At 47.9% G+C, this 143,709-nt stretch overlaps 3 protein-coding genes across 4 annotated transcripts in view; 2 read left to right on the top strand and 1 right to left on the bottom strand.

Moving 5' to 3' along the window:
- AMZ1 (archaelysin family metallopeptidase 1) overlaps window positions 1-10,880 on the top strand; it is a 13,448-nt gene extending 2,568 nt beyond the window's left edge. The window contains exons 3-6 of the mRNA XM_033193786.1: window positions 6,312-6,440; window positions 6,776-6,945; window positions 7,376-7,552; window positions 10,137-10,880. Of these exons, the coding sequence (XP_033049677.1) occupies window positions 6,312-6,440; window positions 6,776-6,945; window positions 7,376-7,552; window positions 10,137-10,697 (1,037 nt within the window). The 3' untranslated portion in view covers window positions 10,698-10,880. The remainder of the gene's footprint in view (window positions 1-6,311; window positions 6,441-6,775; window positions 6,946-7,375; window positions 7,553-10,136) is intronic.
- Window positions 10,881-26,815: 15,935 nt separating this feature from the next.
- GNA12 (G protein subunit alpha 12) lies at window positions 26,816-142,932 on the bottom strand. Of its 2 annotated transcripts, none has more exons than XM_033193782.1 (4): window positions 142,402-142,932; window positions 91,629-91,844; window positions 32,154-32,204; window positions 26,816-30,458 (listed from the first exon to the last, which is right to left on the bottom strand). In XM_033193782.1, the coding sequence occupies exons 1-4, from the start codon at window positions 142,744-142,746 to the stop codon at window positions 29,889-29,891; spliced, it is 1,182 nt and encodes a 393-aa protein (XP_033049673.1). In that variant the 5' UTR covers window positions 142,747-142,932; the 3' UTR covers window positions 26,816-29,888. The 2 variants fall into 2 exon arrangements, with proteins under 2 accessions (XP_033049673.1, XP_033049674.1); XM_033193783.1 differs by having other exon boundaries at window positions 27,043-30,458; window positions 142,438-142,913.
- LOC117073211 (prefoldin subunit 4-like) lies at window positions 134,080-134,463 on the top strand. The gene has a single exon (XM_033193784.1). It carries the CDS (start codon window positions 134,080-134,082, stop codon window positions 134,461-134,463), a length of 384 nt encoding a protein of 127 aa, XP_033049675.1.
- Window positions 142,933-143,709: the final 777 nt, after the last annotated feature.

Below are 143,709 nucleotides of genomic sequence, written 5' to 3'. Positions count from 1 at the left end.
GGAAGAGGTGGGAGGAAGGCGCCCAGGAGAGGAGGAAAGGAACTTTTTCTTCCTTTTTGGTGGGAAACGTCCATTTCCCAGGTGTGTGGCAAGCAGCACTGAAACAGGGAGTTCCTTCTTCCACCCAGGAGTGTCTGGGGACCTGGCCATACAGCCAGTGCCCACGGGAAAACGCCAGAGCACGCAGAGCAGGAGAAGTGAGCCCTTCTTTTTCTTTTTTTCTTTTTTTTTGAGATGGAGTCTTGCTCTGTCGCCCAGACTGGAGTGCAGTGGCATGAATCTCGGCTCACTGCAACCTCCCGGGTTCAAGCGATTCTCCTGCCTCAGCCTTTTGAGTAGCTGGGACTGTTGGTGCACGCCACCACATCCGGCTAATTTCTGTATTTTTAATAGAGACGGGAGCTCACCGTGTTGGCCAGACTGGTCTTGAACTCCTGACCTCAAGTGATCCGCCCGCCTCAGCCTCCAAGTGCTGGGATGACAGCCGCGAGCCACCATCGCTGGCTTGAAGTGAGCACTTCTAAGGCCACTCGGCATGACTCCAACCTTCCATCTTTGCATAGTACTTGACATGTGCCTAGAAGACCCCTAACCCCAACCCTGCGGGTTGCTGGTGATTGGAGAGAGTGAGGCTGGGTTGAGAAGCAGAGGTGAAGTGAGGGCTCTTTGGTGGATAGGAAACTTAGGTTCACGTTTAGGGAGGGCCTCCAAAAGGGGCTGGAATGAGAGGATGGACAGCTTTCCTCAGTTCTAGGACACTCTCAGCCATTGCTTCTTTTGTCGATTATCACCTCTGCCCCATTCTCTTCTCTTATGACTCCAGTTGAATGTATATTAATCCATCTTACTCTCTTCTCTATATCTTTTTTGATCATTCATGCTTTTATCTGAATATTCTCATCCTTTGGCTTACTAACTCTCTGGAGTCGCATCTAAGGTTTTGTTTGTTTGTTTTTGAGACAGAGTCTCACTCTGTTGCCCAGGCTGGAGTGCAGTGGCATGATCTTGGCTCACTGCAAGCTCCGCGTCCCGGGTTCATGCCACTCTCCTGCCTCAGTCTCCTGAGTAGTTGGGACTACAGGCACCTGCCACCACGCCTGGCTAATTTTTTTGTATTTTCAATAGAGACGGGGTTTCACTGTGTTGGCCAAGATGGCCTCGATCTACTGACCTCGTGATCCACCTGCCTTGGCCTCCCAAAGTGCTGGGATTACAGGTGTGAGTCACCGCGCCTGGCCTCATCTAAGGTACTCTTAAACCCATATATTGAGGCTGGACATGGTGGCTCACACACTGTAATCCCAGTACTTTGGGAGGCTGAGGTGGGAGGATAGCTTGATGGCAGGGCAACTAAGCCAGACCCTGTCTGTGCAAAAAATATAAAAATAGCCGGCAGTGGTGGCAGATACCTATAGTCCCAGCTACTTGGGAGGCTGAGAGTTTGAAACTGCAGTGAGCTACTATACTGTCCTCTATCCTGGGTGACAGAGCAAGACCCCATCATTTAAAAAAAAAATCAACAAACCCCCCGTATATTGTGTTACTAATTTCAGTTGTCATGTTTGTGAGTTCTGTAGTTTCTAGTGGATTCTTTTTCAAATTAGCAGTGTCCTGCTTTTATGGGTCTCAGTTGCCTCTGACGTTTCTTTAAGTTCAGCATTGATGTCCATGAACATAGTTGCTTTTGACGGTCTGTCCGATGATGGCACTAATCTGGAGTGCCCATGTGCCTGTATTTGTTATTTCTGCTAATTTTGTCTCAGTTATCCTGCCTCATTGTGCCTTATTTTCTTTTTTCTTTTTTTTTTTTTTTTTTTTGAGACAGAGTCTCGCTCTGTCGCCCAGGCTGGAGTGCAGTGGCCGGATCTCAGCTCACTGCAAGCCCCGCCTCCCGGGTTCACGCCATTCTCCTGCCTCAGCCTCCCGAGTAGCTGGGACTACAGGCGCCCGCCACCTCGCCCGGCTAGTTTTTTGTATTTTTAGTAGAGACGGGGTTTCACCGTGTTAGCCAGGATGGTCTCAATCTCCCGACCTTGTGATCCGCCCGTCTCGGCCTCCCAAAGTGCTGGGATTACAGGCTTGAGCCACCGCGCCCGGCCCATTGTGCCTTATTTTCGATTGTTAGTTAGGCATCTTATTGGAAAAATTAGTTTAACTTTGAGAATTGTTGGCCCAGGCCGATGTTTTTCACCACAGAGGATTTTCTTTTCCTGCTGCCAGGGCACCAAAGGGCTGACTGTGGGACAAAGACATGAAGCTTTTCTGGGTCATTTGGATGGTCCCCAGGGCTCCGCATCCCTCCCAGGGTAGGAGCCATGTCATTAGCGTCATTCTGCCTACTCTCCCACCCCAGAAACAGTCCAGCTTCATCTGTTTGAGCTCGAATCCCCCCTGTTTTCCTCATTAGGTCTCTGCCTTGGTCGTTGAGGTGTAATTTAGATAGTAAAATTCATCCTTTTTAGTGTACGCTTCTGAAGTCTTGACGGATGTGTACATCACGTAGCCGTCACCATCGTCATATAACGGGCGGCTGTCGACCCCTGTAGAGAGGTAGCCAAGGCTTCCTCCGTAACCCGCTCCTCCCCATCTTGGGTGTTTGAAGCAGCTATTGTCATTCCCTCTGCCCATCTGGCCATCTTTTGGCAGGAGGGTTGTCTAAATTCCCTAGTGTACCATTACAGGGAGCAGCCACTGTTGAGATTTGGGGGTTGACAGGGATCCCCTGGCTGGGCTGGGGTGCCTGAGTGGTACGTTTCTTTTCTGTGTCCCAGCCTGCTTTCTGGGTACAGCCGACACTCCATGGGCTTCCCCCGCCCCTGAGGTCCTAGAGTGAGGTCTGGGGGCAGTGTGGCCTGCCTTGGCCCTGGCCCTAAAACAGAGCTGGGGACCTCATGCCTCTCAGGCTTGGCCTCTGCAGCCTCAGCTGTCTTCACCTCCCCCACGCTGTATGCGCTGCACCTCACCTGTTAAGGGCTCCGTCCTGTCTGTGACAGGACTGTGGTAGTTCAGAGACAGCAGTGAGTCCCACGAGGGTCACTGCAGGGCTTTTCACCCCCTCCGCTTAGTGAACGGACTGCTGTTTCCCCCAGCCCCGCACTTCAGAAGGTGCACGGGGGAGCCCTCGGGAAAAAAAACTGGGGGGAAGGGACGTACACGCGGGAAGGTTCAAAAGCAGGTGGAACCCAGAGGGTATGCCGGGCTGCATTTGTATGGTCAGCTCAGCCTGGTTTTTATTTTATTTAATTAATTTATTTATTTATTTTTATTTTTATTTATTTATTTTTTTGAGATGGAGTCTCGCTCTGTCGCCCAAGCTGGAGTGCAGTGGCCGGATCTCAGCTCACTGCAAGCTCCGCCTCCTGGGTTTACGCCATTCTCCTGCCTCAGCCTCCCGAGTAGCTGGGAGTACAGGCGCCTGCCACCTCGCCCGGCTAGTTTTTGTATTTTTAGTAGAGACGGGGTTTCACCGTGTTCGCCAGGATGGTCTCGGTCTCCTGACCTTGTGATCCGCCCGTCTCGGCCTCCCAAAGTGCTGGGATTACAGGCTTGAGCCACCGCGCCCGGCCTCAGCCTGGTTTTTAATTTTTTTTTTTGCTTTTTTTTTTTTTAGAGATGGGGTCTTGCTTTGTCGCCCAGGCTCAAACGCAGTGGTGCAATCATAGCTCCCTGCAGCCTTGAACTCCTGGGTTTACGCGATCCTCCCGCCTCAGCCTTGAACTCCTGGGCTTACGTGATCCTCCCGCCTCAGCCTCCTGAGTAGCCGGAACCACAGGCACGTGCCACCACACCTGGCTATTTGTATTGTTGTAGAGATGGGGTCCTGCCATCTTGCCCAGAGAGTAGCATGCTTTGGATCACTGTATTGGGTTCCTGGGACTGCCGTAACAAAGTACCACAAACTGGGGTGGCTTAGGGACATTTCTGGTCTCACATTGCTGAAACCCCGGTTCTGAAACCAAAGTTTTGGCAGAGCCATGCGGCCTCGGAAGGCTCTGCCGAGGGTCCTCCCTGGCTGCCTCCAGATTCTGGAGGTTGCTGGCAATGCTCGGCCCTCTGTGGCTTGCAGCTGTACAACTCCAACCTCGGCCTTTGACTTACCATGTGAGGTTTACACCATGTGCCTCTGCATCTCTTCTAAGACTCCAGTCATTGGGTCTCCTTAATGACCTCATCTTAACTAGATTATATCTGCACAGATCCTGTTTCCAAACAATGATAGGTCCTGGGGGTTAGGACTGCCGTCCATCTTTTGGGGGGATATAACTTGGTCCACAACAGTCATCACTGTCATCATCACCTTGTTGGCATTGTCAATCAATCATCATCACCTTGTGAGCAAAAGTTCATTGGCCTCTCCTCCAAGACCCGTCACTCATTTCCCAAGGTCATACCCTAGACCTGCATTGTCCAAGACAGTAGCCACTGGCCCCCTGTGGCTCTGAACACAAAAAATGTAGCTGGTCTGAAATGAGATGTACAGTAAATGGAAAATACATACCGGAATTGAAAAGTTAATACGAAAGGCAATGTAAAAAACTCATAATTTAAACTGAAAACTCATAATTTAAACCTTTTTGGGTGGGGCGCAGTGGCTCATGCCTGTCATCCCAGCTGCTCAGGAGTCTGAGGCAGGAAGATCGCTTGAGCCCAGGAGGTTGAGACTGCAGTGTGAGTTGTGATTGCGTCACTGCACTCCAGCCTGGGTGACAGAGGGGGATGTTGTCTCAGAAACACAGGGCCGGGTGCGGTGGCTCACACCTGTCATCCCAGCACTTTGGGAGGACGAGGCAGACAGATCATGAAGTCAGGAATTTGAGACCAGTCTGACCAACATGACAAACTCCATCTCTACTAAAAATACAAAAATTAGCAGGGTGTGGTGGCGCGCACCTGTAATCCCCCCTACTCAGGAGGCTGAGGCAGGAGAATCGCTTGAACTCAAGAGGCGGAGGTTGCAGTGAGCTGAGATTGCGCCATAGAACTGCAGCCTGGGCAACAGAGCGAGACTCCGTCTCAAAACACACACACACACCTCCTTTGCAATCTGTTCCTTTTAATGGTAGAACTCCTTGGAAAACACTTTTCTCCCCTGCGTGCCTCTACGCCCCAACCCCTCCTCTGCAGTAACTCTGAGACCCTCTCCGGGTTTCCTGGGCCCGCAGTGGCTGCTCTGCCTCCTTCCTTCCCTCCCTGGACTCCTGGTTTCCCAGCTTTGACGTCATCGTGCCCAGGTTCAGCCCCTGGGCCTCTCCTGTATCTGTCCACGCTCACGCTCCTGGGAACCATGCTAACAAGTTATACAACTTGCTAGCTTGGATGACCCGCTGTGGTCTTACAGCTCTGCGGGTCAGGAGCCTCCCTGGGCTAAAGTCAAGGGTCGGCTGGGCTGGTTCCTTCCGGAGGCTCCGGGGAGAATCCATTTCTTGCCCTTTCCAGCTTTTAGAGGCACCCGCATCCTTGGCTCACAGCCCTTCCTCCAAGCCAGTCCTGCAGCACCCTCAGGCCCTGTGCTCTCACTCAGACCCCCTGCTGCCTCTAACGAAGGTGGTTTTTTTTTTTTTAATTTTGAGATGGAGTCTCGCTCTGTTGCCCGGGCTGGAGCGCAGTGGTGCAATCTCAGCTCATTGCCACCTCTACCTCCTGGGTTCAAGTGATTCTCCTGCCTCAGTCTCCTGAGTTGTTGCGATTACAGGCATGCACCACCATGCCCAGCTCATTTTATATTTTTAGTAGAGATGGGGTTTTGTCATGTTGGCCAGGCTGGTCTCAAACTCCTGACCTCAGGTGATCCACCCACCTTGGCCTCCGGAAGCGCTGGGGTCACAGGTGTGAGTCAATATGCCTGGCCTTAGCGAGGGTTCTTGTGATGGCATCAGGCTCACGTGGCTGATGCAGAACACTCCCCCCCATTCATGATCTTTAATCATCTGCAGTCCCTTTTGCTGTGGGGACTCCCGGGTCCCAGGGCTGGGATGTGGACATCTCTGGGGCTGTTGCTCAGCTGCTGGGGTGGCTTCTCCTTCCCGGGGCTGCAAGCGCAGTCTTGTCAGCCGGGCTGCCTCTCCAGCGCCCCCACTGGGCTGTCCATGGCCTCTCAGACTTACCCTGTCCTGATCTCCAATGGCCCTGGCCCTCACTCCCCATCATGCAGTACTGTGTGCCTTCAGGTCAGACCAAACGCAGCTGGCCCACACCTGACTTGGGAAGGGGCCCAGGCAGAGGAAGAGGATGACAGGGTGTGCCAGCCTGAGCTCGGAAGATAGGGGTCCCTGGCTGCCTCCCGACCCCATCCCCTGGCACTCTCCCCGCAGACGGCATCCTGTCCTTCTTGAAGAACAACAAGCCAGGGGATGCGCTGTGTGTGCTGGGCCTCACATTGTCCGACCTGTACCCTCACGAGGCCTGGAGCTTCACCTTCAGCAAGTTCCTTCCAGGGCATGGTGAGCCGGGGCCCTGGCAGCTCTGCCTGGGAGGCAGCCTAGCATGGGGCCGTGGCCGCTGGGGGCTGCAGGGCACCCTCGTGGTGGAAGTGAACACCCATGCATGGGAATAGGCGGCCCCTTCCAGCTCCTCCTGAGGGATGGCGTAGGAGCTGTTCCTCAGCCGTGGCCTCTGCCCCAGGGCCCATCTTCACGTGGGCAGGACAGGGCCTCCCAGGACCTATGGGGTGTTGGGCCATGGCCGGCTTGCATGAGAGCATGAGGTGGGTTTGATTGTGGGCCCCCTAGAGCCAAGGCTGACCCCTGAGCGTGCCCTTCTCTCCATCTCTCTCCAGAAGTGGGCGTCTGCAGCTTCGCCCGATTCTCGGGGGAATTCCCGAAGTCGGGGCCCAGCGCCCCTGATCCAGCCTTGGTAGAGGCAGCAGCAGATGGCCCTGAGGCCCCCCTGCAGGACAGAGGCTGGGCCCTGTGCTTCAGTGCCCTGGGGATGGTTCAGTGCTGCAAGGTGGGTGGGGGCTCTGGGGCTGGGAAGAGGGGACAGGCGGGTGCTGGCTGAGCCTGCGCTGCATCAGTCCCTTACACTGCCCCATCCTCACGGAGAAGCGGGTGGACCCCTAACTTCACGGAATGAGGAAACCAAGGCCACACAGCTATGAAGAAGCAGGGTAGGGATTAGAGCCCCAAGCCCCGATCACGTGTGGCCTCCCCAGGGCCGCGCATCCTGACTCACCTTCCCCCTGGGGCCCTGAATGCTGCCCTGCCAGAGATGCGGGCTGACGCCTCTGCCGCCTGGGGCAGGGGGAGGGCGCTCGGACCACTTCCAGGCCATCCAGCCTCACCCAGGTCCTCATTTTGGCCCTGCTGGGGCTGCCTGGGGATCTGCCGGATACGGGGGCAAGGCAGTGAGGCAAGATGCTTGGTGGCCTTCCCCCCAGGTCACGTGCCACGAACTCTGCCACCTTCTGGGCCTGGGGAACTGCCGCTGGCTCCGCTGCCTCATGCAGGGTGCGCTCAGCCTGGATGAGGCCCTGCGGCGGCCCCTGGACCTCTGTCCCATCTGTCTGCGAAAGCTGCAGCACATCCTGGGCTTCAGGCTCATCGAGAGGTACCAGGTGAGTTGCTGAGTTGCGCTCCCCGAGTTGCGCGCCCGGCTGCTGGGACCTGCGCTCTGGAGGCCCCGCGAGCGCCACCTGGAGACCACGCAGGGCACGAGGACTGCGCACACGCTTTGTCAAACTGCCGGGTTCCAGGCAGTGCAGAGCCCTGGGACCTGCATTGGGGTTGAGCTCCATCCGGATCTCACTGGCGGTAGGTCGAGTCCTGCCAGTGCCCGCATGTGGCGGCTGCGGCCAGGAGGTTGCAGCAGCTTGGGGCCTTCCTGGTGCAGCCGGTGGGTGGCACGGTCTTCTCAGGGTAACTTGCTCTTTTCTGTCCCGTCACCAACACTTGGGTCACTGCCCCTCAGAGGAGGCACAGGCCCCTTGGGAGGAGGTGGGGACTGACAGAACAAGGCTGTTTTGGAGGCGGCCTCCATTCCTAACTCCCTCTGCTGTCACCCGGGGTGGGGCTGCCGAGCAAACGGCTTGTCTGTATTCATGGAGGAAGATTTGTTTGCAGGCTCGAAAGTTTTACTCTGAGTTCCGAGTGCAAAGGCAGGTGGTGGTAATTTTTCTTTAAACCCACCTTTGGATGAAAACCAGTTATCAGGTGTGTACTGTGCACAGGCACAAGAGCAGTCAATGAAACTGCGCTGGGAAGCCCCTGCATCCTCCTCCTTCTGGTGCTGGGTCCAGGCTGTGGAGGCGGGTGGGAGTGTCCGGTGCTGGGTCCAGGCCGTGGAGGCGGGTGGGAGTGTCCGGTGCTGGGTCCAGGCCATGGAGGCGGGTGGGAGTTCCCAGACTGAGCTTGTCAGAACCCCCTGCAGGGCCCAGCCGCGCCCGCCTTCCTTCTGGGGCCGAGTGAGGAGCGGTATGTGCAGGGCTCCTGGGTGACACTGCTGAACTAGAGGCTGGGGCATTTCCAGCTCACAGTGCTGGAATCTCTCTGTAGGGATCTTCTTCGAAGACTGGCAGTAAAGGGAAGGTGAAGAGGGCACAGAGGAAGCAGCCTTCCCAACTGGAAGGCTGAGAGGAGCCTGTGACTTGGGGGGAGCCCAGGTGCAGCCATGGCTGAGGGTAGGCGCATCTCCTGAGGGTGCAGGCGGCGGATGGCCGGTTGGCACCTGATGATGCCTTGTAAAGGTTGCTGCTGCCAGCTGTGCCGTATCGAGGGGCAGCTCTTAGTACCCTGGTGAGGCTGTGTAACAGGTAGAAGGGCAGCTTGGTCTGCAGAAAGGGTTGAGAGCTCTCATTTGATGCCTTCACTTGGGGTCTTGTGCAACCATCTGACATGAACTTTTATAACGTGTGTGCCCCTCCCTACACGTGCTGACCTGGCGTAGCCTGGATTGGAGCTGGAGGGTGTAGCTCCTCCTTCTGCCCAGAGCTCTCCCTTCCATGAGCACCATCGCCCGTGGCTGTGGAGGGAAAAGCGCCAAGGCAAAGGCACTCCAGGGTGGCCTGGCCCTCCTTGCTGTTGTAGGGAGGGGAGCGGTACGGATGTGAGGTCATCTGCTGTCCCAGGGCCCTGGCTGGTGCTGGAGAGCCAACCAAGAGCCTGGCCAGAAAGGTCACTGCTGTCCATGGAAAGCAATCAGCGGAATGTTCTCAAAGAAAACCGGACTTGTGGTCTCTGCCACTTCCTGTGGTGTAAACAGTCTCACTGTGGCTGATGTCAGGTCCCAATGGCCCTGAGTTGGGAAGAGGCGTGCAGTGGGGCCTTGTTAAACTGCGTGTCCCCTGTACAGATGCAGGAGAGGAGAATAACCTTGAAAGCAGAGGTAAGAATGAGATGTAGAAAACATTTAGGAAGTGAGTTTCAAGTATTCCTTTTGCTTTAATTTTTTTTCTATTTTTTCTGCTTGTCATCTCACTATGTTGCCCAGGCTGGTCTTGAACTCCTGGGTTCAAGTGATCCTCCTGCCTCTGCCTCCCTGTGCTGGGATTACAAGCGTGATTCACCATGCCCGGACCTTTGCTTTACAATTTAAAATTTTATTTAATTATGTATACTTTCTGGGTGCATGCTGTGGCTCACGCCTGTAATCCCAGGACTTTGGGAGGCCGAGGTGGGTGGGTCACCTGAGGTCAGGAGTTTGAGACTAGCCTGGCCAACATGGTGAAACTCCGTCTCTACTAAAAAATATAAAAAATAGCTGGGTGTGGTGGTGGGAACCTGTAATCCCCACTACTCAGGAGGCTGAGGCAGGAGAATCGCTTGAACCTGGGAGGTGGAGGTTGCAGTGAGCTGAGGTCACAGTACTACACTCCAGCCTGGGTGACAGAGTGAGACACTATCTCAAAAAAAAAACAAAACAAACTGTAAGTGCTCTTTTCTTTAACTGTGGATAACAAGTAGCTTATGAAGTTCCTGAATGGTGGGCTCTTGGGGGTAGATACCTCCGACGCCGGCACAGCCTGGACGTGAGTCCTCAAAAGCTGCTGGTCAGAAGAGCCCTCACACCACCAGCCTGACTCCTGCCCCTGGGTAACTGAGGATGGTGGGGTCCCCTTAGGTAAGGAGCTGGGTCTCCTGGCAGTTCCCTGGCTAGACGAGGGCTGGCAGGGAGCAAACTCAGCCTGTGTTTCTCCCTCTTAGAGACTCTACACCTGGACTCAGGCGGTGGCGGGGACGTGGCCCAGCCAGGAGGCGGGGGAGCCGTCGGTGTGGGAGGACACCCCGCCCGCCAGCGCCGACTCGGGCATGTGCTGCGAGAGTGACTCGGAGCCTGGCACCAGCGTGTCGGAGCCCCTGACCCCTGAAGCCTGGAGTCACGCCTTCTCCTCGGGGCCAGAGGTGGAGCCAGAGGAAGGGCTGAGCTCCCTGGTGGCCTCAGAGGCTCCGCCGGCACTTGGGGGCCCTGCGGAGGCTATCAAGGAGCATGAACGGTGGCTGGCCAGGTGCATCCAGTCCCTGCAGCGGGAAGTGGCGGAGGAGGAGCTGGCACAGGTGGACAGAGCCGTGGATGCCCTTGACCGCTGGGAGATGTTCACGGGCCAGCTCCCGGCCATCAGGCAGGACCCACCCAGCAGCAGGGACAGCGTGGGGCTGCGCAAGGTCCTGGGGGACAAGTTCTCCTCCCTGAGGAGGAAGCTGAGTGCCCGGAAACTCTCCAGAGCAGAGTCTGCCCCCTGTCCCTGGGATGGGGAAGAGAGTTAGCACAGCAGGGGTTACCCTGCGTCTCCTTCCCTAGGATGCTGGCCAGCACTGTCCAGTGGCTGAGGACACTACTGACCTGCCAGGGATTCAGAGGAAGGGCCTGGCTGGGTGGTGGCTCAGGCCTGTCATCCCATCACTTTGGGAGGCCAAAGCGAGGGGGATTGCCTGAGGCCAGGAGTTTGAGACCAGATTGGGTAACATGGTGAGGCTCTGCCTCTACAAAAGAAAAATTAAAAAATGAGCTGGATGCAGTGGTTCATGCCTGTGGTCCCAGATATTCAGGAGGCTGAGGTGAGAGGATTGCCTGAGCCTAGGAAGTCGAGGCTGCAGTGAGATGTGATCATGCCACTGTACGGCAGTCTGGGCACCACAGCAAGACTGAGAAAAAAAAGGAAAGGTTCTTTGAAAAAGCCACGGACCACTTGTCTTCAGGTACCTCCTTCAACTCCTGTGTCCCAGCCAGCTGCTCCCACGGGCCTGCACACATGGAGAGGTCTCACTGCTCCTGGACACTTCTCAGGAAGTACAACCTGGACTGTGCTGGGGTTGGGACAGAGCCCCCTCGCCCACAGAGGCAGAAGGAAGCAGCGCGCGTCCTGTCTCCTCCCAGGCTGCAGGCCTGCCCTTTAGCTATTTATAGCCAGAGCTGGAGAGGCCAGCTCAGATGAGGAGTGACCCTGGGGGCACACGGGTTCCACGCTGCAACCCAGCTTCCAAGGCTGAGTCTCCTCCACAAAGGGGAAGCGACAGGGTTTTGTCTCTATCTCAAGCGTCAACTGGGCACACACAAAGTGCCCAGTTCTGTGGCGCTAGTAGCATTCCGATCCTGACGGGCTTCACCGGGGCTGTCCATGCAAGTTCTGGGGTTTGCCATCTCTTCTGACAGAGGCTACAGGAGTTGAGGGTGTCTGACATGCACTGAGGGCAGAGGCCCCCTTATTCCTGAGGCAGCTGCAGCTCACCGTGGGGAAAATAAACTGCGGTGATGTTTTTGGGACAGTTTCTTGGCAAAGGCGGCTGCACTGTCAGTACCAAGTAGGTGGAGGTGGTGATCAGATTTTTTTTTTTGGTCTAATCCGATCAGTTGCTGAGAGGGGGTGTTATTGCCGTGGCTGGGCATTTTATCTGTCTCCCTTCAATTTTGCCACATTTTGCTTCCTGCATTTTGAAGCTCCTTTATGTCCATGCACATCTGATTGTCGTGTCTTCCTGATGAATTGACCCTTTTATTGTCAAACGTCCCCCTCAGCCTGCAGTGGAGAGTCCCAGGGACAGAGACTTCCGGTTCTGACAGCAGAATCCCTTCAGAGCGATGAGGGCGGGGTCACGCCCCGCTCACGCTCTCTCATCTGGAAAGAGGCAAGAACAGGGCAGCTTGGACCTTTTGTGGGTGGGTGGCTAATATGGTTATGGAGGGCTTCTAAGAAAAACAATCCAAAATATAAAACTAAAACTGGAAGGGCTATGCAGGGGATGGGACTGAGGCTTCCTTGTGAATCTGACATTGGTGGAGGCCGACTGCAGGCTCCCAGTCCTGGTCCCAGAAAATGCAAAACGACTAGTACCTGTTGACTTCAGAGAAGCAAAGATGCAGCTCAAAAGCAGCATTAGGGGCCGGGCGCGGTGGCTCAAGCCTGTAATCCCAGCACTTTGGGAGGCCGAGACGGGCGGATCACGAGGTCAGGAGATCGAGACCATCCTGGCTAACACGGTGAAACCCCGTCTCTACTAAAAATACAAAAAAAAAAAACTAGCCGGGCGAGGTGGCGGGCGCCTGTAGTTCCAGCTACTCCGGAGGCTGAGGTAGGAGAATGGCGTAAAACCCGGGAGGCGGAGCTTGCAGTGAGCTGAGATCCGGCCACTGCACTCCAGCCCGGGCGAAAGAGCAAGACTCCGTCTCAAAAAAAAAAAAAAAAAAAGTAGCATTAGGATCTTCATCTGTCCCGTTCTCTTTTGCGTAGCTTCAAAGAGGCATGACACTGACCTGGGAGGGGAGATGAAGAGCCAGGCCTTTCAGAAAGTGGCCAATGGAAGGTGCCGGCCGAGCGCACTGCAGTAACGGAAGGTGAAAGCTGGAGCCTAGTGGCTGTTGCTGCAAACAAACCACCCAAGACTAAATGGCTTAAATCACAACAGTCTAGCTCATGAATCTGTAACTTGGGCAGAGCTTGGTGGAGATGGTTTGCCTCTGGTTCAACTGGAGGGTTCGTTCATGTGGCTACTTTCTAGGTGCACACTGTGGCTCACGCCTGTAATCCCAGCACTTTGGGAGGCCGAGGTGGGTGGGTCACCTGAGGTCAGGAGTTGGAGACTAGCCTGGCCAACATGGTGAAACCCCGTCTCTACTAAAAAATATAAAAAATAGCTGGGTGTGGTGGTGGGAACCTGTAATCCCCACTACTCAGGAGGCTGAGGCAGGAGAATCGCTTGAACCTGGGAGGTGGAGGTTGCAGTGAGCTGAGGTCACAGCACTACACTCCAGCCTGGGTGACAGAGTGAGACACTGAGGAAGCTGATGGGAATGTCAGGCCTTGGTTCCTGCCCAAGTGAGACTCTCCATGGAGGAGAGGCATCCTCTTAGGAAGGCAGCTGCCATATTGTGAGGAAGCCGGACAGCAGGCTCCTGGTCCCAGTCTCAGAAAATGCAAAGGGACAAGTAGGTTTTGATTTCAGAGAAGCAAAGATGCAGCTGAGAAGTAGCATTAGGACCTTCATCCATACCCCTCTCTTTTGCATCGCTTCTAAGGGGCATGACAGTGACCTGGGAGGTAACTGACAGCGAAGAGGGGAGACGAAGAGCCAGGCCTTTCAGAAAGTGACCTGGGCTTCCTCACAACATGGCAGTTGCCCTCCTAAGGTGGACATTCTGAGGGACGGATGGAAGCTCTGTGGCGTTTCATAACTCGGCCTCACGTCACAGAGTGTCACCTTTCCTGCACTCTACTGAGGCAGTGGCAAGGAACCCACCCCAGGTTCACGGGGAGGGGCTGTGGCAGGGAATGTGAGGCAACAGAATATTGCGGTGGCCATTCATGAACAGTCAGCCCCACTCGGCGTTCGCGGTGGGGATTTGGCTGGTGCACCTGCTACATGACCTGACCTGTTTTCCGATTTCATCTTCTGCAAAAGGTTAACCGCTGGAGTGATGTGAGATTAAACAGGTGATAAAAATAGAACAGCCTGGCTCAGGCTGAGGGTGGGAGTGCGTTGGGGTTCTGGCCAAAGCCTCCACACTGTCTCTCCGTACCCATGTCCTTTGACCCTCAACTGTGATGCATGTCCCAAAAAAGCATTTTGAAGGCAGAAGCAAACCACTAAAAAAACCCCTTTTATCCACAGCCTTTACCTAGTTGCAGATGTGAGTGAAACTTTTTAAGACAGCTGTTGGGAAGACTGTTTTGAAATGCAACTTTGAGGAAGAGAAATCGGTTTCCCTCCTCTCCCCTGTGTTAGCCCCAGGTTCTGTCTGTGCTGCGGTGAAGGGTAACTTGGGACAGTCAGCAGGAAAGATGCTAAGGCAGCGGAGAGATGAGGGCTGCCTTCTCGAGGAAGGTCACAGCTCATGAATCTTTCTAAACTCCTTAAGCGCTGCAAAAGTTGGACTAAGATTAAATTTAGAGATGATGGTTTCCAAGAAACACAGGGCCATGGTTCTTTCAGTTTTAAAAAATGTGCACAGTCCACTTAATTGCTTTCTCGTCTCCTTATCTGTCAGAAGCCCCTGAATTCACCAGGATGGGTCTTCCAGCTTGACGATGACCTCTCTTCTGAGAGCCTCACCCATCTTGGCAGGTCAAGTTAGCGGGGCCTCATGGAGCTAAAAATATTTTCAGGTCACGACAGACATTATCTGTATTGCTGTGTGTGTGCGACAAGGCTGGGGAAGCTAACACTTGCCTTCTGAAGTAGCTAGAATACACACTCCCACGTCACAGCCATGCTTTGATGAAGGGGTGAGACGCAGTGTCCCCTCTCAGAGGCAAATCTCTCTTCAGGCAGCCCAGCAGTCCTTTCCGAAATCTCATTATTTTCTGTCTCTTCCTCCCCAAAGCCCAAACTCCTTGTCAGACGGGAGAGAGGGGAGAAGCAGCATCCCGACTCCAGTCCATGGTGTGAACCCTGAGGGCACAGGACAGTGAGTGGAGCTCTGCCCCCACCCCCGTTTCCAGAGCATGGGTGAGGGGGGAGGGATATATTGTCCCGTGGGACATCTTCAGACCTTTCCCTGATGAAAGAAATCTCCAAAAGCCTTAAACATAAAATGGCTCAGTCAAACACGAGTGATAAAGCTGGGTGTCCAAATTTAGATCCCACCAAGTTCAAAGGGGACACTAGAACATTCCAGGGACATACCCACACATAGAGGGTCTCCATATGGTGCCAAGGGAGCTGTTCTGCAGACCCAGTGGGCAGGGTCAGCTAGGTCTTGGAGGGAGGGACCGGCTGCCCTGCCCAAGTCCACCTGGACAGGCAAACCTTCCCTGGTGGCTCAACTCCACCTCTGAAGGGGTCTCTCCTACGTAACGGAATTTTTCTCATCATCCTCGAGTCTCAAAATGACCTGTAAGGCAGATGGCTGCGCCCCCACTGCATGGCTGTGGCCACCAAGATGGGACTGGGAAGGGCTGGAGCCTCAGAACCAGAAGAGCTGAAGTTCAGATGCAGTCTATTCTTGCTTGAACCTCCAGTTCTCCTGCTGTTGTGCGGCTTTCTTAGGAAAGCAGCCTTGGAGATCTGAGCAGGAAGAGTAAGAAGGTGCGCGGACTTGGGAGGCCTGCACCCTGATTCTTGAGTAGCCCCCACACCAGCCCCCATGCCCCTCAGTTCTGATTACCAGGAGGCTTTCTGGCCTTGGCAGCTCCTTCCCACTCTGGGGAGCGACCTGGGTGGGTGGCCGGCACTCTTAGGTGAGGTGCCAATGAAAACACCCCCGGGGTTGCTGGGGCTTCACTGATTTATTAAAGGAGGGTGAGGCCCGGACAGGAATATTTTAATCCCTATCCCCGTGAAGACGGAGAGAATCAGGGCTTCGCGATGGGGCTCTCAGACCTGACCTGGGCCTGCCTGTGTGTGCTGGGAGCAAATGAGGGCCCGTCCTCTAGGCCGGCTTTGCAGCTCCAGAAAGGGCGACAGACTCGCGGGGACCTGGCTGCCATCCTGGGAGAGGCCCCAGGGAGCTGCTCGCCCTGCACCCAAGGGCTCCCTGGAGCTCACCACGCACGCAGGCTGCACCAGAGCTGAAATCTAGCCGTGATCCCTGTGGGGACAACGGCACACAGAGGTGCCCAGTTTCAAGGAAACCCAAGGAAACAGCAAATTGATGGCTCTTGGAACACCAGGCCGTCAAAGATAAACACCGCAGGGTAATCTAGGAAACACTTCCTGCTTGACTGTGAAGAGCCGCCGCGGCCTGCGAACGCTGTTCAAAACAGATGCAAATCACCGGTGGAGAAGGCCGCCGGAGCCGTCCCTTTTCTGACATGGTACAGCGGCACCTTGATGAATGAGAACCCGGAAGAACGGAGGTTTATTTTTGAACTCAGATCTTGGGTAGGGAGGCAAATGAAAACAGGCTGATGGCAGGGGTTTATTTTAAAAAGCAATTTCCAAGAAGCATCCTGGGGTCACCGCGCGTTCAGTCCAACTCTCTCCCCGCTGCAGTGTTCCCGCGACGATGAGGCAATCCAAATTTTCACTGGAGCCGAGCAAACATGGCGGTCTCCGCCTTCCCCAGCTGCGCAGGAACGCCCCTCACGGAGGGTCCGCGGTAGCCAGGCTCGACTAACCTCCCACCCTCTCTCAGAGGCGCCCGAGCTCTCGCGAGATTAACCAGAGACGACACCCGCCAGATTCCACCAGAGGCTCCCTAGGCTTTGAACGCACTTCTGTTACATGGAAACTGAGCCAGTTCCCGGAGTAACCTGGCTTCAACCTGGTGCTCCTCTGCTGCCGAGAGCTCTGGCTCTGCTGCCGATGGGCCCAGTGTGCATCTTCTTTTTCAGGCGGGGTGCTCTGCCCGCCAGTGTGCCTGGGTTTCTGGATACAGTATGACTGAACCGTTATTTCTCAGCAAAGGCCAACACGTGTTCGTCCCCGGCCAGTCTAAGACCATCTTCGGTTCAAGGGCCTTCGCCAAGCTTTGTGAGGCTATTTCACGGGCCTCCTTTGGTGGTCTGTGACCGGAGGGAATGAATGGGGACGTGGTTGTCAGCCCTGACTCTTGCACGCTGGTGGCACCTGTGGGCGCCCACTCGCCTGGCACGTGGACAAAGGTGATGAGCGCGGCTGACGGCTCCTGGGGGCAGAGTGGGAACCAGTCTGAAGCCGACGTCCGGCCCTCTGCGGTCAGACTGTCAGCAGCCGAAGGCAGTGAACTTTTCACCGTTTCTTCCAACGCTTTCTCACGGAGGAGCTCCACTGCCCCTTCTAACAGGATGGGGCTTGTGCAGCCGGGCTTGGTGTCGTGGTCAGGGAGAAGCGGGCAGGCTGGGGCCGAGCTGCGTCCGGCGCTCACCGTCGACTTCTCCCTGTGCTCTGCCCACCTTGGAGAGGCCTCTGGGAACAGGCGAGTCACAGAAACCACAGGAAATGGAACGGGTTGGAAGAGGCAGAGAACACGCTTTTCTCAGGGTCGCTTAACACAGGCAGATGTACAGGAGAGCAGGAAGGAAAGAGGGAGGGAAGCTGCAAGAACAGGCGATTTTTTTTTTCATCTGAAGTGAGATCCAACTTCCACCACATTCGACCTGTGCCCCTCTGGGTGGGTGGTGGCCATCCTCTTGGGCGCCCCCTTGTGAGGGCTCGAGACCTTTACCGGGTGGGCAGGGTGGGGGCAGCAGCTGTGCCAGCTGCCAACCCAACTCCAGGCGGCCTCCTGGGGCTTGCAGGGAGCCCCTGTCGGAAGGGGGATGTCTCCTCTTCATTCCTGCCATCCTCTAGCCGCCTTCCCGCCTGCACCACGTGGAGGCAGTTGTTTCACGTGGGGCTCTTGATGGCACAACCTGATGTCTGTCACGGAGCCCCGAGCAGGAGCAATGCCGAAGGAGGGCAAAGGAGAGCGCGCCCAGCAGAGCTCCCTCCTCTGCCCCAACAACAGAGCCCACGGCATCCCTTAGCCTGACGTACAAGTTCCACAATAGCCTCTCCCGATGGGAACGACTTAGCCCTAATTAGGTGAGCTTTAATCACCACTCGATCATATGACACGGTTATTTTTAAGAGTCCAGTCCACGTGGAAACATACCTGGGGCATTTTATACTGCAATGATTGATGGACGACATTGATGTACAAAATAGTGTTACTCAGGTTTTCTATAATGGTTCCATTTTACATTTTCATTCTCAAAATTAAATGCTATCAACCCTCAATTTTTTTTGTTTTGAGATGGAGTTTTGCTCTTGTTGCCCAGCTAGAGTGCAATGGCGCCATCTCGGCTCACTGCAACCTCCACCTTCTGGTTTCAAGCGATTCTCCTGCCTCAGCCTCCCAAGTAGCTGGGATTACAGGAGCCAGCCATACCACGCCCAGCTAATTTTTGTATTTTTAGTAGAGACAGGGTTTTACCATCTTGGCCAGGCTGGTCTCGAACTCCTGATCCACCCGCCTTGGCCTCCCAAAGTGCTGGGATTACAGGTGTTGTCAGCCACCGCGCCCGGCCTCAACTCCAAATTTTAAAAAGGGCTTAAAGGAAGAGGATGAAATTCTAGAAGTCTAAACGAAAACAGGGAATGTGTCTATTGAATTAGGTAAACAATTCCTTGCATTTGAGAATGCAAGGAGCCCACAGGAACCTACCGACAGGACTGCCACGCACTGCTGCAGAGCTTTCCGTGCAGGGCGCGGCTCCCCTCTGAGACTCGGCTCCTCTGCTGACTTGGATGGGTTCATTTACCCACGTGGACGCCCATCCACAAACACTGCTGGAGGTTTTTAAAACACCTGTCAAACGGAGAGTCACTTCGCAAACATTCACTCTCCGTTTCCATGTCTCCCCATGTCAGAGTGGATGCTTTTCATGCGCTGTGACAAAAAGGAAAGGCTAGTGTGTGTTTTGGGGGCTGGAGGGGATCATCATTTCTTTTTTTTAATTTTTTTATTGAGACAGAGTCTCTGTCACCCAGGCTGGAGCCCAGTGGTGTGATCTTGGCTCACTGCAACCTCTGCCTTCTGGGTTCAAACGATTCTCCTGCCTCAGCCTCCCAAGTAGCTGGGATTACAGGTGCCCGCCACCATGCCTGGGTAATTTTTGTATTTTTAGTAGAGAGGTGGTTTTGCAGTACTGGCCAGGCTGGTCTTGAAGTCCTGACCTCAAGTGAAACACCCACCTCGGCCTCCCAAAGTGCTGGGATTATAGGTGTGAGCCACCGCGCCCAGCCTTTTTTTAAAAAAAAAAATTTATTTATTTTAGATACAGGGGTCTTGCAATGTTGCTCAGGCTTATCTCAAATGCCAGGGCTCAAGCGACTCTCTTGCCTCAGCCTCCTGAGTAGCTGTGACTACAGGTGTGTGTCTCTACACTCAGCTAATTAAAAACTTTTTTTTGGTAGAGACAGGGTTTCACCACCTTGCCCAGGCTGATTTCGAACTCCTGGGCTCAGGCAGTCCTCCTGCCTCTGTCTCACAAAGTGCCTGGATTACAGGTGTGAGTCACCACGCCCTGCCCATTATTTCTGTTTATATGAATGTCACAGCACGTTTCCTGTGTGACCCTGCGGGCTGCCGTCTCTGGCTGCCTGCGCGTGTCCCTTACACCCACAGGTCTGGTGGTGGCGACCAGCAGCTGCAAAACGACCGACTCTATTGAATAAACACTGGGTGGTGCAGGAGGTTCCTGCCAATGTTGGGAGGAAGAGCAACCGCGGACGCCCGTGCCTGGGAGGGATGGAAAGGCCAGGGGAGGGTAGAGCTCAGGAGACGAGGGACAGGGTCTAAGGCCTGAGCCGGGCTCTGTGCTGAGCGCTCACCTCTCTCCTTCCGCCCACCGCAGACAAGTGGAAGACGCCAGGAGGCCTCTGCTTCCGGAAAGGTGCCTGCCCCGCGGTGGAACGCACCCTGGAAGCCTGTGGATGCGACAGAATCTCCTTGCGGAATCTGCTGCCACATTCTTCTGTTTGAAAGCAGCGGGTGGGCCGGGCGCGGTGGGTCACGCCTGTCATCCCAGCACTTTGGGAGGCCAAGGCGAGTGGATCACGGGTCAGGAGATTGAGACCATCCTGGCTAACACGGTGAAACCCCGTCTCTACTAAATATACAAAAAGGTAGCTGGGCGAGGTGGTGGACGCCAGTAGTCCCAGCTGCTCAGGAGGCTGAGGCAGGAGATTCTCGTGAACCTGGAAGGCAGAGGTTGCAGTGAGCTGAGATCGCGCCACCGCACTCCAGCCTGGGAGAGAGAGGGAGACTCTGTCTCAAAAAGGAAAAAAAGAAAAGCAGCGGGTGGGCACCACACTCAGAGGCCTCCACTTCTCAGCACTGGTGGGGGAGGCAGGGACACAACCCGCCAGGAAAACAGGTATAATTTAAGACAAATTTTAATAGATGTATAAAAATCATATATACAAAACATGTGAATACTAACCACTGTGGCTATAACATGCATTTTTACACTTTATCACATCTTTTTTATTTATTTATTTTTTGAGACGGAGTCTCACTCTGTCGCCCAGGCTGGAGTGCAGTGGCCGGATCTCAGCTCACTGCAAGCTCCGCCTCCCGGGTTTACGCCATTCTCCTGCCTCAGCCTCCCGAGTAGCTGGGACTACAGGCGCCCGCCATCTCGCCTGGCTAGTTTTTTGTATTTTTTAGTAGAGACGGGGTTTCACCGTGTTAGCCAGGATGGTCTCGATCTCCTGACCTCGTGATCCGCCCGTCTCGGCCTCCCAAAAGTTGATCACATCTTAACCTAGCACACTGTATTCCTACACTGAGTCCGGTCACCGCACGACAGCCCGGCACAGGTGGTGCTGGCGCTGCAGCAACTGTCGCAGGGGGCTGCAGAGAGCACTCGGTTCCTTTCTGTATTTAAGACCCTGAAGCGTTCAGGCGCTAAAGCCCGAAGGCCGTCCAACTGGTCCCTTGGGCAGTGTGCCCTCCTGCTGTGTGGGCTGGGGCCTGAGCACAGGAAAGGGAGTTTAGGACACAGTGGCCACGAGTAGGCGCCGAGCTTACAACACCGAATTTCCTGGTGATGGTTGTCCCCATCGATGTGAGCTGGTTCAAATGGAGTTAAGACCAAGGACATTTTGAATTTTTTTTTTTTTTTTTTGAGATGGAGTCTCCCTTTGTCGCCCAGGCTGGAGTGCAGTGGCGCAATCTCGGCTCACTGCAAGTTCCGCCCCCCGGGTTCACACCATTCTCCTGCCTCAGCCTCCCAAGCAGCTGGGACTACAGGTGCCCGCCACCACGCCCGGCTAAGTTTTCGTATTTTTAGTAGAGAAGGGGTTTCACCGTGTTAGCCAGGATGGTCTCGATCTCCTGACCGTGTGATCCGCCTGCCTCAGCCTCCCAAAGTACTGGGATTACAGATGTGACCTACCACGCCCGGCCAAGACATTTTGAATGTTTTAAACCAATTTGCCTGACAGGTCAAAAGGTAATTTTTTGAGATTCTAGAGACTGACAGGATCAATGGAAATTTTAAATTTTGCATAAATAGGCTTGTAAAAGAATCCAGACTAGGTACAGTGACTTATACCTGTAATCCAAGCACTTCAGGAAGGCTGAGGTGGGAGGATCACTTGAGGCCAAGAGTTCAACACCAGCCTGGGCAACACAGTGAGATTCCATCTCTATAAAAAATTTAAAAATTAGCCAGGTGTGGGTGGGTGGTGGCACATGCCTGTGGTCCTAGCTACTTGGGAGGCCGAAGTGGGAGGATTGCTTGAGCCTAGGAGTTTTGAGGCTGCAATGAGCTATGATCACACCACTGCATTCCAGCCTGGGCCACAGAGTGAGACCCTATATCTAAAATAAAATAAAATAAAATAGAATAAAATAAAGAAGGTTCACTGTGTTAAAAAAAAAAAAAAAAGTAAATCCGAAATGTATTTGCATGGCAGTTGTACAACCTGTGAGTGGCGTAGAAATTATACGTGACTTGAGTACATTTTATAAAAGAGGAAAAAAATGAACAGATTGACTCCTAACAGGAAAGCACCACAGAGCGTACGGCCCACAGTGCCTGCAGGCTGCGTGGGGCCCCACTGCAGACGCGTGCTCAGCACCTGTCACCCACAGCTAAGTCACAAGAGCTGCTGGCACCTGTTTGCAGGGGAATGTGGCAACATGCACCCGGGTGCATCCAGACAGCCTGGGTGAGCGGGAGAGCCACAAAGAACCAACTTAATTCGTGTGATTTCCAGGTGCAGGTCTGAACAGTTCTTGACACCCGAGTTTCAAAGTCTCCTACCTGACCAGGTGTCCTCAGCCTAGTTTGTACTGACCTTTTTTTGGGGAGGGCAGATGGGAAAGACATTGGTGGTGAAGATCTCCAGCATCACCCTGAGGCTGTGGGAGGTCCCTCGGGAGCCAGCTGTTGGATGGAGGAGGAGGAGAGGTGCCGCAGTCTCGAGGGGTTCACACTGCTTGGGGCGCTGATGGCCACAGTCCTGCATGCCCCCTCGGTGCTCCCCAAGCTCTTGCGGACGATTCAGATCAGCTTTCCCCACAGCTTTAGGGCAGAGGCTGAAGTTGCAGACAACCACGATGGAGTGATGGAGGCCTGCAGGTCAGATACCGCGGCTGTCCCCAGCAACCCTGTTCTCAGAGCCTCCCTCTGCACCAGGAGCTAGTACCAGAGAGCCCCGGAGCTGGGCCTGGAGGACTTGTTTACATCCTTCTCACAGAGGGACACGCACTTCACTGCACCTACGTCTGTCTCTGTGGAGAGAAACTTTCTCTCATCTGGACTTCTGGCCAGATTTTTTTTTTTTTTTTGAGACAGTCTCGCTCAGTTGCCCAGGCTGGAGTGCAGTGGCGCCATCTCAGCTCACCGCAACCTCCAACTCCTGGGTTCAGGCAATTCTCTGCCTCAGCCTCCTGAGTAGCTGGGATTACAGGCACCCGCCACCACACCCAGCTAATTTTTTGTATTTTTAGTAGGGACGGGGGTTTCACCATCTTGGCCAGGCTGGTCTTGAACTCCTGACCTCGTGATCTACCTGCCTTAGCCTCCCAAAGTGCTGGGATTACAGGCGTGAGCCACCGTGCCTGGCCACTTCTAAGGTCAGATTTTAACAGATGAGCTGCACGGTCCAAGCCAGCTGGGGCTCACCAACACCAGGCAAGGCCTGTTGAGAAGATGTGGCACCCCAGGAAAGCTCTACCTCGATGACAAATAGATGGGGTTACGTTCATTTGGATGAAATGCGTCAGCTTTTAAAATCACAGAATGAAGTGAATTCATTGTTAAAGGGTACCAAGGTGACAGGCCTGGAATAAGAACCCTTCATTTTCACCAACAGGACCAGGTGAGGGAAGGGAAGCCCTTCTACCAACCACGGCCCTCCGTGCCTCTCCGCACCCTCCCACCCCATTCACACGAGGGCCAGGCTGTGTGCTGGCCCGGCAGGAAATTCAGGCTGACGTGGGACCCCAGGGTAACCGCACCTGTGTCCCGCTTTGGTTCATGTTACACACACATCTGAAAGAAAACCAAAGGGAGAAAATGACCTACTGGAACCTGTTCAAAAAAAAAAGAGCACCTAATTTTTGGGTGGAGCTAAGTTTCTACTACTGTGAAGTCAGCCACTTAGCCGCATTTCCAATAAGACTCCCAGCAAATCACCGTCAGCCAGGTGCCGAGGCTGCCAGGCTCGTGAGAGTCTCACAATGGCATCGTCTGGGAAGGATTTCCAAACGTCAGGGTTAAGTATGGGAGGAATTCTCGTCCCCGTCACACCCGGATCCACCAGGACAGAGAAGCCAGTGCCCCAGTGGGTGGTCTGCCTTTTGTGGACAGGAGCACTGTGGTCTGAGTTCCACCCACTTCCTACCCCACACCGCACACGGACACTGACTTCTAGCAGCATCCACCATGCTGGGGTGTCTGGAACTCCCTCACTTCTAGCGACCTCCTGCTTCCTCCTGCTGGGTTCTGCGAGCACGCCCTGTGAATGCGAAATTCAAACACCGAGAAAAGCTCATCTCCCAGGACTAGTCCAGTGGGATGTGGGCTAGGCAAGGCCCGAGCATGGCTGTTCTGGGCCCTCAGGTCCTCCGGGCTCACGGGCTGGAGCCATGGCCATGGCCTGTGGTCAGCAGAAGCATGCCATGCCGGCAGCTCCTTGAAGGGGCTGCCCTGGGCCCGCAGCACCAGATGGACACAGCCGCGTGAGGGGAGGGGTGAGGGATGCTTCCGGGGAGCAGTGACCTGTGTCTGAAGTGGGCTTCTAACCGAGGAGATGCCAACACTGCAGCCCAGAAATCCAATGCATCTATTTCAACATGGCACCCTGAACCCCGAAAATAACCCGCCTCCGAGTTCCAGAGGGTTCTGGAGGGAGAGATGGAGCAGCGAGTGAGGGAGCAGCCGTAAGGACAGGTCTCGGTGACCTGAAGACTTTCCTCCAGGGAGCGTGCGAGACAGGCCATGAACATGGGACCAGGAGGCAGGAGCAGCATGTCCACACCCTGTGGGCTCCACTCCCAGCTCAGTTACCCCCTAAACCGCAGACTCTGCCTCTCCCTGGTAGCCTGCCAGCTGCCGTCGAGGCCTGGTCAAAAAGCGGCTTCAGTTCCTTTCTTGGGAAACCTAACGCTTTTCTCTTCCCGGTCCAACACAACGCCTCGCAAAACTTTGATCACAAGATCGAAAGGCTGATGTCAGTGAACCATCCCCTTCCAGGGCACACGGTGCCAGATCCTCCTCTGGTGCCTCTGTATACAGGCATCCAGCCTGCCCGCTACAGTGCCCCCGCCGACTCTCAGGCCTGGGCCAGCTCTCCTGAATGCCAAGGCTTCAAGGAAACACCAGGATCCCGTATTTCAGGACCATCTCTCCCCGGGGCTGTTGTGCAAATTAAGCAAGCCTTCAAGTGGCCTGTCCTCTTCAAAGCAAAGCCTCCTGAATTTTAAGGAATCATTTCGGAAGGAGGCTGCTAAGCACCTGTGACACACCTTACAGAGAAATGGCACCAAGAGATTTGGAAAGGCTGCACACACGCGATCAAAGATTTATTAGCAAGGATTTCCTCTCTGCCCTTAAATCACAAAAGAGAACCCACCATCCCCGCACTTCTCCAGGTACGTTGCTGGTCACAGTGAGAAGACCGGGTGGTGCGTCATACGGTGAAATACAATCCTCACCACACTAAACATGGATGTCCCCAAACCTGGAAGGAACCTCCCAGCTGGCCTCTTTAGTGACCATCAACCCTGGCTGCCATCAGAACCACCTGGGACACAGGGAAACCTGTATCTATGAGTTGGTGTCTCGGGACTGGCAGCTCAGCACACTGCCTGGGTGAGAGCACCTCGGGTAATTCGACTGTGTCCCCAGGGCAGAGAGCCACTACGCAATCCAGTGTGGAGATGTGAGGACATCCAGGCTCCCAGAGCTCAGCCTACAGTCACAGTACACTGTGTGCTCAGGGCAGGCGTTTTTCTGGCGCACTCTCTGCCTTTCCCACTTGTGGTCAGTTCAAGACCCCATCGGCCACACACACGGGCTAATGGTGCTGAGTGGCATCCACACTCCTCTTTCCAGAAAGCTGCTTGTTTGGGCAAGAGGAGAGATGCCCCGTGATGCAAACAGCAAGTTCCGGTGGAGGGCTGAGCATGAGAGCTCTGGTCACACCACACCGAGCACCCGACAGCTCTTCACTTTCTGGCTGGAACCATAACCCCAGGGGTTGCGAGGACAGAACCTCCACCTGCCATCCCCTTGGGCGCCTCTGGTCTCCAGAGCACATCAAGGTCCTTCCCCTCCCAGCTTCTGATCTTGGAGAGCGGGGCCTCTCACGCTTACATGTGCGTGTTTAGGTGTATATGCTGCCATGTCATGCTTTAAAAAGTGTTTTGAATAAAAGCCTCTGGAACACATCTTTATTATTTTTTTGGAGACACAGTCTCATTCTGTCACCAGAATGGAGTGCAGTGGCATGATCTCGGCTCAGTGCAACCTCCGCCTCCCTGGTTCAAGCGATTCTCCTGCCTCAGCTTCCGAGTAGCTGGGACTACAGGTAGGTGCCACCACATCCAGCTAATTTTTGTATTTTTAGTAGTGTCGGGGGTTTCACCATGTTGGCCAGGATGGTCTTGATATCTTGACCTTGTGATCTACCCGCCTCAGCCTCCCAAAGTGCTAGATTACAGGTGTGAGCCACCGTGTCCAGCTATCTTCATCTATTTTTAAGACGGGGTCTTTGCTGTTGCCCAGGCTGGAGTGCAGAGTGCGATCACAGCTCACTGTAGCCTCAAGCTCCTGGGCTCAAACGATCCCCCTGCCTCAGCCTCCCAAGTAGCTGGCGCTACAGGCACGCACCACCATGCCCAGCTAATTTTGTTTATCTGTAAGGATGGGTCTCTTGTGGCCTGGGTTGGTCTCAGACTCCTGCACTCAAGCAATTCTTCCACCTTGGCCTCCCAAAGTGCTGGGATTATAGGTGTGAGCCACTGCACCCAGCCCAAAATGTTATTTACAATGGTTTCCTACATGCCAGGCTTTGTTTCGTGTGTGGAAATAGAAACTATGATGAATAAATAATAAACCACCTTCAAATAAAATGAGGATTAGAGCTGGGTCCGGTGGCTCACGCCTGTAATCCCAGCACTTTGGGAGGCTGAGGTGGGCTGATCACAAGGTCAGGAGATCGAGACCATCCTGGCCAACATGGCGAAACCCTGTCTCTACTAAAAATACAAAAAATTAGCTGGGTGTGGTGGCGGGTGCCTGTAGACCCAGCTACTTGAGAGGCTGAGGCAGGAGCATCGCTTGAACCCGGGAGGTGGAGGTTACAGTGAGCTGAGATCGTGCCACTGCACTGCAGCCTGGCGACAGAGGAAGACTCTGTCTCAAAAAAAAAAAAAAAAAAAAAAAAATTATTATTAGAGTGATCTGCTCTGAATTTTGGGGACTGACAAATCAATTTAGTGTTGGTTTTGAATCCTGGCAATATTTTATATTAAGCAAAGAAAGACTAAATTTATTTTAAGAAACATTCAGAGGCTGACGGTGGCCGAATTTTCAAGCCAGACCCTCCCAATGTTAACACACTGTGAAAAGCTTACACCACCAACAACTGACCGGGACCACTATCATCCCAATGGGAGCCTCTGCTGTACCGTATCAGGTTAGATGTCTGTTCCCAGAACCACCAAGTTAGTTATAACTAATAGTCTTCTCTCAAGTTTTTTTTTTTTTAATCTTGGAGTTAAAATAATCTGACTCATTTTTCTTTTATCAAAGAAGTAGGAAAATTACAATAAGAATTCTAGAGATCTCTATAAATTAGACCTATGACTCAAAATCCTTGAAACAATTTCTCTACAAACAGAAGAGTTAAAAATAGATTTCAGTAAAATCCCTATATGCGTTCTTATGTGTACAGAGTTAGCTATGAGGAACATATCTTATTTTGAGGAACTTTATTGTTACATTTTTGCAATAATAGATGAGGCAAATCTACCTCCTGCTTTTCCAACATCTTAATAAAAAAGACAATAAGGATTAACAATGAAATTAAAATTAAAAAATACAAAAGCCTAAGGTTCTGGAGACAAAACTGACTACGGTCTATGTGTAGCAAAGTTGTAAATGACAGTTTAGCCTTGCAGAGTTTCCTTCTTTTCCAATTACAATGCGTTACAGAATTTGGAAGGGGGTGTCTTTAAAAACATTCTAATTTACCCTGGTCATGAGGAGGAGGAGGAGGAAGTCCAGCTCAGCAAGGCCAAGTGCCTCGGCCAGGGAGGTGGGGCCAGTGCTGAGTGGGTCAAGAGCCCGGGCCGGGGGCCGTCCCACTGCGCTTTCTATCGAGTTAAACGGACCCCCCAACAGCTCCTTCCTCTCATGCTTCCGGTTTGAAAGTGACGAGTAAATATGTCAGACTGTTTACAGGAAAAAAAAAAGCACTCATCGACAAGTCTGGACTACTCAGGAAAGTGTTTCAAACAACTCCCCTGCTACGCCAATCACAGCTCTGCTGTCGCCAACAGCGCCACCAAGAGGCTCCCCCAGTTGGCGGAGGACCCGGTTGCACTTCCTCTGGGCCCTCGATTTTAACACACAGGAGAGACAGAAAAAGCGGACCCGGGAGGCAAACAAAGCTCACCACGCTCTGGACCCTGCTGCGCATCACTGTTGGAAACTGAAAATGTGACCTGAGACCATCCCGAGAGACCCACCAGAGTTTTCTTTCTCCTTTAAAACCTGGTCATCATCACTCAGCTCCGGTCACATCCTTTAGGTCTGTGAAGAGCCACAGAAGCAGTACAAAAACAGCAACTTCTTTATCCAGCCAAAAAAGGAGCCACAAGCCCACCAAACACTGACGCACGCCCTTGAGCACTGCAAGACAGAGTTCCAGGCTGTCTCCTGATGAAAACGCGCTGCGAACAGGGTGACCCAGAGGCAGGTTTTCCCCTCCCTCTTCTGCTTCTGCATCTGTCCCAAGGGCTTGTATTTACCGGGTTTGCAGGAAACAAGCCGAAGGTGAGCTACAGAGGGGCTCGGGGTCAGGGGCAGCACGGCCTTGGGACAAGGGCCCTGGGATGTGTAACTGAGCCACAGCAACATTCGGGTGCCAATTAAGAGGAAGCTTTCATTTTGTTTTAAATGCTAGGACACATCCCCAAACACACTAGGCAGGATTTCTCAGTAGAGCGACACACAGAGGGGGCCAGCTTGGAATGCAATGTATTTTCAACACAGCGAAAGCCACCTGGCAGGTAGCTGGACAAGTGAGCTGGGCCCAGGAGTGGCCAGCTTGTATCAACATTCACAGACTTCCGCAGGCTCCCCCGGGACAGTGGCGTCCCAGACTGTTTACTTGTTCTGCAAGCATAGTCATAGAAGCAAGGGGCCTCGATGAGAATCAGACTTACAGGAGAGCTGCAAACAGGCACGGCTGTCCAAAGGCACTGGTGGAGCGGCAGTTTGGAGAAACTCAAGATTCCTCCAGCGTCTGTGGGCTTCCTGAAAGGTCAGCTGTGAGCTCGCCAAGCCGCTGGGGCATTAACAAAAGCTCTGCTAGTGGCCTTGCCAGCTTTCTGAAGCCCCAGAAGAGGAATGTTTCTGAAAGAAGGAAACGCTATGTGCTGCCAACTGTGTGTGAGCAGATGACTTGCAGGAAGACGGGAAAGCCATCTGCAAGGGGACCTGGTTTCTGTGTCTTTGTCGTTGGGTTGGGGGGGTGGCTAAGGGGAGAAGAGCACCGCTGTGTGTACGAGGACAGAGCAGCAGTCCCCGTGGGCATCCTGTCTCAGTCCGTGTTGTGCTGCTGGCCATCGGGCAGGGTGGGTAGGGCTGAGCCTGCTGTAGGGGCATAAGGTGGATCCACACCTGCAGAGCTCCCCAGCCCATCCTCAGAGCTGGGAAGGGATCCTAGGCACGGCTCCTCAGCTTCATCTGAGAGGCGGGGACCAGGGGCTCTTAGGAAATCGGCATGGGAGTTTGAAAAGGCAATGTGCTCCCTTTGGGAGGTGGCCTTCAGACACTGCGGCTGGGGCTGCAGGGCCGGGCTCAGGCACTCTGAGTTTAGCAGCATCGGCGTGCACTGGATCTCTACAAGCTACCGTTAGGCAAAGCTTTCAGGTTAGTCTGTCTCAGAAGACTTGTGAGTTAGAAAAGCCGTCTGCAAGGCCAGCTGGTTTCTATGTTTCTGTCATTAAAGACAGAGCGTGTGTGTACACATACACACACACATGGTCCTCAATTAAATTGTGTCAGAAAAAGAGGAACGTTTCTGTAAAAGCAAAAGCAAGCTGTGTGATTAGGTGTTCCATATTCACAACATCATCACTCGGGTTTTCAGTAGTTTCACTTGCCCCCAGGATTCAGTAGCTAACGTGACAGTTTCCATGTCCTTTTGCCTAGAGCTCACTGGCTGGCTGGTCTGACAGCATTCCTGAGCCAGGTATTCCAGGGCACGGATCCGAGACAGCCACTCAAGGACCACACAGACAAGACACACCCAAGAGTCGGACCCACAGCCGTGGAGGCTGTTTGAGGACGACAGACCCCAGGGCTTTCTTGCTCACTGCAGCATGATGTCCTTCAGGTTCTCCTGCAGGATGGTGTCTTTCACAGCATGGAACACGAAGCGGACGTTCTCGGTGTCGATGGCGGTGGTGAAGTGGTGGAACAGTGGCTTGCTGCGGTTCCGTCTCTTCCTGTCGAAGCACTGGACCAGGTAGCGCTGGACGTCCTCTAGTCTGTGCGGGTCGCCCCTGAAGTCCGGGAAGTGCTTCTTGATGCTCACCGTCTTCACCTTCTCCACCAGGAGGTCCATCTTGTTGAGGAAGAGAATGATGGAGACGTTGAAGAAGAGCTTGTTGTTGACGATGGTCTCGAAGATGTTCATGGACTCCACCAGCCGGTTGGTGCGCCTGTCCTCCATGAGGACCTGGTCGTACTCGCTGGAGGAGACCATGAACAGGATGGACGTGATCCCGTCAAAGCACTGGAACCACTTCTGGCGCTGGGACCGCTGGCCGCCCACATCCACCATCTTAAATGGGATCTTCTTAATAACGAAGTCATGCTCCACAATTCCCTTGGTGGCTTTCCTCGCCAGCAGGATGTCTTGCTTACTAGGAAAGTAATTCTGTAAAATACAGGATGAGGCAGAAATTTAGGGGGAGGATGAAAGAACACAAGAAAATAAAAACAAAAAGATGGCAAAAAGACAGGGTAGAAGGAAAGAGACCAAGTTTTGCAAGAAGTTGAACCAGATACCAAAAGCAAATTTCATTTATAAAATTATCAACTGGCCGTGAAACAGAATCAAATACTACATTTCAAAACGAACGGAGGCTCACCAGTCTGAGGACGAATGCTCAGAACACTCATGGGCAGGCCCAGGGCAAAACGACATCCATTTTCTTCTCCAGAGGAAATTTACCATCTTTTTTGTTTCCATACCAGAGATACCTTTTTATTTTTCTAACTCCCAGAGCTTATAGCTTCCGAAACCTTACTGTGAATTAATTTAGGTTTTGTAATGTGATGTAAATTTACTCTGCAATACATTTAATGTTATTCTTAGAAAATTCTTTAAGTCTTTAGCAACACACAGGCAACCACACTCTTCACCCACTTTGACTCTGCACTATTAATAATCCTCCAGGCCAGGCATGGTGGCTCACACCTATAATCCTGGTGCTTTGGGAAGTGGGAGGAATAGATTGAGCCCAGGAGTTCAAGAACAGCCTGGGCAACACAGTAAAACCCCGCACTGACAAGCAGGAAAAACATTAGCTGGGCATGGCGCCACATGCTATAGTCCCAGCTACTTGGGAGGCCGAGACAGGAGGGTCACTTGAGCCTAAGAGGCTGAGGCTACAATGAGTTATGATCGCATCACTGCACTCCAGCCTGGGTGATGGAGAGAGACCCTGTCTCAAAACAAAAAAACTCACACCAACGAAATACCTCCTGTGATGAGTGCACGCACCACACAGGCAGTTGTCTCGCCAAAGGAGCAAACAGGGACGTGATCAAGCCTCGATCCAGAGGTCTGATTACCACCCACAGGGTGTGCAGGGGACAGAGAAACATCTAACACTGCAGGGGTGGGAGAGCAAAGTCCACATGGCAAGAAACAGCCCTACAGGATGAATAACCCAGTTACTCCGATAAACAAATTGAAAGAAAAAAAGGAGAGACATATAGATTAACACTTAAGTGATATTGACCAATGGCAATGCATGCACCTTATTAGGCTGTTGATTCAAATCTGCTGAAACAAAGCAAAATCAACATGAAAACATTAATGAGACAATAGGGAAAATCTCAAAACTGACTAGGTTGACATTACGGAATTACTGCTAATTTTTCAGGAGCTATACGGTATCGCGGTTATTGTGGTTGTGATTTTTCGTCTCTTTTTGAGGTACACTCTAAAATATTCTTTGCATTTGCTCCTGGAGGCAGGGAGAGGGCTGCTGAAACAAGACTGGTAATCAGTGATAACTGCCGCGCCTGGGGTTCCATTAGACTATTTGTTTTTGAATATGTTTGAATTTTCCGTGAGATCAAGTGAAAGGAAGTCCTCCTTTCACTCAACAACTCCTCTATCTCCTTTACGGTGATCTGGGCAAAGGCAATTTCCTCCCCCGCCCCAGACGGAGCCCAGATCTACGTGAGAGCATGCCATTACAGTACTATTCGTGGTAATGTGACAGAATAAGCTCGGCCTGTCAGTCCCGCCAAAGCCCTCACCACGTGGACTGCTTTGGTCTCTGGACACGTGTTTTCTAACCCTTGAGCCCAGCTTCCTTGGGCAGACGTGCTTACTCACCAGCTGGCCGATCCGGTCCAAGTTGTCCAGGAAGTACTTCACTGATTCCCCCTGTCAGGAAGGAAGAATATTCAGAGCTCAGTCTGGATCGAGGAATCCTGATGTGGCAAATACAAGAACTGAACAGGGTAAGAGCAGTGGTATTTCGCCTCTGTGTGAACGGGAAAGCAAAGGAAAAAGGTGAAGAGTGTCCGTGTGTTTTCTAAAATAAAAAAACTACCATTAAAGAAAAATGTTAATGCAGATTCTTTAGCTCCAACCCCAAGATTCAAATTCTGGCTGTTTTTCCATTTTCCCTGCTGGGTTTCGGCGTGTGGTGGGATGCCAGCCCCTCTGACGCGGGACTCTCTTTCCAGACATGAAGGCTGGCCCACTCCTGGCCATGCAGCCAGCAAAGGACAGGCCAGAATAGGATTTCTGATTTCAGCTCCTGGGTAGTCTTGCTTCTGACGAAGATGGCCCAAGGGACCCAAGACATTGTCCTTAAAAATGGAAGATTTTGACGAGAAGGAGCATCTGGCAAAACATCTTCCAGTTTCTAGAAAAAGTCCATTATTCCTTCCCACATTTTTATGACCTGATTTACATACAGTAGCCAACACAGGGGAATCTTCCATTTGGATTGTTGTGGTGGAATGACGGCCAGTCTTCTCCTGCCTGGACCAATCATCGATATAATCTGAGACGTGTTCCATAGCAAGAAGGGCCCTGCGGAATCACCCAGGACCCCGTATCAGGAAGCGCTGAGCCGCCAAACGCGTGGCACATACCGGGCACGGCAGGAGCCAGGAGAGCGTAACCGCCGACCACAGAGCAGCCCGCATGTGAATAGGCACGCACTGAGTCCCTTCAAAGGTAGCACGTTCAAAACCAATTACACCACTTTCTAAAAGATTCCACTTTGAACCCTGCTCTAAAGACAGACACCAGCAGGCGGGGTCTAGGCTTCCAGGCTGCCCTGACATCAGGGCTTGTGGAAGAGTAGTCACTTTCTGCAGTCTCAGGGAAGTGTACAGGGGCAAGGTCATACACATGTGGTGAGCTGACGCAGGAGAGTTTTAAGGAGAGAAGGCCATCAGAACGGACTACGTGAGGGTGCCGAAGCTCGTGACGTTGTAAGGGATGGAGAAAGGTGGCCAGCACCTGCTCAGTCTATCTCTTCCTCCTCTGTCCCAGACAGACTGAGGGGAGAAAGCAGACAGGAAGCTCTTTCAGGGAGAAGCCCACATTCCCACTTTAGAACGACGGCCTCTGGATGTTTGCAAAGCGAGTGTTTTGTTTGAGGGGAGAGAAACACATGCGCCTCCCCATCCCAGCGCTGCCTGTGTTGAGTGAGCATACCTCCTCCTCCTCTGTGGCAGGACGGGGTGAGCACGGGCACCTCGTGACCACAGCTCTCCAGAGCCGCAGGCAGAGGCCCAGCTCTGCAGCAGGGACGGCATCAGGAGTGCTGGGCTGAAGGCACCTCAGGCGCCTGGCACGACTGACCTCTTGTGCCCGCTCTCTCCCTTTCTCACCAAGTCCCTGCGATGTGGGATGACAGCGTGAGGCTGGTGGGGCGGCTGCCTTCCTGTGGCCAAGTCCCCCTGCTCCTCTGCACATCATACCTCCTCCCTCGTCCCGACAGGAAGCAGCTGGGAGAAGCTGCTGGGCGCACTCACTCACCTGATTTACAACACGTTCCTTCCTCAGCGCCTTTCTTCCCTGCCTCCTCCTGCTCTCCCGCCCTCACCCGGGCCTCAGAAGGTGCCATGCAAGCCCAGGAAGCCTCAAGATACCGTCCCTCCCTCTCCTGTGGCCGCTGGCTCCCCCAGGGAGCTGGGAGTGGCAGCAGCTCACAGCCGGAGCCACCCTTGCCTGTGTTTAGGCAGGTGATAGCACCAGGCACGAAGGAAGCAGACACAGTTCTCTTGCAGGGTTCTAGCTGGGTCACGCATGGAGTCACAGTGGCACAGATGCCCTGGGCAGTGCTCTTATCACCACAGGACACAAAACCCTGGATGCCACGTGTTCCACCCAGATAGGACAGACGCAAGGGGAAAAGCGCCACAGAAGACACAATCAGGATGAGCTAGAGGGGAAGCAGGAAACAGGAAGGACGTTTCCCTCGGTGTGAATCTAAACACTCCTCGAGTCTGAAATCAGTCCCCAAACTGCACTTTACGACATGGCAAATGCTCCTATGCAAACATCTTCCCTGCTGCTTTCTCTACGATGGCTGAACGAGGATGGCCCATTTAACTCATCATAGCATTTGTTTCACTACTTGGAATGGACGTAACTTATCTGTGACTCTTGGTCATCTTGCACAGTTGGCGGAGGAGTCAAATCTAGTTTCATGTCGGGGCGGCCTCACCTCTAGAAACAGCCCAGGGGGTCCGTGGGAAAGCTGCCACTGAACTGTAAGGTGCCAGGGACTGTGCCACAAGCTCTCTAACGGGGGCTGGAGAGGAGGGAATAAGGGGACACAGAGCAACCCTGTGCGATTCAGAATGTGGTCCCTCACATCTGCTCCCTTGCTGTCCCTGAGGTTTGGTGCACTGCGGTTCACCAGCAGAGACTGGACGACGCACCCGCTGATGGGGTGCAGCCCATGGGACGATCGTTTGTGACGGACTCAAGTCTCACCAGCAGCAGCTCATTAAAAGGGCCAGGTTGACAATCCCAAGCACTTTCTTTTTTTTTTTTTTTTTTTTTTTTTTTGAGACGGAGTCTCGCTCTGTCGCCCAGGCTAGAGTGCTGTGGCCGGATCTCAGCTCACTGCAAGCTCCGCCTCCCGGGTTCACGCCATTCTCCTGCCTCAGCCTCCCGAGTAGCTGGGACTACAGGCGCCCGCCACCTCGCCCGGCTATTTTTTTTTTTTTTTTTTATTTTTTAGTAGAGACGGGGTTTCACCGTGTTACCCAGGATGGTCTCGATCTCCTGACCTCGTGATCCGCCCGTCTCGGCCTCCCAAAGTGCTGGGATTACAGGCTTGAGCCACCGCGCCCCGCCAGCACTTTCAACACTAGGAGAATCCAGTCATTTCTTCAGAGAAAAAGTATGTGGCAGAAACTGAGAGGTCCATATGACATTAACTGCTTGGCGGGTTTATAAAGAGGCACTGTGCCTGCCAAGACGAGCCCAGAGTCCTCTCGACAGCTGCTGCAGTCACGAGATCTAGAAACACGAGTGGATCCAAAGTGGGCTTTCAGGACTCTCCTTGGTATGAAAAACCTACATTGCTCAAGATTAACACACACTTGAACTTGCGGATTAAACAAAATGAATTTCATGAGGCTGGGGCCAGAGGCCACTGAGGACACACCTGACAGAGGCCTGTCCCCTGCCTGAACTGTCCCAGGAATGTGCCTGTCCTCTCACAGGCCCAGAGGCCACTGAGCACACACCTGACAGGGGCCTGTCCCCTGCCTCAACTGTCGCAGGATGTGCCTGTCCTCTCATGAGCAGCAGAAGGGATGAACCTGAGCAGGGGCTGGTGGGCGGTGAAAGAGGGGTTGTCTGTTTCAGGCAGCAGCAGCAGGTTGATTTGGGGCCTGTGCACCTGTGCTGGGCACAGTCGGGCAGATATGACATCGTGACGCTGGGCAGGACCTAGGCCAACACATGCCCGTGAGGGGACCACCTTTCTGTAGAGCCCTGCAGCCTTCAGCAGTTTCTGGAAGCACCTGTCACCCACACCTCTGGCAGGAGAATGACACACGCTGGGTTCGCTGCTGCCCAGAGCTCTGTCAGCGCAGGCCCTATAGCGGCCTCGCCTGTCACCTCTGTCTCTGCACACAGCGAGCTGCCCCTTCACAGACCTCTGCTGTCCTCACGTGCTTCCTTCAGCTAACTTAGGACCACAGGAAAAGAGTCTCAAATCTTTCAACCCTGTACAGGACCAGACCCTCGAGATCAGTACATGAGGGGCTGACTCTGGTTCCCTCGTGTCCTCTGCTCCTAACTGGAGCCTTTCTACCCACATGCTTGGTTCAGTTTCTGCCTGTCAATGTCACAGGCTGACAGGGTGTGCATGAAAAACAGCCCACGTGTGGGTCCCATGGGGAGCAAGAGGGAACAAAGGTAACCGTGGATTGGTCTGAGATGTAAGGGTCGAGGTAAGGAGAGATCAAGGACCAGAGAGTGGTTACAAGGAAAACAAACACTAACGTCCAGCTCCTGGCCACAGGGCCTTTTAGTTTTAAACCCGATCTGCCCATTCAGGAGCTGTCTCACTGTTGGTTTTTTTTTTTTTTTTTTTTGAGATGCAGTCTTGCCCTGTTGCCCAGGCTGGAGTGCAATGGCGTGATCTTGGCTCACTGCAACCTCTGCCTCCTGGGTTCAAGCAGTCTTCCTGCCTTAGCCTACCGAGTAGTTGGGACTACAGGCGTGCACTACCACACCCAGCTAACTTTTGTATTTTTAGTAGAGACAGGGTTTCACCAGGTTGACCAAGGCTGGTCTTGAACTCCTGACCTCAGGTGATCCACTTGCCTTGGCTTCCCAGAGTGCTAGGATTACAGGCGTGAGCCACTGTGCCCGGCCCTGTCTTACAGTTTCTGCACTTAGTGAGGTTAACTCTAAAATCCTAAAACGGGGTCATTCACACTGTGACTGAAAACAGGGCTTGTCAGTGGTGAGCCAGATGATTCCAAAATCTAGTTCACTCACTTCAATGTAACAAAATACAAAGACAAATTTTAAAACTGCTGTATATGAAAAATAACAGCAAATTACTCCAAAGGCCAGGTTTTCAACTTCATTACTTAACACATAAATATTAAAGTTAGCATTAAATTTGCACTGAATAGAGATGCTAACCAAACAACAGAGAATCTTTCAAAATTCTTTCAAAAATATTATCTAGTTCCCCAAAAGAAATCCTCATTTTGAACTCAGGCTTTGCTCAGTGAATGCCTATGACATCTCACACGGGTGGCGTGAGATTAAATGATATCACCGCTGTGAAAATATTCTGGAAAAGAGATAAAGCACCACCTTCACATACATTATGAAAATGAAGCTTTTCAAGTCTTAACGTGGGTACCTATGAAGTGTCTGTTGCTAATTTATCATCCCCAAACATTAGGTAAGAGGGCCAGGCGTGGTGGCTCCCAGTAATCTCAGCATGGTGGGAGGCCAAGGTGATCACTTGAGGTGAGGAGTTCGAGACATGCCTGGCCAACATGGTGAAACCCCGTCTGTACTAAAAACACAAAAATTAGCCAGGTGTGGTGGTGTGCGCCTGAAATCCCAGCTACTCAGGAGGCTGAAGCTAGAAAATCGCTTGAACCTGGGAGGCAGGGGTTACAGTGAGCTAAGACTGCACCACGGCACTCCAGCCTGGGCAACAGAGTGAGGCTCCATCTTTAAAAAAAAAAAAAAAAATTTAGGTTAAAGATTCACTGGCAGAAATACAAAGTGACGCTGGCACAAGGCTGTCACTGCAGCAAATGTCTAGTAAGAGAAGCTGGTTGAATAAACTGTGATCTCCATGCAGTCGGGGGCTGTGCATCAGAGAAGGAGAAGAGCTCCGTGGCTGGAAGGAGGTTTCCGATACTCACTGCCAAAGGAAAAGCACAAGGCACAAAACAATGCAGAGTATCTTCCTTTTATGTAAGAAATGGCGGGAGACTAAAACTCGTAGTCTACTTGCTTGTATTTGGAAAAGGAAATCTGGATACACCAGCAGGAGATGAAAATGACTTCTAGGGAAGGAGGGAACGGGGGATGAGACAGAGACAAGAGCAGACCTCTCTGAGTATGTTTAACTTTGGAACCATGCTAACGTCTTCCATAATTTAAAAAAAAATTAAATAAAAAACCAACCCCTCAAAACTGAACCCAAATTAAAGCAAATGAATCTAACAGGATACCAAGGTTACAGGCAGAACCTAGAATTCTGGCCTCCTCCTGTGTTTTTTTTTTTTTTTTTGCCAGAATGTGAAAGTACAGAGGAGCTGGCCCCTGACCCTGGCCACGCTTTGGCCCCCTTGCCCTGTGTGTGGCCTCGTGGCTGTGCCTGTGGACACCTTGTCTCCAAGCTTGGCAAACAGCCACCCCTCGGTCACAGCAGTGAGACCCCAGCAAGGGCTGCATGGGGTCCTTGGCCCTGGAGCAGCCTCTACAACTGTAAGCTCAGGCTCCGCGGGGCGTGTCCTTGGTGTGTGCAGGGGTGCCGCTGCGGGGGCGCCACGCCGGGCCCCTAAAGCACCAGCCCCCTTGCCTGGGTTCTTCTGTTATTTTTTCATTAGGTAAGATCTACATAATAGAAAATTCACCATTTTGACATGAATCATTCAATGGCATTTACTACCTTCAAAATGCCGTACAGCCACCAATTCCGCAGCCTATCAGCTGCCACTCCCACTGCCCCGGCCCAGCCCCTGACAACACGAATCTGCTGTCTCCATGGATTTGCGTGTTCTGGAACTCTCACTGGAGTGTGATCACACAGCATGCAGCCCTTTGCGTCTGGTTCTTTTACTTGGTGCAGAATTTCTGAGGCTCGCCCACGCTGTAGCACGGGCCGCTGCGACATTCTATTTTATGGCAAATGTGTATATATGTATATATATGCCACTGTACGGGTATGTTTTTTTTTCCCCCATTTGTCAGTTGATGAACATTTTGCCTGTTTCCAGTTTTTGGCCGTTGTGAACAGTGCTACACACAGCTGTGTGGAAGTTTTTGCTTGAAAATGTTTTCATTTCTCGAGTATACACCTAGGAGTGAAATTGTGGCATCCTATGGTAATTCTTTTTTTATTTTAAGATCGAGTCTCACCCTGCTGCCCAGGCTGGAGTGCAGTGGCGCGACCTTGGCTCACTGCAACCTCTGCCTCTGGTTCAAGCAATTCTCCTGCCTCAGCCTCCCGGGTAGCTGGGATTACAGGCGTGCACCACCAAGCCTGGCTGAATTTTGTATTTTTAGTAGAGATGGGGTTTCACTGTGTTGGCCAGGCTGGTCTCGAACTCCTGACCTCCAGGGATCCGCCCGCCTTGACCTCCCAAAGTGCTGGAATTACAGGTGTGAGTCACCATGCCTGGCTGTCCTTTGGTAATTCTGTGCTTAACTTTCTGAAGACCACCAAGCTGTTCTCCACGGTGGCTGCACAAGTTTACATGCCCATGGGCCACGTACAAAGTTTCCAATTTATCCACATCCTTGCCAACACTTGCTGTTTTCTGAGTTTTAAAAGCGGTAGCCATCCTACTAGCTGTGAAGCAGCACCCCAGTGTTATCTTTTCTGGCTTTTCTGGCATTTCCTGGTGATCTTTTCGAGGAGTTTCTATTTAGATCATTATCATTATAGACTGCATGTTTGTATGATCCCAGAATCCTGTGTGGAAGCCCCACCTGCAGTGATGCTGTTTGGAGATGGGGCCTTTGGGAGGTGACTGAGAGTGGGGACCTCATGATATGACAGTGCCTTCCTAAGAAGAGACCAGAGAGCTCTGCCTCCCTACGTGAGGACACAGTGAGAAGCCGGCTGTCTGCAAGCGAGGAAGACCGCCCTCCCTCATGAGAACCTGATGGTGCTGCCACCCGGATCCCCAATTTCCAATCTCCAGAGCAGTGAGAAAATTAATTTCTGTGTTTAAGCCACCCAGAATATTTTGTTATGGCAGCTTGAGCTGATAAATATGATTATGAACTTGTAGATTTTCATCTATCAGAGGCAAAGATGGTGAAACATAAACAACATGTTAATACTGGGCAGTGGCTTTATGAGTGTCTGTTGGGCTCATTCTTCAACAGTTTCATAAGATGTCTAATAGTTCAAATTATAGATTCAGCCCTTAAAACTATAGATTTAGATTCTTCATTTGTATCACAGGGATCATCATAGAAAAGTGAGCTAGAAAGAAATCTTACAGCATGTTTTAAGATATTCCCTTGCCTCTAGATAAAAAGCACCTAGGCTAGGTGTGATGGTGTGCACACCTGTGGTCTCAGCTACTCGAGAGGCTGAGGTGGGAGGATCACTTGAGCCCAGGAGGTTGGGGATGCAGTGAGCCATGACTGCGCTACTGCACTCAGGCCTGGGCAACACAGTGAGACACTGTCTCTAAAAAAACCCCAAAACCTAAATAACAGGGCTGGGGGTGGGGAGAGCTCACCCAGTTTCTACAGGCTTGCACCAGAGAATCCCTAAAGCCCAGCATGTGAGGCTCCAAGCATGTCACAGGTGGGCTGCCTGTTACCTTTCTACTTTTTGGCGGAATTCACAGCAGAATTCCAGCCTTTGTAGTAGCCAGAACCCAAATTCCAAGCCTCTTTGGGGCTAGGATAGAGGTATGTGTGAAAAGTCTCAAGAATAGTACAAAGGGCCCATACAGTCTTTCTCCAGATTCACCTCATCTACAGATTCACATCTTCTCTCATTTGCTTTATCCTGCTTTCACTCCCTTTCAATACACAGACTTCTTAAAATCCGTCATCATTTGAGAGCAAGTTGTTTACCCCTAACAACTTCAGAGGGTATGTCCTAAGAATGAGGACACCTGCTTCTACAACCACAGCAACTTCAGGCACTGCTTCAGGAGAACGCCGCGAGGATAAGAGGATTCATCCAGGATGGCTGTCTCGTAAGTATCACGTATTAGACAGCGAGGTTTATCTAATATGTACAGATATAGCATTATTAGACCATTTTCCTCCTCCAGCACAGAATTTAGTGTATTACTTACATGTACATGCCTCTTTAGCTTCATTTAATCTGAAACACTGAATTTTTTTTATTTTTATTTTTTTGAGATGGGAGTCTCACCCTGTTGCCCAGGCTAGAGTGCAGTAGCGCAATCTCAGCTCACTGCAACCTCTGCCTCCCGGGTTCAAGAGATTCTCCTGCCTCAGCCACCCGAGTAGCTGGGATTACAGAGGTGCACCACCATACCCAACTAATTTTTGTATTTTTAGTAGAGACAGTGTTTTGCCATTTTGGCCAGGCTGGTCTCGAACTTAAGTGATCTGCCCGTCTCAGCCTCCCAAAGTGCTGGGATTACAAGCATGAGCCACCGTGCCCGGCCCACACTGAGATTTCTGAAGAAGAGAGCTGCCTCCCATGGCCCTTGGGGTTTTTGCGCTGTCTCCAGTGTTTAACACGACAGTTTCGAGATGATTTTCCAATCAGTGCCACTCCACGCTTGCCGGTCTGTAGGTGACATTCTGCTGTCAACAAGAGTCCCCCTCCTGTGTATCTCGTCGCTGTCCACGTGGTCTCACAGATGCGGTCGTTTTCCAGGGGCTGTAATTCACCTCTGTCCTCGCTCACTTGGTGCTCAAAGTGATGAAAACACTGAGTCTCGCTGGTCCTTGGCATTTCCATATTAGTTCTAAAGTCAGTTGTCAGTTCCTATCCTCCCTGTCCCCCAAAACACCTGCAGAGTTTTGATTGTGAATGAGGCCTTTAATTCCTCTTGGTAATGCTTATAAATTTTCTGTACACAGGCGCGTCACATCTTTCCTTATATTTATTCTTAGGTATGTAATCTTTTATGGTGCTTCTTAAATGGTATCTTTAAACATTTTCCATTTTCTAATCCTTTGTTGCTAGTGAACAGAAATACAATTGATTTTTGTACACTGGCTTGTGCCTAGTCACTCTGCTAAGCTCTGTATTCTTTCTAATAATAGACCTGTAGGTTCTTCTGAGTTTTCCAGGTGCACAGTCACATCAGCTGTGAGCCACAGGCATGGTGGTGTGTGGCAACAATAACATTCAGACGAAAAGCCTACCATGTTTTTGGCTAGAACAAGAGAACAGAGCTGGGGCAACCAGGACTGCCAGGGGGTAAGGTGGGAACTCCAGAAAGAAGACAGTCAGTGAGGGAGACCTCAAGTTCTGTGCATAAACTCTGCCCAAGAGCCCGGCTGGCACCTGAACCATACATATGGGGCAAATTGAAAGTGGTCTCTGCTGTGATCTGAGCAACCAGCAGCACAGGCATGACCAAGATGGCAGTCTGGGTCTCAGCAAGTGTCTGATAAAGCAAAAATATCAACATTAGATGGATGAACAGAACAGGATTTAGAGTCTTAAAACGACATTCATAATGCCCAGGATATAATCAAATTATTCAACATATGGAAGGTGTTTATCATCAGGGGCAAAAACAATCAGAAGTTATCAACTCAGATAACCCAGATAGTGGGAGGACTCGACACAGACGTTAAAGCAGCTATTATAATTAGGCCCAATTAGGTTAAAAATGCTCATGTTGAATAAAGGTATAGAAAATCTTATCAGATACACACAAAACATAGTGGAAAACAAGTGGAAATTTTAGAACTAAAATATACGACATCTGAAATTTAAAAATTTACTGGACGAACTTAATAACAGACTGGGGATGAGAGAGGAAAGCATTAGTGACCAATGAAATTAGATTAATATAGATGATCCAATGATCCAATCTCAAGAAGAGGAAAAAGATAAAGAATGATACGCAGGCATCTTTGTGACAATATCTAAGGGCCTAATACACAAGCAGTTGGAATCTCACAGGAGAGAAAAAAGAGAGTGGGGCAGAGAATGTTTTTGGAAGCAGAAAGCTTTCCAAATCTGGTGAAAGACATAAATTTACAGATTTCGAGAAGCTCCACAAATTCCAAATATGATACATATGAACTCATAGCAAGGATCCTATACCACACACTTCTGAATGATCCACAGGTCAAAGAAGTCAGACTCTCTGGTCTGACATGTAAAGGGCCTGGAAGTTGTCACTCCCATCCTCACAGCAGGAACACCGGCAAGAAGAATAAACTGAAAATCACAGCTCTGCTTAGACCCATGAGAAAGCTGAGATCACAGGACACACTGCTGCCCCCAAACTGGAGAGGCAGATAGGCAAACGCAGAGAATCACAGTTTACCAGGAAGAGAAGGTGATGCCAGAGCCTGCAACTGATACATTATGCCTGGCTTTTAAGAAAAAATACTGGAGTCCCCTCCTTATCCTCAGGCGACACATTCTGAGACCTCAGTGGATGCCTGAAGCCTTGAATAATACTCAACCCTGTCTGTATTGTTTTTCCCTTTACACATGTACCAATGATCAAGTTTAATTAGTTAGGCAGAGTAAGGTTAACAATAATAAAACAGAACAATTATAACAATAAACAATACACTGTAATAAAGTTATGTGAATGTGGTCTCTCAAAGTGTCTCACTGTACTGCATTCATCTGCTTCTGGATCACAGTTAACTGCGGGTAACTGAAACCATGGAAAGTGAAGCCACGGACAAGGGGGACTACTGGACAGGCATGTTAACAGACACACACACACAGTGTGAAGAGCAAGAGGGACTACTGGATGGGCATGTTAACAGACACACACAGTGTGAAGACACAAAGTGAGGCCTCAGAACCAGATTAGGGTATGGCAAAGGTTTTCGAGTTACCAGCTTGGGAGCTGAAATAACTGATTAATATGAGGGTGCGAATGGAAAGGTGGACAGATGGGAACAGAAGCAAAAGATACGCACACTCCAGGAGCGGTACCCAGACATGCCCAAATCAAGAAGAATTCACAAAGTAAATCAGAAAGTATTTGAACTTAAAGACAATGTTAAAGTATCAACACTTTTATCTTGAGATGTGGCTGCTACAGTACTTAGGAGAGAAATTTGTTGCTTTACATGCTTATATTAGGGCTGGGCATGGGGGCATACACTTGTAACCCCAGTACTTTAGGAGGCCGAGGCAGGTGGATTGCTTGAGGTCAGGAGTTCAAGACCTGGGCAACATGGCAAAACCCCGTCTCCTCAAAAAAAAAAAAAAAACAAACAAAAATTAGCCGAGTATGTTGGCACATGCCTGTAGTCCCAGCTACTCAGCAGGGGGAGCTGAGGTGGGAGGATCACTTGAACCCAGGAGGCCGAGGCTGCAGTAAGCCAAGACTGTACCACTGCAATCCAGTACAGGGAATAGAGCAAGACCCTGTTTCAAAGAAAAAGAAAAAAAAATCTTATAGAAGAGAAAAAATGATCAAAAACCACTGACCAAAAGGTACTACCTCCAAGAGCTTAATGAACAGCTCTTTAAACCCAAGGAAGTAGGAGAAAGAAAGTAACAGAGATGAGATAACGATGAAATGGAAAACGAATTTTGCAATAGATATACAACAAGGCCAAATGTTGGTTCTTCAAAAATGTCAACAGAATTGATAACCTCCTAAGGGAATTAAGAAAAAGAAAAAACAAATCTCCAGTATCAGGAATGAAAAAGTTATACTACAGCTCCTTCAAACATTGACAGGTATTAAGAGAATGTTCCAAACAACTTTATGCTAACGGATTGGACATCTTAGATGAAATGGACAAATTGCTTTAAAAAATTTAATTTCCCAAAACGGATACTGTATGAAATAGAAAATTTGAATAGCCTTTAAAAAACTGAATTTGTTCTAAAACAACAACAACAACAAAACTTCCCCAAAGGAAAACTCCAGGCCCAGATGGCTTCACTGGTGAATTCTATCAAACACCTAAAGAAAAAACACTAACGAACGCGAACTTTTTCAGAAAATCAAAGAGGAAGAAGTAATTTCCAACTCCTTTTTGAGGCTAGCATCATCCTGGTACCCACACTGACAAGATTACCAAAAAAGAAAAATTACAGACCAACCCTCCCTTGAAAACAGACATCTTTAACAAAACTTTAGGAATTTAAACCTAACTACATAAAAAATATCATTAGAAGATAGACACTATTTTAACAAAATAAGGAAAAAAAATAGGAATGTTTCAATAGATGTAGAAAAAAAAAAAAAAAAAACCACGAAAAAATTCAACACATGTTCAGGGCTTTAAAAAAAAGCCTCTCTCACCAGACTACAAACAGAAAGGAACTTCCTCAGTTTGATAAAGGGCGTCTATGAAAACCCTGCAACTAACATCCTAATCAAGTATTTTTAACAAAATAAGGAAGAAAAAAATAGGAATGTTTCAATAGATGTAGAAAAAAAAAAAAAAAACCACGAAAAAATTCAACACATGTTCAGGGCTTTAAAAAAAAGCCTCTCTCACCAGACTACAAACAGAAAGGAACTTCTTCAGTTTGATAAAGGGCGTCTATGAAAACCCTGCAACTAACATCCTAAGCCATGGTGGAATACTGAGTACTTTCACCCTAACACTGGGTATAAGGCAAGGATGCCACTTCCACTGCTTCTGGTCAACGCTAAGTTAGAAAGACTAACAGCAAAAAGCAAGGCAGCAAGCAAACGAACAAATGAAACAAATAAAAGACACAGGGACTGGAAAGCCGGAAACAAAACAATCTGCAGATTGCCTAACTGTTCAAACATAAAATCTGAAGGAAGCTATAAAAAGGTAGCAACAGAATCAGTGAGCTTAGCACATTCACAAGATATAAGATTAATATACAAAAATCAAGTATTTTTTTTTTTACATACTGCCAATAAACCAATGGAATATAAACATTTTAAAAGCAATTCCATTTTTAATAGTACTAAGAAACATGGAATTTTTTTTGCCATAACTTTTCATCTTGAAATAATTATAGATACACAGGAAGTTGCAAAGATTGCATAGAGAGGTATCGGTGGACCTGTGATGCACTTTTCCCAGTGGTTACATCTTTTGTACTTCTAATACAATATCAGAACCAGGGAACTGACATTGGTACAATGTGTGTGGCTCCATGCACTTTGTCACCCGTCTAGATTTGTGTAACCACCACTGCAATCAAGAGACAGAACTGTCCCACCAGAACGGTCTCCCTCGTGTTACCAATTTAGAGTCACGGCCATCCTCCTTCCACCATCCCTAACCCCTTGGCAACCACGAATCTCATTTCCATCTCTAGAATGTAGAGTCACTGATCTGTTTTCTGTTCCTATAGTTTTGCCTTTTCTAGAGTGTACTTAAAGTGAAACCATACAGCATGTGGTTTTTTTTTTTTTAAAGACAGAGTCTCGCTGTGTTGCCCAGGATGGAATGCAGTGGCATGATCATGGCTCACTGCAAACTCTCCTCCTAGGCTTAAATGATCCTTCTGCCTCAGCCTCCCAAGCAGCTGGGACTACGGGTGCATGCCACCACGCGTGGCTAATTTTATTTTTTGTAGAAATGGGATCTTGCTATGTTGCCCAGGCTGGTCTTAAACTCCTGGGCCCAAGTCATCCTCCTGCTTTGGCCTCCCAAAGTGCTGGGATTACAGGTGTGAGCCCTTGCGCCTGGCAGCATGTGGCCTTTGGAAGCTGGATTTTCTTCACTCAACATAATGCCCTTGGGATCTGCTCACACTGTTGCATGTGTCGGTAGCTTGCTCCTTTTTACTGCTGGTAGAATTCCATGGTCTGAACGTGCCGCAGTTTATTTAACCATTTATCAATCTAGCGACATTTTGGCTGTTTCTGTATTTTAGCTATTACACATACAGCTCTGTGAACACTCACGTACAGGTGTGGTGTGGATGTGAGTTTCATTTCTCTAGGGCAAATGCCCAGGAGTGTGACTGCTGGGTTGTATAAGCGTATGTTTAAGCTTTTTTTTTTTTTTAAAGAAACTGCCAAACTCTCTTCCAGAATGGTTGTACCCTTTTACCTCCCCACCAGTGATGAATGAGACCCAGTTTCTCAGTATCCTCACCCGTGTTTGTTATTTTCACTATTTTCTATTGTATCTGTTCTAATAGGTATGTAGTGTTATCTCCCGGCAGTCTGAGTCTGCGTCTCCCTTGATCGGCAGTGACTCAATGGCTGGAGAGGCTGGATGTCTTCTCGTGCTTATGTGCCATCAGCATGTCCTCTTTGGTGAAATCATTTCATATCTTTTGCTTATTTTCTGCTTGTTTTCAGACTGTTGAGTATTGTTTTGAGAGTTCTGTTTTCTAGATAATGAGTCCTGTGTCAGATAAGCAGTTGGCAAATACTTTTCTCCCAGGCTGTAGCTTGTCTTTTTATCCTCTTATTAAGAGGATCTGGGCAGGGCGCGGTGGCTCACCCCTGTAATCCCAGCACTTTGGGAGGCCAGGGCAGGAAGATCCCTTGAGGTTAGGTTCAAAACCAATCTGGGCAACACAGTGAGACTTCATCCCTACTTAAAAAAAGAAAGAAAATTAGCCGGGTATGGTGTTGCGCTCCTGTAGTCCCAGCTATTAGGGGAGGCTGGGGCAAGAAGACTGCTTGAGCCCAGGAGACTGAGGCTGCAGTGAGCTATGATCACACCACTACACTCCAGCCTGAGCAACAGAGTGAGACCCTGTCTCAAAAGGAGAACTTTTGCAGAGCAAACATTTCAAATTTTGATGAAACAAAAATGACCTTTTCTCAAAACTGGATTTCTTTTAACAGATCACTAGGGTGTCATGTCTAAGAATTCTTCACCAAGTTCTAGGCCCCAAGGAGTTTCTGCTGTGATCTTCTCTCAGGTTTTAGAGTTCTGTGCTTTATATTGAAATCTGTAACACAGTTTGAATTAATTTTGTGTAAGAGATTTAGGTCAAGGTTCACCTTTTCTTCCCTACAGAGACAGTTACTCCAGCGCCCTTTGTTGAAAGGGTGACCTCCTTCACTGAGCTGCTTCTGTCCTTGGTTGCAATCAGTCGGGCGTGCTGGTGGGGAGCGACCCACAGGTCTGTCCAGTGACCTCATGTCTCCCCCTGCGCCGGCACCACCCAGGCCTGAGCACTGCAGGCAGACAACAGGCCTTGGCATCAGGGAGAGTGGCCACTCCCACTTTATTCTCCCACTTTATTCTTTTTCAAACATTTTTGGCCATTCCAGTGCCCTTCTGGATAAATTTTAGAATAATCACATCTATGTCTACAAAAGATCTTGCTGAGATTTTCATAGGAATTGTGGCAAATGTGTGTATCAATCGGGGGAGAACAGACATCCTGACAGCGTTGAGTTTTCCATGAACACAGCACGTCCCTCCATTTGTTTAGATCTCATTTCTTGAGTGTTTTGTGCTTCTTGTCAAACAAGTCCTCTAGATGCTGTGTTAAATTTACACCACAGTATTTCATTTTTAAAATGACTGTTAATGGTATTGCATCTTAAATTTGTTTCCATGTGTCCATTGGTCATTGTTAGTCTATAGTAGTAAAATTTACATTTTGTATATGGATCTTTTATCCTGTGGCCTTGCTAAACTGACTCCTTAGTCTATGACTTTTCTGGTAGATTCCTTGGGATTTTCTGTGCCATCTGCCAGCAGGAACAGTCACATTTCTTTTTCTCTGATATGTCTACCTTATCTTTTCTTTTCTTGCCTTACTGCATTCGCTAAAACAGGAATTTTTTTTTTTTAATGTGAAAAATTACTGAAAACTGCAGAACACTTGGGCAAAAAATTTGAAACTTAAATAATTGGAGGGTTATGTCATATTCATGAACTGGAAGATTCCACATTGTTGTTTATGCTCCCCAAATCGATCGAGATTCAATCCCAATCCCAGTACAAATCCCAGCAGGCATTTTGTTTTGCTAGAAATCGACAAGCTCATTTTAAAGTTTATCTCTTCACAACACCACAGAACAACAAACCATTTTATGAAAGAAGAACAAAGTTTTTATAATACCCAATTTCAACTTTCTAGAAAGTGATAGGATTTAGCATCGGCAAAAGAAAAGACATATGGATCAACTGAATAGAAATGAGAGTCCAGAAACAGGCCCCCACATATATGGCCAATTGATTTTTAAAAACTGACAAGGTAACTCAAATGAGGAAAGGAAAGGTTTTCACCAAATGGTGCTGGAAAAACTGGTGATCTGCATAGAACTTAAAAAAAAAACCTCTCATTTGGAGGATCAAAAAGTAAAAAAAAGGACATTGACTCTAACCATCTCCTATATAAATCTAATTCAAACTGGATCACTAAAACTAGACTTAAAAAAACATAGGATGTCAGGTATGGTGGCTCACATTTATAATCCTACGAGTTCGAGACCAGCCTGGGCAACACAGTGAGACCTCATCTCTACAAAACATTTTTAAAGATGAGCCAGGTGTGGTGGCACATGCCTACAGTCCCAACTACTCAGGAGGCTGAGGCAGGAAGATCTCTTGAGCCCAGGAGGTTGAGGCTGCAGTGAGCCACGATCGTGCCACTGCACTACAGCCTGAGTGAGACCGTCTCAAACAAACAAAAATATAGGAGAGGATCTTTGTGATCTTGGGTTAGGAAAAGATTTCTGTGCTGTCAGAATTCTAAGATGGGCTTCAATGACACACGCCCCGTCTGTCCCTGTAGTGTGGAAGGGACCTGGGAATATGACGGCACATCACTTTTGGGATTGGTTGCTTTCAGTCAAAGAGAAGGTGCTCTTGAGCCAGATGTGGTGGTTCATGTCAAGGTGGAGGAACCCTTGAGCCCAGGAATTTGAGGTCAGTCTGGGTAACACAGTGAGACCTCATCTCTATTAAAAATTTTAAAAGTAGCTGGGTGTGGCGGCACATGCCTGTAGTCCCAGCTACTCAGGAGGCTGAAGTGGAAGGTTCTCTTGAGCTGGGGAGTTTGAGGCTGCAGTGAACTGTGACTCTGCCAGTGGCACTCCAGTCTGGGCAACAGAGTGATACTCTGTCCCAAAGTGGGGAAAAAGGAGGTGATCTTGGCAGACCTGATCTAATCAGGTGGGCCTTTAAAAAGAGGTGCTCTCCTGCTGACCTGGAAGCACACAGCCATGCTGTGAAGAGGGGCCATGTGGCAAGGAAGTGAGGGCACCCCTAGGAGCTGCCAGCGGCCCTGGCTGGCAGCTAGCAAGAAAATGGGACATCAGTCAGATGACTGCAAGGAAATGAACTCTGCCAGTACCAGTGAGCTTGAAAAAGGATGACAAGCCTTAGATGAGAACATGGCCAGGTGCACCAGCCTCCAGCTGGCGAGGTCCCAAGCAGAGCATGTGGGGAACTATGGATGCCCAGGCTCCTGACCCATGTACGCTGGGAGATCATTACATCTGTGCCGTTTTAAGTTGCTAATTGGTGGCAATCTTTTCATCCAGCAACAGAAAACCTTTAGTATTTCTTAGGGCAAAATAACCATGAAGTATAAAGGAAAATGTCATCTTCCCTGCACATCCTCAGCCCTACGGACCTCTTGCACTTAGTACGTACTGAACGCTTGCTGAGTCAATGAAGACGTGTGTTTTTTCAAATCTGACTTTTTAAATGGCAGCTGAAATATTTTTTCCTTTAATAGCTTAGTGGTTCTCTGACTCCTGTTCACTGTCCCCACATCAGAATAGCAATAATAAGGAATGATTCTTCCCTCTCCCTACAAATGGAGCTGCCTGGTTAACACAGAACACAAGCTCTACAGACCTAATAAATGGAAAACCTCTTGCTTGGGGATGAGTCACTCCCTAACTCAAAACCAACGGGATGAGTCAGCAGCTGTTGCTTCAGACTCTTTATGGAAAGCCCCTCTATTTTTACTACCCCTTCTTAAACAAAGACAAAAACCCCAAAACTCAGCATCTCCCAAACTATCGATGCTTACAGCATGAGAAACGAAAACACGGAGCACTTAAGAAAACAAGGCTTTAGGGCCGGGCGCAGTGGCTCACACTGTAATCCTAGCCCTTTAAGAAAACAAGGCTCTGCAAACCCTTATCTTATTCGCCATCTGAGTGATGACATCCTCATACGTCGTGTGGCCTCTGAAAAGCTCCACTGCAGGCTTGCACGTGAAAGAGGGTGTAAAGGGCAGATACTGTCTCAGCAGTTCATGTGTTCTGTGCGGTCAGGATTCTAAGATGAGCCTCAGTGACACACACCCTGTGCAATTTCTTCCCCCGTAGCATGGGAGGAAGCTGGAGTGTGATGGAAAGTCTCTGCTGTGCTTGGGCGACTTTCAGCTAAGCCAAAGGGAGGTGATCTTGGTGGGCCTGATCTAATCAGGGGAGCCTTTCTTTTCTTTTCTTTTTTTTTGAGACGGAGTCTTGCTCTGTCACCCAGGCCGGAGTGCAGTGGCACGATCTCAGCTCACTGCAACTTCTGCCACCCGGGTTTATGCCATTCTCCTGCCTCAGCCTCCCGAGTAGCTGGGACTACAGGCGCCTGCCACGATGCCCAGCTAATTTTTTGTATTTTTAGTAGAGCTGGGGTTTCACTGTGTTAGTCAGGATGGTCTCGATCTCCTGACCTTGTGATCCGCCTGTCTCGGCCTCCCAAATTGCTGGGATTACAGGCTTGAGCCACTGCGCCCGGCCATCAGGGGAGCCTTTCAAGGAAAGTGGCGGAACCCTTGAAAGGGTCTCGGGGTCCCCCACAGCATACCTGGAAGAACCCCTGTGCTAGAGAGGTTGGTGCCTGTGTAGCAGTGTGCCCCTCACGACAGGGTCACAGCCCTAGGCTGGAAGTGACCAGTGCCCACCTCTCCTTCAGTGGATAATCAAGTGTACTTTACTCATCTAGTAGAACACCACAGAAGAATGGATATGACGGGGTTTATCACTGCAGGTATCAACACGATGGGTCTCGGCCGGGTGCGGTGGCTCATGCCTGTAATCCCAGCACTTTGGGAGGTCAAGGTGGATCACCTGAGGTCAGGAGTTTGAGACCAGCCTGGCTAATATGATGAAACCCCGTCTCTACGAAAAATACAAAAATTAGCGTGTGTGGTGGCGCTAATGTGGTGGGTGTGGTGGTGAGCGCCTGTAATCCCAGCTACTTGGGAGGCTGAGGCAGAAGAATCACTTGAACCCAGGAGGCAGAGGTTGCAGTGAGCTGAGATCGCGCCATTGCACTTGACCCTGAGCCACGGAGTAAGACGCTGTCTCAAAAAACAAACAAACAAACAAACAAAAACACAAATTAAAAAACCCATGATGGATCTCAAAATATAACGCTGAAGAAATAAGTCATAAAATGGTTATACTGTCCTTATTTACATGAAGTTAAAACACAGGCAAAAGGAAACACAGTGTTAGCTGTAAGAACTCACACCTACCTTGTGCTTCCTATGTGTCTGCACCGTTCTAAGGGCCTCCCCCATATCACCTTCACTCTCACAACACTCGCGTGTGTTATTACTGTTCTGTCCACGTGACAGATGGTAAGACTGAGATAAAGTGGTTAAATAACATGCCAAGTGGTAAGTTACTACTGTTTAGGAATAGGTGGTAAAAAGACAAGTAAAAGGAAAGGAATAATTAGCCAAATATCAGAACAGTGGTGACGCTGGGGGGGCAGCAGTGGCGCACACGGGGTTGATGAATTACCGTTGATGTTTTTCATCTGAGTAGCAGGTTCAGAGGTGTTTGTTCATGCTGTTTCATGCTGTGCCTATTTTTTCAGACCCTCTTCTGTAGTCATACGGGATAGGAGAGAGAAGTATATACTTCAGAATTTTAAAAAGAGCAAAAGAGGCCGGGTGCAGTGACTCACGCCTGTAATCCCAGCACTTTGGGAGGCCAAGGCAGGCGGATCAGGAGGTCAGGAGACGGAGACCATCCTGGCTAACATGGTGAAACCCCGTCTCTACTAAAAATACAAAGCTTAGCCGGACGTGGTGGTAGTTACCGTAGTCCCAGTTAGGAGGCTGAGGCAGGAGAATGGCGTGAACCCGGGTGGCGGAGCTTGCAGTGAGCCAAGTTCTTGCCACTGCACTCCAGTCTGGGTGACAGAGCTAGATGGCGTTTCAAACAAAACAAAACAAAACAAAAAAAGAGCAAGAGAGAAAAAACACGGAGTGAAGGGCATGAAAAAAACAGTCCTTAGGGCTGGGCCACTCCCTCCAGGCAGTTTCTGAGGTGGGCACAGATGCCGTCCAATGAGATTGTCTGCCCCTCTCTCAGAGCCCCACGGCCAGTTGAGGTCCTTTGAAAAGGGCTCTGCTCCCTGCTTTCTGCCACCCACTCCTGCCAAGCAGGCTGTGTGGGCTGGAAGCCACCAGTGGCTTTGTCACATGACCACAAACGCATGCATAAAAATGACATGAATACTCAGTTTTAAAAGTATTTTTTTTAAATATAAAAACACTAGGATGCCAAGGTTGAGGAACTAAAGGTCAAGAGCTCAAAGGCCTCTGTTGGCAATGTATAGGTTGGGTGTGTGGACAAAGACAGCCCCCTGTGATGGACGTGCTTTCTTCCCATCGCCTGCCTCTGCCTGGGGAAGGAGTGGAGAGTGAGACATACCCAACGCGTGCAGTGTCTAGGCAGGAGGGCACACACCAGCAGGGGCTGCTCAGCCTCACCTCCCAGCAGTGCTGCCTCCCAAGGTTCACAACCTGCTGTGTTCTGCACAGGCTCGACTCAATAGAATGCCTTACCTGTACCCCAGGGGGACACCAAGTCAGAGGATCTGACTGGCTCATTGCCAATCACCCAGGAGATCAAAGCAATCAATGTCAGCAGTCTTTCCCGGACGCAATGGGAAGCACCTGAGAACCACACAGGCCCTTCCTCCCGTCAAATCAACACCGTGGTTTCACTTCCTTCTGGGCACAGCCAAAGACCTTGTCTTCCAAAGACCTAAGACAGCTATGGCACCATGTCACATCAGGGCGTCCCTGACGAGCACTGCACAAGAGCCTGTGAAGACTTTCCACACACATCCCTAAAGCAGGACTGACCTGTTACTGTCCCTTTAAGCCTTCCCAACCTCCACTCTCCAAATCCTTCTCCATTTCCTTCTACAGGCAGCTTATCCAGAGCTAAGTTTAGCTATGACCATTTCTAATCTTTCCTCTAGGGACAGCGTCGAGCTCCCTACTGCTGGGACCATCCCAGCTGCATGGCTTTACCAAGTCACCAGAGGTTTGCTTGTCTGCAAGAGGATGGCGACACGAGGACCAGAAGTTGTCACATCCTCACAGCAATGTGGCTTCTCTGGTGGGGAATGGGGGGGTTTGGCTGGTATCTTCCCCACTCCAGCTCCTCCTGTCCTTCCCACAGTCTTGACATGCCCAAGCTGCTTGCTCTCAGTCCTCACAGTCCATGGCTTGTTTTGGGACAACGTGTTGTTTTAGACCCAAAACGACATGTAAACAGAATCACAAACGTAGCCAGTATCTCATAGAAAGCATTTCCCACACACCTGGCTCTTGGCTGTGGGGCTCCTCTTAGAGTTATGCTGATGGGAGACAACGACCGCCTCACCGAGCCACCAGGCACAACAGTGCGCAAACAAGCTCCCAGCACAGCAGCCCCAGCTCTGCCGCTTCCCGGCAATGGATGGCACAGCCCCTCTCTGGGCCTCAGTTTCCTCTTCTATGAGGTCAGAGCCACTACCCCATGCTCAGAGCCGTCTGCTGGCTGTACATGGATGGCACGGGGTGGGCACGCAGATGGCAGCTGTGATTTCCCTGAAACCAGACACCTGTGCCACGCAGACTCCCAAGGACGGCTGACTTCACGGCAGAATTTCAGATATTTCAGAAGCCTAGTACAAATAAAGAAGAAAACCGGAAACTGTTTTCTAAAACCTGATGCAATTCAGGCAGACTAAAAAGAGCTGGAACGGACAACATCGCCCTCCAGAATCATCACTACCTCATCTACTGAATTCCTTAGGATAGACACAGTCCCCACTTCACACAGGGCACGTTCCTGAACCGGCCTCTCAGGCCCGAACCCAAAGACAATTTCACAGGATTTACAATTTGCAGCTACTGGTTCTTCTTTGACCGAATCCTTGAATTTGCTTAAAAAACAATGAAGAGTTGACAAGACGGGCCACTGGAAAATGCAAAGAGCATGGCACTGCTGTAACTAAAACGTGAAGAGACAACCTACTAATGCTGCTTTCACACTCTGGATAGTGCTGAGTACCAAACAGCTCTTCAGATCAAAATGTAAAATTCAGCTTCCAGCTAGTCCAGTTTTTCCATCTGTTTGTATCCACGGAATGCCCAGATGTAAGGGAAAAATGTGGAGTGTCCAGCCGCTCATTAGGCCAACCAGCACCGCAACCTAACTTCACTGAGGCCTCCCAGCACTCTCACAGAACACTGGCAGGGAACGCGGCTCCATCCGCATTCCTTACCTTCATTACTGTGTCTACCTCCAGGCCCTCAAGAAAAAAACTAAAGCAGCAGAGAAACCTGTGAAAACAAGACATGCCAAAAATACTGACTCAAAACACCAAAAGCTCTGACCCTGAGGTGGAGGGGTTACCACAGGCTTCGTTTCTAGGAGAAGTTATAAGGGCTTCACGTTCTGCACTGCTAATAAACACCCAACAGACCCTGACTTACGGTCGTCACAGAAGGTGCACACGGCGGGGCCGGCGTGCACCCACCACTCACGCCAGGCACTGCACAACTGCTGCTGGACACACACGATCCCGCTGAACCCAGACACGGTATGGCGGTTCCCACTTTCCTCACTGAGGAAACCAAAGATCAGACGTTAACTTGGCCAAGGGCAAAAACGCTACTTAACTCCGAAGTCCAGGCTCTGAACCCACCTGTGTGCAGAGTGTGAGGTGTGAGTAGCCTAACTGTCGACTACAAAAGTAGTTCCACCAAGCCTAGTTCTATTCTGGAGTTAAATCCAATGTCATTTCCTGAAAATTACATTTAAAAATCCAAAAATGGACAATAATCCCCTTCCTGATGAGATCCCAATGTCACGGAGCACAGAACGGCAGGATGATGAGAAGATAAATCATTTGGAAACCACACTGCCCAGGCCAGAGCGAAGGGGGCCCCATGTCCTCCCTCCCACAGGAAGTGCACCAGGCCCGTCCTTTCTACCCAGGCTGTACAAAAGGGAGGAGGAACACTCAGGGCGGTCTCCGATCCACCACACACCCAGTCAGCACAGCTCCAAAGCAGGAGAGGGCCAGCTCTGAGCCCTGCTCATGGAGTCATTGGTGCTGTGGCTGGGAGAAGAGGCCACAGGCAGGACGCCCCAGACACTCCCGTGGGGCCCGTGCCAGGACCTCCTGCTCCTCAGAAAGAGCCCTTGTGCTGCCTCTCAGCTACTGTGGTTGCCGACAGCCCTGCCAGCCACAGGCCCAGGACTCAGCGTGCCATCCCTCCAGGACGCGGACCGAGGCTCCCTACCAGCCTTAAGTGAGAGACCACGAGCAGCCTCCGAAGTCATCTTCCTTTCTTCTCAGAAGCATTTCTCGAATATTCTGCTGACAAGAGGTTAGCAGGACTTCATGAGACACCCGCCCCCCCTCCACACACACGGTCTCAATATAGTTCAGAGGACACATCTGCCTTCCCACGGCCTGTGGGAGGAGTGCTGTGAGGCTGAGACACAGCCCAGTTTGCTGACGGCACGAATGCCGGTGTGCCCTCGCCACAGTTTGTTTGCTTCATCTGGTGGAGAAGGCTGAGTTCCAGCTGAGGGAGCCCACAAAGGAGCTCTTCCTTCAGCCCTGCCAACTGTCTGAGTAAAGGTCTTGTCTGAAAAAGCTCCCTGAGCTCCCTCATCCCCAGCAACAGTGCTGCTCTGTGGCTGAGGACGAAGCTCTGGTCCACGTCCCAAGCAGTGTCTCAATTCTCAATGGTCCTATAATCTAAGGCTAGCTCGAAACAAAAAACAATTATTTTAAAGTCTAAAATATGCAGAAAGAGCTGCAGTGAACACATTTACACTTCCCAAGGACAGGCATCTAGGGAAGATCCCTGATGCCAGTGTCCCTGTGCCTGCGTGCCGTTCAGTATTTATTATCACTGACTGTGCCATCATACTTCCAAATTTGGCATTTTCACTGACTACTCAGAATCAGCCTAAAAAAAAAAAAAAAAATCACATTAGTTACCTTCAGCTGTAAAAACTAAATTACCTTACCAAACAAATCAGGCTAAACACAATGGTCCCGGCTTGTCACCAAAGGAGACAACTTCACTACAAGAAGAGCCTGGCAAAATCACGGCTCAAAGCAGAAAGTGAAGATTTCAATGAAATGACCTCTGTGAAACTGATTGGCCAAGAAATTAGATATCAAACCTCAACCGGTAAGCAAACTTCTTGATCAATTTCCCTGTCTTTTTTTCTCTGCATTAGAAAATGAGATGTGAAATAAATATCCAGTCAGCTTTCTTCCTTCAAGAACTGGTGCCTGCCATGAAGAACCTGGAACCGGGACCTCTGTGTGCAGAATGCCCCCTGCAGGAGTTGTCCCTCCTGGAACAGCCTGTGAGTGCAGGGACACATTTTGGGGAACCTCCTTGGATCAACGCTGGGGACCTGTTCAGGAACAGGCAAGTCACAAGTGAGCCACCGCATGCAAGCAGCAGGGGTCTCTCAGGCAAAGGGGACACTTGGAAGATGCCAATAAATTGCTTCTCCAAGCAGCAGGTTTGCCACCTTCTGGGAGGATTCTGCTTGGTGTTTCTGAAAATTCGTAAAGCTCAGTAATAAAGTGAATTTTGCTTCATGAAGCTCAGTTATTAGCGTGTTAGGGAAGATACAATATTTTATGCATCTTATATTAAAATTAGATGAAGTTCTTTTTAAAAAGAGAATAGCCACTGAGAAGCCAAAAGTATAGATTTATAAAAACACACACCAGAAAGCAGTTCCTGGTGAGCAGCCTCACCGGAGTCTGAAATAATGGGAAAAGGAGGGAGATCTCAGTGCGGTGGAGGAAAGTTCACTCTGTGCTCCACTGTCACTGCCTTCACAATTCTATACCAAGTTCACCGAGAAAGACGAGTCACTCCTCTCCAAAAATGGACCTTTACTAAAATCATCATCAAGCTCGCCATCATTAAAGCATCTGGATTCTTATATAATGTTGGATACGAAGGAAAAGGAAAAAATATTACTTATTGTAGCAAAAATCACCGATAGAGCAAAATTCCAGCTCCTGTCAGCACCATTCACACATTTATCTTTCAAACGCTGCATCCGAATGCTCACAGCAGCACTGTTTCTAATAATCAAAAAGTGGGAACAAACCGGGCACGGTGGCTCCCGCCTGCAATCCCAGCACTTTGGGAGGCCAAGGAGGACGGATCACTTGAGGTCAGGAGTTCGAGACCAGCCTGGCCAATATGGTGAAATCCTGTCTCTACTAAAAATACAAAAATTAGCTGGGTGTGGTGCCTCGAGCCTGTAGCCCCAGCAACTCAGGAGGCTGAGGTACGAGAATTGCTTGAACGCGGGAGGCAGAGGTTGCAGTGAGCTGAGATCATGCCACTGCACTCCAGCCTGGGCGACAGAGCGAGATTCTCGTCTCAAAAAAAAAAAAAAAAAAAAGTAGAAACAACTCAAATGTCCATCACACAACCAGTGAAGAGGTAACACAAAATGTGGTTTATCCATACAACAGAACGCTATTCAAAAAGAAAGAATCCTGACACAGGATGAATGCTACCGTGAGTGAACCTCACATCCATTCCGCTAAGTGAAAGGCGCCAGGCACAGAAGGCCACAAATTGCACAGTCCCATGTATAGAAAACATCCAGAAAATCTAGAGACACACAGAGGATGAGGGCTGCCGGGGCTGGGCACTGGCGTAAGTGCAAAGGGCGGGAGGGACCTTACCGGAGGATGGAGATGTTTTAAACCGGTTTATGGTGATGGCTGTACAACTTGGTAAATTTACTAAAAGTCACTGAATATTCACTTTAAAAAACCCAAGTAATTTACTTAGGAATGCCCCTCTTTTGCTCACACTGAGAATTAATCATCTCCCATTTAATAACTCCTAGGTAGCTCAACACCGGCTCCGTTATTTCAGAGGCTCAAACTTCAGACCAGGTAAAGCTCCAATTATAAAGACCAGGTAAAGCTCCAATTATAAAGATGTTTTCATCTTTACCAGTCCTCAGTTATTTAACACAATCGCGGCAGGAAGTTAGGCGGACGGTGAACGGCAACAGAAAAGAAACCTGGAGAAGAGCACCCGTCATGGAGCTGGGGCTTCGGGGGGGAAGGAGAGTAAGTGGGGGGGAGAGGGTAGGGAGAGAGGGTAGGGAGAGGGGGAGAGGGAGAGGGAGAGGGGGAGAGGGAAAGGGGGGGAGGGGAAGGGGGAGAGGGGGAGAGGGAGGGGGATGGGGAAGGGTGGGGAGAGGGGAAGGAGGGAGGGGAAGGAGGAGAGGAAGAGGAGGAGAGGGAGAGGGGAAGGAGGAGAGGGGAAGGAGGAGGAGAGGGGAAGGAGGAGGAGGGGAAGGAGGAGAGGGGAAGGAGGAGAGGGGAAGGAGGAGAGGGGAAGGAGGAGAGGGGAAGGAGGAGGGGAAGGAGGAGAGGGGAAGGAGGAGAGGGGAAGGAGGAGAGGGGAAGGAGGAGAGGGGAAGGAGGAGAGGGGAAGGAGGAGAGGGGGAGAGGGAGGGGAAGGAGGAGGAGGGGAAGGAGGAGAGGGGAAGGAGGAGAGGGGAAGGAGGAGAGGGGAAGGAGGAGAGGGGAAGGAGGAGAGGGGAAGGAGGAGAGGGAGAGGAGGAGAGGAAGAGGAGGAGAGGGAGAGGGGAAGGAGGAGAGGGGAAGGAGGAGAGGGAGACGGAGAGAGGGAGACGGAGAGGGAGAGAGGGAGAGGGGGGACAGTGGGAGGGGGAGGGGGAAGAGAGAGAGAGAGGAAGGAAGCAGGGTAGAGAGTGGGAAGAGAAGTGGGAAGAGAAGAGGGAAGAGAAGAGGGAAGAGAATAGGGAAGAGGAGCGTGAGGTGGGGGAATTGGGGGAGAGGGAGGGGAATTGGGGGAGAGGGAGGGGAAGGAGCTGAGAGAGACAGAGGAGGGAGGGGGAAGGTAGGGCACACAGGCCAAGGGAGAGGCCACTGGAGTTCTCAGAATTACTCTGGCAACTTTTCTGTAGGTTTGAAAGTATCTCAAGACAAAACGTTTTAAAAATTTAAAGAGTATAATCTGAGACATTTTGTATTGGTGAGCATGAGCACAAACACTGCCTGGTGAAGGTGATTAACAAGACTTCCAGAAAGGCCGCTGTCAAATGCCCGCTCGTTGTTTCTTCCATGAGATTCTCTTCCACTAGGTAAGAATTAGAAAGCCTGGGCTTGTCCAGGAAACGAAAACTTCTTCTAAATGTGCCTTCCCGACACAAAATGCCTCCCCCACAGGCTCTGCTTTTCCTGTCGCCTGGAACAAGAAAGCTCCCTGTGCAGGCCAGGCTGGGGCCTCTGCACCGAGATCCCCACCCAGTGGCCTCCATGGCCGGCAGACAGCGAGGGAGATGGAGAGAGGGAGAGAAGGAGCTCAGCTGAGCTGCTGCTTTAGAGTCTTGGTTAAAATGAATCCGATTACGCACACTTCTTTCCTATAGTGACACTACGGGGCATGAGAACAGGGTGCGCCCCTAAAGCGAGGCTTGCCTGTACTTTCTAGAAGTCTTCCTAAGGCTGCTGTGCTGGTGTCCTTTGTCTGGTTATTTTTTATTATTTTGGTTTTGAGACAGGGTCTCACTCTATTGCCCAGGTTAGGGGGCAGTGGTGCAATCATGGCTCACTGCAACCTCGAACTGAAGTGGGCTCAAGTGATCCTCCCACCTCAGCCTCCTGAGTAGCTGGGGCCACGGGCACGTGCCACTTATCCCCAGCTAATTTTTTTCTTTTTAAATAAAGATAGGATCTCACTATGTTGCCCAGGCAGGTCTCAAACTCCTGGGCTGGAGTGATCCTCCCATCCCAGCCTCCCAAAGTGCCAGGATTCTAGGTGTGTGCCACCACACCCAGGCAGTCTGGTTTATTATTCACAGAGAAGTGTATCTTATACTGCTGACCAGAGGGGAACCGAGATTCTGTATGAAGTCTATTTGTTCAATTACCTGACTCCTCCGAAACACCCCAATAGCCCAGTTTTCACAGTGGTTGTGGTCGGGCTCAGCGTTTACTTCACAATCCAGACTCCTGGGCTTTGTTTCTGACATGTGCATGAATGATCTACTCTGCCATGGCTTAGGGAGCCAGGGCCTGCCAGCTGGTCTCATTAGAGCTGAGGCTGCCCTTGAGGTGGGGTTCTGTCTGAATGCATCTGAGTTTTTCTTGATTTCTCTGTGAACTGGAGGTGAGCTGGGTAAACCCAGTAGCTTCAGCCACAGCTAGGATCTGAGGCAGCATCTGAAGCTCTCATTCTCCCAGCACGAGCTGGCGGACCCTGAAGGGAACGCTGAAACTGACCACAGCTGGACTTGCGCTGCCTCGCCCTCTCAGTGAATGGGTCCTCAGAGGCTTAAGCACGCGTTAGTTATCCAAAATGCTTCTGTTCAGGTGAATGCATGAAGCATTGAGGTAGGTCAACTGCATTTTGTACGGTGGGAAAGTAATAACCAGGTTGCTTTTTGTATTACGAAGAAAATGAAAACCTTTCCTGAAAGGAAAGGAAGCATAATCTCAGAAAACTAGATCCAGGGAATCCCAAGTAATGCCCCCATATTTTAATGCTTGACATTCCTAATCACTTGGATTAAAATCTAAGAAAAAAAATCACAGGCTGACGGCAAGAGTCAATACAATAAGAAGACTTTGTTAAATGAATGAGTGGGTGGGGAAGAGCAGGTGCTTTGTAAACTGGACAGCTTCACTTCCGAATCCTGTGACTCCAACATTCAATTGAAGAAAACCAGCAAGACAAGGTAGGGAGTTCTGTATCCTGTTGTAGTCTTTTTTTCCCCCCTTTTTGAGACGGAGTGTCACTTTGTCACCCAGGCTGGAGTACAATGGCATGATCTTGGCTCACTGCAACCTCTGCCTCCTGGGTTCAAGCAATTCTCCTGTCTTAGCCTCCTGAGTAGCGGGGACTACAGGCATGTGCCAATACACCCAGCTAATTTTTGTTTTTCAGTAGAGATGGGGATTTCACCATGTTGGCCAGGCTGGTTTTGAACTCCTGACCTCGTGATCCACTCGCCTTGGCCTCCCAAAGTGTTGGGATTACAGGCGTGAGCCACCATGCCCGGCTCCACACCTACTTTTTAAAAATTGTGGTAAAATACATATTAACATAAAATTTACCATCTTAATCATTTTAAAATGTACAGTTCAGTGGTGTTAAGCATATTAACATTGTCATGAAACAGATCTCCAAAATGTTTTCATCTTGCAAATCTGAAACTTTGCACTCATTAAACAACTCCCCTTTCCCCCATCTCCCCAGGCCCTGGTAACCAGCATTCTTTTTGTTTCTATGAATTTGACTAGTTTAGGTTATTGCATAAGCAGAATATTTCTGTGACTGGCTTATTTCACTTGGCATAATATCCTCAAGGTTCATCTCTGTTGTAGCTAATACGTTAGCTGCAGTCTTTCCTTTTTAAGGCTGGCTAAAATTCCACTGTGTGTATATACTACATGCTATTTACCTGTTCACCCATTGATGAACATTTGGGTTGCTCTCACCTTTTATTTACTTATTTTTTTGAGACGGACTCTTGCTCTGTTGACCAGGCTGGAGTGCAGTGGTGCGATCTTGGCTCATTGCAACCTCCGCTTCCCAGGTTCAAGCGATTCTCCTGCCTCAGCCTCCTGAGTAGCTGGGATTACCGGTACCCGTCACCACGCCTGGCTAATTTTTGTATTTTTAGAGGAGACAGGGTTTCACCATGTTGGCCAGGCTGGTCTTGAACTCCTGACCTCAAGCAGTCCACCCACCTCAGTCTCCCAAAGTGCTGGGATTACAGGTGTGAGCCACTGCAGCACCTGGCCAGTTTCCACCTTTTAGGCATGGGTGTGCAAATCTCTTTGAGACCCTGCTTTCCATTCTTCTGGATAAATACCCTGAGACGGCACTACTGGATCGCATGTGGTTCTCTTCCTACCATATGGCTGTGCCATTTTACATTCCCACCAACAGTGCACAAGGGTTCCAGTTTCTCCATTCCTCACCGACACTTGTTATTTTGTTTTTCTTCTGATAGTAGCCATTCGAATGGATGTGTGGTAATATCTCCTTGTGATTTTGATTTGCATTTCTCTGACCATCAGGGATACTGAGCTGCTTTGCCTACGCTTTTTGGCCACTTGTTTATCCTCATTGGAGAACTGTCCATTCAAGTGCTTTGCCCATTTTTTAATCGGGTTATTTAACTTTGCTTCTTGTTGAGTTGTAGAAGTCTTTATATATTATGAATGGTAACTCCTTTCACATACATGATTTGCAAATATTTTCTCCCACTTTATAGGCTGCCTTCTCTGTTGACTGTGTCCCTGTACACACAAAAATGTGTAAATTTGATGTTCTCCCATTGGTCCATGTTTTCGTTTGTTGCCTAGGCTTTTGGTGTCATACTCAAGAAATCACTGCTAAATCCAGTATCTTGAAGCTTTCCCTCTATGTTTTCTTCTATGAGTTTTACATTTCGTAATTATGTTTAAGTCTTTAAGCCATTTTGAGTTCATTTTTGTATATAGTGTAAGAGTTGGTACTTAAAAAAAAATATAGCTATGCAGCATTCCACTGAAGAAATGTATAATCACTTATGTGACCCTTGCGAGAGGCACCTGGGGCATTTCCAGTATTTTGCTACTATCAACAATTTTGACATGAATACCCTTTATAGTACCCTCTCACACACACAACAACTGTTTCCCCATCTTCTTATTTAAAAATCAGCTCTTGGCTGGCATGTTTCAAATTTTTTACTTCTTCATTTGTATAATAATTCCTAACCTTTAAACCCTTAGCACCAGATATATTTTGGAATTCAGCAACTTTCAGATTTTGGAAAGATAACATGGTACATATGCTATGCATTACCAAATCCTCATAATAAAATCTGAGAATATTTCTACAGTAACAGATTTGTGTGTGTGGACAGTTGTACTAATGGAGACTATATATATATTTTTTTTTTTTTTTTTTTTTTTTGAGATGGAGTCGCTCTGTTACCCAGGCTGGAGTGCGGTGGTGCAATCTCGGCTCACTGCAACCTCCGCCTCCTGGGTTCAAGCAATTCCCCTGTCTCAGCCTCTTGAGGAGCTGGGACTACAGGCACATGCCACCATGCCTGGCTAATTTTTGTATTTTTAGTAGAGACAGGGTTTCACCATATTGGTCAGGCTGTTTCAAACTCCTGACCTCAGGCGATCCACCTGCCTCGGCCTCCCAAAGTGCTGGAATTATAGTCGTGAGCCACCGCTCACGGCCCTAATAGAGACTATAAATGGCCATGGGTGTGTGAGGCCAGGCTTTGCTACTAAACAAGTCCAAGTTGAGTTAAATCAGGTTTTGCTGCCAAGTAAGTGATCAGAAATGATTTGTTTTCCAAGTTTAAACACAGTAAGTGTAGTGACTAAGGCACTGCTAATTCAAACCTGCATCTCAGCTTCAAAGTCCTGTTACTTCATCCAGTGAAGATAAGTAGCCTTCCTTTTTTGAGCTCCTGCCTTAGCAAGCTACGGTTTTCCCAGTATTTCTCTGCTTCACAGAACTCAGTAAAACACTAACTACATTAGAGGACTGCTTGAAATGAAATCACCTCCTAGAGTCCTGAGATATGCCCTTAAAATCATGGATATAACATTCAGGAAAACAAAGATTAGAGTAAAACCTAATGCGAATAATAATTTTTCTTCCAAAATGGTTATAATGCAGTTATGTACATTTAGAAAATTAATTCAGTTATAAAATTAGGTAACAGGTGAATATGCTCGCAAGGTAAAAAAAATGTAAACCTATGGATAAAGGAGAGCTCATTCCCACCCATTCCCACAACTGTTAATCACTGTTATCAACTTGGCATACATTTTTCTACCTTTGTTTCTGTATTTAATATGTGCATATTGTATGTGGAGAAATCTACTGTTCAATGATTTGTTTGGTTTATATAAATGGGATAAACTACTACACAATGATTGTTCTCCAAGTTGGTTTTTACCCTTACCATGCCTTAGAGATTTTTTTTTTTTTTTTTTGAGACAGAGTCTCGCCCTGTTGTCCAGGCTGATCTCAGCTCACTGCAACCTCCGCCTCTTGGGTTCAAGCAGTTCTCCTGCCTCAGCCTTCCGAGTAGCTGGGATTACAGGTGTGAGCCACCACAACCGGCTAATTTTTATATTTTTAGTAGACCAGGTTTCACCATGTTAGCCAGGCTGGTCTCGAACTCCTAACCTCAAGTGATACACCCGTCTTGGCCTCCCAAAGTGCTGGGATTACAGGCGTGAGCCACCACACCTGGCCACCTTAGAGCTGTTTCCATGTGGACCTTCATTCCTTCTAACAGCCATCTGGTATTCTACTTAAACAGCACAACTGGCAGGTATTTAGATAGTTTTAATTTCTGCTACTACCATCAACATTGCAGAAACTATCCTCACACACGCCACTTCTGGGACATGTATAATTATGTCTGTAAACTAGGTATCTGTAAATAGAACAGCTGGGTCAAAGAGTATCCATATTAATTTTTAAAAACAGCTCTGGCCAAATTCTCTCCCCAAAAAGGTTGTGCCACTTTATATCCTAATGGCAAGCGTTTAAGATACCCATTTCTTTATACCCTTACCACACTGGATATTATCAATTGAATTTTTTCCCCAATTTGATGGGTGAAAAGTGGTATGTCATTACATTTTAAGTCTAAGTGTTTTTGTTTCAATCATGGGGGGGTGGTGGCAAGTACTTTCTCATATTTACTTTTATAAAATAAAAGATTTATAACAGAAAGTTACAATAAAATAGATCATGGTGATATGCAGAGCTAAGATTCAATTCAAGCTATAGACTGGCCTGGTACTGTGAGGAAAATAAAACATATTCCCAACATTATTCAGCTGCACAGATAGCAACAAATAAATAAACCTATAATGTATGACTTTACTGAGGTTCACTGCCATAATATACTATAAACAGGATAACCATATGCCCCAGTTTGCCCTGGAGAGTCCCAATTTAAGTCAATCATCTCGGCAAAATTGTTTAATAGGGTCTTGTTTTATTTATAAACACATCCCATTTGGATATTAAATTAAATGATTTAATTTAATTTAACTTAATTTAACGTTTAACGTTTGCGTTTAACGCAATTTAAAATTTAGGCTCAAATTGAGGCTCAGTAGCCTCTAGAACCATATCAAGCTCAAATAGTTCAATTCTGACACAGTTCAGCTAGGCTTGTGACAGGACAATGCTGGTCCACTGCAGTTGGCATTAGATGTTAGAGTTAGCTAGGTGTAGTGGTGCACACCTGTAGTCCCAGCTGCCCGGGAGGCTGAGGTGGGGGAATCTCTTGAGCGCAGGAGTTTGAGGATGCAGTGAGCTACAGTAAGTGTGCCTGTAAAAAGCCACTGAGCTCCAGCCTGGGCCACATAGTGAGACTCCATCTCAATATCTCAATACCACCATCACCATCACCGCCACCACCACCACCGCCGCCGCCACCACCACCACCACCGCCGCCGCCGCCGCCGCCGCCGCCGCCGCCGCCGCCGCCGCCGCCGCCGCCACCACCATTGCCGCCGCCGCCGCCGCCGCACCACCACCACCATTGCCGCCGCCGCCGCCGCCGCGCCACCACCACCACCGCCGCCGCCGCCACCACACCACCACCATTGCCGCCGCCGCCACCAACACCACCACCACCACCATTGCCGCCGCCGCCGCCGCCACCGCCACCAACACCATCACCACCGCCACCGCCACCACCACCACCACCACTGCCGCCGCCGCCACCACCACCAAACAAAACAAAAAAAGGAAAGAAAAAGAACAAACAAAAGGAAAACAACGTGGAGGCTTCACTGGGCACAGAGCTAATGGGATCCTGTGCTTGTTACTTCGTGTCTCCATGTAGGACCATTACAAATCCGAGTTACTGAAGCCGAATGCCCCTTCACTGTATACCACAGGAATAATGGCACTGCCTAAGTGCCAGGCCATCGTGCAGGATTTTGGCAATGTTTTCAGATCATCTAAAAGTGGACCTGGGGATACTGCAAGCACCAGGCTCTGATGACTCCTTGCAGAGCAACTGGACAGGGAACAGACTTAGTAAACCAAATTACTAAAATCAAAGAAAAGGCTGGGCAAAGTGGTTCACACCTGTAATCCCAGCACTTTGGGAGGCTGAGGTGGGTGGATCACTTGAGGTCAGGAGTTCAAGACCAGCCTGACCAACATGGCAAAACCTCGTCTCTACTAAAAATACAAAAATTAGCCAGGTGTGGTGACGGGTGCCTGTAATCCCAGCTACTCGGAGACTGGGGCAGGAGAATTGCTTGAACCTGGGAGGCGGAGGCTGCAGTGAGCTGAGCCTCCAGCCTGGGCGACAAAGCAAGGCTACCACCCCCTGCCCCGCCTCCGCAGAAAAAAAAAAAAAACAAACTGTACATAGTGAACTTGCCTGATGACTTCTGACATATGCATACAGCTGTGGGACCATCATAACAGCCAAGACCATGAGCAAACACCCAAACAACTCCCACTGTGGCCTTATCAGCCCTTCCCCTCCCCTGCACTCCCTTCCTGCCCAGGCAACCCGCAGTCAGCGTCTGGCCCTCCATGTTGGTCTGCATAGTCTAGATTCTCATGTAAGTCACATCTTAGAGGACGCTCCCTTCTTTGTGTGGCCTCCTGCACTTGGCATAATTCTTTCCAGATTCGCCCACACGCTGCAGGTGACCAGGTGCTCCCTTTCCTGGCTGATCAGTATCCCCACGGAAGGGTGCACCCCAGTCTGTTCATCCATCCGCTTGTGGATGGCCACGTTCCCAATGTTCAGCTGCCGTAAACATGTGTGTGCAAGTCTTCGTGTGGACAAATATTTTCATTTCTCTTTGGTAAATATCTACACGTGGAAGGGCTAGCTCACGTGGTAAGTGTATGTTTAACTTTTAAGAAAGTGTCCCGCTTTTCCAAAGCAGGAGTCCCATTATTACATTTCTACCGGGGGTGTGTGACAGCCCGAGTTTTCCCCCTCGCCGCCCTCACTGCACCGTGGGTGGTCGCCTTCTGAACGGCAGCCTCCTAGGAGAGGGAGAGCGTGTGGCGCCTCACTGCGGTGTTCAGCTGCATGCGTGTCATGACGGGTGACGTGGACTGAGCATCTTTTCACGTGCTGTTTGCTACAGAAATCTCTTCTCTGTTCAAATCTTTTGTCCTTTTAAAAACAATTGTTTTCTTGAGTTTTGAGAGTTCTTTACACACTCTGGATAATCTGACAAAGGACTCATATTGAGAATTCCCAAGAAAATGACCAACAACCCAACAGGGCAGAAGACTGGCACAAACCTATTACAGAGGATATCCCACTGGCGAACAGATGTACAAAAGGTGCCAAACTTGCCGGGCGTAGTGGCTCCCGCCTGTAATCCCAGCACTTTGGGAGGCTGAGGCGGGCGGATCACGAGGTCAGGAGACTGAGACCATCCTGGCTAACACAGTTAAACCCCGTCTCTACCAAAAATGCAAAAAATTAGCCGGGCGTGGTGGCGGGCACCTGTAGTCCCAGCTACTCGGGAGGCTGAGGCAGGAGAATGGCATGAACCCGGGAGGCAGAGTTTGCAGTGAGCCGAGATCGTGCCACTTCTCTCTAGCCTGGGCAACAGAGCAAGAATCTGTGTCAAAAAAAAAAAAAAAAAAAGTGCCAAACTTATTTAGTCAGGAAAGTTCTTTATCAGAAATGCAAAGTAAAACATCAATGGATAACCACCAGGAGGCTTAACATCAGGAGGACAATGCCAAGTGTTGGCTAGAACGTGGACTAACTCTCCCACACTGCTGGAGAGACTATAAACCAGTACGGACAATTTGGAGAAATACTTGGCAGCATTTCCCTACACACCCAGCACTCCCGCTCCTAGTATATTTCCAAGAGAAATCAGTGCATATATCCATTAAGAGACGTGTCCAAGAATGTTCAAGGCAGCTTTACTTACAATAGCCAAAAACGAGAAACAAACACCATGTCTGTGAATAGGAGAAGGAATCAATTACGGTGTATTCATTTAATGGAAGGCTATATAGAAAAAAGAAGAAAATACCAATCCATGTAGCAACACAGATGAATCTCTCAGTCATTAAGCAAAGAAGCCAGCTAAACAATTCCATTCAAACAAACTTCAAAAACAGGGAAAACACCAATCTATAGTGATGGAAGTGAAACTAGTGTGGTCACCAGGAGGAGTGGTATCAATGGGGAAGCATCAGGAGGGACTTTCTTGGATGCTGAAATGTTCTTTCATGTGGGTGGTGGCTGTGTGAGTAGATACACAGGTGAATCTCATTGTGTTGTATATATCTAAGATTTGTGCATTTTGCACATGGAAATTATACTTCAATTAAAATGAAATAACAAGGCTGGGGGCGGTGGCTCACGCCAGTAATCCCAGCACTTTGGGAGGCCGAGGCAAGTGGATCACCTGAGGTTGGGAGTTTGAGACCAGCCTGGCCAACATGGCAAAACCCCTTCTCTACTAAAAATACAAAAATTAGCCAGGCGTGGTGGTGGGCATCTGTAATGCCAGCTATTCGGCAGGCTGAGGCAAGAGAATTGCTTGAACCCGGGAGGCAGAGGCTGCAGTGAGCCAAAATCATGCCACTGCACTCCAGCCAGGGTGACAGAGTGAGACTCAGTCTCAAAAACAAACAAAAAACAAAAAAACCCAGAATGAGATGCCTCTACATGGTCACCAGAATGGCTACTTGAAAAAGAGGACAAGTGTTGGTGCTGAGGTGGAGTAATGGGAACTTGGCCTCTGCTGGTAGAGCACAAATGCAAACACTGAAAAATCCATGAACACTGAACCCAGGCACACCTGGATGCCCCCGCAATTCCACCCCTGGATAGCCCTGAGGGAAATGCCTACATCTCTTCACCAAAAGACAGGTTCTCGACTATCTACGGTAACATTTTTGTAATGACCCTGAGCTGGTGTCTACCCGGATGCCCATCACCAGGAGGGCAGGGAACTAAATTGCAGGACACTCACAAGATAGAATACCATGCAGCAACAAGGATGAACGCGCTGCAGAATGGATGAACCGCACAAAATGAAATGGCGACAAGAAGGAGCCAGTTACACAGGAGTAAATACTGTGTGAGGCCACAGATGAAGAAGCAACGCAGAAACACCCATTCTACAGAACAGCCAGGGTTCACGGTCAGAACTGGTTACTTCTGGAGAGCAGAAGGTGGTGTGAAGATGACAGGGGTTCTGGAGCACAGGTCATTGTTTCCTGAGCTGGCTGCAGGTCACGCAATGTGCTCAGTTTGTGAAAACTGAGTTAATATAGATGCACTTTTATTTCTATATGTGTATATGCATATATAACACATGCATGCATATATATTATATATTATATATTATATATATATATATGTAATCCTTCAGTAGAAACATTTTTTAAATGAAATAGGGAAAGGTAATAGGTAGTGGTGGGTGGGGTTTTGACTTTAATTATGAAGATAAATTCTGAGTGAAATCTTGGTGAGATAAAGGAGGAAGAGCATTCCAGGCAGAAGGAACAGCAAGCACAAGGGCCCTGATGGCGCTGGGAGGCCCTGAGTGCACAGGGAGCAGCAGGAAGGCCAGTGCACCCGCAGCAGGGACGGAGAGGAAGGGGAGCAGGAGATGGGCTTGCCGAGGCAAGGGCGGGTCTAGGTCGCTAATGTGTCGAATGCTTTAATATGAGGGTCAAAAAAAGTGCGAGGTTTGAGAACCTACAGTCAACACGTGTCACTGAATCTTCATTCCTTTTGGACTCACAGGTTTGTCTTCCTTTTCATATAACTTCTTTCAAAGGTGAATAAAACCAGGCAAGTATAAGAATAAAAACATGTATAAAGCCCAGGCTGCTTGTCTTTCCCCCCTTTTAAACCCTGTCACATATGTATGCAGCTGTCTGTGTTACTGAGCCACCTTCCTACCTGGGGTGGGGTTTACTCATGCACAGTGCTTGGCACAGCAGGTAGTCAAGATATGACAGTCAATGTTAGTGAGTAATAATATTCTAAAAAGAGTATGAATTGCACAATTTAATTTAATGACATCCCTTCCAAATTTGGTGGTAATAGACGTGGCTTAAAGAGTTAAACAATTTGGACTTTTCACTATGTTATGAGTTACTTCCCCTCTATTAGAGATGATTAACATCTTTAAAGTTTTTGAATAGACAACAGATATACAGAGTACAAAATTCCTAACAGGGGAGGGGGATGCTAGAGAAACCAGTGTCTCAGCTCCCTAGCTCTCCTCTCTGCAGGCAGCCGCTGCACCCAGCTTCCAAGGTGTTGAGGTTTTATCTGAATAGGCTTAAGTTATCCTTTCTCTGGTGCTAGTATGCTGCTTTTAATTTTGCAACCTCATTTAGGGTTAGATATGGTCATATTAAGTTGATGGGAAGGAGACAGGGCCAGCCTGAATGTCCTGCGTGATGAGGACTGAAGTCATGGGGGCTAAAAAGGTTCTGGAAGATGAAGAGTGGGAACGACGAACTGAGAGGAGGAAAATCATCTGCAAATAAAGCCTCGATTCCCAATCCCTTCTATCTTAGCCACAGAAGCTCAGGAGGACTGTCGTGCCCAGTGACTCAAAAAGGCCTGGAGCCAAAGCACACTGCCAGCTCTTTTCATAAAGGCAGCAGCAAAACAGAGCTGCCTAGTCTATGGGCATCTGAGAAACTTGGATACTAAACGCCTGTGTCCTATCCATCAGCCTGTTCTAACGTGGCGAGTTTTCTTAGGAGAAGAAGACATCTGCCATCAAACTCTGCCTATGAATGAAAGTGGAGGGCCAGGCTCCGAATCACGTCAGGAGTGGAAGAGACCTCAGAGGCTCGTCAGTGGCTCTCAATACAGGCCAGGCTCACAATCACCTAAGGAGCCTCCCACAGAGCTGGCAGAGCCCTCCCCTCCCTTCACTCCCCACACTACCTGGACAGCTTACCCAGGGGCCCAGGGCCCAGACCTGTACCGTGGAAAAGGTCCGTACAGCTAGGCTGGATGCAACCGCTCTGCCTGCCAGTTGGAGAGAAACTGCCAGTGGCTACGGGGCAGCTCCCCTGGTGGGAAGGTCCTGGACACAACTGGCAAGTATAGCCCCGGGGACTAACAATGGGTTTTCATTTTTTTAGAGACTGGATTTCACTCTGTCATCCAGGTTGGACCGCTCGTTGCAGCCTTGACCTCCTGGGCTTGAGTGATCCTTGCTCAGGCTGGTCTCTAACTCCTAGGCTCAAGTGATCCTCCCATCTCAGCCTCCCAAAGTGCTAGGATTACAGGCATGAGCCACTGCACCCAGCCAACAAATGGGTCTTAACCAGAGTGAACACTGACTCTGGACTGGGCTTTGCTGGCCTGGTGGAAGAGGCCAGTGCTCAGAGTGCTATAGAAAGAACAGAACAGGTGATACTGCCCAGATCTGGACACCGACTGTCATTTCCTCAGACCAGGGGACACACTGTGTACCCCACGGTGTCCAACAACGGGCAGAGAGGCGTCTTCCTTGGATTGAGTCTGACAGAGCAGCGGAACGGGCGGTTAAAACCCTGGCTAAGACAGGGGCGACGAAAGCATGAAGGGCTGGCCCACATTCAACATGACTGTGGCTAAAGGACGCTCCCACTCGATGTTCCTGTTCTGTGGATCAGGGAAACAGGGGCTGGGGAGAAGACTGGTGTGACTACACAAGTCTTGCTGAGAGGGAAGCAGGCTGGCATAAGGATCATACATTTTTCTTCCTTCCTCGCATCACCTCAGCTTGGCCACCCTGCTCCCACTTGGTGCAGTGGTCCTAGGGCCAGGTCTTGCAACCCCAGTGCTGGAAGCAGACGTGGTTCCCAAACAAGAAACTGTGCTGTTTTTAAACCTTATGTCGGGGCCAGGAGAGGTGGCTCATGCCTGTAATCCCAGGACTTTGGGAGGTTTGAACCTAGAAGTTCAAGCCTGCAGTGAGCCGTGATCATGCAACTGTGCTTCAGCCTGGGTGACAGAGACACTCTCAATAATAAAATAATAAACCTTATACTGGAATTCCAAAGACCTGATGGGGATGGGTTGTGCCTTTACCCCATCTGGGAAAACTGGGGTTCACGGTGACTGCAGCTGTACTTCCTGGTGGTAAATACAGCCCCTTAGTCCTGTACCTGTGTAGCCCTACCCTATCTGAATGGGAGTGGACTGAGGGGAGACACTGGCTAGGTTATATTGCTGTCTGCAATCCAGACCAGCACAGTGACTGAACTTAATGCTCCTTTCAAACGTGGACAGTTGGGTATAAGTGAAGAGAATGAGGACTAGTAGCAGAGGGTAACAGAATGAATAAATGGGCCATAGGAGAGAAATCCAATGGTATATTAATACCTTGAAAGAAGCTTCAGAACAAGAGATGATATTGTCTCTTAGTTCAATTATACCAGATGCCTGAAAGGGCGATGCGATATGTTTGGAAATGGAAAGAAAGACCAAATGTATACTTCACAATATCACAACACTGTTATGAATGGAATGGCTGTGCCTCCCCAAATTCCTATCCCTAATCCCCAATGGGAAGGTATCTGGAGGTGGGGTCTTTGGGAGGAGATTAGGGTTAGAAGAGGTCATAGGTGGGAGCATGATGTGATTACTGCCCTTATAAGAAGAGGGAGAGACATCGGAGCTTCTCTCTCTCCACCACGTGAGGACGCAGCAGGAAGGCAGCTGTCTGCAAGCCAGGAAGAGAGCCCTCACCAGGAACCCCACCAGCCAGCACCTTGATCTTGGGTTCCCAGCCTCTGAACTGTGAAAAATAAATGTCTGTTTTCAAGCCACACAGTGTGTGGAACTGTTGTGGCAGCCCCAGCTAAGACAGAAAACATGATGAAAATACTACTCCCGGGGAATCTGCCCACTCAGATCTGAAAGGCTCATAAATAACAACGCAGATTTATTTCTAAACCTTGAACTTATAAGCAAGGAAATTTTAAAAAGATAAACTAAAACTTTTGAGGTGTCCCTGGTGATCCCAGCAAAGATGTCTTCCAACTTCAGAAGAGGAGCGCCTTTCATTCTCTTATTTACCAAATGGCAAATCACAACGGCACTCACATCACAGGAATGTCTCCGAGGAAATGCTCACACACCAGCTACGCTATTCCGCCTTAGCCCAAGCTTTCCCAAAGACTCACTGGGATACACGTGTCCAATTGTTAATACTGGTCTGCTAGAAAGTTTAGTGAGAATAGACAAAGAAAAAAACATTTCACCACAATTTTTTCAAAAAAAAAAAAAGAAAGAGAAAAGTCATAACAAGTTAATAAATCAACCATTTCATTTGGCTTAAATGCAAAATTCTCACCAAACCTCTCCTAAGAACATCCAGAATAGGGCAGGCCTTGCTTTTTCACAAGAGCAAGCTGGCTTCTGAGTGTCTGATCACCGCTTACGGACTGCATCAGTCCATCTGTGCCACCTCCTTCCTATCTCTTGTGACAATTTAGTCTTTCATTCAAAATTACCCAAGTTAAAGTCTAATTTCTTCCATAACACACCAACAGCTCCCCACTTACATGGGGTTGGAGGCATAAGTTGGATAATACAAGGCCCCCACTTCCGGAGTTCAGACCCCTGGCTCTCAGGGAGACGAATGGAAGAAAATCATTCCTCCTATATAACTCATAGCCCACTGCTGAGCACAAAAGAAATTTGAAATCAGGGAGCCAGGCAGGTAAACAAATACTACTTGCTAAGCATGGTGCTAGATGTTTTCACAACTCTCAGAGTCAGTCAAAAAGGAGGGTATTAATACCGCCTTCTTTGATAGCTAAGGACTGAAGCTTCAATAATATGTAGCAAAAATGGGGAGAGTCCAGGCCTCTTCTCATTCACTGGACTTTACTCAGTTCTTGTGGAAGCTGATTAAAGTTGTTGAAATCTGGTAAAAGTGGATGGGGAACGGGGTTGATACCACCACTCTTTGAAACTTTCAGATTAATGGTACGTTATATTTAACCAGAATTATTTCAACTGAAAGTCTTCTTTCAGGAATAATAAACTTTATGGGATTCCAAGGCAGGAGGACTGCTTCAGCCCAGGAGTTCGAGACCAGCCAGGGCAACACAGTGAGACTATCTCTACAAGAGATAAAAATAAATCAGCTGAGGCTAGGCGTGGTGGCTCCTGCCTGTAATACTAGCATTCTGGGAGGCCCAGGCGGGTGAATCACTTGAGCCCAGAAGTTCGAGCCCAGCCTGGGCAACGTGGCGAAATGCTGTTTCTCTACAAAAAATTAAAAAGCCTGATGTGGTGGCATGCCTGTAGTCCCCCAGCTACGCAGGAGGCTGAGGTAAGGATTGCTTGAGCTCAGGACGCAGTGGTTGCAGTGAAACAAGATCACGCCACTAGAATCCAGTTTGGGTGACAGAGTCACACCCTATCTCATAAATAAATAAGTTGGGTGTGGTGGTGCACGCCTGTAGTTCTAGTTACTCGAGAGGCTGAGGTGGGAGAATTGCTTGAACCTGGGAGTTCGAGGCTACAGTGAGCTATGATCATGCTACTACACTCCAGCCTGGGAGATGGTGAGATACTCAAAAAAAAAAAAAAAAAAAGAAAAGAAAAGAAAAAAATTCCTGTGGACACATTAATTTTATAATTCACTCTAAAATTGTTCTCATGGCCTTTTCTGATTATAAAAATACTTCATTTTAAAAACTTTTAATTTTTCTTTGAGACAGAGTCTTGCTCTGTCACTCAGGTTGGAGTGCAGTGGTGTGATCTTGGCTCACTACAACCTCAGCCTCCTGGGTTCAAGTGATTCTCATGCCTCAGCCTCCTGAGTGGCTGGTTTACAGACATGTACCACCACGCCTGGATAATTTTTGTATTTTTAGTAGAGATGGGGTTCTGCTGTGTTGGCCAGGCTAGTCTCAAACTCCTGGCCTCATGTGATCTGCCCACCTCAGTCTCCCAAAGTGCTGGGATTACAGGAGTGAGCCAGAATGCTTGGCCAATAATACAAGTTTTGGCCACAATTAAAAATAAAAATAATTTAGAAAGTGAATGTTTTCATAAACATATATAAAAATAAGAAAAAGAAATAGAACAACTGAGGTAGCTCAGTGGATGTACTTACACCAGGTACTGGTTTTTTATGCATTTGTGTATATATATAAGCCTGTTTTCCTTTCTAAACAGAAACAGGATATGTGTTTTGCTACTTAACTCGCTTTTTCACTTGATGCGTAGGGACTTCTTTCCATGCCAATACAGAGAGTTCTCTCTCAGCTTTTCTAACCGCTGGACAATATTTGATCACATGGTCAGAATTCCAATTTAGTCAACCAACCCCTACTGGCGAATAATTAGGTTGTTTCCTTTTTGTTTTTATAAGCAACACAATCAATATCTTTGCAAATAATCTTGGGTATTGATCTAATTATTTTCCCTGTTAAATTATTATTGTAAATTATAACACAATATAGGAAAAATGCATTAAAGATACATGCACTAACTGATAAAGCAGCAATCACTAAGGTCAAGAAATGGACTGCAACCTGCACCTCAGAAGTGCCCTTATCAAAACACTCAGTCTGTCTTCTAGAAGCAACCACTGTCTTGATGCTGGTATCCTTTCCAGTAGTTTTATCTCCTGCGTATGTACTCTTCAACAATGTGGTTGAATTCTCAATGTAATCACACTATATATGTGTTTGTGTATGAATGTAAACACACTACATGTATTCTTTCCTGTCTTATGTCTTTGGTCCAACATCATAATGTTTGTGAGATTCATCCTATTGCTGAGAGCTGTCCTCTGCTCATTTTCACTGCAGCGATCAGAAATAAAAAAAAACGAACAAACAATTTACTCACCCATTTTACTGTTGAGGAACATTTGGAGTTTTCCAATTATATATAATGCTATGAACATTTACATACATGGCTTTTCATACCTAGAAGTGGGATTACTGAGCCACTGGAAACACGTATCTTAACTTTAGTAAATAACACCCATCTGTTTTCCAAACTAGAGAACCAACTTGCGTTCCCACCGGCACTGCAGTATATGAAAGTTCCTGTCATTCCACATCCTTGCCAATTCTTGGAATTGTCATGTTTTAATTTTTGCAAATTTGTAAGTATATCATAATATCATCTCCTCTTCTCAGAAGTGCCTATTGAAAGCTGTAACCCATACTGAATTGCCTATTTCTGGATACTCACACCTTTGTAGGTTACAGACAGCAAACAACTTCACTGTTATAGCTGGTGCTATCTTTAGATATACAGAAGTTCTTAATTTGATGGGAATCAAATTATTAATCTTTTCCTCTTGGATTTGTACTTTTAGTTCCTTAAGAAATTCTCTCCCACATCAAGATCATGAAGATTCTCTCATATATATGTGTATATATATATATACACACACACACACACATGCACACGTTAGGTATATGGTTTTGCCTTTCAAATCTGGTCTCTAATCCATTTGAAATTTTGTGTGTGTGTGTGTGTAGGGCCCAATTTCATTGTTCTCCATGTGGTTTGACCACTCTACTTACCTAATTCTGCACCAATACCTCCACTGTATTGAAGTTTTTAAAAAGGTAAATCTTAGTATCTGATAATTAGAGAAAGGGTTAGCAAACTTTTCCAGTAATGGGCCAAATGGTAAATATTTCAGGCTTTGTGAGTCTAAAGACATGTAGCTGACTTTATATACTTTTTTCTCAAGTCTTGAAAAATGTAAAAACCATTCTTATTTCATGGGTGGGCATACAAAAACAAGCTACGTGAAATTCAGCTTGCAGGCCAAACTTTGCTAATCTCTGTGATAGAGCAAGTCGATTTTATTCTTCATCAATAACAACTTGATATCATTACTCCTCAAGGGAATGCAAATCAAAACCACAATGAGGAAAAGAAAACAAAGCTGGAAGACTCACAGTTCCCACTGTGAAAACTTACTAGAAAGCTACAGTAATCAAAGTGGTGTGTTCCTGGCATAAGCATAGATGTATAGATTGAGAGAATAGAATTTGGAGTCTAGAAATAAATCCAAATATCTATGGCCAATTGATTTTCAACAAGGATGCCATTAAATGGGGAAAGAAGAGACATTTAACAAATTGTGCTAGAACAACTGACTGTCCACATGTAGAAGAATGGATTTGGACCCCTACCTCAAACCATATACAAAAATTAACTCAAAATGTACCAACAACCTAAATAGAAAATAACTTAAACATAAAAAGAAAATGTACGTGTAAATCTTAATGACCACGGATTTGGCAATGAATTCTTAGCTTTGACACCAAAAGTAAAAACAAAAGAAAAAAGAGACGTTAGTCTTCATGTTATTTCTTACGTTTCAAACCTTCCATCAGAAATCACTTTCTTCCTGTTTGAAGTATAGTTCCTATATTCCTGTTGGGGGGATTTGCTACCCATCAACTCTCTGTGATTGAAAATGTCTCTGTTCTGCCTTCAATTTTACAAAACTCTAGATTGAGAGTTAAGCTCTCTTGTAGATACCACCTCGAGATATCATTCCACTCTTTCTAGTGCCTGCTGTAGCTTTTGGGAAGAAAGTTGTCAAACTGTCACTCCTTGAAAGTTCATGTCCACATTTTTCTGCAGCTGCTTTTAAGATTTTCCTCTTTGTGTTTGGTTTTCTGCAGTTTTATCATGTCTACAGTGTTGTGTTTTTTTTTTTTTTTCCAATCTTGCTTGGGATTCACTGGGTTTCTTAACTCTGTGTTTGATATGATTTGCCAACCACCGACACTTCAAACATGGTGCTGCCCTGACTTTTCTTCCCATGACTCTGTGTTAAATGTGCATTACACCTCTGACCCCATCCTCCTTCTTCCTGACCTTTTATATTCTCCCTTTTTGTCTCTCAGCTCTACATTCTTTTTTTTTTTTTGAGAAGGAGTCTCGCTCTGTCCCCCTGGCTGGAGGGCAGTGGCGCGATCTCGGCTCACTGCAAGCTCCGCCTCCCGGGTTCCCGCCATTCTCCTGCCTCAGCCTCCCGAGTAGCTGGGACTACAGGCGGCCGCCATGGCGCCCGGCTAAGTTTTTGTATTTTTAGTAGAGACGGGGTTTCACCGTGGTCTTGATCTCCTGACCTTGTGATCCGCCCGCCTCAGCCTCCCAAAGTGCTGGGATTACAGGCGTGAGCCACCGCACCTGGCCAGCTCTACATTCTTGATACTTTCTTCCATTATTTCTTCTAGTTTACTAATACTCTGTTGCCTAACACAGCCATTGAGTTTTTTAGTTTTAAATGTTCAATTCTAGAATTTCTAGTTTGTTCTTTTAAACATACTCCATGTCACTTTAAATAGTGTCCAGTTTTCTAACTTTCATCTTTAAACACGTTAGGGCAGCTGTGTAAAGACCTGTGTCTGAGTCCAATATCTGAAGCATGTGGGTCTGACCCCACTGTCTGCTGCAGCTTCTGGGCTTCTGGTTCCAGGCACTGTGTTGTGTTCCTGGGAGTCTCGCTGTCTCTGTGATGCCCCTGCCCCTAAGAACCCATCTGTGGGGAATCTCCATGGTTTAGGGTTAAAGTGTCCTTCCAGAGACCGCTGGCTTCTACCAGGCACTTAGGTACATTATCTGTTTGGTGTCACTTTAAACTGGATCCATCGCACAGGGGTTGCCTGGACTGTCATGGTGCTGGGTATGTGGGTGACAGGTCTCCAGGTGAGCTGGCCTATGGGTGGGATTTAGTTTGCCTCCTCCCTCTCCCTGCCGTGCCTCTCTGCTGTCCCCCTCTTTGTGCGTATCCTTTCCATTCATCTTCATCCTCTGAGGTTCCCACTCATGACAGGGCAGTCTCCTATCAGATCCCTCAACTCTGTTTCCACCCCCACTTCGAGACTCCCAAAAGATCTGTCAGAAACTGCAGCTCAGGCTCTGCTTCTCCCACCAGGCTCTTGTAGGGTTTCATCTGGTGGTGCTTTACAATCCTGTCAGTGCTTAGAGGCTTTAACACATTCATTCACTCATTCATTCATTCATTCATTCATTCATTTAGATGAAGTATTGCTCTGTCCTCCAGGCTGGAGTGCAGTGGGGCAATCTCAGCTCACTGCAACCTCTGCTTCCTGGGTTCAAGTGATTCTCTTGCCTTAGCCTCCTGAGTAGGTGGGATTACAGGCACCTGCCACCACGCTCGGCTAATTTTTGTATTTTTAGTACAGACAGGGTTTCACCATGTTGGCCAGGCCTGTCTTGAACTCCTGACCTCAAGTGATCCACCTTCCTCAGCCTCCCAAAGTTCTGGGATTACAGGCGTAAGCCACCATGCCTGGCCTAATAAATTTATTTTTAACATTTTATCTAGCATTTTAAATTATTTTCAGCAGGTCTTTAGACAACTAGTACACTATAACTAGAAACTGGAAATCATTTTACCTTGTTTTATTTTTATCTCATTTTATTTAAAACTTAACATTTATTATTTTATTTTGAGACAGGGTCTTCTTGCTTTGTCACTGAGGCTAAGGTGCAGTGGTGTGATCATGGCTCACTGCAGCCTCAACCTCCCAGGCTCATGGGATCCTCCCGCCTCAGCTTCCCAAGTAGTTGGAACTATAGGCACATGCCACCACACCTGGATAATTTTTGTATTTTTGGCAGAGAAGGGGTTTTGCCCCATTGCCCAGGCTAGTCTTGAATTCCGGACTCAAGCAATATGCCTGCCTCACCTACTAAAGGGCTGGGATTACAGGTATCAGCCACCATGCCCAGCCAAGCTGGAAATCTTACAATCACTGTATTAGGATAAATTCCTGGGACAATGAATTACTGCCAAAGAATAGAATAACACTTTATGTTTTGACACAAACTGTGGAACTTCATCACTGTATACTCCCACCTTTTATGTATGATAGTACCTACTTCCTGAGACCCAATTAGCCCAAAGCATTATTCTTTAAAATCACTCCCAACCTAGCTGACAAAGCTATATCAGCATGACTTTAATTTGTGTTTCCACAATGAGTGGCATGGACGATGACCCTCTTCCTTCTTTCCTCCGCTTTCTCCTGGGGATGCATCCCTTGTGTACTGATTCGCAAGCGCTCTCTCACTCCTTTATTATACAGAAAACACCTTTGTTATAGGTTGCAATTTTCCCTGAATTTGTCATTTGACTCTTAATTTATGTTGACTTCTGCCATACAAATGTTAAAAACATTTATGTAATCAAATCCATCATTGTTTTCTTTTAGGGTTTCTGGTCTTGCTGCCACACAAAGTATTTCATTATTAACTCCATTACATCACACATTTTTACCCTGGGCCACTATGCACTGGCTTAAGGATCTGTGTTAAAATACTTAACACTTCATGTTTTTTCCCTAGAGGAGTAGATTTGTAGAGGTTTATAAGTATATAATACTCTTCATGATTAATGAAATGAAGGGGAAAGGCCAATATCACAGGCAGAAACACACTGAAGTTTCTCACCAGTGCAGGATCCAAGAATAGCAAATACCTCAGCTTCCTGCTTCTGTATCCTCAGGCAAGAGCCACCCCAGAGGAAAAGCAAGTGTCCCACCCACTCCAGAGCTGGGATCAGCACCCAAATAAGCATCAGACGACCCAGGCTACTCTAAATTCTTCTCACGCCTGTCTGGGTCATTCATTAACTTTGTCACGTCAGCCAAATTCTTCAAGTCTCAGGCCTCAAATGGTGTCAATCTCAAATAGGATTTGGTGAGGGAATTTCTCAGGTCCTTCTGACTTTAACAGTTAAGAAAGCTCTGAATCACACTATGAAAGTTAATTTAGTGTGAAAGGTTAAAAACTGTCACACATATACACAGCACCAAACCAAAACTAAGAAAGTAAATTCTGATGGTTTAATATCTGAAATAACTCTATTTTCTCTAGAAATTATTCGCTTATTTCTGACATTATGACTTATCCTATGAGGTGAAAAATGATGCAGTCTTCATGTACAAGTGTGTGTATTATACCTGCGCCTGTGTGTACATATACACATATTTTTCAGATAAACAAGCTGTGGTACCTCCATACCAGGGAATACTACTCACAGATAAAAAGGTACAATGGCTCATGCCTGTAATCCCAGCACTTTGGGAGGCTGAGGTGGGTGGATCACCTGAGCTCAGGTGATCTGTTTAAGACCAGCCTGGCCAACATGGCGAAACCCCATCTCTACTAAAAATACCAAAAAAAAAAAAAAAAAAAAAAAAAAATTAGCCAGGTGTGGTGGTGGATGCCTGTATTCCCAGCTACTCGGGAGGCTGAGGCGGGAGAAATGCTTGAACCCAGGAGGTGAAGGTTGCAGTGAGCTGAGATCACACCACTGCACTCCAACCTGGTCGACAGAGTAAGATTCCGTTTAAAAAGAAGGTATACTGGAAAGGGGCAGCATGACGGAGGCCGTGGTGGGAGATGGTTCTGTATTTCGACTGTGGTGTTACACATAATAAAGTGACACGGAACTACATGCACACACTCAACAATGCCAGTCTCCTGGTTTTCATCCCGTGCTATAATCCTGTAAGATGTCACCACTGGGGGATACCAGGTGACACCCACAAGGACTATCTGTGTAACTTCCTGTGAATCTGTAATTAGTTCAAAATGAAAAATTGCAAAAAAGAAAAGGGAGTTGGAAAAAATAGGCACCTGGCGATAGACTGGTACGAATCAAAAGATGCTTATTCCCAAAGAAGAAAAAGCAGCAAAGAATGTCAACAGCCAATTAACAAGAGAATACATGTAAATGGCCAACAAACATATGAAAATAACCAATGATTATGAAAAGTTCAACTTACCAAGCTGGCAAAACTTACAGAAAACTAAATATATAAACATAGTATATCTCTGTCTGTCTATCTATGGAAGACTAAGCATACAGAAGTCTAAAGCCATGTGGCTGGGGTATGGGGAAAATCCTCTCACATACCTGGTAGAGGCTGGTGCGATTTGCTTATTTAGTTTTCACTAATTAAACACTAATTGAATGCTGGAGAGGTCGGCTAGTCCCTGACCAGCACAGACCGGGACTGATGCTGTCCCCAGGGTGGGTGTCTCTGAGCTGCTATAAGCTCTCCCTGCCCCACTCAAGATGGCGACTCTGGGCATCCCCAACCCAGCATGCCCATCTCGAGACCTGAAGGAATGAGGGGTGACGGCCTTCATGGGGAGACTGGGGACTCTGGGTCTGAAACATGTCTCCTGGCAGAGAGCAAGGCCCCCGGCAAGGAAGACACCAGATGCCACTGTGGGTGACACCATGAGCACGGGGTTCAGCTCTGTGTGCTTTGCCCTCCAGAGGCAGGGTCCAGACACACAGAGGCAGCCTGGGCATACTCACAAAGACAAGGGATGGGCTCCCCAGCAAGCACCCCAAATCCACAAACAGAACACAACAACCCTGGCACAAGCTCTTCCTCAGGGCGGACACACGAGGAATCCTGAAGCCGCGTGAGCAACAGGTGAGGTGGCCTCTGAACCCCTCCTGGTTCTAGGGTGTCTGGAAACTGACCAGAGCTCACCGCCTTCTGTCACCGTCAGCCACATTACTTCAAGAGCCTCCATGGGACCCCTACTTTTATTATCAACGTGGCTGCCAGCAAAATCCTATTTAAATGTAAGTCAAACCACAGCATGCCTCTGGCCAATTCCTAAGTCCTTCCGGCAGCCCTCAGGGGCCCCTCCGCAGACACCACGAGCTGTTGCCTGTCACCCACTGCTCTGGCCCACCTCCCGTCAGCCTCCCTGCTGCACTCTGGAGCGCGAAGCCTGCTCCCGCCTTGCGGCCTCTGCGCTTGCCATTCTTCCAGCTACAACAACTCTTCTCCCTTCTCCCAGGGACCCACCGTCTTCTGAGCTTTCCGGAAAACGCCACCCTGGGAAGCTACGTTGGTAAGAGCTAAAGCCAAGACACAGAGGCTTAAACAAGACAAGCTGAAGGCTGCTTCCGTTGTGGGTCCATGCTGACCGCTCAGATTCTTGACAATGGCCAGGCATCAGGAAAAGGGAGAGGCTGGGGTAAGTGTCATTTCACCCCTAGAGCAACATCCAGCACTCAGTCCCATGGCTATGCTAAACCACAAGAAGGCAGAAAATGCAGTCCAGATTTGTGGTCATCTTCTCCACTCTTACCATGGCAGAGGGAAAACAAATGCCAGGGCTGGGCACCATGGCTCATGCCTGGAATCCCAGTGCTTTGGGAGCTCGAGGCGGGAGGATCACCTGAGGTCAGGAGTTCGAGACCAGCATGGCCAATGTAGCGAAACCCCTATCTCTACTAAAAATACAAAAAATTAGATGGGCATGGTGGCAGGCACCTGTAATCCCAGCTGCTCGGGGGAGGCTGAGGGAGGAGAATAGCTTGAACCCAGGAGGCGGAGGTTGAAGTCAGCCGAGATTGTGCCACTGCACTCTAGCCTGGGCAACAGGGCAAGACTGTCTCCAAAAAAAAAAAAGCCAGCAAAAACAGAGAGCCAAGAATATGTGTGGAAGCTCCTCCCATGGCCGCCCCACGGATCCATCCAGGATCCCCCAGGCTGTTCAACAGCTCCTCCCCAGGACAGTTTGCTGGCTGAGTCCACACTACACAGCCTGCCTTGTCGCTGTGGCCAGGTGACTGTGTTCCTGTTCAGGAGACTTCTGAGGATGTGCTGGACGGCACTTCTAGGAAGTCACTCTAAAAGAAGAGGGGAGCTCTCCCTCCCCACCCTCCTCAGTCTGGCTGGAACGCAGCTGAGAAGAGGAGCGCACGCCTGGACACTGGGAGAGTTCTGGACCGAGCAAGAAAACACACAACCTATATTCACAACTTAGTTACTACACTTCACTGGCCACAATTTCAAGAGTAAGTTATGAAAAACAGTAAGTAGTTCCATTTATTCAGGCAATTCTGTACCTAGAGATGCCACTGGCCTGCTCACAGGCCATGTTTGGAGGAAAGGTAGACAGTGAGGATTATTATTAGCTAGGTAAGAAGCAAAGAGCTGTGCAGCCAGGAAACAAGCAGGTGGGGTGATGAACAGCAGGACATGAGGGTAAGGACCAAGACCACCTCTGCCCTGCTATGATCACACAGACTCTCTATGGAGCCCGGGAGAGCTCAGCCAGCCTCACCCTGTCTCACCTCCCCCCCGCTCTTTTTTTTTGAGACAGGGTCTTATTGAACACACATGTTGCACAGGCTGGAGTGCAGTGGTGTAATCTCTGCTCACTGCAACCTCCACCCCTGGGCTCAAGCGATTCTCCTGCCTCAGCCTCCAGAGTAGCTGGGATTACAGACGCCCCACCACCATGCATGGCTAATTTTTGTATTTTTAGTAGAGGTGGGGTTTTGCCATGTTGGCCTGGGTGGTCTTGAACTGACCTCAAGTGATCCATCTGCCTTGGCTTCCCAAAGTGCTGGGATTACAGGTGTGAGCTACTGTTCCCGGACCCCTTCAGGCATCTTTTACATGAGTCACAGTGATTTCTAGAAAAACAGCAACTCAGATCTGTGATTTACTGCTCTGACACCTCAGTGGTGCCTCACTGCCCATAGGTGAGTTCAAACTGCTTGGTACATGTGGTTGCAGAGAACGCTGTGACCTCTGAGACCCGCCTGCACCCACCGAACAGCTCATAGACTGGGTGGCAGCATTCCACCCACTGCTCCAGTTAGACGGCCCCTGCTTCTCCAGTGGTGAGGACAGGCATGCAGAGTTCATCCATGCCTAAACCGACCAGGCACAGCATCTCCCTGGCCACATGTCAGGTCCCCTCCTTGCTCCTGGTGGTGATCTGTTCGCGTGAGGCCTCATTCTGCTGCCATCATTTTGCAGCCATAGAGGAAGCCAGGCCAAAAAGGAACCAGCACAGAGAAGCCCACGAAAGCCCAGGAAAGGGCAGAGAAATAGCTCACACAGCACATAAAGCTCCCGCCTGTGTCAGTTTTTGGCTCACAAAGCGCCTTTGGTTAAGCCAGTTTGAGCTGGGATTTCTGTGCTTGCATCCACATGTATGCACGCTCTTCTTGGCTAAAGCCTGCACGACTCTGCAGGGCGGCCCCTGGCTCAGCAAGCTTCTGCCCTGCCGGCTGCTCTCCCAGTCCCTGCCTCTGTCTGCTCCCTCTGCCACCTCACTCCGCAATGTCTCCTGGGTCATCCTACCTGACTTTAGAAAAGTCTCCTCCAGCCGGGCACGGTGGCTCATGCCTGTAATCCCAGCACTTTGGGAGGCCGAGGTGGGTGGATCACCTGAGGTCAGGAGTTCAAGACCAGCCTGACTAACATGGAGAAATCCCGTCTCTACTAAAAATACAAAAATTAGCCGGGCATGGTGGTGTGTGCCTGTAGTCCTAGCTACTCGAGAGGCTGAGAGGCAGGAGAATCGCTTGAACCCGGGAGGCAGAGGTTGCGGTGAGCCGAGATCGCGCCATTGCACTCCAGCCTGGGCAACAAGAGCAAAACTCTGTCTCAAAAAAAAAGAAGAAAAGAAAAGAAAAGTCTCCTCTAAAGACCTCTGACCTCCTCCTGCCAGATAGAATTGTCTGCTTTTTTCCTTTATGCTTAACACAGCCTGATTATTTTTCAAAATATTTTTTGAGACAGGGTCTCGCTTTGTTGCCCAGGCTGCAATCAGTGCGGTGGCGCGATCTCAGCTCACTGTAGCCTTGAACTCCTGGGCTCAAGCTCACCTCCTGCCTCAGCCACTGAATAGCTGGAACTACAGGCACACACCACCTTGTCTGGCCTCAATTTTATTTCTTACCACATTTGTAACAATTACGTGCTTGCATGTCTGTCTGTCCTACCAGCTATGTGAGGAAATGAGAGCTGATCTCCGCACAGGGCCTGGCACACAGAAAGGATTCACTGAAATAATACGCTCCACGGCATGGAAGGAGGACTATGACATACAAATCCAGGTCACACTCATGTCAGGAGCCACACACCAAAGACATTGATATATCTATGTCATACCATTCTAATTAACTAGATCCTGAAATTCAAAGGTACACCAAGGTTGGGCCTGGTGGCATGCACCTGTAATCCCAGCACTTTTGGAGCCCAAGGCAGGAGGACTGCTAGAGCCCAGGAGTTTGAGACCAGCCTGGGCAACATAGTAAGACCTTGATGCTATGAAAAAGAAAAAGCAAAAATTAGCCAGGTGTGGTGGCACTTGCCTGTGATCCCAACTACTCAGGAGGCTGAGGTGGGTGGTTTACCTGAGCCCAGGAGTTTGAGGCTGCAGGGAGCTATTACCACCCTACTGCACTCTAGCCTGGAAGACAGAGCAGGACTGTCTCTTAAAAAAAAAAAAAAAGTAAAGAAATAAATGGTATACTCAAAAGCAGATGATTCATGGCAATATCATCCACATACTATAAGCACATTAGTTAATGTGCAAGCTATATTTAAAAATGCTAAATTTTATTTTATTAAAAAAGAGGACAGACAGGAAGATAATGTTTGTATTAGTTATACTGATGACCAAAGCTTTTCTGTTGAGCATCCTGCTACGTCTTACTTAACTGTGTTTTGGAAGATGAGGTCTAACCTGGCGAGGTCATCTTCCTTTCAACTGAGCCACAGGAGTGATGCTCATGGGGCGTCTGCTGTCTGTGACCGGCAGCGGATAGCAGTGGCCATGCATGGCAAGGGGCCAGTGGGGAAGGCGGCTAGGCTGCCTCCTCTGTGGAAAGCGAAGATTTCCACCCCCCACCCCGGCCCACCCTGCTCCTCAGAGGAGAGAGGCCCGTCACAAGGTAATCACCAGACACAGCCTTTTTCCTCCTCTTTTTGTTTCTACCTCTGACTAGAATGGCAAGAAAAAGCAAGACAGCAAAGGGTACAGGGAAGCGCCTAGTACCTGGCCGACAGCAATTCTCAAAGCAGCTGCAGCTCTTCACAGGAGACTGTCAAGTGCTGTCAGTTGGGGAAGAAAGAAAAGCAAAAAAACAAGGCGATGAAGCATCACCCTAGAAAAACTTTTGACACTCAGGAAAAGATTCGAAGAGAAACAAGGGTCTACTGCAGGGGTGGGGGAGGGAGCCTGGTAACAGTGTTCAGATGGGTATGGTCTTTCAGTTTTGCTGTAATTGTGTATTTTGACAACAATGACTACTAGGGTCCTACTATCTAGCTATTTTAATAAAATGCTCCATCATTTTTTTTGAAGAATAAAAAGTGCAAATGTATAAAGCATAGAAATAACAAACAGTCATGCACCCACCAACCAATAAATAAGAATTTCACATCATCTCTGCATTTGGTTATTACAGTCTTTACACATGCATTACTGGCTTCAACAGTATATTTTCTGTATCTTCACAAAGTCTCGTGGTCTGAAGCCAGGAGATAAGATCAAACCAAAGGGATGACTACTGACCCACCTGTGGCCACCTTACCCTAATCACCCGCCAAGTGCACGTCTAGATTAAAAGCTCGCTCGCTGGGGACAGGCTCATGTTTGGTCTTCTTCACTGCTGTATCCCCAGCATGTAGCACCATGTCTTACATGGTAGGTGATCCATGAATGCAGAATAAATGAATGAGTGAGTGAAGAAAGGGAGAAATCCGGCCCAAATTTCTCACAGTGATTACCAAGATGATGTGGCCTCAGGCACACCATAACTGCTGTGGGCTTATTTCCATAGTGTGACAATACAAGGGCTTGACTTCCTAAATTGGGAGGTCCCATCCAGCACTGACACCCTGCACCGATGACCAGGGCAAAGACAGAAGCCTGTCAAAGCTGCTGCACCACGCCGAAACCCAGACAGAAGGCTCAACTCTATATCATCATCCCCGACGCTTCTGTTTCCTTCTTTGGAAAATCCTCAATTTCCATCCAAGTTCTAAATGAACGAGAATCTTCTTTCTCAGACTGTGTGAGTTTATGGGGAAAAGGTGTAAACCTCAATTTCACACTGAGATATGGACATGTATTTCCCAATTGTTTCTTACATCCCTGCTCTTTAGATTAAAATTTCCTTTCTACTGCAACCACATCTTCCACTTTCTCTTGATTCTTTTACCTTAACTGTTAAAGTTAACTTGAGAAGGAATGTGCAGATGCAAAGGGGCTAGTAAAAATGTCATCCTTAAGATGCCCCGGAGGATATTAACAGTTATAGGCAAAAGCCTGAGGAGAAACAGGCTATTTGCAGGGTCTCAATGTATCTCCCTAAGATATGTGTTAACAACAGAGAAAATACTGACTTCCCAGTGGAGAAAGCTGGCCAACAGTGCCTCAACCAAGCGACCTAGGTTTGCAGCACCAGCCGCTGGACAATATCACACACTTCCTGATCAGCTGATCTGAGCAGGGCTCAACGGCACGCTTGCGGTTTCTGTGCCAAAAAATGCATCCCCTCATCCTAATGATGAGAAAATACCACAAACCCAAACAGGAATATTCTACACAAGACCTGTCCAGTGCTCTAGACATGTCAAGGTCATGAAAGACAAGGAAAGATTAAGAAGCTATCATGGACTGCAGGAGACCAAGGGGACACAAAGACTAAACACAATGGGGGACTCCAGGCCAGAACCCAGCAGACAGGAGTGCTAGAGGAACTGGCAGACAGGAGCGCTAGAGAAACCGGCAGACAGGAGCGCTAGAGGAAAGATGGGTCACATTCAGACAAGGTCTACAGTTAACTGATGCTTTCATACCGATGCCAACTTCTTAGTTTTAATAGTTGTACTGTGGTTGTGTAAAATGTTAACATTAGGGGGACTTGGGGGAAGAATAAGGAAATTGAACTGAGGGGACTATGAGCAGACTATATAGCACCTTTCAGATAAATGAGAAAAATAAAAACTACTCTGCAGGAAAAAGATGGGTAAAAGACATGAATAGGGCGGGGTGTGGTGGCTCATGCCTGAAATCCCAGCACTTTGGGAGGCCAAGGTGGGTGGATAACTTGAGGCCAGGAGTTCGAGACCAGCCTGGCCAACATGGTGAAACTCCATCTCTACTAAAAAATATAAAAATCAGCCGGTGTGGCTGGACGCGGTGGCTCACGCCTGTAATCCCAGCACTTTGGGAGGCCGAGGCAGGTGGATCACAAGGTCAGGAGATCGAGACCATCCTGGCTAACATGGTGAAACCCCGTCTCTACTAAAAAAAAAAAAATACAAAAAATTAGCTGGGGGCGGTGGCGGGCGCTGGTAGTCCCAGCTACTCGGGAGGCTGAGGCAGGAGAATGGCGTGAACCCGGGAGGCGGAGCTTGCAGTGAGCTGAGATCGTGCCACTGCACTCCAGCCTGGGCCACAGAGCCAGACTCGGCCTCAAAAAAAAAAAAAAAAAAAAAAAAAAAAAAAAGCCAGTGTGGTGGCAGGTGCCTACAGTCCCCACTACTCGGGAGGCTGAGGTGGGAGAATCACTTGAATCTGGAGGTGGAGTTGCAGTGAGCTGAGATGGCGCCACTGCACTCCAGCCTGGGTGATAGAGCAAGACTCCGTCTCAAAAAACAAAACAAAACAAAACAAAAAAACCAAAAAAAAACGACATTTCCAAGAGCAAAATATGAAAAACAATTCAAAAGTACCTCAGTGAAAGAAGGAATGGATCCTAGTATCTTTTCACAATGGAGCATCGGACAGCAGTAAAAAGGAAAGAACTGTAGCTATGTGCCTTGCGTGAAGAAATTCCAACATGCAGAGTGAAAAAGGTAAGTCACAGAAGCATATATACTACACAGTAAGAAATGACTTATACGAAGTTTAAGAATCAGTAAAACTCGGTGAAACCCCGTCTCTACTAAAAAATACAAAAAACTAGCCGGGCGAGGTGGTGGGCGCCTGTAGTCCCAGCTACTTGGGAGGCTGAGGCAGGAGAATGGCGTAAACCCGGGAGGCGGAGCTTGCAGTGAGCTGAGATCCGGCCACTGCACTCCAGCCTGGGCGACAGAGCGAGACTCCGTCTCAAAAAAAAAAAAAAAAAAAAAAAAAAAATTCAAGACTGTTGTGTTTACAAATAATAAATGGTTATTATGGCAAAATCATAAGAAGGGCAAAGGATTCATGACTTCAACTTGACTCTGGGTGCTCACGGGGCAAAGGGCTGTGAGAGTCAGAGGCATTTCTGGATACGCTGGGTGTGTATTAATATCAGCTGTGCACATTTGTGCTGGTTATCAGAAAAACTGTATGTTTTATTTTATATACGGTTCATGTTGAAAGGTAGGAAAAAAACAAAAGGCAAACAGGCAAAACTCCCCAAATTTTCTGGTTATAGATTCAGACCCTAAATGAGTCTAAATAACTGGGCTTTGTCAAGTTTTTAGACCTTAAAACGAAAGGAACAAATCTGAAGGGAACAACTGGGTGGGGTCGGATTTGCTTCCAAGGCGCTGATCTGAAAATGTTCGTAATTTGCCCACATCCACATGTCCAAAGCTGGGAAGCTGTGGTGAGGGGATATTTCCTACTATGAACAAGATCTCTAAAAAAAACTAAATTCCTTGGGTTGTGCCAATTGGGATGATTCTAAGAACCCTCCGTATTCCCAGAAGAAAGCTATTGATCTTGCCTAAGTGGCTCTTGCTCCCTCCCTCTTGAGCCTTTTATGTAGCATCTGCCTCTGTCCTGTGTTTTGCTTGTTGATCATTACAACTTACGGTGATTTAGAGCTTGCTTGGACTGTTACACAGTTTTTAAGGAAATTCAACTAACGGTCCAAAATAGTTATGTAAAAAACACACTACCAGGTGCCCAGAAAGAAGGCTTACTCACTCACCAGCTGAAACTCGCTCCTCCGGCTGAAAGCCTCCCTGATGCCAGAATCCCTCCAGAGTGCGCTCAGGGCCGGGACGTACAGCTGGAAGGTGGCAGGCTCCACAGGCAGCCCCGCCTTGTTCTCGAAGGCCATCAGGAACATCCCATGCTTCTCATTTTCAGAATACTGCCAAGGAATGCCAAGCTTATCTCGTGCATCAACAAGAACCCTTGAGCCCTAGAAAATAAAAGAAGTAAGAGAGGATTTGATTGCATTCCGAAGACTAAACCACACTAGAAAACCTCAAAATGGGTATGGATTGTCATAACACAGAAAATTCACAAGCTCTCAAATGTGCAGTCAGAGTCTGTCTCTTGGTTTGTTTGTTGTGGTGTGAAATGTCTTAACTCCTAGGAATATAACCTCACCGAGACAGATGCACATGGTCGAGGATGGTGGCTCACACTATGAGCCTACCCTTTGGGAGGCCAAAGAGGGAGGACTGCTTGAACACAGGAGTCTGAAACCAGCCTGGGTAACAGAGCAAGACCCTGCTTCTACAAAAAAAAAAATTAAATTAAAAACAGCTGGGCTTGGTGGTGGCACACCTGTCGTCTCAGCTGAGTAGGGAGGATTGCTTGAGCCCAGGAGGTCAAGGCTGCAGTTATCTATGATTATGGCACTATATTCTAGCCTGGGCAACATAGCAGGACCCTGTTTCAAAAAAAAAAAAAAAATAGAAAACAGATGTACATAAGCACCACAGAAAGAAGTCTGCATTTTGCCATCACTCATCTGCAAAGCTACTGGAAAAGAAACAACTGAGCAGGGAGGAGGTAGCAACAAATTCAGAAAATGTCACTGGAAAATGAAGTGTATCAGTAAAAAGTCAACTTTTTTTGTTTTTTTAGATGGAGTTTCACTCTTTTCGCCCAGGCTGGAGTGCAATGGAGTGATCTCGGCTCACTACAACCTCCACCTCCTGGGTTCAAGCAATTCTCCCGCCTCAGCCTCCCAGGTAGCTGGGATTACAGGTATCTGCCACCACGCCTGACTAATTTTTTATTTTTAGCTGAGATTACAGGCACCCACCACCATGCATGGCTAATTTTTGTATTTTTAGTAGAGACGGGGTTCCACCATGTTGTCCAGGCTGGTCTCAAACTCCTGACCTCAGCTGATTCGCCTGCCTCAGCCTCCCCACCAAAAAAACGTTTTAACAACTATAGTAGCCCCCATCCCTTATCCACAGCATAGGTTCCAAGACCCTCAGTGGATGTCTGAAATACTGAACAGTACCAAGCCCTACCTGTATTGTTTTTAAAGTTTAATTTATGAATTAGGCACAGTAAGAGATTAATAATAGGTAATAATAAAATACAACAATTATAACAATATACTGTCATGAAAGTTAAGTAAATGTGGTCTCTCCTTCTCTCTCTCTCTCAAATGTGGTACTACTGTCCGCGCCTATTTTCGGCTGGTGACTGGCTGCGGAAACGGGGGATGACTGTACTGCTACGAGTACTACCAGCGCTACTACTGTCATCGTCACTGAAATCTGGCAGCTCCTGTATTCCAGAAGACACAACTGCTTCTTCCAGCTTAAAATGGGTGGGAAAACATACAAATCCAGCAGTCACGAGACAGGAAAAGACTAAAATATGACAAGCCAAGTAGCCCGCCCACCAAAACGGGAGCCAGGGGATCATGTTCTAGATTTAACGTCACCATTGTTGTTGATGAGAAACTACTTTTCACTCTTCTGCTTATTTCCTCATTGTTAAAAATAAAGTTAATATTTTTCTGCCCCTTCTTACCTCAACAGGGTCAAGGGGATGAAGAAATAACCTAAACTAAAATAGTATTAGGGAATGCAGTCAGCCTTTGGAAAATATTCTGTCTCAGCAAAAACAGCACCCCCTGAGCAGTCAGGAGGTCTATTTCACCATTCTTAGACTAATGCTTCGAAATCCGCAAGGCAGTGTCTATGAGAACTTCCTGTGTTCTTCTGAGGGGCACGCTGCATACTCTCTGGTATGGTCCACGCTGTAGGATGTACAGAGTGGTCAAGGGCCCTGAGAAGGCAATCAAGTGCACATCTGTCCATCTGGAAAAGCTTTCTCATCTCAGAGCAATCTGGGGGACTCAGGCCAGCTGAGAGCAGCATCCCATCCTCCAGGACAGAGAATACCAGGGTCAGCTATTCACTAGGCACTTAACCTATGTTCTTCTTTTTTTTGGAGACAGGGTCTTTCTCTGTCACCCAGGCTGGAGTGCAGTGGCAAGAACACGGCTCACTGCAATCTTGACCTCTTGGGCTCAAGCGATCCTCACCCGCAGCCTCTTGAAGAGCTGGGACCACAGGCATGCCTCATTATGCCTGGCTAATTTTAAAATTTTTGTAGAGTCAGGGTCTCACTATATTGCCCAGGCTGGTCTCAAACTCCTGGGCTCAAGTGATCCTCTGGCCTTAGCCTTCCAAAGCGCTAGGAATGACAGGTGTGAGTCACTGCAGCCGGCCTTTTTTTTTTCCCCCTTTTTAAGTAACAGTTTTACTGTGCTATCATCCATGTACCATAGAACTCATCAATTTAAAGTGTACAAGTCAATGATTTTTAGTTGGTACTTATCCTGAAAAGCTTCATTTCTGACATCCAGGGCAGAGTAGATGAATCCATTCTGCCTCCTTCGTCTCTCTCCTGCAGCATCAATTTGGTGCCTGTAACTTCCGCTTCTGCCTTGAACCACTGAGTCAGATGTAATGATGACCAAAGAGTAGTTACACCTCTCCTCCAGACCCAGCTCACCAGGACGGTCTGCTTAGAGATGTTCCCCAAACCTCGTCTATCTGCCGCTGGAGACCATGCCTAGTTCCACCGATCCACAAACATTTGTTCAATGTATTCGTTTGTGGGGGAAACAAACTTTAAGAAACAGTATCTGACCCCCAGAAACTCAGAATCTGGCTAGAAAGACAAATATATGGATTAAAAAAAAAAAAAAAACCATCCATCATGATTTTAAAAAACCTCAGCAAACTAGGAATAGAGAAATTCTTCAGCCTCATAATAGTGAAAGATTGAATGCTTTCCCTCCAACACTAGGAAAAGACAAAGATGCTTATTGATTTGCGAATGTTGAACCAGCCTTGCATCCCAGGAATGAAGCCCACTTGATCATGGTGGATAAGCTTTTTGATGTGCTGCTGAATCCGGTTTGCCAGTATTTTATTGAGAATTTTTGCATCGATGTTCATCAGGGATATTGGTCTAAAATTCTCTTTTTTTGTTGTGTCTCTGCCAGGCTTTGGTATCAGGATGATGTTGGCCTCATAAAATGAGTTAGGGAGGATTCCCTCTTTTTTTATTGATTGGAATAGTTTCAGAAGGAATGGTACCAGCTCCTCCTTGTACCTCTGGTAGAACTCAGCTGTGAATCCATCTGGTCCTAGACTTTTTTCGTGGGTAGGCTATTAATTGTTGCCTCAATTTCAGAGCCTGCTATTGGTCTATTCAGGGATTCAACTTCTTCCTGGTTTAGTCTTGGGAGAGTGTAAGTGTCCAGGAAATTATCCATCAAGGAGAACTACAAACCACTGCTCAATGAAATAAAAGAGGACACAAACAAATGGAAGAACATACCATGCTCATTGATTGGAAGAATCAATATCGTGAAAATGGCCATACTGCCCAAGGTTATTTATAGATTCAATGCCATCCCCATCAAGCTACCAATGACTTTCTTCACAGAATTGGAAAAAACTGCTTTAAAGTTCATATGGAACCAAAAAAGAGCCCGCATTGCCAAGACAATCCTAAGTCAAAAGGACAAAGCTGGAGGCGTCACGCTACCTGACTTCAAACTATACTACAAGGCTACAGTAACCAAAACAGCATGGTACTGGTACCACAACAGAGATATAGACCATTGGAACAGAACAGAGCCCTCAGAAATAATACCACACATCTACAGCCATCTGATCTTTGACAAACCTGAGAGAAACAAGAAATGGGGAAAGGATTCCCTATTCAATAAATGGTGCTGGGAAAATTGGCTAGCCATAAGTAGAAAGCTGAAACTGGATCCTTTCCTTACCCCTTATACGAAGATTAATTCAAGATGGATTAGAGACTTAAATGTTAGACCTAATACCATAAAAACCCTAGAAGAAAATCTAGGTAGTACCATTCAGGACATAGGCATGGGCAAGGACTTCATGTCTAAAACACCAAAAGCAACGGCAGCAAAAGCCAAAATTGACAAATGGGATCTAATTAAACTAAAGAGCTTTTGCACAGCAAAAGAAACTACCATCAGAGTGAACAGGCAACCTACAGAATGGGAGAAAATTTTTGCAACCTACTCATCTGACAAAGGGCTAATATCCAGAATCTACAAAGAACTCAAACAAATATACAAGAAAAAAACAAACAACCCCATCAAAAAGTGGGGAAAGGATATGAACAGACATTTCTCAAAAGAAGACATCCATACAGCCAACAGACACATGAAAAAATGCTCATCATCACTGGCCATCAGAGAAATGCAAATCAAAACCACAATGAGATACCATCTCACACCAGTTAGAATGGCAATCATTAAGAAGTCAGGAAACAACAGGTGCTGGAGAGGATGTGGAGAAATAGGAACACTTTTACACTGTTGGTGGGATTGTAAACTAGTTCAACCATTATGGAAAAGAGTATGGCGATTCCTCAAGGATCTAGAACTAGATGTACCATATGACCCAGCCATCCCACTACTGGGTATATACCCAAAGGATTATAAATACTCTACTACAAAGACACATGCACACGTATGTTTATTGCGGCACTATTCACAATAGCAAAGACTTGGAATCAACCCAAATGTCCATCTGTGACAGACTGGATTAAGAAAATGTGGCATATATACACCATGGAATACTATGCAGCCATCAAAAAGGATGAGTTTGCGTCCTTTGTAGGGACATGGATGCAGCTGGAAACCATCATTCTTAGCAAACTACCACAAGAACAGAAAACCAAACACCACATGTTCTCACTCATAGGTGGGAACTGAACAATGAGATCACTTGGACTCGGGAAGGGGAACATCACACACTGGGGCCTATCATGGGGAGGGGGGAGGAGGGAGGGATTGCATTGGGGAGTTATACGTGATATAAATGATGAATTGATGGGTGCTGACGAGTTGATGGGTGCAGCACACCAACATGGCATAAGTATACATATGTAACAAACCTGCACGTTATGCACATGTACCCTAGAACTTAAAGTATAATTAAAAAAAAAAAAAAAAAAGAAAAGAAAAGACAAAGATGCCTACTTCTGCTACTGCTATTCCACACGGTACTGGAAGTTCTAGCCCGTGCAGTAAGGTAGGAAAATGAAATAAAAGATCATACAGCTCAGGAAAAGCAGTGGGGAAAAAAAAGAGAGAACAGATTAGACAGAAAAAAAAAAAAAACACACACACACAATTAAACCTATTTGCAGATAAAAAAAATGATCTATATAGAAAATCCCAAATTAATTTACCAAAAAAACTCCTAAACAAACGAAGCCGGAACAGTGGCAGGATATAACAACACACAAAATTCAATTGTCTTTCTATATACTAGCAATGAACACGTGGGAAGTGAAATGAAAAATGTACTACTAACCAGTCACTGAAATAATGAAATAGGTATAAATCTAACAAAATATGTGTAGGACTTACGTGCTGAAAACCGCAAAATGTTGATGAAAGAAATTTTTTAAATCTAATAGAGAGATATACCACAGTCACGAATTGAAAGATTCAACACAGTATCAATATCCTTAAATTGATAAACAGGTTTAGCGCAATTTCCATAAAATCCCAGCAGGATATTTTGTAGATATAAATACGATTATTTGAAAATTTGTATGAAAAAGCACTAAATTAGCTACAGCAACTTTGAAAAAGAAAAGTGGGAAGAGTCTCTCTGATTTTAAGACTTACTATATGGCCATGATAATCAAGACTGTGTGGTATTGCTCAGGTGACAGACACACAGATCAATGGAACATAACAGAGAACCCAGGGATAGTCCCTGATACCGCTAGCTGATTTTTATAAAGGTGCAAAAGCAATTAACAAGAGGAAGCCTGGTCTTTTGAACAAATGCTATTGGAGGAATTGGACTTCCATAGGCAAACAAAATCGGAGGGAGGGGAAAGAACCTTGACCTAAACCTCACAGCTTATACAAAATCAAATAAAAATGTAAAACAATGTATCACATAGGAGAGTATCTTCAGGATGTAGGGTGTGGTCAAAGTTCTTACATGTGACTCCAAATACATGATTCATACGAGAAAAATTATCAATAAATTGAACTTTATGAAAACTAAAATATTTTGCTTTGCCAAAGACCCTCTTAAGAGGCTGAAAAGAAGCTGTGAACTGGGGGAAAATGTTTGCCAACCACACATCAAACATACCTGACAAAGGACTCATTTAGAATATACAAGGACATTCAAAACTCAACAGTTAGGCTGGGCACGGTGGCTCACGCCTGTAATCCCAACACTTTGTGAGGCTGAGGGGAGAGGATCACTTGGGGCCAGAAGTTCGAGACCAGCCTGGGCAATATAGTGAGACCTTGTCTCTAAAAGAATACCAAACAAATTAGGCAGGCATGGTGGCGCACGCCGATAGTTCCAGCTACTCAGGAGGCTGAGGCATGAAGATCGCTTGAGCCCAAGAGTGTGAGGTTACAGTGAGCTATGATAGTGCCACTGCACTCCAGCCTGGGTGACAGAGCAAGACGCTGAGATACATACACACATACTCAACAGTTTAAAAAGCAAACAATCCAGTTAGAAAATGGGGCAAAATTCAGCAGGTCACAGAATGAAACGAAGAGGAAAAAAAATTTTTTTTAAAAGAAAATGAGCAAAAGACATGATGAGATATTTCACTGGAGCACATATGCAGACAGCAAATACACAAGTGAGAAGATGTTCAACATCACCAGACGTCAGGAAAAAGCAGATGGAGACCTCAGTAAGATACTGCTATACACCTGTTAGAACAGCTAAAAAACAAACCAAAAAAACCAGCGACACCACTAAGTGGAGGTGAGGATGCAGAGACACCGGACCTCTCCTACACTGCTAGGGGGAATGTCAAATGGTACAAACTAGAAAACAGTTGGGTGGATTTATGACTACTAAAAATGCAACTCCCATACAGCCTAGCAGCTGTACTTGGGTATTTATCTCAGAAATAGGAAAGCTGAGTCCACACAAAACCCTGTAATGTTCACAGCAGCTTTGTTCATCATACCCCACACTGGAAACAAGCTGTGGTGAGCCATACCATGGACTAATTACCCAGCGATCAACAGGAATTCACTACGGGAATGCAATAACTTGGATAGAGCTCCAGGACATTATGTTAAATGAAAAGTCAATCTCAAAAGATCACGCGCTATGCGGTTCTGTTTACATAACATTCTTGAAGTGACAAAATTACAGAGATGGACAAGAGATTCATGGTTGCCAGGGGTTAGTAAAGGGAAAGATGGGGGGAGAAGTGACTAGAAAGGAGAAGCACGAGGGGATCTTTGTGGTCTGGACTGTGGTGGTGGTTACAGAAACCTACACAGGTGAGGAAAGGGTACAGAACCACACACACACTGTCCCAAAGCCCATTTCCTGACTTCAACAGCATACTGAAATCACGTATGTCATAACTACTGGGAAAAACTGCATGCCTCTCTGTACTATCTTTGCAACCTCCTGTGAACCTATACTTATTTCAAAATAAAAAGTTTTAAAAAAGTTAACTAGCAACTACGGCAACGTAAGTTCCAACTATGTGATGTCGGGAGGGAACGTTAGCAGAGGCCAAAGGAAAAGAGGTAGTAGGACAAGGTGAGGCTTGCTCAAATCCTAACTGGAGAAGGGTCTCAAACTGAGCTTTCAGAAGTGTGGGTTCATCTGAACGAGTGGCGGCGGTGGACTGGAATCCAAATGTGACTTGAATAAACTCTCCACCTCCCTTCCTCCCAGCTCCCCCACTGTGATTCCTCCTCTGGGTCCTCATCTCCCCACTTCCTTTGACTACACCACACCAAACTCCTGCCTTCCCAAAAGGACAAAACCAAAAAGGCTCAAGTACACAAGGAAACAAAGGCAATTCCTCTTTCCCCCACTATGCACAACAAAAACTATCTTGGCACAGAGAAGGTAGCACACAGATTTCTCTGGCGAGGTCTCGGGCAAAGGGTCTCAGTGCCTTTGTACAAGTCATAAAAACACTCTCCATCGTCCAGGCAGATGCAGCCGAGCCTGGAAACGGCGGCTTGGATGGGGTTTCAGCCTCCACTGCCCTCCCAATCGAGTTACCAACCCTCCCGCTATCTGGCAAGGCCCTGCTCATCCACCTTCAATACAGAAATTGGGTCTGATCCACCAGGTATCTATTCAGGTGCTATTTTTACACATGAAAAGTTTAACTTCACAAGGAGTACAAGCTCACTCAGAATTCAATCGATAACCCCTAGGAATTTGCATTTTTATATGTCAAAGACAAAGTCAGGGGGCAAGGCCGGACTTAGAAGACCAAAGGTCACTTATGAAAACTGCAGCACTGCATAAACCAGGCCTTCCCCAACTATTGGGGTGAACACAGGCTTGGCTTAAAAACACACACAGGCAAAACCGGGCCATACAACAGCAGTCTATTCCCACCGCACAATCCGCCCAAGCAGGCTGGAGCCGGTCCAAATGAACTGGACCCAACCACCAGAAAAGACTCCTTTCTCTTTTTCAAAACCCAAGAAAGGTGGCTAAATGACTGATGAGCTTTGAATTACAACAGTTAACTACAGTCCATTTTCTATACCTTTTCCCCTTCCTTTGAAGGAAAAAAGGCATAAAAAAAAGATGTCTCTCTTTTGCCCTTTTACGTTTATTCTAGTCAAAAACTGCTCTCTGACAACTTTGTTCTGAAAATCCAAATCTGAGTTCCAGGAAAGCTTTCTACCTGGGGATATCTGGCTAAATTCTGAGTCCCTTTTTTTTTTCCTTTTTAGAGAGAGATGTAAGCTCTCTCTGGAGTTTAAAGCCTGTAGCAATAATATATTTACCGTACTGTTGCAGAATGGATAGTTACACATTTCACCATCATCATATAGAGTTACTAAAGTCTTAAAAGTAAAATACTAGTATAGGAGGCATATTATAATAATAAACCTGTTACTCCTATCCTTTCCCCATAAAAGACCAATTTTCTAAAACACAAAAGCCAAGAAAATCCTAAAACTCACATACACTTAAAAAAAGCAAGGAAGACAACTCACTCAAGTCTCTTTAATAGCTAAGAGAAAAATCCTGTTTTCAGTAATGGTGCTACTGAAGTATTAATTGTTGGAATAATCCTATATTTTATTTGATTACCCAAATATAAACAGTTAAAGTCTCCAACAGTTGATGACTTCATCTCAATACAATGTCACACTTCACACTGTTCGGAGAGCGTATTTTTAAGACAACTTAGAAATCCAGCAATTTAAACTTCTAGTCAAAGAATAGATTCCCTCTCTGCTGGGGATGGCGATTTTTTTAGGGGGTGGGGTGGGGTTCAATTCCGCTGGATAAAGACCAAAAATTGCAAATCCTGTTATCTCATTTCAAAATAGATTGTTAGTTTAGCCCCTAATCAAACCAAATCTTTTAAGATTAGTCATTCCTTAGTAAAATCTTCCCACAATAAATACCAAAGCTACGACAGACATAAAATGCTGTAAGATAATATGAGCCTTTTTTTACAAGATGAAACAGTTCCATTAAGACAAATTGAAGATTTTGGATGTTCACTCGGGCAACAGCATGTGGACTTGGAAAGCTCTGCTTTTTAAAAACCCACTCGGCTGAGTTGTTTGCTTTTGGCCACCATCCAAATAAAAGAAACGCTGCCAGAAGTGTAAACAGGATGCATTTCTTTACATTGATGAATCCAGCGAGCAAAGGCAGCGCCTCTTAGTTCCTCTCGAAAACTGAAGTGCAGGATACCTTTTAATGTAAAGCTCAGCGAGAAACTGATGAAGGGAGGCAGTTAAGCCGTCAAATCAGCCATCAGAGCCTCTGCCATTTCACAGCGCAGCCCTGGCCCCACCACAACTCCGCAGGTTTGCCTTCTGGAACAAATGCACTGTTGTACCGGATCAGGTGTATCATTTCTCTAAGAAAGCCCCCTCTTGGCTCTGCCAGTGACTATACCGAGGGCTCACCTCACGCAAAGAAAAGTGGTGGGTAATGAATGGAGAAAAACCCAAAAGGCGGTAAACTTGGCTCCTGCTCTGGGAGAACTTTCAAAACAAGCACAGCAGCACGACAGAGCCCGAGCAGATAAGCCACAGCCTCAGATGCACAGTACAGAGGCCAGCCCCATAACCGGAAGGACAGGACCGTCGGAGGACGGCCCGAACCGCCACCGCTGGCGAGGCCGCGCTCACAGACAGGCTGTGGAGAGCTAAGAAATCTGTGTAAGAAACGGGACAGTCGAAGGCTTTGGAAAAGGAGAATGGCAAGGTCCGAGGCTGCCTGCAGGTTCCGTGGTGGGTGGGATGGGCGGCAGGGAAGGAGCAGCTAAAGCAGGAGAGTGATCAAGAGCCCCCAAGTGCTCTCAACAAAAGATGGAGAGATCCAAAACCAGGAATTCAGCAAACTTGCAGAGCAGGGAGGCAGTGAGGGCCCTGCTGTGTAGGCACAATACCCACCAGTTCTCCCAAGTCAGGTCCACAGGAGGGGATGGTTTGGAAGGGGTGACACTTAGGTAGGTTTTCAACAAATTTAGTTCAGTTGGACAGTGGGAAATCCAAGCTAAGCTTTTCAAGAGGAGATGGAACTGCAGAGAAAACTCTGGGGTTAGGAAGGGCACAGGAGAAGCAAACTATCATTAGCTGTTTTCAGCTGCCTTGAAAAGGTTTTCCTGAAAGTCCAAAAAAAAAAAAAAAAAACCCAACTCCAAACCAATCCAGATTTCCCCAGATCTCCTGAACTGGAAAGTGAAAATCCAGGCTCCGTTTCAAAACTCAAAAGCCAGCAGGCTGGAAACTTCTGGAATCATCTCCCCGGTCCCCGCCGCCAGCCACGGCCACGGGCAGACCAACTTCTGCCTCTCCTGTTCTTCCAGAGGTCAGGATAAGCCTCGGAATCTCCCTTCACTACAAATTTCACTACATGACAAACACCAGTACAAGGGGAAACAAAATCATCCCGTGAAGTACAGAAAATACCAGCAAAACTTGAGCGCACATACACCAAATATCATTCTAAGGGGAAAAAGCCTGCACACACTATCAACAGGTAACAGCTTCGTGTGCCAATTCAGTGTTTTCGAAATTCAAGTCAGGATCTGCACTGTGGAATAATTTACTAGGTATTTTAAAAAGGAAAAGAAAATACTGGTAACGAAATAGACTGCAAATAATAAAGGTAAGTGTTGTACAGAATTTGTTTCAGGTAAAATCGATGTTCATATATACGGAGAGACAGCTACATATAGAAGGGGGTGTGTGTGTATGCATAAACACATATGCACGTACAGACACTGCGTTCCTCTGGACTACGGTTTGAGTGCCACTGGGCCCGACTCTTGTAGATGAGAAGGCTACAAGGCTGGCTTTGCTTGGTCCCACCACTTCAAAGCCAACAGGACTGGGCTGAGTGGCAAAAGTCCAAACAGTAACAAGTTGGGTTTTGTGAAAAACTGATGAGTGCAAAGAAACTGTGTGAGGAGGTGTGAGAAAATGGTGAAATCTTTGTCCTTTGGGGGGCAGTGTCACTAGGTTGGTTTTGATTAAACATATTCTTGGCCCATTCATGGGGGTTGTCTTGAATTGCATGGTGAGGTCTGGGAATCACAGAGCTACCACTCAACGTTTTCTACCACTAAGGACCTTGAAGAGGGCTGGGCGTGATGGCTCACACCTATAATCCTAGCACTTTGGGAGGCCGAGGCAGGAGGATCCCTTGAGCCCAGGAGTTGGAGAACAGCCTGGACAACTTAGGGAGACCCTGTCTCTATTAAAATAAACTAAAAAAAAAAAAAAAAGACATTGAAGAGGATACAAAGCTAATGTTCATTTTAGAAAGACTGCTTTTGATTATCAAACATGATGTGTGCAGTGTGTGGTGGTGGTGGCACCCCCATGCAGTGTTCTTTAGAACCCTCCTCCTGATCCAACCTGATCAAGTTGGGGCCTCAGTGCATTGTGGTAAATAAAGGCCCAGAGCCTTTCCACAAAGCCTTTAAATACTGGCCAAGGTGCCAAATAAATGAGCAGATATAGACATGCATAAAATTCATGCCAGTCTATCAACCAAAAGGCTGCTTCACGGAGGTCATAACAATCTGCATTGTGCATGGGACTAGTGCCTGTCATGTGAATGACACTGTGTTAAGTACTCACTGTCCATTAGCTCATTTAGTCTTTATAACTAACTCCGCAAGGGATAGTACTATGCCCATTTTACAAATGAGAAAATGGAAGCTCAAAATCACACAGCTATCAAGCCTGACCACCTGAGTTTAAGCTAGAGATTTTCTTTCTTTTTTTTTTTTGTAGAGACAGGGTCACACTGTGTCCTCCAGGCTGGAGTGCAGTGGTACAATCAAAGCTCATTGCAGCCTTGACCGCGTGGGCTCAAGCTAGAGATTTTTCAGCTCTGTTCTATACTGCTATGGGAGTGTCTGGAGAGATAAGGGAGCAGAGAAACAGGCAGGAGGCAGATGTCTGGGCTGCTGCCTGTTCTAACGCAGCTTACAGCAGGCATGGAGACTAGAGCCAGAGCTGAATTGACCTCTGAGGACCCAATACTTCTGATGTTCTCTAGAACATTTTTTAAAAATCGTAATTAAAATCTGGAAGTATGGGATATGCTGTTAAGCCTGGCTACGTTAGGAGACATTTTGTGAATTCAGACACTACTCGAGTCTGATCTCTCCAGACACTGAAAACACTCACTCATCTACACTATCTCAGCAGCCCAGCAAGAGACCATCTAACGGTGGCTCTGTCCCAGCCACGAGGGCCACTGAGGAGTGGACATGAGGCCCAGCTGAACTGAGAGGTATTATAAATACATACCGGATTGCAAAGACTTAGTACAAAAAGAACATGTAAACTTCTTTTAATTGTTTATACTGATTACATGTGTAATTGTAATATTTTGGATATACTGGATTCAATAAAATACACTATTAAAATCATTTTTCTTTTGTTCTTTCTCCTTAACGTGGCTACTAGAACATTTGAAGTACACATGTGCCTTACATTTGTGGCTCACATTATATCTGCTATCAGACACCACTGCTGTAGGATAATATTTCTAAAAGAATTTGTCTTGGTCAGGTGTGGTGGCTCACGCCTGTAATCCCAGCACTTTGGGAAGCCAAGGCGGGCAGATCACCTGAGGTCAGGAGTTTGAGACCAGCCTGGCCAACATGGTGAAATCCTATTTCTACTAAAAACACAAAAATTAGGTGGGTGTGGGCACAGTGGCAGGTGCCTGTAATCCCAGCTACTCGGGAGGCAGAGGTTGCAGTGAGCTGAGATTGCACCACTGCAGCACTCCAGCCTGGGGGATACAGCAAGACTCTGTCTCAAAGAAAAAAGAATTTGTCTCTTTCTGTTTATAAAAGTGTATTTTTAGTGCAAAAAATAGAGGAAATATAGAAATACATAAAGAAGAAAATTAAATCCTTAAAAATATCACTACCTAGAAATAACTTATTAACACCTAGGAATGTTATCTGTCTTATTCTTTACAGAACATTTTATAACACTGTAAAAATTTTCTAGCAAAGTATCATAAACACTTTCCTATGTCATTTAAGATTTCAAGATCTGTAATGGCTGCAGAGTAGTCCAACAGGTGGGACGTGCTAAGATTAAGGAAACCTCCATGGCTGGACATCGGAATGCTTTCCAGTGTATGGAAAGAATAAACAACAATGCAAGGAACTCCTTGACCCATCCCTATCTTCACATATATGGCTATTTTCTTGTGACAAATTCCTAGATGGTGAATTACAAAACTGCTGGGTCAAAAAAGTATACACATATTTTTGAGACTTTTGATAAATGTTACTAAACTGTTTTCCAGAAAGGTTGCGCCAATTTACACGTGTGTGTTTAATAACTTGGAAATTTTCCTTTATTTTCCCCCAAGTTGTTTTTCAGTTGATTCATTTGCTTCACAAAAATTGTCCTCCAATAATACCTAAGCAGTCATATCCTCAAACCACAGCTCAAAAAGAAATCAGGATAACGAGCAACTGAAAATGAGGAAAATTTAGTGTATGTATATTGACAACCCAAAATTAGAAAAAATGGAATAGACATTTAGCTTCTATACTTCAAATAAGCTTTTATACTGATTTTTATATATTTATTTTCCTCTAAGTCCCATTATAATACAATAGATAAAATAAAGTACCAATTTGTAATAAAAATGCTTAAATTTCACAAGCAGGTTTGAATTTCTAGTCTCTTGTTTCCAGTAAGAAAACTAGGCTCAGTCAACACTTTCAATAAAATTTTTCATGAAGGTATAAAGAACAATTTAAAACATTTAGCCTGAGTTCTAGAAGTTTCAAAATCAAGAAAGCCTTGAATTTGATGAGATTTACTATTAATTACTGTCTCCGTAAACGGACATCTCTTTGAATTAATGAGCAATAAAATAAGGTATAAGAGAAAAAAAAAACAAAAAACTAGCCAGGGTAACACAGCAGCTTGCTCACTGTTTTCATCCCTTGCCTCTAAAACTATCTGGAGGAAAGTTCAAACTTGCGATAAGACCAACTGGAAAAAAGCTGGAAGAAGTTAATTTAAGTAGTAAATTACTACCACAGAAAATAAACTCAATGGCAACATAAACAGCACCAAAAATGCACTTGGACATGGCAATAAATTAAATATCAGCATCAGGCAGCCTCACTAAACAAGACGCTGCAGCATTTCAAATTAAGGGGCCAGTCTTAGGCACACACAACCGGAAGAGCAGCCACTGAGCTCATGAAACACTCGTTCGTGCAGAAACAGCTCTGTGCCCCGTGGAGGAGCGACGATGAATTATTAGGTGAAAGCACCAAAAGCTCTATCATCATTTTGGGCACTTCCTCCACTTAGGACTCAGGCTGCTGCTTAAAGAAGTCCTGCTCTGCAGGCATCCATCTTCTCTTCTAAGAACTGGATGGGTAACCGTTTAGACAGTTAAAAGGAAAACCTTAATTTATGCTTCATTTGCAATTACAGAGTTGGTCTCTGCAATTTTCATTATCTATTTCGGGAATCTGTGAACATGTTTCCCTCTCACACATACCCAACTCCCTCCTGTAAACAGTGACCATTACGAGCAGTGCTACCTGGCACCCACCTAGAGCAGTGCCTTCAGGGCTTATGGCCTGCACTTGGATTAAGCCAGAGCTGGCCTACACGGGCCCTGCTACCATGCTGCCTGGAAAAGTTGCTTCTGTACCCTCTGCAGATCAGTAAGGGTGGGGGCTGAGCTGACTGTGGCCTTGGAGCCTGTCTGTCCCTGTGGGCTGGCCACTGGCTGTAGGAGGAGAGTGCCCAGGTGCTGTGGGTTACTGTGGACCATCTGGTGGGCCTGAATTTGGATGGGATGGAGAGGGACCTGGGCTGCACAGGAGGATCTCACTCCCCACAGGTCACAGAAGAGCAGTGGCCTGCAGCTAGGGGAGATGCACCATCCCGAGCTCTGGCCCAGCCTGTCAGCCAATGCTGTGGTCCTACCTTTCAGAGACAGCTAGAATTTCCCTACTTCCTGCTGCTCTCATGGCTCTCACTTGGGTCCAGCCACCACCATCTCTCATTTGGATTATGCCAAGTCTAGCTGCATGGCTCATTTCATCAATGCTCAGTGAGGACTGGGGCAGGGGAGCTTCTCAGGGTGGCCTGCCCTTGGCCATCTTATCCAAAACTGCACCCCAGGCCCATCCTTCCCACACTCCAAGTTTGCTTTACTTCCTTGACCACTTCCGGCTGGCTATCTGCCTTCAGAGTCCACTCAGCATTTCCTGTACGATTCTCTCCCCACCGAGCACACACCCTACGAGGACAGGGCTCTGCTCTGTTCACACCCGTGTCCCCAGGGCTGGCACAGAGCAGAGGCTCTACCTGTTGGCAGGATGAACGAAGGGACCCTAGGCTCCTCATCCGCAAAGTAAGGGCAGCAGTCCTACCTCATACCTGCAGTGAGGAACACTGAAGTAGCAGGCATTTTATATTAGATATTAATTAGACCTGCCTTGTACCAAAGTTGATCAAAAATACAAACCAAACATCATTAGCGTTTCAACGTATTTTTCATTGGAAATTCCACCCTATGATAACTCATTATTGATGTTAAGACATAAATATTGGCCCATACTTTATTTGAAAAAAAAAGTTAGTTGTGCAATGGGTCTGAAAATTCCACTTAAAACTACCTCCTTTTCGTATGTCAAAGACAAAATTAAAAAGCCGGCTACTCTGGGTACACCACCTTTGGGGTAGCCCTGCTCCCCAAGGAGCAGTAAAATAAACATGAAAAAGCCTATTGACAGGAAAAGATCAAAAAGACAGCAGCTTAATTTACTGTGGTGGGTAAATTAAAACTGCAAGTGACTGACAGAGTTTAATAGAAGAAGCAATTTTCACGCATCTGTAAATATGTAAATATTTATGTAAATGTACATATTACTTAGTAATAAATTCATAGTGAAATTATGTAAGTATTGTTAGTAATAAATATTACTTTGTAATAAATTCTACGTAAATATTACTTAGTAATAAATTCATAGTAAAAATTTCTATGATTAATACAATACAGATACTCCTTTAAAAGCATTCTGAATTCAGAACAGTCTTCTAGCATCATACCTTCTCCCAGTCAACAGTTACTATCATTACAATCACCTTCTTTGAGGGAAATGGTTTGACGTCAGAAAGGGGTCAACCCCAGGAGGGGAGAGGATCGCTTATGAAGTAGGCAGTTGAATGTTTCAGGGTTTGCTGCGTGTGTTAGCCTGGGCTGCTGTAACAAAACCTCACAGGCGGGCGGCTTGAACAGCAGAGATTTCTTTCTCACAGTTCTGGAGGCTGGGGGTCTAAGATGGAGGCCCTGGGAGATCTGGTGTCAGGTGAGGGCCCACTTTCTGGCGCCTAGATGGTGATTTCTCCCTGTGTCCTCAGATGGTGGAAGGGGTATACAAGCTCACTAAGGTGCCCTTCATAAGGACACTAACCACAGTCATGAGGGCCCTGCCCCTGTGACCTCATCACTCCCCAAAGGCCCCGCCCCCCAACACCAGCACCTTGGGGGTTAGGATTTCAGCGTAGGAATTTTGGGATGGACACATTCAGACCACAGCAAGGCAAATGAGTAAAATAACAACAGTATTAATAACACTGCGAACAAAAACCATGCTACAGCCTTTAGAAAGAACTTACTCCTGGGGTTTTGTTAATAATATATTTTTTTAAGTTGGATTCCAAATGATGGACCCCATGGTCACTGGGAAGATAATGAGAAAAGGCCAGGCACAGTGGCTCACGTCTGTAATCCCAGCACTTTGGTAGGCTGAGGCAGGCATATCACCTGAGGTCGAGACCAGCCTGGCCAACATGGTGAACTACCTCTGCTAAAAACACAAAAATTAGGTGGATATGGTCATGGTGGCGGGTTGCCTGTAATCCCAGCTACTTGGGAGGCTGAGGCAAGAGAATCACTTGAACCCAGGAGGCGGAGGTTGCTGTGAGCCATGATTATGCCGTTGCATTCCAACCTGGGTGACAAGCGTGAAACTCTGTCTTTATTTAAAAAAAAAAAGAAAAAGAAAAAAGATAATGAGAAAAGATGTGGAAGGAGGCCCTGGAGTGCTCTCATTCAACAGGGACACCCAGGCCTGCGGCTCAGCCTTTGGAGATGGCAAGTCCCAAGAATCAGAAGGAACAGATGCTTCCTGAGTCGAGTGAGGGGATTTCATCACCCAACAGCAAAAAGGAGCTCAGAATTGGAAAGACAATACAGACTACGAGAAACCCTGGCTGAGGTGGGAGAATCACTTAAACCCAGGAGGCAGAGGTTGCAGTGAGCCAAGATAGTGCCACTGCATTCCAGCCTAGGCAACAAGAGTGAAGAAACTCCATCTCAAAAATAAATAAACAAAAACAAAACCCGGGCTGGGCACAGGTGGGCTCCAGGGGAACAACTGCAGGTTCGGGGAGGACGGCTCAGCCTAACCTGGGTGGGGCTGACTTCTCCGCACGACATCTTCACCTGGCCCTCTGTGCACAACCAGAGCTCCCTGCTCCACCGCTGCCCAGAGCACAGCGACTATGCTGCAAGCGGGGTGACCTGGCTGATGTCACCGTGGCTCACATGGAAGACAAAGGAGCAACAAAGCTGCCAGAACTCTAGTTTCTCAGCCTTGGCAGAGAAAGCCCAGGACAACCAGAGTGCTCACAGGTTCCCGAAGTATAGGAGAATAAGTGTGCTGCTGCTTCTTACTCAGATAACTTTATGTCATGACCAGTGAAGTCACTTTTATCAAATTTTGTCAACTATATAGACTTCTTAAAAAATCATTTGAGAAGATACCTCAAAGTGAAATCCATTTACCTGAAAGCACACAGCACAGATTTGATAAGGTTGTAAAGAAGTAAAGAAGGATTGCAGAACCAGAAGTGCTTCCGCTGACAGACTCTGGTTAAACCCTAGCCGCCAATGCTGCCCGAGGGCCGCTGCCCAGTTTGACCCGCAGCTGTGCTGGCCTCTGATGTCGCCACGTCTTCCCTGTGGCACGGACACTGCTGAAACTGGTGCTCCCTTCAGAGGGGTTCTGCTGACAGCTGAAAAGACAGTCTGGCAGGCCACGCGGGACACCAGTGTCTACTTCTCAAAAAGTCCCTCCCTTGAGAACCAAGAGAAAAGGCCCATGTCCTGTCTACCTTATAAAACGAAAGGAAATCTGTTTTTTTCACGCACAGAGCAGCAGTTACTTGTCTCCCTAGAGAGACAGCGCCACAACTTTCCCAGGGGCAGTGGGGAGGGGCTGTAAGTACTCAAGAGAACCCACGTTTCAGGTGACTCCTCTCCAAAAACCCAAAAAACTCTCAAGAGAACCCGCGTTTCAGGCAACTCCTCTCCAAAAACCCAAAAAACTCTCAAGAGAACCCGCGTTTCAGGCAACTCCTCTCCAAAAACCTTAAAACCGGTAAGTCCCTGTGTTACTAATTCCATGAAAAAAACTAATCTGTTTCAAGAAAGTCAGAATTCCTCCCTTAAGGACTCACATTTGCTTTTCTTTGGAATTATGGTAAATAACTCAATGTTTTTCTTGGCTTGCTTTTTCTTCTAAAGCTGCTAAGACACGGGCAGACTCCCTAGGTCTTGGTGCTTTGCTAAAATCAGGGGCTTTGTAGGCTGGGTGCGGTGGCTCAAGCCTGTAATCCCGGCACCTTGGGAGGCTGAGGCAGGCGGACCACCTGAGGTCAGGAGTTCGAGACCAGCCTGACCAACATGATGAAACCCCGTCTCTACTAAAAATACAAAATTAGCTGGATGTGGTAGCGCGCGCCTGTAATCCCAGCTACTCAGGAGGCTGAGGTGGGAGAATCACTTAAACCCAGGAGGCAGAGGTTGCAGTGAGCCAAGATAGTGCCACTGCATTCCAGCCTAGGCAACAAGAGTGAAACTCCATCTCAAAAATAAATAAACAAAAACAAAAACAAAATAAGATAAAATAAAAATAAAATATCAGGGGCTTTGTGCTCCTGTCACACCCACTTTCTACAATGGTGCTTCACCAGGGCCACATGAAGGCATAGACATTTATCACATTCAGCATCCGCCTAGATGCCTAGGAAACCCTACCTCTAATAAGTTGGTAAACAAAGCACAGTTATTTGGCCCTTTTTTGGTTGGGTTTAGGGATAAACACATACATAAAATCAAAAGAATCCAGTGACCTTTACTTTTCAAACTTTTAAAAAAAATTTTATGTTTAGAGACACAGTCTCACTCTGTCGCCCAGACTGGAGGGCTGTGGTGTGATCACGGCTCACTGCAGCCTCAAACTCCCAGGCTCAGTCTCCTGAGCAGCTGGGAGCTACCGGCATTCACCACCATACCCAGATAATTTTATTTGTCGACACAGGATCTTGCTATGCTGCCCAGGCTGGTCTTGAACTCCTGGCCTCAAGCGATCCTCCTGCCTGATCTCCCAAAGTATCCAGCAACCTTTAAGAGGTACTTGCTTCTTCTTCTGTAACAAGAGTTTACAGTTTATATTTTCAAGTTCTAAGATGAAACAAAGTTTCAAACTATAAATATTTATGAGCTTTGAGGAAACTGGCTTTCTCCAGAGTCCTGTTTTCATTTAAATTATTTTTAAAAATAGATGAATCTATAACCATAGTACCAATTTCACTGGGCATTAAGGGCATCCGGGGGAGAGTCTCCTCCTACCTATCCTTTCCCAGAGGGAACAGAAGCTCCCAGTGAGTGGAGCTTGCATAGGGGACATCACTGAGTGACGCCAGCACAGTGCTCCTTGCAGGAAGCCACCACAGTGTCTGCTATACCTCCAGAGGGAGAAGATGGGGACAAAGTGACAGTCAGACCTCTCAGGTGGGAAAGAAACAAACATGCTGGATGGTGAGCAGACCGATCTGTGAAGGAAATGAAGATGGAAATGGAGGCAACCGCCCCATGTGAGCGGCCAGAGTGCAGCTGGAGGAGCAGGAAACAGCGTGTTCGTTGGGAGACCTGGGAACGTGGGCCCACGCCTAAGTCTGCCCATCTGCAAAGACCCCTTGTCCAGAAGGTGTGGACTACAGAGATTGTGATGTTAATTCCACTTAACTGGGCCACAGGGTGCCTGACGCAACACTGCTCCTGGGCATATCTGTGAGGCTGCTCAAGGTGGCATTAGGATTAGGACAGTGGGTTCAGGAAGAGGGACTGCTCTCCCCAAGTGGCTGGGCACCTTCCAATCCCTCAAGGCCCTGAAAAGAACAGACCACAGAGGGAGGAGGAATTCACCCCTCATTTCCTGCCTCACCGCTGGGCTGGGACATCTCGTCCTCTCTTGCCCAGGGACTGGATGTCCACCGTCAGCTGCCCTGATTCTCAGGCCTCCGGACCTGAGCTGAGTTTGAGTCCCGCCTCGGGCTTCCCTGGTCTCTGGCTTGCCTCACGGATCATGGGACTTCTCAGCCTCCAGAATCGCATGAGTGAAATTCCCCATTGTAAATCTCCTTTTATACCTCTATGGATCCTGTTGGCTGTGCTTCTTTGGAGAATCTTGACTGAGATCAGGGAGATCGGAGGCCGAGGAGCTGAACTGAGTAAGACTCACCCTGGACCCAGGGTGTGCAATGAGTACGTGCTCAAAACAGCAGCGCTTTCAGTTTTCATCTGGTATGCTTCCTGAACCCTGCAAGTCAACATTTAACGATTCCTATAACCTGAATTAAAGACAATTAACGACGTCGGAATAAAGCCCTTCTCAAGCTTCTCCAAGCTCACAAATAAAATCAGACACAAATCAAGACTTTGAGGAAATTTCTTTTGCATCCATCAAGTCTTTACTCGGAAGGCCTTCTCAGTGCGGCCTTACTGGACCATACTATTTAAAGCCGCAACCCCCACCAAAAAATTCCTTTTTTCTTTTTCCTGCTTGATTTGTTTTTTCGTGGCACAGAATCTCAGAGCTGAAAGGAGCTCGAAAAGGCTGGGCCAGTCACCCTCCAGATATGAACTCCTTGTATGTAACAGCCTTCCACAGAAGTTTATCAGCTTGTCCCACACACATCCTAGAAAGGGTTCCCTGACCTGCCCTGCACTTCTCCCAAGCACCCTTCCTGTGCTCCCGATAGCACCGGCTGTGTACCGCTCCCCTCCACAGCACTCAAACGACTACCAAGCATCCTTGCTAGGCACGGCCTGGGACACATTCTCCATTTCATTTCTAGTGCCTACAATACAGTAGGCGCTTTGCACTCAGCGTGGCTGACAAGGACATCACTGTATCCAGGTCTAATCTCACCCCTTCCACCCAATCCAGTCCCCTGTCAAAGCCACCAAGCGCCCGTCACTGTGGCAGGCTCCAAGCACACAACAGAGAACCAGCCAGACATGGCCATGCCCGCGTGAGGCTTCCACGCTCACTGGGGAAGCAGCAATACAAAAAGCAAGTGGACAGGAACACTGGCGAGGCGCCTGCAGTCGGCACTGTGACTGCGCTCTCAAGGAGGAAGCCAGGCAGCGGCCAAACAGTCACGGGGGCTGCTTAAGTGAGGGCTGTTGGGGAAGGCGGCTCAGGAGGAGGCCTTTACACTGACCTTAAGGAGGGGCTGGCTGGGCAGCAGGGGCAGGAGCAGCTTTCCTGGTGGAAGGAATCTCATGCGCGAAGGGCCTGAGCTTCGCATTTTTCAAACACTAAAGAAAACATGAGGGAGGCTGGCGCGTGTGGGAGAGATGACTCAACGCAGGCTGGAGCGCAGGGCTGTATTGGGGGCCAGGCTCCATGCTGCAGGCAGCCATATGCCTCTGCCAACCACCCCAGGGCTGAGCACTAGACAACCAGGGACCACCCTTACAGCACAGAGCCTGGGGAAATTATTCAAACCAGCCAATCCTACAACGTGGATGCCGCCTTGCCCATTTCTTGTCAGAAACCCCAGGCTCTTGCCCTCAGGTCCCCCTCTCTGCCTCCTGACCGAGCCTGGTGCTCCTCCAAGCCTGGTGCTCCCCATGTGCTGTGCCTCCTGTTTCTACAAATCTGTGAGCACAAGCTCCTTCGTCACAACAGTCCCGTCTGTGTCTCAGCACACCTGATGACGTCCGATCCCAGAGACATTTCCCATCACTCCTCCGCTCTTCTTCATCTACACAAACAGTGAGTTTTTCATTCATCTGAAAATAAGGCAGATAGCTTTTGAGTTCATTTAATAGCCTTGCTGAGACTTTCCATGGGAAGCAACGGTTGACAGCCCTTGGCAAAGCTGGGCCTGCGTGGAACTGACCCAGCAACTCTGCGTCTAAGTACACATCCCAGAGGGACCCTGGCCGCCGTGCACAGAGGTGTGGACACGGACACACAGTGCAGCACTGCTGGTTGCAGGGAAAATGGTAAACCACCTGAATATGCATTCGTAGGGAACAGATCAGCAATTACAGTAAGTGATGTGATGGTGAAAAGAAGGAAACGAGATCTTCATGCACCCACATGGACAGCTCCATTTTTTTTTTTTTTTTTTTGAGAGATAGTCGTGATCTTGTCACCCAGGCTGGAGTGCAGTGGTACGGTCTCGGCTCACTGCAACCTCCACCTCCCTAGTTCAAGCGATTCTCCTGCTTCAGCCTCCCAGGTAGCTGGGATTACAGGTGCCTGCCACTATGCCCAGCTAATTTTTGTATTTTTTAGTAGAGACGGGTTTCACCATGCTGGCCAGGCTGCTCTCAAACTCCTGATCTCAGGTGATCCACCCATCTCAGGCTCCCAAAGTGCTGGGATTACAGGTGTGAGCCAGCGCTCCCAGCCTAGCAAATCCATTTTTTAAATGATATATTCAAAATAATGCCACTTCTATAAATTCTTAAAAACAAGTAAAATATATATATATTGATTATAGACTCAAAACATGTACAGAACACGCATCAAATAAATACTCAGCTCATGCCAGGATTTCCTCGGTGGGAAGGACAGTAGCAGCAGTGACAGTAAGAATGATATTGAAGCTAACAGTCACTGAACACCTACTCTATCCAGGCACAAGTTTAGCACACATTAACTCATTCAATTCTTAGAGCGGCCAGGAGATAGCCATGATTACCATCTCCATTTCACAGATGAGAAAATTCAGGCTAGAGAAATGATCAAGAATGTACAATATACTCCAGTGACTTCCTGCTGCCTCCTCTGCTCCCACCGAGTCAGTCTGGGTCTCTGCCGCTCTTTGCTGATGCCCCTGCTCTCATTCTCGCCCACTTCCACCTCCTACCCCTGAAGGCAGTCTACACTCCCCACTTAGCACACAGTGGCCCTTTTAAAAACACAGTTGGGTCAGTTCACCTCTCTACTTAAACCTTTCAACGGTTTCTCATCATACTCCACTTCATTTATTTATTTATGTTTGAGATGGATTCTCGCTCTCTTGCCCAGGCTACAGAGCAATGGCGTGACCTCAGTTCACTGAAACCTCCACCTCCCGGGCTCAATTGATTCTCCTGCCTCAGCCTCCTGGTAGCTGAAATTACAGGCACGTGCCAACATGCCCAGCTAATTTTTTGTATTTTTAGTAGAGACGGGGTTTCACCACATTGGCCAGGTGGTCTCGAACTCCTGACTTGAGGTGATCTGCCCGCTTCAGCCTCCCAAAGTGCTGGGATTACAGGCATGAGCCACCACACAAGGCCCATACTCCACTTTAAATGAGAAACCTTACACAGCCTACAAGACTATATATCCTCCCCCACCTCCGCCACCCCATGTCCACCTGCTCTCTCGCCCTCACTCACTCTGCTCTGCCCACACCAGCCTCTCGGCTGTCTCTGTGGAGACATTATATATTTCTTCACTTACTCATTATTGGTCCCTAACCTGCCCATTACGCAGACAACAAGGACTCTGTCTGTTTTGGCCACTGCTGTTATTCCCAATGCTGAAAACAGCACCTGGCGCTCAGATGTTTGTGGAACAAATGAATGAAAGCAGCTGATCCAAGGTCACTGAGCCAGAGGAGGGTGAAGTCAGGATCACAGTCGGAGCAGTTTGGTTCCAGTATTAGGACTGGGGAGGAGAATGGAATATAGAAGAACTATCTAAAGTAAGTTATGACAAACATTGTCACCTATTAATTGTGAATAAGGAATTCTTTGTAAATTATCATCTCTTCCTTCCTTCCCTCTTTTCTCCTTTACCTTCCTCCCTTCCTTTAGTTTTATTTTTAAGTCTCCATAAGTACACTACACATGAATTATTAGTTCCAAATGTACTAGAACACCTGCTTTCATAGTTAGGAAACTAAACAAAAAAAGAAGGAAAAGTACTAGAACACTGTAAGATTGCTCTTACTGTTTCAGATGGGACTTGAGTTCACTATAACATATTAAAAATAATTCACCAAACACGAATGACTCTCTACACAGCTATCTAACAGGCATGTCAGGGTTCTGTAGGTTCTGGGGGGAGTTATCATGAAGAACATCAATTATTTACATAATAGTGTAATTCTGCCGTTAAAAAACTGACCATTTGACATAGAACGAAGTTTCTTTGCCACATCAGTACTGACCTCTGGGGCTGGGGAACTGTTTTGGAGCGCCTCACGCACTGCAGGACGGTCAGCAGCACTTCCACCCATCAGACACCAGCAGCGCCCATCAGTGTCACAACCAAACATGTCTGCAGACCCTGCCAAATGTCCCCCTGGGAAGCACGGTCTCCCCAACTGAGAACCACTGATTAGAAGCTAGACAAACTACAACTTGTAATAAAGAAAACACAACTTATAATAAAGAACAAGAGGTGGTGCGGTGGCTCATGCCTGTAATCCCAGCACTTTGGGAGGCCAAGGCATGCGAATTGCCTGAGGTCAGGAGTTCGAGACCAGCCTGGGCAACGTTTTGAAACCCCGACTCTTATAAAAACAAAAAATATTTGGGCATGGTGGCATACCCCTGTACTCCCAGCTCCTCAAGTGGCTGAGGTGTGAGAATTGCCTGAACCCAGGAGGTGGAGGTTGCAGTTAGCCGAGATCATGCCACTACACTCTAGCGTGGGTGACAGAGTTAAGACCCTATCTCGAAAAAAAAAAAAAAAAAAACAAAGGACACACAAACAAGGAAACCGCCTCTCCCACAGGTTGTGCCTGCTGTTTCCACTTGTTCTCTCTGACCAGCCTCACAACCCTTTCGTGGTCCCCTGTGACTGGAAGGCTGTAAGGCAGGCCACGAGCCTGTGACATGGGCAGAATTCTAAAGATGGCCTGGGGTATTCATCAATCGGAAATCTAGGTGAAAGGCCTTGGCAGAGGTAATTAAGGCTACCAACCAGCTGAGCTTAAAATAGGGCGATTATTCTGGATTACTCTGCGAGCCTGATGGAGTCACCAGTCCTTACAAGCAGACGCGGAAGGTGGCAAAGGCTGGCAGGTTCATTGTGAGCTGCTCGCTGCCAGTTCTGAGACGTAGGGGCTGCAAGCAAGACTGGAGGGAGGTCAGAAATGAAACTGGACCTCAGTCCTACAGCCGCAAGGACCTGAACTCTTGCCACAACCTGAATGACCTTGGATGCTGATGCACTCCCAGAGCCTCAAAAAGGAACACAGTCCAGCTGGAACCTTCCTGTCAGTCTCTTGTCACTCAGGGCAACCAGCTGAGCTATGCTGTGCCCAGACCTCTGACCCAAGCAACCAGGAGCTAACAAACAAATGTTTTAAGTCCCTAAGCCTGTGGTAACTTATTACAGTGGCAACAGAAAACCAAAACAGAAGTGTATGTGACTCATTACTGACAGGTGAGTTTGTAAGTGAGAAACACAATAACCAAAAGCAGTCCCCCTAAGAAATTCCCTTGTCTGCCTAAAAGACAAAAATGGGCGAAGGATCTGTACAGCCAAATCTCCAAAGAAGATATGCAAATGCCCCATAAGCACATGAAAAGATGCTATGCCTCATTCACCATCAAGGAAAGGCAAACCCAAAGCAGGATGGCTGGAATCCAAAGGACAGATTGACAGGAGCGCTCTTAGACCCCAAAGACGCTATTGCTGGGAACAGAAATGGTGTGGCCAACTCAGAAAACACTCGGGTAGCTCGTCAAAATGTTAAACACAGAGTAACCATTTGACCCAGCAATTCCACTCCTAGGAATATACCCAAGAGAAAACATGTTCACAAAACACCCGCACATGGATGTTTACAGCAACATCATTCATAACACACAAAAGATGGAAAGAACCTAGATGCCACTGACTGCGGCGCGGAAAAACAGAACGGGGCGGAGCGAAAGGGAGTGCTATTTGGCCGCTTAGAGGGATGACGATGCCACGCTACAGCATGGATGAACTTTGAAGAAACGATGCTAAGAATTCCGTCACAGAAGACAACAAACCACATGATTCCATTTACATAAAATGTTCTGAAAAGGCAAGTCAATGGCGTGGAGAGAAATCCACGGTGTCGAGAGTGGGCTGCTGGCCGCCTGGGGCTGGGGCAGGAGGCCAGAGGAAAATGTGCGGTGGCTGCAGGGTTTCTTTCTGGGGGGATGAAAATATTGTAAAATTGACTGTGGTGATGGTTGCACAGCTCTGTAAACAGACTGAAGCCCATTGAATTGTAGGCTTTAAATGAGTGCATGGTGTAATACGTGAGTTATAGCTCAATAAAGCTTTTTTTTTTTTTTTTTCCAGCTGAGGCCAGGCATGGTGGCTAATCCCAGCACTTTGGGAGGCTGAGGTGAGAGGATCGCTTGAAACTAGCCCAGGAGATGTGCAAAAATCCTATCGCTACAAAAAAATCAAAAATAAAATGTAAAAAGTTAAAAAGTTGAAAAAGAAAGTCCCCAGCGCTGTAAAACACAGAGCATGGAAGCAACATACAGTGTGGCAGCTGCTTGTTGTGCAGACCTGCCCCACCGGCCAGTCACCAGCTCCTGGCTCACTGACCACCCTGGCCTCTGCTCTGTAATCTTCCAAAGAGGAAATTCCTCTTTGGAGTCTTTTAAAACTTTTTACTTTAGAGACAGGATCTCACTGTGTCACCCAGGCTGGAATGCAGTGGTGCAATCATAGCTCTCTGCAGCCTCAAGCTCCTGGACTCAAGCCATCCTCTTGCCTCAGCTTCCCATGTAGCTGGGATTACAGGCATGCACCACCATGCCCAGCTAATTTTTTTTTATTTTTTATTTTTAGTAGAGATGGGATCTCACCATGTTGCTCAGGCTGGTCTTGAACTGCTGGCTTCAAGAAACCTCCTGCCTTGGACTCCCAAAGTGCCAGGGTTACAGGCGTGAGCCACCACACCCAGCCTGCATCCATGTGTTCATCAACATGGACAAAACTCCATAGGAATCACTCCCATTTTACAAAAATGTCATCTAGGTGAAAGATGCCAATCAATTATTCTCTGGTTAATGTTCTGCTTATTTTTGGCTTAAGAATTTTTGTGATGACACTTAGATTACAGGTGTTCCACAAGACAGGCTGAGAAACAGAATCATTCTAATCACTCCCGCTGTGTCCTGAGGGCGGCTCCCCGCCTCTAACAGTGGGGACACGCTGCCTCCCTGGCAAGGTGACTGTCTTGCTGCTGACCCAGGCAGAAAGACCACGAGAATGAATTCACCAACCAGGGTTCCCTTCCCTCGTAAATAGAGTGTGAGAAAATGGATGTCAGTGTCCAGCTGACCGCAGAGAAATCATGGCCAGGTGTTGGCACTTACAGAGAAGAATGAATACAGAACTGCTTTCATCATGTACTCAGGAAACTCCCCGATTGTATCAATGGCTCTATATAAGGAAACAAGGCTTGCAACTCCAAACTCACTCAGTGGGTAGCACCCCCCCCCCCGCCAAAACAATTCCACTCAAACAGTGTGCCCTATGGACAAGGGAAACTCCTGCAGTTATTCTGTTTTCTCAGCTCGCTGCCCCTCGTTTTCTTCCACCTTAGCAAGACAGTGATGAACAATGCTAGGTAAGCTCTTTCCCTTCCTGTGGCAAGTCTAGCAGCAAAGGGCTAGTTGCCAGGAAACACAAGGTTACACTATATTCCTGCTCACTGGAATCCTGACCTTCATGTTACTAAACACGAACAATACTTTGTTTACAAGATCATCAATATTAAAATTTGGCTTTCAAGTTCCCTAAGACCTTTTTCCTGTATTTACTACAAGAATTTATTTACGCATCCAACAAATACTCAAATGCCTACTATGTGCTGCCATGGTGCCAGGCCCTAGGGACACAGGGGAATCGGACCAGGCCCTCACATGCCCGCCCAGGCTGACATTCCAGGATGTGATGACTAGAACTATGTAAAATGTGACATACACATCAACAAGGGTGACTCAGATTAACACCAACATTTCTTAACAAACCAAACTAAAAAATGTTAGAATGTGCTTAGCCTTCTCATTCTCTTTTTTTACCTAAACCTACAAATTGTGAAGATTCTATGGACGACTGGAGTGGTTGTTTTGCGTCTCAGGTTTCACTGGGGCAATTTCTTCAGAATTCAGAGGTCTACCTACTGGAACTAGCATCTGTATAGACTGTCCAGTAACCAGGAGTGGTAGTTCTGAGTTACATGGGCCTGAGACCTGGCACACTCTTACCTCCCCTATCTAAGACATATCTTACGGAAGTCCCCTTCTCAAACCCTGATAAAGATTGAAGGGCCAACTGTGGTGGCTCTCGCCTGTAATCCCAGCAACTTTGGGAGGCCAAGGTGGGAGGACTGCTTGAGCCCAAGAGCGTGAGACCAGCCTCAATCAATCAATAAAAAGAAAAAGGACTGCAAGCCCAGGGTGGGAGGACTGCTTGAGCCCAGGAGTTTGAGGCCAGGCTGGGCAACACAGTGAGTCCTCGTTTCTACAGAAAAATTAGCCAGGCGTGGTGGTGCGTGCCTGTGGTCCCAGCTACACAGGAGGCTGGACTGAGAGGATCACTTGAGCCCAGAAAGTAAAGGCTGCGGTGAGTTATGATTGCCCCACTGCACTTCAACCTGGACAACAGAATGAGACTCTGTTTCAGAGAGAAAAGAAAGATTTAAAGACAACGACTTGCAAAGGAGTTCAACGAGATAAACACTCAACGCCCTCAGTCCCTAAGACAGTCTGCTTAGCCCACTCCTAAAAGTGATAAAAAGGTGCTCCCTAGATTCACAATCAGTCCTCTGCCCATTCCCTGGCCTCCCACTACTGGAATTCAACATGGTTTAAGAGATTAAAGACGCTGAGTCTTTCAGGGACATTACAGTTACCAGTCACTCTGATGGTCTTGAAGAAAGTAACTTTAACTCTCAGTAACTATTTGTACATTATTTGTAACTAAAACTGTGGGGTCCGAGGCATCATCTATGGCAGGCTTTGTTGGAGGGCCTTTTCCAGGCTTCCTGGTGTAGTCCAGAGCCGGCCCCACACCCTGAGGAGCCCTCCTGTCTGCTTCATCCAGCATACACACAAACCCGAGGGACCCGCTTTCCCCAGCTCCACAGAGACAAGAGGGAACTATTTATATAAAAAGGCTACTTATCTGACTGAAGACTGATAGCAGTAAGGGCAAAAGTGTGTTCTGACACTCCAACTTCTACTGTAGCCCCCATTCAGAACTTTGAGGGCATGCAGAAGAGTGCTTAGGGAAGGTAACAGGAACAGAGGGCATAAGGAAGAAAAAATTAGAATCTTCAAGAATTAGACAATCATTCTTCGGTCTTTCAAGCATGCTAATAATAACCCTCTGCAGATTTAGAAAAATAAAACTGTTCTGGAAGAGGCCAGTCGTTGCTTAAAAGAATTAGAACAATTCGTTCAATAAGCACTTAGAAAGTGTCTGTTACAAGCTGGAATACAGGAAAAATAAAAATGCAATCCTCAGCGTCAAAGGATCTTGCATGCTAGTTGGCTAGGCAAACTAAAAAAAGAAAAATTAAAAATCAAAAAAGCATGTTGTAGACATAATAAAGCACAAACTACCTATTAATATCTATAAAACCCAATGCAAATGAGTAATCTTCATAAAGAACATGTAGTAAAGTTACATAGAGGAAGAAGCAAAGTCTTTTCTAAGACTCTTTTTCCTATAAAAATAATGTGCATTCTAGAAAAGAGATAAGGGTAATACAAATAAACTCCTTTAATTAGAGAGAAATGTCATTACCATCTGCCACCACCATCATTTTTTTGTGTTCACATTCAAAATATGGTTCCTAAAAGATAGTTCACTCCTTTTCCAGTTCAAAAGATCACACCCATGTCTGCCTGTCTCAAAAATGGTATTTTCAACATCAGCACTTTCACATTTCTAGGATCTGACCACTTCCCAGCATCTCCACTCCTAACACGCTGGTCCCAGAACACTATGACAGCCTCTCACTGCCCCCACGTCCACCTGGTCTCCCTCAGTGAAGGTGGCCAGAGTGACCCTGTGAATGTCCAAGTCTGATCCTGCCACTCCTCTGCAGAAATCCTCAGGGACAAAGATCCACACACACAGTTAAGACCCGCATCTTCCCAGTGACCTGCAAGGCCCACGGGGTCTGCACCAGACTCTGCCCGTCCGGAGGTCTCCTCCCTCACTGCATGGCCATCACACTGGCTCCTCTGGGTCTGCGGAGGCCTTTGCACTTGGGGTGCTCTCCCCACCACCTCTGCAGGCGGCTCCCTGCCACCCGACTGGGACACGTTCTTGCCCTGCTTTCTCCTGCCCCCAGCATTAGTTGCCTTCTAACACTTCCTAAGACGTGCCTGTTTACCCTGTGGATCGTCTGTTTCCCACACTAAAATGTAAGCTCTACACAGCAAGGATTTGTTTCCAATGATGTATCCCAGGCACTTGACATAGAGAAAGTGCTCGAAAATACCAGCTGATTCACCGACTTACTAAAAACTGTGCAGTGCCCACCACACACCACAGTTCAGTCAGCCAGCCCCCACAGGTGGCGATTAGGTCATTCCAGGATTTTAACAATGCAAACCAAACCGCAATAAAAATCCCTGCTGCTCGAAGTGTGGCTGAGGACTGGTGGCGGCACGGCCACTACTACCTAGAAGCTTCCAGACCTCCCAGGCTTGCTCAATAGAATCCACATTTGAACAGGATGGCCAGGTCACGACAGGCACAGGAAGTCCAAGAACTACTTTCCGACGAAAGACAAGTGAGGAGGCCCCTCTCCCTCAGGCCCCGTGAGGGTGAGTCTGCACCTGCGGGTGGACAGACGCCTGGCTTGCCTCCTCCTAGATCTCACCCTGGGTAGTACCCGCGACCCCAAGACCATCTCTAAGCATCAGACTGCCACCAGAAGAGAGGTTACAACAATTTACATCCTAAATCCAGGCACCCAACAGGAAACAAGTAGCACACTCAAGTTAGGAACTAATCACAAAGGTGTGGGGGAAGCCTGAGAAACACGACAGAAGGAATCCTGGGGGGTGGGGGGGAAGAAGAAATACTGAACCTCACTCTCTTCCCTCCCTCCCTCTGAGCTCTTGCCAGGACTTCCCACTGGCCAGCCAGAAGCCAGAAAGCACCACACTCGCTGCTCCAATCTATACAGGTCAGCCCGAGAGCAGAGGGCGGACAGAAGCGGCCCAGCATGTGCGGCCCAACAGCATATGAAGACACTTTCCTCTTTTCCCGAAAGGGGTGTGTTTTCATTTGATGTCATATGAGGACGCCATGAGGAAGGTGTAAACTAGGGAAGGACGTGCTGGAGAAAAGGGAGCTATCTCAGAGAGGAGGAGAAGTGTGTTTGTGCCAGTCTACAGCTACTGTGGTCATTTCTGGCTGAGAAGGTATTGAGCTGATGGGAGGTTTAGGGCCAGTATAATTTTGTAAACAGGAAAGCAGCCTTACGAAAAACGCCTGAGAAAGCATGTGCTGGCGTTTGCGTCCAGGACACTGAAGGAAGAAGGACGCGGGGCAGAGAAGCCAGGGAAATGGCTGTGGTGGGACCGCAGTCACAAAGCGAGAAGAACAAGTCTTTAGAGCACGTTCATTCCAACGTTCATCCCAGCATTCCCACCACCCAGGGGACAATCAGCATATACAAAGACGTTCCACACCATGTATCATTAGGGCACTGCTAATTAAAACACTGAGATGCCATTCCTCACCTCTTAGAGCGGCTAAAATCCAAAACAGACCATGCCACATGGTAGCCAGGAAGTGGAGCAACAGGAACTCTCAGTCCCTGCTCTGGGAATGCAAACTCCGGAAGACAGCTGGGCAGTTTCTTACAAAACTAAACATACTGGGGCGGGGGGCGGTGGCTCACACCTGTAATCTTAGCACTTTGGGAGGCCCAGGTGGACGGATCACCTGAGATCAGGAGTTTGAAACCAGCCAGGCCAACATGCTGAAACCTCGTCTCCACTAAAAATACAAAAAATTAGCCAGGCTTGGTGGTGGATGCCTGTAATCCCAGCGACTTGGGAGGCTGAGACAGGAGAATCACTTGAACCCGGGAGGCGGAGGTTGCAGTGAGCCGAGATCACACCATTGTACTCCAGCCTGGGTAACAGAGAGACTCCGTCTCAAACAACAAAAAACAAAAAAGAAAACATACTTGTACCATACGATCCAGCAATTAACTGCACTTCGAATGAGTTGAAAACTTATGTCTACACAAAAGCCTGCACACAGGTGTTTACCACAGCTTTATTCATAATTGCCAAAACATAAAAGTCACCAAAATGTCCGTCAGCAGGTAAATGGATAAACAAAGTGTGGTACATCCACACGAAGGTACACAACTCCATAATGAAAAGAAAGAAACTCGCATGCCACAGAAAGACACAGAAACCTTAAATACGTACTGCTAAGTGAAAGAAGCCAATGTGAAGGCTACATATTCCCGATTCCAACTATAGGACATTCTGGAAAAGGAAAAACGATGGAGACAGTGAACGCTCAGTGGCTGCCAGGGGTTGAGGGGAGACAGGGACGGAGGGACAAACAGGTAGAACAAGGGGGATTTTTAGGGCATGAAACTATTTTGAATGATGCCATAACGGCGGAGACATTTGTCAAAACCCATAGAACTATACGACACAATGAGTGAACCCTAACGCCAACTATGGACTTCAGTTAATCATATGTTCATATTCACTCACAACTTTCACAACCCTTCCACACTAATGCAAGATGTTACTCACAGGGGAAAGCCGGTGTGGGGGAGGCAGGGAGTGTGGGAAATCTGTATTTTCTGCTCCGTTTTTCTGTAAACTTTAAGTGATAAAGTGTATTCATTTTAAAAAAGTGAAAGAAGCCAGACACAAAAGGTCACATATTATAGGATTCCATTTATATGAAATATTCAGAATAGGTACATTCATGGAGACAGAAAACAGATGAGTGGCTGCTGGGGGCTGGGAGGAGGAGGGAATGGGGAGTCACTGCTAACGCATCCAGATCTCCTTTGGGGGCGATGAGAACGTTTTGGAACTTGATAGAGGTGGTAGGTGAATAACACAGTGAATGTACTAAATGCTCCTGAATGTACACTTCGAGGTAATTGTATGCTATGTGAATTTTACCTCGATTATTTAAAAAAACAGAGTGAAAACAAAGAGACTGTATTAATGAAACTTCAGCTGGTCAGGTGAAGTCTGTGATATTGCCTGGGAATTCAAACACTGTGGGCTGGACTGAAGGCACCTAAACTGAGGGAATAACCACCAACCCGACCGGGAGGGAACCACAGGGGCTTCTGCATAACCAGGCGGAGGGCAGTGGGGCTGGGCTGGCCCGTCCGCGGTGCAGAGGACAAAATGGGACTCCTGATTGCAGCGACACCAGGACGTGACTTAGAATAGGGCAGATGGCAGGACCACTGTCAGAACCACTCAGAAAAAGGAGTTACAATGAAGGAAACGATCACCTAATTACAAAAACATACCAAAGAAAATAAACATCCACGTATATCTATCATGAGGTATCGCTAATTAACTATAAAAACACTGGGCATATTTTTTTTTTTTTTTTTGAGACGGAGTCTGGCTCTGCCGCCCAGGCTGGAGTGCAGTGGCCGGATCTCAGCTCACTGCAAGCTCCGCCTCCCGGGTTCACGCCATTCTCCTGCCTCAGCCTCCCGAGTAGCTGGGACTACAGGCGCCCGCCACCTCGCCCGGCTAATTTTTTTGTATTTTTTAGTAGAGACGGGGTTTCACCGTGTTAGCCAGGATGGTCTCGATCTCCTGACCTCGTGATCCGCCCATCTCGGCCTCCCAAAGTGCTGGGATTACAGGCTTGAGCCACCGCGCCCGGCCACATTTTTTTTAGAAGACTCAAATCAAGACTGAAGTCTTTTAACCTACTTCAAAAACACCTACATTTGAAACATTCTGCCTACCCCCAATACTTCATTTCAAGGTTTTTTTTTTTAATTAATGAAAGACTGGAAAAGGGCATCTTACTTTACCAGAAGAGTTCTAATTTGCTCCAGATAACAGGAAAGAACTCGGGCGAGTTGGTGGCTCTCTTCCCTAAAGTTACCAAGAATTAAGAAACAAGACACGTTTCCGATTAAAACAGAAAATGCCGAAGATGCTGTGGTCTCCTTGGCTGATATTTACACATTCTAAAAATACTCAAGATTACAAAAACTTTAAAGCAAGATTCAAACCAGAAATTAAAACACCTACAATTCAAAATGAAAACTTCCTGAAAACTGCAGAGGAATACAGGGAGAGGAGGCTTTAAATAATCACTACTGGACAGCTAAATTATATTCCTAAGGATTTGTACTATAAAATCACTATCAGCAATGCAGTTTCTAAACTAATGTTTGCTGTAGAAAGTATATTTATTTTTAGGTTTTTGGAGACAGGGTCTCACTCTGTCGCCCAGGCTGGAGTGCAGCGGCACCATCACAGCTTACTGTAATCTTGAACTGCTGCGCTCAAGCGATCCTCCTGCCTCGGCCTCCCAAACTGCTGGGATTACAGGCATGAGCCTCCACATCCAGCCGGTATTGTTATATGGTACCAGGGACGCAGCTAAGGAAGACCAAAGTGTTGACCACCAAGCCGGCTGCGGGTGGCTGCCCCCAGGTCTCTTAAGTCCTATTACCTTAGGGCACTACGTTAAACACCAGGAAAAGGAAAACAAACACAACTATTCCTGCTCTGGGGACTTCAGGTTAGCAGGTGGCCAAAGAAATACATTTCCCTCTACTCCAACGGAGTCTTCTTTAGTGGATATGCCCACATGAAAATGGCCTGCTTGTCCATGCACGGTGGCTCATGCCTATAATCCTAGCATTTTGGGAGGTCAAGGTGGGTGGGTTGCTTGAGCTCAGGAGTTTGAGACCAGCCTAGGCAACATGGCAAAATCTACAAAAATCTTAATTTTTCTCTACAAAATTTTTTAAAAAGTGAGCCAGGTGTGGTGGTGCCTGCCTGTGGTCCCAGCTACTTGGGAGGCTGAGGTGAGAGGATGGCTTAGGCCCAGGAGGTGCAGGTTGCAGTGAGCCAAGATCACGTCACTGCACTCCAGCCTGGGTGACAGAGCCAGACCCTGTCACACACAAAAAAGAAAATGGTCTGCTCATTGTATGAAGTACAAAGGGCTCACCCCCGTGAGAGCAGAGCAGAGACCAGCTATTCGTACAAAAGGTCTTTTGCAGCCGTTGGCCCTGACAAACAGGTCCCTGCCCCAAGGAGTTTAAAATCAGGGACCCAGGAGGAGGAGAAAGCCTAGAATTGGGAAATCCTCCACTTTTATTTCCCTCTGCGGGGAGAGAGAAGAAACACTGAGGCTTCTCTGAACATGGAGGTTTAGGTACATGTTTTTCGGGCAAATGCCTGAAGGAGTCCAGTGTCCGACTCCCGACTCTACAGCCACGGCGGGCGCTGACACTGGGTAGGAACCAGACACATCCCCTTGCGTCACTGTTCATTACTATTCCGTTCCTTCCCGTCTCCGATGTACTTACAAGATCTATGACAATGCTATCTGAGTTTTCAATTTATCTCATTATCCCTGCCATTTCCCTTTGCATCTCATGTTAATGCTTTCTCATATCCTGGAGCTCTTGTTTTATATCATCTATACGCTCATTATTCTCATACAACATACAGCACTCTTGGACAGGCTACTTCTCTTTCACAGTTTGTCTTCTTACTCTGTTTTTCATCTGACTTTTGCGTGCTATTTCTCCTCTCGCCCTCTTTTCTTTCGGGACACAGTGTTTTGGAGCTGCCATGTCACCCCTTACCAGCGTCCCCGTGGTAGTCCTCTACCAGCCTGTTCTCAGACGTGCTCGAGGCCAGTTTTTCCTGATTCTATTTCTACCTGGTTTGTTTTCTCGGATCAGAATTAGAGTCTGACAGACGGACGCTGCTTTCAATCCCTGTCTGAGGAAAGGGAGATGATGAAAGCTGGGAACTTGTCTGGGGCTGGTGGATTTTCTCCAGCTAGCTAGTAAGTGTCCCAACCTCCGGCGGACTCCTGCCTCGAGCTGTTGTCAGCACAGAGCTCTGGCTGCCTCCACACTTCCTGCCTCTACCAAGAGTCCTTTCGAGTGTTCTCCCCGAACTTTTCCCTGGCTTTTATTCCCGACTTGGGGTCTGTTTCTCTCTACATGGGAAGGTATCAACATGTTTAAGGTTGCAACAGCTCTGTCTTGCCTCAACACTACTTTTAGGGGCTGGGGCTAAGAAATGCACTACACACCCTAGAATCTTCTTTTTGCCTCGGGTGCTGTGTTCATGCTCATACGAGTCGCAATATTTCTTCCTCTGCTCCCAGTCTAGAATCCATTTGGAAATCAAAACAGGAGTCAGATGGATGGAGATGAAAATACTGGCCTTCTGACTAAAGAATTTGGTTTTGGGTTTGCAGCCAAGTAGGCTCCTGACCACTGCCATAGTGGGACAAACGCAGGGGAGGTGACCCCACAGCTCTGGCAGGAGAAAGGCATGCCCCCTTTGAGCAGGGTGGCTTCCAAGCTGGTGGGAATCTACAGGGCCTGAGCCCCGCCTGCTTACTGCCTTCCCCAAAACCCACCCGTCAAGCAAGTCACTCCTTCCCCGAGCAAAGGGGGATAAGGGATGGCAGGAGAAGCAACAGAATCATGGTAGCTGACATCTCTGGGCAAGGAAACATGAGGCTAGGAAAGTGAGAATCCCTCCGGTCAGAGTAAACCCCAACCTGACCTTACAGGCTTACTCGGAGGATCAAAGACATAACAGATAAGGTGCCTCACAAACACAAGCTCCCTGCCAGGCGGGCTGTGGCGGTGTGCACCTATGTCCTAGCTACCCAGGAGGCTGAGGTCGGAAGATCACTCGAGCCCAGGAGGTCGAAGCTGCAGTGAGCCGTGATTGCACCACTGTACTCCAGCCCAGGTGACAGAGCAAGACCCTGTCTCAAAAAAAAATCCAAAAAACAAAAGCTCCCAATGCACAAAGTATCAAGGTATCATTTTTTCCAGGCTGTCTTCTTATCTCCTCAGCTTCTTGCAGTACCTAGCACAGAAACACACACTTCAATGGCATTTGTTGACTCGGTGTCCCAAGATGATTACTTTTCATGAGACATCTGCTTTAACTAGTGCGTTCCGGCAGTCCTGGTATGTTTAAAAACAGTCTCATTGTGTTACAGTCATACCAAATAAGTACTGATAAGAAGGTAAATGACTAGTTCTCTATTTCTCAATTCTGACCAGCTCATCTCCCAGGGAGTTTCGCCTTCTGGGCTACATCACTCCACACTTTTAACAGAGTTTTTGATCCATATCTATCTAATCAAGTCATCAGAACCTTAGGGAAAAACAGTTCCTCTCCCCACCCTAAAACTAAAATTACAGATTTTCTTAAAAAAAAAAAGTGGTCACAAAAATATAGTTATTAGTCACCTCATGTGCGCCAAGAATCGTAGATATAAGACTGAGTATGAGTAGAAGACATGGATTAAAAGTCCTGTTAGTATTATACAAGTCAACATCTGAACCAGCTATTCCCTCTTACCTGTAATGGAAACCAGAAGGCAGGTGAGACTAAGTAATGACTCCCTTCCTTATCACAAGGGTTTTGCTTGGAATACTGTGTATCTTGTCTACAAACATATGCAAAATTTTACCTTGAAAATGAATGCAATTTGCATCCCATGGAGTTGTCAGTGACTGCCAGTATCTCACCTTGACTGAGCACGCAACTGTTTTATTACAAATCCCTCCGCAGCCCGAATGCCTGATTTTGGCCCTGGGACATGGTTAGACCAGTCCGGGTGGATGTCCTCATCCATCTCATGGACAGTCGAATGGCCTCTTCCACTAGACAAGGGCTCCTTTGTCCTCCAAGTGACTTTCCCAGTGATGTTCCAGCTCATGCCCTGTCTTCCCGTTGTGGTTCCCGTCCCCAGAGAAGTGAACTAGGAATCAGCTCCACGAGGCCAGGACTGTATCTCTTCCACTCACTACCGTACACACAGCACAAAGCCTAGCTCTGAACGACAGAGCAGGTTCTCCCGTGGACCCAGCATCTAGCCTGGCCTTTCCCAGGTGAGACCAGGGAACCTCCACTGACTGCTCCAAACAGGCACTGGAGGACTGCGAGGAGTCCATGCCACGCACCATCACTGGAACCTCCACCACGGTGGCGAGAGAATTAACACAGATTCTTTGGTCTCAGTGCTCCTCGGGCTTAGTTTCTGCTCAGCTCAGGTTAAGTAGCTATTTGATTACTAGAGCCTGGCGCACTACCACCAGCAAATACTCACTACAGCTGGTTCTCTGCTGCTGTGGTCTGATGTAACAGGGCCATGTGACAAAGTTGGTGCTGTGGACTTCAGACTAGACAGTAAAAGAGATGCTGACGTTCAGAGAGAGGTGCCGTCTACTTGGCCTCTGCTTAAGAAAGCAGGGGTCAGGGACATTTTCCTCCCCTTGCCGTCCAGGGTGGCTGGATGTGCTGCCCTCCAGCACCTTTCCGGCTTCTTGCAAGAGCTCCCAGACTCTGCTTCTCTGTCCTCCGGATGTCGCAATTCCAAAGCAGACGTTCCAAATGCATTTGGTCAACGGAATCAACCAGAAGCGTGGGCTTCTCTAACGGATATGCTAACACAGGATACAAGTCATGTTTTCCATTCTGCAAAACCTGGACACACCTGAGCATTTATCCCCCCCCCCCCCCCCCCCGAGAGAAAGACTAACCCATCACGCGGTCAGCAACTAATATTCATACTCGGCTTTTAGGATTAAAAGGCAATCTGGTGGTCCTGAGCAGCTGCTCTGTCAAGCCCACTTGAAGCCTCCATTTCTTTAAGTACAAACAAACCATAATAGCTACAGCATGAAATGAGCCGGCCTGTCATTACGGGATGGCACTGCCCTTCAGGTGACGCAAGGTAAGCCCTAGGTCCATTACACCACATCAGCTTCTTTGGTTTGAACATCACCCTATAATTACATCTCTAGATAAGCCCGAAGTTTAAATCTTCAGTTCCATTTAAAACCGATACGATCCATGAACCCACTCTCAACTGAGTAAGAACAGAAAATAATTACGAGCTGTCAACAGAACACTATCTCACATCAAGCACGGCTAGATTCCAAACCCCACATGACAGATGACTGAAGGTCAAACCCTGCTCCCCCTAATTGATTTCGTTATGATAATCAACAGGTAAGCTTGAAAGCTGGGGGACAAGACCATCACTCATGTGTTCTGAATTCCCAAAAATGGCCAGAGGAGTCTCTGGATTTATTTAGCTGATGGAAAAAGATGTTTTCGCATTTTTTTTTTTTTTTTTTTGGTATCACAAAAGGACCAACCCCATATGTCAAAGCATAAGGTAAACCTGTTAAATGCAATTTGCCAACAAGGCAATAAAAACCCAACTGTGCTTCCAGATCCCAGAAGCAAATGTACGCTTCCGCCGTCACGCAAACCCGCTGCAGCATCAAGCCCAAAGAGGTGCTTCTGAACTCCCGAAACAGACTCTTAAAGGCCACAACAGCAGAGGAAGCTTCGTCAAAGTTCCATACGTCTTGTCAAAAAGTACATGTAATACAGCAAACAATCCTTTATAAAAAAATAAAATTTCCAAAATTTTTACATAATCTTTGATATTCTACAACGAACGCTGTTAATCTGCAGTCCATGGGCCACTAGTAGGCCCACTCTTGGGATTCAGGATGTCCAAACACCCCCCTGAAACTCTATGCAGATAAATGAATTTTCTAGGGAGAAGGCCCACAGCTTTCAGCTAGAGTGCTGGGACTGCAGTCCAAAGCAAGCCACACTACGACTACTCCTTTGGACTAGAAAGTTCCAGCTAGCTGACTCTTTCGCATCTCTACCTATTCGAATTTTCTGTCTTAGCTGACAGATGAATGTAGAGGCATTAAGATGGTTCTCATTTGTGTATTCTTCTCCACTTGCTGAAATCCTACGGAACCTTCAAAGGCCAGCTCAAATCACAATTCAACAAGGTTTTTGTAGATACTTCAGCCAGAATTAATCTTCCCTGCTGTCCTCCTGCAACACCTCTCTACCTCTCCAGTGGCATTTAATGTGGTATCCATTCACGCCGTATGTTAAAGTTACTTGTGCAACTGTCTCCCCAGCTTGAGAGTGTGAGTAGAGAGTAGGGGCTGGGCAAGATGCACTGACTACCGCTTTTGCACCAGCGCCTAGCACAATGCCTTGGAGATTTTGTTGAACTTAATCTTTTTGTTTCAGTGGCGACAAGAGACCACCCATTCTAATTCACTTCTTCAAAAAGTTTCTAAAATCAGTCAAACAGTCACGCACCGCATAATGATGTTCTGCTAAAAGATAAACCGCATATACGATGGTGGTCCCATAAAATTATAACACCAGACTTTTACGGCACGTTTTCTATGTTTAGATACATAAATGCTTGCCATTGTGCTACAATGGCCCACAGTATCTCAGTACAGTAACATGCTGTACAGGTTTGCAGTCTGGGAGCAACAGGCCTAGGTGTAAGGTCAGCTATATTATCTAGGTTTGTATGGCTCCACTCCAGGACGTTTTGCGTTAAGAACCTCACCTAACGATGCATTTCTCAGATGGGATCTCAGTCTTTACATTGCGATGCGTGACTACACATTTGCATATAAGGCAAGTCTACCTTGGGGTTGCTAAAGGCTACACCAATGCAATTATGTGGATGGTTAGGACTTTCAGCCTATATAACAAGGAACCTTCAGACAGATAACATTTTATCCACTTCTAACTGGATGCGAAATTTAGTAATGAAAACACTCTTGGAATTTAATGCATCACACATACATCAGGGAATGGAACCACTGTGAGATAAATCTAAGCTGGCCTGATGCCTTCCATCAGCCTGAGGCACACAGCACCACGAGGCATTACTACACAACTTCAGAAACATCAAATACACAAACTTTAAGGATAGTCCAGTCAGGAAGTGAGGGGATATCATCTGCAGAATTAGAAAAGAAGAATAAACAAGGCTGTTCGCCACACGCCCGCTGATGTCGGCCCACGGGGGTTGCTGGTCCCTTTAACGGGCATGTACCAAGTCCTTCCGGGCGACATTTCCTCCCTGCGTCCCAGCTTTTAGGGATCATTGGCCATAAGTCCAAAGGGAGGGAATGTGGAGACAGGGTTGTATTTGCCAGGGAATTCTGGGCAACAGGGAGCAAGACAGCACTTGGGGGCAAAGTGGGCCATTGCCTCATGCTGTACTCCAGTCCCGAGATGGTGGCCACCACGAAGCTGGCTGCAGAAGATGTCAATGTTACTTTCAAAGAGCAACAAAAGATAAACAAATGTGCACAGAATACAAGTAGAATCACAGAGCTGAAGGAAGAAATAGAAGTAAAACAGAAACAACTCCAAAACGTAGCAGATGCTCGCGACAGGACCATGCTTGCAGACGCTGACTGCTTAACGATGCCTTATCAAATTGGTGATGTCTTCATTAGCCATTCTCAAAAAGAAACACAGGAAATGTTAGAAGCAGCAAATAAAAGTTTGCAAGCAACTGACGCCTTAGAATCCAAAGTCGAAGCAATTCAGTGGGTGTTAGCAGATTTGACAGTTCAGTTGCATGCAAAAATTTGGGAGCAACATAAACCTTGAAGCTGATGAAAGTTAAACATTTTATAATACTTTAAAAAATGTGTTTAATAAACTTGAATATTGTTTAACAAAAAAGAATAAACTAGAAAGTCTTACTGGCAATCTTTACAAAAAAAATCAAAGCAACTAGTAGATTCAAATAAGGAACTGCAGAGGACAGAGTGAGGTAATGAAGTCCTCGCACTATCTAACAGAAATCCTGTGTGCAAATTCAGGCACAACTGTGATCAAGATGGAAAAGCCCGACACTGAGTAAAAAGACCAGGATGATGGAGACTTCCACGAAGTAACAGCTCTGCTCCTCCCAGGTCTGCCCCCTTACAGCTAAAAAGAAAGCTCTGAACGGAACACAACTAGCAAGCGCAGAAAGAAGGTGGAAAGGCGGCGGCAGGCTACCCAGCAATCTCAGGACTTGAGGAACGACAAGGCAGTGAGTTCTCTGGGAGTCCTCACTGCCTCCTACCTATCCAGGATGGGTGCTGCAGAAGCCTCTGAGCTGGAACAGCCGAAAGGTACAGAGAAAAAGAATTCCAAGAAGAGCCTGTTCTTGGCCAAAGGACCCGGAAAAGGACGCTTATAACAGCAGGCCTTTACAATGCCCGTCCTATTCCAAATAACAAGAGAAGGCCAGGCGCAGTGGTCCACGCCTGTAATCCCAGCACTTTGGGAGGCCAAGGTGGGTGGATCGCCTGAGGTCCGAAGTTTGAGACTCCTGGCCAACATGGTAAAACCCCATCTCTACTAAAAATACAAAGTGGTCAAGCCTAATCCCAGTTTGAGCCGACATGAGTAGGAGACCATCCTGGCTAACATGGTGAAACCCCGTCTCTACTAAAAATACAAAAAACTAGCCGGGCGACATGGCGGGCGCCTGTAGTCCCAGCTACTCGGGAGGCTGAGTCAGAAGAATCGCTTGAACCTGGGTGGCAGAGGTTGCAGTGAGTCAAGATTGCGCCACTGCACTCCAGCCTGGGCAACAAGAGCGAAACTCCGTCTTAACAACAACAAAAACAAATCCAAGAGAAAACATTGGCAGACAAATCACATATACCACCCACGAAGGTTTCAGTGGAATTGAGGGGGAAACGGATCTTCTACCCCAAGGAACCAGGAGACACGCTCCAAGTGGCATGCCAAATAGTGCCGGCAGGGCCAAGCAGGGATCTCACCTTCCATTCTCTGCCTGGAAGCAGCAGGAGGTGCTCCAAATTCCATCACCAGGGTGGGGTCAGCAGGGCCCAGTGGGGAAGTGCACCTCCACCACGAGGCAGAAAGGGGGGATGGGAGGGTGGGAGGCTCAACTAGTTGTCGCTTTGCGACCCCCTCCCATTCCCCGGAATCAGCAAGGCCCAGAGGGGAGCTGATGTTACAACCCCATTCAACAAGGCCACAGGGTCTCAGGGACCCGGAGGTCATTAACAAAAGTGCTAACAGCCCTACGTCGGAGTCCCAGAAGGAGAGGAGAGAGGGACTGAAATAGTCATTCAAGAAATAATGGCTGAAAACTTCTCAAATTTGGCAAGAGACATAAATGTACAGATTCAAGAAGCCAAACAGGCCCCAACTATAATAAATGGGATGAAGCCTGTGCCAAGGCAAATCATAATGAAACTTCTGAAAACTAAAAACAAAACTCTTCCAAGCAGCCAGACAGGAGCAATGCCTTCACTCGGAGAGGAAGACCAATTCCAACCATAGCAGATTTCTCTTCTGGAACAATGTGAAGGTATCCTTCAAGGATGAAGAGGAAATACATTCTTGGACAAAGGAAAGCTCAGAGAATCTGTTGCAAGCACACTGATGGTTAAAGAATGGCTAAAGGAAGTTCTCTAAACAGAAAGGAAATGACAACAGAAGGCGGCTTAGAGCTTCAGAAAGATCATTGGAATAGGTAAAAAAAAAAAAAAAAAAAAAAAAAAAGAGGGACAATTTTATTCAGTAAAAAGGAGGAAAAAGATGGTATAAATATAATAGCCTGCTCCTGAAGAGTTTTTCAAATCACAGTTGATGACTGAAGTAAACCACCTGATGTGGCATTCAAAGTCTGTTAAGAAGTGCTAAGACATTTATAGTGAAGTGGAGTGGGTAAATGGACCCAAGCAGAAGTTCCTACACTGAAAGCTGTAAAACACTGGGGCCAGGAGACTAGGATAATTTACATATGTATACTGTAAACCTAAGGCAACTACCAAGAAAATAATACAAAGCATTATACTTAAAAAAAAAAAAAAACTATCAACCAAGCAGGATAGCTCATGCCTGTAATCTCGGCACTGTGGCTGAGGCAGGAGGATGGCTTTGAGGCTAGTAATTCAAGAGTGGCCTGAGTAACATAGTGGAACCCTGTCTCTACAAAAACTAAAAACAGATTAAAAATTAGCTGGGTGTGGTGGTGCACATCTGTAGTCCCAGCTACTGGGGAGGCTGAGGTGGGAGGATGGCTTGAGTCCAGGAGGTCGAGGCTACAGTGAGCTACGATCATGCCACTGCACTTCAGCCTAGGCAACAGCATAAGACCCTGTCTCTAAGATAGTTAACAGTCATAATAATGACTTTATCCTAAATGTAAAGAGTGGATTAAAAAATATGATGCAACAATATGCTGTCTACATGAAACTCAATTCAAAACAATGGTATTAAAATAATGGAAAAATACATATTATGAAAGCATTAATAAAAACGGAAGCGGCCATATTAAAATTCTGATAAAAGAGACTTCAGAGCAAAGAAAATCACTGGAAAAAAAAAAGGAGGACATTACATAATAAAAAAAGGTTAATCTATCAAGATATAATAATCCTAAACATTTATGCACCACACAACAGAACCTCAAAATACATGAAGCAAAAACTGATAGAGCTCAAGAAGAAATAGACAAATCCACAATTATCGTTGAGGACTCTTAACAACTGACGGAACTACTGAACAATCAGCAAGGATACAGCATTCAACACCACTATCAATCAACGAGATCTGACATGTGGCGAACATTCCACCAAACAAGAGCACACGCGTTTTTCACGTCATTCACCAACACAAGACCACAGAACATCTGCCAAATAGACCACATCCTAGGCCACAAAACAAACCAACAAACTTAAAAGAAGTGAAACCATACACAGTATACTCTCTGTCCATAGTGGAGTCCAACCAGAAATCAACAAAAGAGAGATAACAGGAAAAAAAAAAAAATATATATATATATATATATGTATTTTTGTTTTTTGAGGGAGGGTCCCGCTCTGTTGCCCAGGATAAAGTACAATGGCACGATGTCGGCTCACTGCAACCTCTGCCTCCCAGGTTCAAGTGATCCTCTCACCTGCCTCTCAGGTTTCAGTGTGCATCACCACACCCAGCTAATTTGTTTTTGAAATGGAGTCTTACTCTGTTGCCCAGGCTGGAGTACAGTGGCATGCTCTCTGCAACCTCTGCCTCCTGGGTTCAAGTGATTCTCCTGCCTCAGCCTCCTGAGTAGCTGGGATTACACGCACCCGCCACTGCACACGGCCAATTTTTGTATTTTTTGTAGAGTCGGGGTTTCACCATGTTGCCCAGGGTCTTGAATTCCTGGGCTCAAGCAATCTGCCTGCCTTGTCCTCCCAAAGTGCTGGAATTAGAGGCATGAGCCATTGCACCTGGTCACAACATTTATGAAATGACAAAATTATAGAATTAAAGAATAGAGGCCGGGTGCGGTGGCTCACACCTGGTGCTTTGGGAGGCTGAGGCAGGCGGATCACCAGGTCAGGAGTTAGCAATCAGCCTGGCCAACATGGTGAAACTCCATCTCTACTAAAAACACAAAAATTAGCCGGGCGCGGTGGTGGGCGCCTGTAATCCCAGCTACCTGGGAGGCTGGGGCAGGAGAATGGCTTGAACCCGGGAGGCGGAGGTTGCAGTGAGCTAAGATTGCGCCATTGCACTCCAGCCTGGGTGACAGAGCGAGACTGTCTCAAAACAACAACAAAAGAACAGATTATTCATTGCCAGGGTCTGGGACAGGAGGAGCAGATACTGGCTACAGAAGAGCAACATGAAGAGTCCTTCTCTGATGGAAATGCTCTATATCGTGACCGTATCCACGTCAAAATCCTGGTTGTAAGATTGTGCTATACAGTTTTACAGGACATTATCACCAACGGAAAGCTGGCAGAGGGTACGTGGGATCTCCAGTATTTCCTACAACTGCATAGGACTCTAGAATTATCTCAAAATCAAAAGTTTAATTTTTTAAAAAAAGCATGTTTAGTTCCTAGCTCTGCCATCTGCTAATTAGCTAGCTGGCCTTGAACAGATTTTAAAGTCTCTATCCTCAATTTCCTCATTATTAAATGAGGTAATACCATCTGAAGCATTAAGAAAAGTCAATACTATATTTGAAAGGATCAGGCACAATGTGTATAGCACACAGTCCGTGCTCTAAAAAGAACCTGTCAACTCTAAACCTCTAAATAGCCACAAATATTATTCTAAATGGTATTCAAATGTCCAGTACTAAAGGCACTGCAGAGCAATTTATTTAAAGTCTCTTCCCTGGCCGGGTGTAATGCTTCACGCCTGTAATCCCAGCACTTTGGTAGGCTGAGGCAGGTGGTTTGCTTGAGTTCAAGAGCTCAAGACCAGCCTGGGCAACATAGTGAGACCCTATCTCTACAAAAATGAGCTGCGTGTGGTGGTACATGCCTGCAGTCCCAGCTACTCAGGAGGCCGAGGTGGGAGGACTGCTTGAGCCCACGAGGCGAGGCAAGGCCACAGTGAGCCATGATCGTGCCACTGCACTCCAGCCTGGGTGACAGAATGAGACCCTGTCTCAAAAAATAAAAAATAAAAAATAGAATAGTCTCTTCCCAAAGTGATCTGTTCAAATAAAAATGCGGGGGTGGGGGTTGAAGAGGAGGAAACAGTTTTTGGTTTTAAATTGAAAGATGAATTTCTAACTTGTTATTGAAATGGTCACAACACATGAAGGGGGTTTAATATGAAACTATAATTAGAAAAAACAAAGCTGGAAAGGAAGATAGGATACTAGTTAACACATTTTGTTTCTGCTGATAAGAAAGTCAGTGGAAGTTAACGTTTCTATGCATCAGGAGGTTGAGTCGTTTTTTTTTTTTTTTTTTTGAAAAAAGGTGTTTTATCAAATTATTTTCTTCCCTTCACAATCCTAAAGGAGCTCTATAAACTCCTTTAGGATTCTATAAGAATGAAACATTTCCATGAGAAGTATGTCAGGTGGGAATACTGGCCTGGAAGTCTGGAGGCCAAGATTTCAGCACACAGACCCCGGGAAGGAGTCACTTCACCTCCAGGGCTGAGGCAGGTGTCCTCATGGGTGAGCGAAACGTACCCGACAGGTTTCTACGAGGCTTTGCTGAATTTAAATCTCCCAGGCACCACAAAATCTAGTCTCTAGGCAGGTTTTCTGGCATGGCAAACTTCTCTCCGCCTCTGCTGTGAGACAACTGTCCTCGCCTCAAACTTGGTTTCCCCAAAATGGGCTCGGGAAAAAAGTGGTGAGGGGACAAGGAAAGGGGAGGAAAAGAAGGGAAGGAGGGAGGGAGGAAAGGAAGAAGGGAGGGAGGGAGGAAAGGAAGGAGGGAGGGAGGGAGGGAGGAAAGGAAGAACGGAGGGAGGGAGGAAAGGAAGAAGGGAGGGAGGGAGGAAAGGAAGAAGGGGGAGGGAGGGAGGGAGGAAAGGAAGAACGGAGGGAAGGAGGAAAGGAAGAAGGGAGGGAGGGAGGGAGGAAAGGAAGAAGGGAGGAGGGAGGAAGGAAGGAGGGAGGAGGAAAGGAAGGAGGGAGGGAGGGAGGAAAGGAAGAACGGAGGGAGGAAAGGAAGAAGGGAGGGAGGGAGGGAGGGAGGAAGGAAGGAGGGAGGGAGGGAGGGAGGAAAGGAAGAGGGAGGGAGGGAGGGAGGAAAGGAAGAAGGGAGGGAGGGAGGGAGGAAAGGAAGAAGGGAGGGAGGGAGGGAGGGAGGAAAGGAAGAAGGGAGGGAGGGAGGGAGGAAAGGAGGGAAGGAGGGAGGGAGGGAAGGAAGAAGGAAGGGAGGGAGGAAAGGAAGAAGGGAGGGAGGGAAGAAGGGAGGGAGGGAAGAAGGGACGGAAGGAGGGAAGAATGAAAGGAAGGGAGGAAGGAAGAAAAAAAGGAAGGGAGAAAGAAAGGAAGGCAGGCAGGAAGGAAAGGAAGAAAAGAAAGAAAGGAAGGAAGGAAGGGAGGAAGAAAAGGAAGAAAGCAAGGAAAAAAAAACAGGAAAGGAAGGAAAAAGGGAGGGAGGGAGAAAGGATGCTATTTAGGTGTAAGCAAGGCTCCACTGTTCCCTCATCATCAGTTTTCTCCAGATCTTCCTTGGGGCCCTTTAACACAGGCCCACAGTCCTGAGAGACTGGAACCCTGACTTTATCAACTCTATGGTTCTTTTATTTTTTCACTGCCACTCAGGCTGGAGTGCAGTAGCCCAAACATGGCTCACTGCAGCCTCGATCTCCCAGGCTCAAGCAATTCTCCTACTTCAGCCTCTCAAGCAACTGGGACTGCAGGTCCACTCCACCATGCCCAACTAATGTGTTCGTTTTTGTGGCACTGCGGTCTTGCTATGTTGCCCAGGCTGGCCTCAAACTTCTGGCCTCAAGTGATCCTCCTGCCTCAGCTTCCCAAAGTGCAGGAATTACAGGCATGAGCCATCACACCAGGCCGACTTTTACAGCTTCTTTCACAACTATGGCAAACAGAAAAAAGGAAGCAAGAGATAGGAGAATCTGGAGATTCATTGTAATGTATGTCGATTCAAACAAAACAATAATGCCACAATGGAAGAATTCTGAACACTGGATAGCTGGTGATAATTGAGCTATTACTAATTTTTAGGTTTGCTAATGGTACTGCAGTTGTGTTTTTACATGGAGGAATTATCTTTCAGCCCCTCATACATCCTAAAACCTTTCCTAATGCAACTACACAAAGTTGGATTTGCTTGCAGACCATGGGGAGGGCACAGGTGAATAGGATTGGCACAGAAGTGATGACTGCTTTAGTTGGGTGGGGTGGGGGGAGGGGATTTACAATCATTCTACTATTTTCTCTACTTTCGCATATGTTTGAAGTTTTCCTACTAGAAAGTGTGGCTCACACTTGTAATCTCAGCACTTTGGGAGGCCCAGGTGGGAGGATGGCTTCAGACCAGCCTGGGCAACAGAGAGCCTTTCTAAAAAGAAAAAAAAAAAAAAAACCCCAAGAAACGTAAAAAGAGACTCATGGCTGGTTCCTGTTCGGTCTCCACTGCTCTTCTTCTAAGCTCAGCCGGAGGGCAGGGCAAGTTGGGCTCCTACCCCACAGATCTTCCAGTGGGAAATGGGCAGGTAGCACTCTGCGAGGGCACATCCAGGAGGGGGCTAAATGCCAAGCCCCCACCCCCCATCTCCAGAAGCTGGCCCGAGTTTCCACTGCCACGGTCCCCAGGCACCCTAGAGAGGGCAGAGGCAGGCCAGGTGCCATGACTCATGCCTATAATCCTAGCACTTTGGGGAGGCCAAGGCAGGAGGATCACTTGAGGCCAGGAGACCAAGACCGGCCTGGACAACACAGCAAGACCCCATCTCTACAAATAAAACTTAAAAATTAGCTGGGCTGATGGTGTGCGCCTGTAATCCCATTACTTTGGGAGGCCAAGGAGGGGGTAGGGCTTGAGCCTGGGAGGTCGAGGCTGCAGTGAGCTGTGGGCACGCCACTCACTGTACTCCAGTCTGGGCAACACAGCGAGATCCTATCTCAAAAAGGGCGAGAGAGGGGTGAGGCAGAGACGATGCCAGCAGGCCCCGGGGGATGGGTGGGAGGGAGTGGGGTGCAGCTGGGGCTGGATCCGGCATCCTGGCCCCAGGGGTCCCCGCCCGCGGCGGCGGACCAACGAGGGGCCAGGGGCGGGGGTCAGCGCCCCGGCCCACCTGGGTGCAGGTGCTGGGCGGGGGGACGCGCGTCACCTTGAGGATGTTGTCGAAGATGGTGTCGCGGAATTCCAGCAGCGCCTTTTGGTCAAACTCGCGGCCGTGGATGATGCGCATCTGCTTAAGGAACGTGGACTTGCCGCTCTCGCCCGCGCCCAGCAGCAGGATCTTCACCAGGCGCCGGACCGCGCGCCGCTCGCGCGCCAGCAGCGCGTCGATGTCGCGGCTGCGTCTCCGGGCCTCGCGCTCCGCGTCGCGCGCGCCGCCGCCCGCCCTGCGCTCGCGGGCCCCGCCGGCCTCGGCCGGCAGCAGGCAGCGGCTGAGGGTCCGCACCACCCCGGACATGGCCCCTCAGGCCGCGGCCGCGCCCCGCCGGCGCCCGGGGGCCATGGACGCTCCCGCCGGCGAGGGCGAGCCCGGGCCGAGGCACCGCCCCACGCCCCGCTGCTCGCCTCAGGCCGCGTCCGCCGCCGCCGCGCCGTCGCTCCAAGGCCCGCACTCGTCGCCCGGCCGCCACTCGGGCCCGGCGGAGGGGCGGGTCGGCGCCGCGTGAGGCCCGGCGGATTGGGCCGGCTGCCGTCCATCTGGCCGCGAGAGCCGTCCGATTGGCTCATCTCGCCAAGGGAGGCGGGCGTCCCTTCCGGCCTCGGGGCGGGGTCGACGCCGAAAGAGGCGGGATCTTTGAGGTGAAGGCGCTTCTCATTGGACGCCAAGGCTGAGGTTCTTTCTTTCAGAATGAAAGGGAGGCGGGGTCGCCCGGGAGGCGGAGCGACCGTCCGCCATGGCCAATTATAATTGCTCTGAGTGGACGTCAGTCATGCCCAACGGGTTTGGGATTGGGTGTTCGGGGGACGGGGCGTGACGAGAAGTGCCAGGTGTACAGAAAGAGTCTCCCTTAGTTCCCAGATTGGGTCCGCCTGTGAGACCAGGACCTCACGGAGTAGTCCAAAGGCTGGGAAATGCTGATAAGAGGTTCAGCTGTTCGTCGTATTCCCTCCGATGATCTTGTTTCTACACTATTTTCCTTCCAGAAACACTGGAGGGGGATGGGCCATAAATTTCAAACACATGCACCCTTTGAGAGTGGCATGGGCCTCTAGGAGGCTTTGCGAAAAGCTAACTGACTAACCCCTAAAATCACCAGAAGCTCCCCCAAAAGTCTTATGTCGCACAGTGGTTGAGAGAGTGGGGTCTGGAGTTGCTGGGCCTGAGTTGGAATCTCCAGTCGACCAGTTACTAGGTGTACTAGTTGCATAACTTTTTTTTAGCAGCTTCCCCCACCTCCCCACCCTTTTTGATGTTCTTAGC

This window comes from Trachypithecus francoisi, unplaced genomic scaffold (genome assembly GCF_009764315.1).
Source record: "Trachypithecus francoisi isolate TF-2019V2 unplaced genomic scaffold, Tfra_2.0 Lachesis_group4, whole genome shotgun sequence".
In the NCBI taxonomy this organism is placed as follows: Eukaryota; Metazoa; Chordata; class Mammalia; order Primates; family Cercopithecidae; genus Trachypithecus; species Trachypithecus francoisi.
The sequence above is the reverse complement of the archived record's forward strand: the minus strand, read 5'-3'. Positions and strand labels throughout refer to the sequence as shown.

What these genes read in the sequence shown, in the direction of transcription:
- GNA12 (XM_033193782.1), bottom strand. Translation starts at nt 142,746, where the DNA reads ATGTCCGGGGTGGTGCGGACCCTCAGCCGCTGCCTGCTGCCGGCCGAG. An exon ending in CGCCCAGCACCTGCACCCAG is followed by an intron (nt 91,845 to 142,401) that starts GTGGGCCGGGGC and finishes TTTATTTTCTAG; the next exon opens with GGCTCAAGGGTTCTTGTTGA. An exon ending in GGAGGAGCGAGTTTCAGCTG is followed by an intron (nt 32,205 to 91,628) that starts GTGAGTGAGTAA and finishes CCTTCCTGACAG; the next exon opens with GGGGAATCAGTGAAGTACTT.
- LOC117073211 (XM_033193784.1), top strand. Translation starts at nt 134,080, where the DNA reads ATGGTGGCCACCACGAAGCTGGCTGCAGAAGATGTCAATGTTACTTTC.